Source organism: Sturnira hondurensis, unplaced genomic scaffold (assembly GCF_014824575.4).
Source record: "Sturnira hondurensis isolate 20B ecotype Veracruz unplaced genomic scaffold, ASM1482457v3 Scaffold0002597, whole genome shotgun sequence".
NCBI classification, from domain to species: Eukaryota; Metazoa; Chordata; class Mammalia; order Chiroptera; family Phyllostomidae; genus Sturnira; species Sturnira hondurensis.
In genome coordinates, this window is record NW_028075228.1 from 1,576,032 (window position 1) to 1,715,186 (window position 139,155).

The window sequence follows — 139,155 nt, forward strand, 5'->3', positions numbered from 1 at the left end:
CAGCCGTGGCAACAACAGGCTTCATCCTTCCCAAGATGCTGTTATCCCCAGAACCAAGTGGGGTGCGAAGACTACTGGGTAGGAGGATTAAGCCCTCTGTTTTATTACCTGGTGGCCAAACCAGAGCTTCTGGTTGGATTCTCGGGCAGCAACAGTGGGCCTAGGAGGGCAGCACCTGTTCCCTCTGTGCCTCAAGTGGGCACAGAGCAGCTGGCAGGGCAGCAGCTCTGTGTGCGTGGTGGCATCAGCCTAACCTGGGGCTCAGTCCAGGTCTTAGGACCACTACTTGTGAGACTCTTTCAGGGACCTGATCATTCCAGACTGCAGTGGCCTGTGTGTATGCTGGAGGTGGCAGTGGTGGCCTCTAAGTGCTTGATGCGCGGATTGCCCAAGATGCTGGCCAGCATGTGCCCCCACCGTGCAGGACCCTTTGCTCGGAGAACTAGGCTGCCCCACCACTCTACTCATCAAACAGAACTTCTTTATTAAGTGCCAAGGATCCAGGTGGGCGCTGCCATCAGCAGCCTCCTCTGCTGAGGCCTGTTTTTGGTGCATTTCCTAGGAGCCAGAGTCACCAACAGCCAGGTTCCCAGGGGTCATTGTGTCTTTATGAGCGTTAGGCTGGTAGGTCCTGGCTCCTGGAGAGCAGCGGGGCGTGTGAAGCGGTCTCAGGTCTGTAGTGTGGCCTCCGGTCACTTCACGTGCTCGGCGGCATGCGAGGAACAGTAATACTTCTTGTGGGCAATGAAAGTGGACAGGCTACTGAATTTGATGTTGCACAACCGGCAATACCTGTGGTTGCCGTTGGGCAGGGGGGCCGGCGTTCCCTTACTGGGGGTCTGGACGCCCTTGTCCGAGTGGGAAGGAGGGGTCGATGGGGCCGTGGGCGGGCCGGGCCGGGGAATACTGTCAGGAAGGCCAGTGGGTGGCTCCTGGCCATTAAGGCCATCATGGGGGGCGGCGGCGGGCGAGGGCGTCCGGGCCTCTGCGGTGGGGCCGGTCAGGGGTTTGCTCAACAGCAGGCCGTGCGCCAGGTGCAAGTGTTCGACGAGGTCCCCACGAACCAGGCCATTCGGGGGGCAGTAGGGGCACACGACGGCGGGATCCTCTGGGGCGCGGGGGCGGCGCGGTGCAGCGGGGCATGAAAACTTCTTGTGCGCTAGGTAGGCCTCGAGGCTGTGGAAGCTCACGCGGCAGGCCGTGCATTCGTGGTAATCCGCCAGGGCCGGCAGCACTGGCGTAGGGGCGGCAGAAGCCTGGCGCCGCGGCTTTTTGCTCAAATCGATGGGGCCATCGGACTGATCCGGCCCGTTTCCGCTTCCGGGACGCGGCGACGGAGAAGCTGGTGGCTCCGGGCCGGGAGCTTGAGCTGGTGGGGCGGGGCCCGGCGCTGCGGGGGCGGGACTGACCGCTTGCAGCTCATAGAGCTTGCGGCGCCTGCGCGTGCGCACGGGTGGCGGTGCGGGCACCGGGATGCCGGGCAGCCCTGGGGTTCCCGCGGGTACAGGGGGAGCCGGCCTGCGTGGCGGTGGGTCGTGGCGCGAAGCGCAGTAGTAGCGCTTGTGCACTGTGTAGGTCTCGTGGCGGCTGAAGCGGATGTTGCAGGCTTCGCACAGCGTCCGACGGGGGTCGTCTTCCTCGTCCGCCCCGCTGCCCGGGCTCAGGCTGCCCTCACTGCCCCGGCCGCCCGTCTCGGCCTCGGGCGTGGTTGTGTCCCCTGCCTGGTCCTCGCGCGCTCCGGGTCCCGGCGAAGAGCTTGGCGCGTCGGGTTCAGCAGGTGGCGGGGCAGGGGGCGCGCGAGCAGGGGTGGGGGGCCCCTTGGGCCTGCGAGCCGGGGGTGCGTCGTCGGGCGCGCGGCGGCCGGAGCAGTAGAGGCGCTTATGTACGTAAAAGTTGCTAACGTTGTTGAAGGTGATGTCGCACTCGAAGCATGTAGCGCCTTTGGGGGCCCCCGCGAGTAGGTTTGCCGGCGCCCCCGCACCCACCCCCACCTGCAACCGGCTATGCACCAGCTCGGACATCTTGGCCAGAATCTCCGAGGCGGGGGGTGCAGCGGGGAACTGTGGCAGGAACAGTGCACCAGGGCCTGGGCTGGAGCCGGGCGTGGGGCTGGGCAGCTCAGCCTTGACCGCTGCGGGCGTGGGGCTGGGCGGGGAGGGCGTCCGCGATGCAGGGGCTGGGGGCCCTGGCTCAGCCTCGGACTCCTCGGCCGCCTCCACCTTGATGCTCCTGGGTGCCTCTGGGGGCTCCCCGCTGCCCCCGTTCTGGGGGGCCGCTCTGGCCTCTCCATTGGTGGCCTCCGCCAGGGCTTTCTTGTCCAGTCCTGGTGATGGGGTGGACCCCAGGCTCAGGTCAGAGGAGGCCAGGGGGCCATGCAGGGTTGTGTGCTGCTGGAAGCCAGCCAGACTGTCTGCAGGAAGACCCCATGGGCCACACTTCAGGGCTGGAGCAGGACCTGCCTGGGCCAGACCTGAGGAGGGGGCAGGGTGGGAAGGGAGAACTGGGCTGGGTAGGGGTGGTGGAGGGCCAAGGCCAAATTGATCCCCAGCTGTCTCATGGACCAGACCCCTCCCTTGTCCTTAGAGGGGCCCCCTGAGACTCACCTGGGGGCAGCTTGGCTGAGGGGTGCCCAGCTCCTGGTGAGTAGATCTCAGCCTTGGAGCCTGGCTGGCAGACCATGTGGCTGGTCACCAGGTGGCTATAGAGGATGTCCCTTGTGGTGGAGATGAAGCCACAACTGTGGCAGACACCTGCAGATGGGCTGTGGTGTCAGGGCCCTGGAGCTGGTGGGCTCCACATACAGCCCCTGACCTGGCCCTACTCCCTTCCCAGCCCGCTTACCGCTCAGTGTGTCTGTGTGCACCTTGAGGTGCCGCTCGCAGTTGGCCTTGGTGGTGAAGGCCGACAGGCAGATGAGACACACGAAGGGGCGCTCGCCTGGAACACAGGGCCCAGTGAGGGGCCATGATACGGGTCATGTGTGGAGGGCTCTTCAAGCCTCCCAGGACCCCGGCCTGGGCCCAGCCCCGAGCTGACCATCCAGGCAGCCATAGATGGGCTTTGTGCCCTGGGAGCTTTGGGAGGCTATGTGGTATGGTGGGAAGACCACGCAGGCCTATCTGTTGCTTGGGCGTAGTGGGCACACATGCGCTATCATGAAGCAGGCTGGGGTCCTGGGGGGGCATGGAGCCTCACCACTGTGGCTGCGCATGTGGATCTCCAGGGAGCTGGCACTGGGGCAGCTCTTTCGGCACTGGGGGAAGGGGCAGATCCGCTCGTTGGGGTACGGCTCCTTGGTCTTCTCATCAGTGGTGGCTGAGGCAGGGGAGCTGGCATTCTGGCGGCTGGCGCAGTAATATAGGAGGTGAGCTTGCAGGTTCCGCTCACTGCGGTACCAGATGCCACAGTCCTTGCAGGGGAAGACATCTTCTGTGGGGCAAGAGATGGGCGACACCTGAGGGCGACATTCCAGAAGCAGAGAGGGGCTGCCTGCAACCCAGGGTGAGGCAGTGTACTCTCTGCAAAGTGAGGGCTATGCTCCTGCGTCCTGCTTTGAGCAGTGAAGTTTGTGATCTGGCCTTCCCTTCCCATCACTCCTGACCTTTCTTATTTGTTATTTTATAACCTGGGGTGCCCTCTCTGTGGATTTCCAGGATGCTGTGGGGCCATGTGGACAGGGGCTCTGAGTACCACCCAGGATGCTCTCCATGCTGCCTCCTGACAGTGAGCCCATAAGGAGATGCCATGGCCTCATGGGGTGCTCATGGGAGGAGTGTGGACATGTCAGTGGACACCTGCAGGAGTGGGACTCGGGTGGAGGGCATGGTTATGTCAGTTATTTGGTGGCAGCAGTCATGTACAGGGGAAGGAGGTGGCGAGTATGTGCAGGTGCATGTGTGCTGGCAGGGGGCGCTGTGGAGGGAGGAGCTGGGTGCTGGTGGAGGATGAAACAGGTGTGTGCATATCAACAGGGGTGCGAGTGGCCAGGTGCTTAGGGAACAGGTGCATCAAAATCCCCAGGCACTTGGGCACAAGGTCGAAAGTTGAACATCGCTCTGCGTGGCTTCTGGGGTGAGGGTGGGAAGGAGGTGAGGCCAGGAGATGCAAGGAAGAGGAGTCCTTCCTGTTCCCTTGTCATCCCCCATATATCTGGGTGGTTCCACATCATTTACTGACTGAACGACCACATTAATGAGTCCACCAAATTTACCCCAAGTAAGCTGCCTCTAGTTTTTCAGTTTTTGGAGTTTGGATCGCAGGGCTGATTTTGCCAGCAGGTGAGGATTTCTCTGATGGATGTTTCACCATTCTCTGTTTTTGTGTGTCTGTATAGCAAAAGTTAAAGGAATGCTCTTCATGTCTCTGCCCCTGCTCTGCGGCCAGCTGCCCCTTGGCTGAAGGTGGCCAGGGCAGGGCTTGTACCTTAGAGGTAGAATGAAGGGAGCTGGGGTTCCTCATCGTCTGGTTCCTATTTCTGCCGGTTAGGGTGTGTTTCTCAGCTTGGCTTCTCCGATGTTTGTCCCGGGTCCCTAGTGACTGTGCAGGTGCTCCTCCTCTACCCAGGAGGCCGCCAGGTTTCCTGCTTTTCCCACTTCTCTTAAGGAACTACGTTTATCTGTCTGGCTGAGGTGACCACCCCTTGCACCCTATACCTACAGTTTTTCTGACTCGGTTTCCTTCTTACCTCTGGTTTTCAAGTTCCCTTTCATTTGGGGTCTCAAGGCAGCTCTCTTCTCTGTAAGCCAAAACCTTGAGCTGGGTTGGGGACCTGAGGCCACCGGTAGATTTGTTTTTATATTTGCAAAGTCACTGCTGGGGCCTGTGCTGCTGCCCATGGTGTCAGGGGAGGGGCCAGAGCCTCAGAGGTCCGTTTAAGCCCTGGCCACTGTGACCCAGGGCTGATTGCAGGTGGGCTGACCACCGGTCAAGTCCTGGGTGGGTACAGCCCAGGAAGCCTGCACAAACACCTTAAGGTTGGTATTACCATTACCCCAACTTCACAGGTGAGAAAAACAGGCTGAGGGTGGTGGAGTGTCAAGAATTAAACACCAGAGTCTTTGGCAGACTTTCCCCCACCCCATGCTAGTGTCTGAAGGCTCTGTCTCTTCCTGGGGGTCTCACGCTGCCCCAGAGCTTGTGAGGCTCTGACAACCCTGAGCCCCAGCTCATGTTCCCCATCCGCCTTTGGGTCAGGATGCTCAGAAGGGCTCTCCTCTGACCCCCCACCAGCCACGGTGCTGACTAACATCTATCTGGATGGCCACACCGAAGTGCCTGGCCTCTTGCTCGCTGCCGCCTCCTCACCCAGCCGTAGCCGGCTGGTCCCTGTGGGCTGTGGTGTCACCTCTGGCTCTGTCTCAGCTGCACCCACTTGCATCAAGCCATCATCACCTTTGATTTACAGGTTTGCAACCCCACAGTTGCCACCCAGCAGCCAGGGTGATTTTAAAGCCAAACTGGATCACACCCTTTTCGGCTTAAAGCCTCTAGTGAGACCTCACTGCTCTGAGAAGAAATCGGTTCTTACCTGGAACCACCCTCAGAGACTGGCCACCTGCATGCCCGCTGCACCATCAGGTTCCAGCCACAGTGACCACCTCCTGGGCCACGGTGGGTGATTGACCACTCAGCTGCTCTTTCCTGGCACGCAGGTCCAAACCTGAGTGTTCTCCTCTGAGCCGCTTTCCTGAGCACATTAATTAAAGGAGCCCTGCCACTGCCTGACCATGTCATTGCTTTCCTTCCTGGGTGCTCCCTCCCCTGCAGCTGCTGCCACCACTCTCAGTGGTGGGCCAGCACCCTACCTTGGTGGCCTTGGTGCCCCCACTGCTTGGTTCAGTGTGGATGTTAAATGAGTATTTGTGGGAAGAGCGGATCCTATTTCACTGTCGTAACTCTGTGAGGCTTAGTATGTATGTGCTGGGGAGTTGGGGCAGTCCCAGCGTTTAGCGGGCAGGGTCGGTGGCAGTCCACATGTTGGCAGGGGCTGAGAGACAAAGAAACCTGCTCTGCCCCAAAAGGGGAGGCATGGGCTCAGGTGTGTGCTTGCTTGCTTGCTATGCCTTTCCTAGTGCAAGACCTGAGTCCTAGGGACCTTGCTACCTCTCTGCCCATGCTAGGCATGTGCTGCTGCCTCCCTGCAGCCTGCTCAGGGTTGCCCCCTCACCACCCCTGAGCCAGCCATGTTGTTCATGCTCTAGCAGTAGCCTGGAGCCCCACCCCAACCCTCTTCCTGGGGCCCTACTTTCCAGCCCAGTGTGCATGCCCACTGCGGCCCACTTCCTTCTCTGCTCAGACCCCAGTGGTCACAGATCTTTGTGCTCCTGAGCACTGAGCACTACTGGCAGCCCTGTGCCTTGGGACTGGGCAGGCCCTGCTAAAAGGCGGGGCGTGGGGATGGTACTCACTGTTGATGACTGCCGTGGCCAGGATGGACGCCATGCCGGCTTGCTGGGGCAGGAGCTGGATGTCAGTGTGTGAGGGAGCCAGGCACTCAGGCTCCACTGGCTCCTTCTTCACAGGGTGGCTGGGGGTGCTGTGGGGCTCTGCTACAAGGAGTGTGCTCAGCAGTCCCCCTGCTGGCACTGGCTTGCTGAGCCTGCACCAGAGGGCTTCATCTGTAAGGGTAAGGACACCCTTGATGGGAGGGCCAGCAGTCCCAGGCCCGCCACAACCAGCTCTGCAGACTCCCTGCATATCCTGCAGGCCTCCTCTTAGAGACCCAAAGTTGTGGAGCCAAGGCCAAGGTCAGGGAGTCATCATGCCTGGTTTACAGCTGTGGCTGGTTGGTTTCCATAAGTGGTCCTGCCTCTCTGGGGTAACTGGTGGTGGCCTGTCCAAGCCTTAGGCTTTCTTGCCCTGAGCCCGTCAAGTTGGAGGGCCCCAAATGTGGCCAGCAGAACTGCTCTGTTTTCCAGGAGAGGGATGGCATGTGGGACAGGTGGCAGAGTGCCTGGGCAGGACTTGGTAGCCACTGGGACCTGCCTGCCTGCTTCATTCAACTCTGCTGGTGCACTCTTCCCAGTATGGCCTGCAGGGGGCAGCCTTGGCTAACAGGACCCCAGTGAGCTACCCAAGAGTCCACTTCCAGTGTTCAGCACAAGGCCATTTCACTCGCCGCAAGGACCCTGGTCCTCTGTGGGCAGACACAGGTGGCTGGAACCCTGCTGACCAGACTAGAAGGGTGAGCCAGGCAGTGCTAACTGGCCTATACCCTGGCTTGGTGCATAACCTCATGGATGACTACTTGCTGCCAATACCCACCCCTCCAGCTGCTTTCTGGGCCCTTAGAGTACTCCCTGATGGGGAGGAGGGGCCAGGGTTCTCACCCCATGAGTGGGAAGACTGAGGTACACAGGATGAAGCATTGGGCCAGGTACATGGGGCTGGCAGGGCAGAATGGAAAGCCCAGGTCCTCATATGCTGAGTCCAGCACCTGTTCGTACCACAGCCAAGCCCTAGCAACCCCCAGGTGGGAAGAGGCTGGGCCAAGGAGCTGGTCGAAAGGCCACTGTCGCCAATGGCCTTTAGTGCTGTCTGGAAACCAGAGCCACCCTCAGGATGGAGCATTGCCTCCACTGGGGTGTTTAGCCAAATGTGCTGTGTGCTCAGGCGGTGGTGAGAGTGAGGCCTCCCAGGATGTTTTAGCAAAGCAGAGCTCCCTTGCAGGGGACTGTGGTGGGTTTCCGGTGGTCAGTAGGCCCACAGCCGTCCTGGGTGGCTACATGGGAAAGGGCCCTGTTTGTCTGTAGAAGTTGTCATGTGTCTGTCTCCACATCCTCCCCTTATTTGTATTGGGGGAGGGGGTTTTCACACCATCTTGACACTCATACACTGGAAAGGCCATGCTGTACTTTCCTTAGGAATTAAGACCACTCAAGGCAGGCAGGGCCGTGGTGATGGAGACGGAAGCACATGTATCTGAGTGGCTTAAACTCTGAATTGAGGTGAGGGGGCAAGGACCCCCATCTTGCTCTTCTTCTGACCCACCCAGGTCCTCCCTCTTGGACCCCTTTTCCAAAAGGGGCAGAGAGGCAGGAGTGGGCCAGAATGTATAGGCCCTGGCCCACTTGGCACCTGGTGCTGGGCCCAGGGCCCTGGCCTCCCTGGCCTGGGTTCCTCCACTGCACTGGTGGTAGGTATCCCAGGGCCCTTGAGAGTGGTCCTGGCTTCCTGAGACCCTGCTTCCCCATCCTAGGCCAGACAAGTGCCCAGCCTCAGATGGGCATTAATTGGGTGCTAGGAGTGTGGTGGCCAGTCCCTTGGCCTGGTTCAGAACAGGCTGGTTTCCCTTTAAGAGCCAGCCCAGGGAGAGCCGGAGGACCTCCACCTTCCGGAAGGCTGAGAGGGAAGTGCCAGATACCAACCCTTCCTGTGGATCTCCACATTGGCCTCGGCCTCCGTCTGGGCCCGGGGCAGTGTCCTCAGCCAGCAGGCCTCATCCTCCAGTAGCAGCATCAGGGTGGGGCTCTGCGGGGGGGAGGTCAGAAAGGACACATCAGGGGGAAAGCCCATCTGGGGGTCCCTACAGGGAGACCACCTGGTGGATGGCAGGCTGTGGGCCTGCTCCTTGTCAAATGCTGGGTTTTCACAGGAGCTGAGACCCAGAGAGATCATGCAACATAACTCAAGGTCATGCAGCCAGCCAGTGGCCGAGAGGGGACTCACATCCAGACCTGTGTTCTCTCCTTACTGCCCCCTGCCACCTTAGCAGGCCATTGGGTGCCACAGTGAGTTCCTAGGCTGCCCAGGGGGGCACAGGCTCCTCCTATGAGGACCCCCAGGGCCTCTGTGGGCCAAGGCTGAGATTGGTCCTGAGGAGATGGCATGTCCTGATAAGAGGGGCTTCCATGTCCCCCCAGACAGTGGGACTCCCCTCCCCCATTGCAGGGCAGGGCAGGCCAACTTTTGCTCAGACCAACCTGGGACCAGCAGCTCACTAAGGTCCCCAGGCAGTGTCCTCATGCTGAGGCTGGCTCAGCACCTGGTCCCTTCCTTGTGGCTCCCAGAGACTAGCTCCTTGCCCCCCTGCCTTTGGGCCAGCCTGGAGAGTAGGCAGTGTTCTCCCATCTCACAGGTGAGGTAACGAGGCACGGGGAGGGCAGGAGGCAGGGGAGGGACAGCTGGTACCCGCACCTTGCCCAGCAGTGCGTGTGCTCTCTCCCAGCTGGGTCTGGGAGCCAGCCTTCACAGTACCCAGAAGGAAAGAGTGCTCTGGTCAGGCCCTCAGAGTGGGGTGGCCTGATTTCCGGAGCCCCGTAGAGCGAGGAAACACTCGTCCTCTGTCCCAGCGCAGTCTGGTGCCTGGAGGTGGTTGGCTAGGGATGGGCTGCCCACAGCCCCACAGCCAACTGGTGGACAGGGCAGAACCAGGGCCCTTTTTGTCCAAGGCTGAGGTGACCACCGCTGCCCTTTGGGCTTCAGCCCCAGCACCAGACCCTGGTTGTGGGCTCCTCTGCCTGGAGGTCCCTAGGCTCAGTAGCTGAGTCCCATGTGGAAAGGTATGGTGCATATCTTATGCAAATAAATACTTTTTACTTAGAAACTTGGTATATCAGGACCTTTAACTGAAGAACCAGTATCACTTGCTCTCACCAGGAAATGCTACCACCTATATGGGGGTGGTTTTGTGCACCCATAGGGTACACATGGCCGTTGGTGGGGATGCTGCCATGTGGGACAGCTAGGGCCGGGGATGGTGTGTGGGGTGTCCTGACATCCCACTGGGTTGGAGCCCAAGGCACTCTCCTGGGCTTTGGCTGTGAGGACGACAGGGGCTCCAGAGCTGAGCATCGGGGTCACGTCCAAGCTTGACCTCCAACACTGTGACCTCCGGCAAGGGATCAACAGCCCCTTTGGCCATCTCTGCATCTTGTCCCCGTCCTGTGGCAGACTTGGGGATCAGGCCAGTGTGCTGGGCACTCCCGGTAACACTCCCAACCATGCTGGGGCACCTTGGCCATTGAAGCAGCTATGTGGCTCCGTCACGGAACAGGCGAGCAGAGTACAGCTGGCCAGTGGGTCCGGGAGAGCCCCACCCATCCCACTACCAGGCAGCCCTCCCTGGGCCTTGGCCTCTCTCTGCAAACAGGTGATGGATGCCCTCCCGGTCGGAGCTGTGGCCTGAGCCTACGTGTTCACTCTGGACCCATTCTCGTCCTGCCAGGTGCTTGCAAGGTCTATCTCATCTTTGGCTCTGTGACTCGGTTTCTCCTAGGACATAGGGGAGAAGCAGCCCAGGTGAAGCCCTGGGAGCAGGGCCTGTCTGGTGTGTGTGCAGTACTTGACAAGCCCCCGCCGCCAACACCCTTGCTGTGCATTCCCTTTGGTCAGCGGGACACACAGGCAGGGGCTGTGCCTTTGGACCCAGGAGGCTGGTGTCCCTGGGGCACCAGGCCAGGTGAATGCCAACTGTGGGCATCGCTACCAAGGAGCCTGCTTTGGGGCAGGCGGCTCTCTGCTTTTAGTAGACACCTGGCAGTTGTAACATTGCAGAGCAGGGGGTGGGGGCTGGGTGCCAGCTGGGGCTTCCCTGCTGGCTGGGAGGTCTACTGAGGCCACAGTGTGGGTCAGGCCTGGGGCAAAGTGGAACTGGTGGGGGGTGGCTGGTGCAGGGGTGGGCGAACCAACGTGGCTAGCAGCAAGGCAGAGGCTGGGCCTCCTGAGTCTCTAATGAATATTAATGAGCAGAGAAGGGTGAAAAAAATTAATCTGCCTGATCCTCTGATGGGTGCTGCAGTAACGATATGAAATCTAATTATTCGTCCCAATATTTCTAAACCCTCAAACTGAGACTGACAGCCTCCTGGTCGGTTCAATGCTTATCATTCTCAAGAGTGCGTGTTCGCAGCATGATAAAAACCCTGCTCTCAGCTTTGCTGACGCTGCAGATCCCCTACTTTTCCGTGTACATTCTAAGCCAACAGAAGGCAGTGGCGCCATGTCCCTGGCCAGCTCTGTGCCTTCTGCCTGGAGCGGCCCATCTCTGTGTCTTGATGGGTACTTGGTGGTCCCCTGGATGGGTGAGGTGACAGCCCCTGTCTGGGGGGGCCGGTAAGGAAGGAGGAGACACAGGGGCCTTAAGCCACACCCCACACCTGATTTTCAGGAGGAAATGGGTCAGGGGCTTTAGGACTGACTTTCAGCCCATATTCTCTCAGTGCTTAACACTGGGGTGGGCTGTCCTTCCCCTCCCCCTTAGACGGGGAATGCTGGAAAAGGGTGGGGCACAGCCGCCTAAGGCAGCACAGGCCTGCCCTTGGCCCCTAGGGGTGCAGGGGCCGCCATACCCTGGCTCCTGGGGAGTATAGTTCGGCCTGGCCAAGCCTGCCCCTACCCTGCCCCCCCAGCCAGCTTTAAGCCAGCACCCCCATGTCTGCTGGCTGCAGCCTGAAGGCCACCTCTTTGCCCCAGGGGCATGTCGATCCCCCGGGGCTAAGGACATCTCATGAGGAGCAGATTTTAATCTTTGCTGTGGAGGGGCTGGCACACCGTGGGGTTGCCCCGTGTTACTCTCTTTCTTTTTTCCCTACTACTTTCTCCCCAGTTCCGAGCATCCCAGGGAACAGAAGCCCTTTTCTCTTGCGGTAAAGGCGCTGGGCCAAGGCAAGCCCCCTTTGCCCTGCCTATGGGCAGTGGGGTGCAGACTTGGGAGGGGCTACTCATAGCCCCCCACCTTGCCCTGGCCCCTCTGCCAAAACCAGCAGTCATATGTGCCACCAGCTGCTCCCCCTCCTGGGGTGCCCCCCGGCTCGGTGCCCAGTCTGGGTCCAGCTCACTGGACAGGCCTGGTCAGGAGTAAGCGAGAAGCCCTGCCTGACCTGCCTACAGCCCCTCAGGGTTCTCCCAGTCCCTCCCTCCTGGCTCCAGGCTGGCCCCACCCAGCCCCAGGATAACGGGCGGCCACTTTAAATTCTCTGGGTGCGTTTGAGAATGCTCCTTGTTTCCCAACAAAGAGGTCAGTGTCTGGATTCTCTGCCCGCTGATAACCATCGGAAACCCTATCTCCACCGCATCCGCTGTGACAACTTTATCTGAGGCTGTTCCCAAACCTCACCATGCTTCTCATGAAGCCGCTTGGAAGGAGAGGTGGGGGCCCCGTTCTGGGGGAAGGTGGCCTGGCACAGGGAGCAGATGGCCCTACGGAAGGTCGCCAGGGCCACAGGGCCTCCCCCAGGTTACTACAGGCAGGTTTGGGGGAGGGCAGGTCTGGGGCAGGCCCAGATGGGCCCTCAACCTCTGTTCTTCTGCCCATCCTTCGAAGCCCCGCCCATTTCCACCTATCCTCACCCCTAAGCTCACTTGCCAGAGGCAATGGCCTTTCACTCCTCAGGCCCCTCATCTCTCCAGACCTTGTGAAGAACCCATTTCACAGGAGAGGAGACTGAGGCCCACAGAGGTGAATGGTGTCCAAGACCACAGGACGTGGCTTTGTGTACACAGGACTGGAACCCGGGTATTCATGATCTCCACTGAATCACTGCATCCTATTCATTCATTCACTCACTCCTTCAAAAAACAGTCCCAGAGGGCGTGCTTTGTGCCAGGAGCAGGGACGCCGCGAACAGAACATGTAGTCCCTGATGGCCCAGCCTGGGTGATGGCGTGGAGAGGCCAGCAAGAAAAAAGCTGTGGGGGCCGGGGGGAAAGTGCTGGAGAAACGGGAACGAGTCTGAGCTGGGCTGAGGCCTGGCAGGGGCAGGAGCTGGGGGTGGGCAGCCATAGCCGAGGCGGTGGGGCGAGGCCTGGAGGGGTGAATGGGGCACTGCGTGGGCATCAGTGGGAAGGAGACATGGTGGGGCTGGGGGAGACAGTAGGGGAGGGAGCAATAGGGAGGAAGAGGTGGCATGGAGAAGGACCCTGTGGCCCCCAGCTCTTTTCCTCAGGGTGGCCCTAGGGCTCAGGCAGGGAGCAGATCATTAGGGTGGGCCTGGTGCCCTGGCCCCAGGGGAGGGGTGGCCAGGGCTGAGGAGAAGGGGTCTCTCCCAGCGCTCAGCATGGGTCTTTCTGGTGTGGTGGGAGAGGTCCTGAGTGCCTGACACTAGTTGAGTCCTCCTCCTGGGTCTCCTCCCAGGAGGCTGGTCTGGGTTGACCCTGTGGCTACAGCCCCTTCATGCTGACAGCTCCTCCCTCACCCCATGGCACTTGCGCAGCTCCCACAACTGCAGGCAGGGAAACTGACGCATGGAGAGGAAAGGTTCCAGGGACCCAGGAAAGCCAGCAGCAGGTCTTTGGTCTGTGGCTTGTCCCAGACCTGAGCACCCTCAGGGGCTATCCCACAGAGGGCCGGGGGCCCATCTGGCCTTGCCCTGCCTCTGCCAATTGCTCTGTGGAGCGGGCTGAATGTTGCCTCCAAAGCTGTCCATCAAAACCTGAGTGTGACCTTGTTTGGGAAAAGGGTCTTTGCAGATATGACTAAATTAAGGGTAGCCCAGATGGAACCCTCCTGGATTAGTCAGGTGTGTCCTAAACCAACGGCAAGGAGAGGGGGCGGAGGTGGGACTAATACATCTCTGAGCCAGGGACGCCCCAAGATCGCCAGCAGCCACCAGCAACTGGGGAAAGGCCTGGAATGCACTCTCCTTCAGAGACCCCGGGAGAAACCAGCCCTGCCCACACCTGGCCTCCGAAGTGGGAGGGAAGGAATTCTGCTTAAGACACCACGTTGCAGCACTCTGTTACAGCAGCCAGAGGAAACCTACCTTCTGGGGCCCTCCCCAAGCCTCAGTTTCCCCATCTGTACAACAGGGTTAGTTGGAACAGCTGCCTCAAGACCAAGGTGAGTCGACAGCATCAGGGTGGAGCTCTAGCCTAGGGCCTGCTGGGGAATAAGCACCACGGTCCTAGTGACCTGTTGGCACCCCAGGGTCTGAGCCAGGCTGCATGGTCACTGATGTGGGAGGGGGAGGGGAGCACAGCCTCAGGGCGCTTCCTGTGAGGTCCCATGGGGCTGCTGGGTCCACTGCACAGAGGACGTCAGGCTAGGATGATTGGAAGAGGCCCTTGGGAGCACCAGGGGCAAGGACAGCACACGGGGCTGGTCAGCAAGGAGGCAGTGCTGGGGCAGGGGGGTGGGGAGGCACAGCTGGCAGACCAGCTCCAGTGCTGCCTGGCGGAGCCTGGACTGTAGCGGGTAGCAACCACGTGTTGTCGAGGTGAGTCCACAACATGTCCCGTGTCACTCTCACTTTCCAGGTACGAACATGGAGGCTGGACAGCTGCAGGCAGCAGCACCTGGTGCTGTGGGGAAGAGGCTGCCCTGAAATGCTCAGACACGTTTCAGCAGGTGAGCAAAGCAAGACGCAGGGCGGCTTGCAGTGCATCCCCACTTAAGTAAAACACTCACAGCACCCCACACCTGGGCTGGGTGTCCCAGAAGTCACGGGGAAAGCAGTGCAGTGATGGGTGGGGAGGGAGTATTCTTCTCTATTACAAACAAATGTAAATGAGAATCAAAGAAGGAGAGAGGGGCATCATCGGGAATGTATCTGGGGATCCTGCTTCAGCTCCCCTTGCCCCCCAAAAGGCTCCTGGCCAGTGCTGGCCCTACTGTGAGGTTTGCCTCTGCTGTGGCAGTGACCCCAGCCTTTGAGGCTTCCTGCACAGAGAGCTGCTCAGAGCAGAGGGCCTGGCCCTGTCTCCTTCTCCAGGTGAAGGACCAAGGAGGCCGACCCTCTACACTGATTGCTGGGCAAAGACCTGGGGCCACACGAGAGGTCAGGTCCCAGGGGTTTCGTTTCAACCTCTTAGGCAGGGCCTTTCCCCACTGAACCTGTTGCCCTGCTTGGCAGCCATGGGGTCCCTCCCAGTCTCAATGATGTCATGATAGCTCTAGGGCTAAAGTGGGTGAGCCCCGGGGGTACGAATGGACAGAAAGACGGGCCAAGCCAGTGTGGGCCAAGCTGGGGGTGAAAGGTTGTTCCTTCATTTGCTCATTTGCCTGTCCATCCATCCATTCGTCCATCTACTCTCCACCCATCCGTCTGTCCATCCATCCATCCATCCATCCATCCTCCATCCACCATCCATCCTGAACATTTTTTTTTGTGGCTGGGCCTCCAAGCCCTGTTTGCAACAGTGGAAGCTGCTACTGGATCAGGGAGGGACCCACCCAGGTTAATGCAGCAGGTTGGTGTCAGAACCATCTCTCAACCACCTCCAGGCTCTGTGCCCTCTGTGTCCTTCCTGAAGCTCCCACCCACAGCGTCCAGCTCCCCTGTCCTTTCTTCAACCTGCAAGAAGCTCCCCCCACGGCCAGCAGGAAAGGGTCACCACACCCCACCGGGTGCTGATACTCCTGCCCCCTCCTCCTTCTCAGAGAGTGAATACCGCCTGGCGGCTGATAGGACGACCTGGGGCAGGAGGTGCTTGGAGGAGAGAACTGGGACCCATCAGCTGAGCTCGATAAGAGGCCCGCTGAAATGTTAGCAAAAATATTTAGACAATAAATGAAGTATCAGAAAAGCGCATGTATCTTTAAGAAATCAATCATCTTGTACGTTGCGTCTGGACACTCGGCGCCAAGGCAGAGATAGGGCCTGCTGGGGAGATAAGGGTTAATCAAGGATTTAATTCTGTAGGAGATAAAGCTGCAGGGAAGAGCAGGCGAGGCTCCTTCCTCCCCGGGCTCCTCCGCAAGAGCCTCAAAGGTTGTTGGCTTCTCTGGTGCTCGCTCCCTCGCTCCCCTCAGCATTATCTCTCTGCCTGGAGAGCGTTTCCAGCCTTGTGCCAAGTCTCCCCAGGCTGACCTGTGGCCCAGGCTCGAGGAGGACAAAACCCACATGGGGAGGTGGGGGCCAGGGTGGCCAGGGAGGCCTGGGCTGGTGCCTGTGTCTGCGGCCCCTCGGCCCTGTCCTGTGGAGCCTGCAGGAGTCTTTGGGGCTGGGCAGGCAGCTCTCCCTCTGCTAATTGATCTGGAGGACTTTGCAAAGGGGCCGTGTGTGAGCACAAGCACACACACGTGTATCTTGGAAGGGGCCAATTATCCCCAGGAGGGAGCAGAGGAGGGACATGCAGACCCCACTTAGAACATTCTAAGACCCCACCCCTCAGCTACCCTGCCTTTGTCCTGTCACTGCTCACAGATTTTCTTGACACTTGGGAGAGTTCGGAAACCAGGGCCCCAGAGCTCCCAGCTCACCCATTCCTCCTTCCAACTGTTAACTGCCCCCCGACAGCCTACTCTCAGAAGAGTCAACTGCTACTTGAATGCCTCCAGTGACAGGAAGTTCACTGCCTCCTGAGACTGCTGTAAACAACACAGCCTCCATCCCACAGTGGAGACAGAATCCATCCTGGAGCTTCTACTATTTCCTCCCAGCTTGGGGCCATAGGACAACAAGATCATCCCAGCTGCAGGCCTGCTGTCTCCGGTGCTTGCCGAGCCCTGCCCTGTGGTAGGCACTACTCGTGGGTCATCTCTCTTTTGACCTGCCCAGCTGCCCTGGGAGGCAGGCATGCTGTTGGCTTCTCTACTTTGCAGGAAGCTGCAGCTCCTCTGAGCAGAGGATGGGGGTTCTGCAGGCTCAGTTCTCAAGGACCCTTCAGGGCTTCCTATGTCTCCCTGAGGTCCCAAACGGTGAGGAAAGAGAAGCTCAGAGAGGTCAGAGGCCTGTCTGGGAGCACACAGCAAAACAGCCATGAGGTAGGAGACTCTGGGATCTGGACCCTGTGCCACAAAGGTGGGTGTCCTTGCTCCTGCACCAGCTTCCCACTGACTCATTGGGTGGCCTGGGCAAGTGCCTGCCTCTCTGTGCCTGGCTGCTCAGCTGTGACCGCCATTGTGGACAGCCCACGGAGGGCCTCAGCACATTTGGACCCTGGGAGACTTCTCCAATCTCCTGAGGCCCAGACCCAAGCCCAGATTCTGACGCAGAGATTCTGGGCTGTGTGACCCAGAGCCCAGGTTTTATGGTCCACGGCAGTGGGTAGGGGTTATAAATGCTGGTCCAAGGGTCTGCGTTTGGGGATTCTGCCTGCAGTCCTGTTGGCCCTCGACGCTACCGCAGGCTGAGTTCCTGGGACCCTGGTTTCCGCAGCTGAGAAACAGGAGCTCTAACTGCCAGGTTGGAGCTGGTTAGAGCTTTCAGGGCAGCACTTAACCTCTAGGTGCTGGTGGGGGTGGGGGTGGGGGAGAAACCACCCAACAAACCCACCACTGCTTGATGACTGCATGCAGGCTGATTGGAGGCTGACACCTGGGGTCTTAGGACCAGGAGACCCAGCATTGCAGGGCACCCACCTGCTAGTATGTACCTTGGATCAAGCCATACCTGAATGTCACACCAGGAATCAAAAAGGACCATGGCCATAGCTATGGCTGCACAGTTGGAGCATCTGAGCCTGGGCTTGAGAGGACCAATCTGGCATACCACCTGGCCTCCCGGGCAAGGACCATGAGGACAAGGTGGTATTTCCTGAACACTCACCATTTCACAGGCCTCTCCCAGTTACCGTGATACTATATGCTGCCTATTTGCTGTCTCATACTTACTCATAATTGATGCCCCTTTTCAAACTGAAATGTATTTTATAAAGAGCCTTTGTATTGCCTGCAGGAGGATGCCAGACAGACCTGACATTAATAGGAGGGGGTAGTTTAAAAGTAACACCGAGACAATGAGGAGCTGGAGGTATTCTCTTGTAGGGAAAGGCTGCCGCCCAGGTGGGGCTTCTGAGTCCAAGAGGGAATTAGCAAGTGCCGAAGAGGCCCTGCTGACACAGTGCCCTCTCCTGTCCTCAGAAGGACCCACAGAGACAAAATCAGAACGGATCTCTTGCCTTCTGCTGCAGCTGTCCCCGAGTGCCCAGAAGACCACCATTTCCCACTGGGGGGCCCTGTCCATAAAGTGCTGGGGGCGGGTGGGGACATTCCTGACTTCCTCCTCAGACGCATGCAAGGTCCAGCCCCACACTTCAGCTCCCTGTTGCTTCCTCCCCTCGGAAGCTCTTCTTCTCTGCCTCACCAACATCTATTCATCTGTTAAGGGCCCACTTACAAACCCTCCCCCAGCCCTGAGTTGGGTGGGCATTGTCTCACAAAGCAAAAGGTCACTGGTTCGATTCCTGGCCAGGGCACATGCCTGGGCTGCAGGTTTGGTCCTCGATTGGGTATGTATGAGAGGCAACTGATTGATGCTTCTCTCTCAAATTGATGTTTCTCTCCCTCCCTTCCTCTCTCTTTAAAAATAAATCAATAAAATCTTTAAAAAAGCCCTCCCTGTGTCACCAAAGGTCCCATAGGCCCTACACCACTTCCTCCAGGAAGCCCTCCTTGTACTCCCAGGCAGTTAACCCTCCCTGCCCCAATACCCACCTGGTCCCAATACCCACATCTTCTGATGTGTTTCACATGTAATAGCGGGAGCTCCTGAGCTGGAGTCTACCCCTGATGTGGCTCAGGAGGGTCAAAGAGGCCTGTGCCCTGGGTGGGAGGCTGCCCTGGCCGCTACCCTGCAATTGGTGGGTGGTCTAGCCATGGTTGGGGCTCCTTACCGGTTCTGCCTGCCTGGGGGATGAGGCTGTGCTCTGGATGCTTCCTCGGAATGGGCCCCAGGACAGGCCCTCAGCAAGGCTGCGTCGAGCCCGCACGCACCTCTGCCCATCCTGCAGGACTTCCTCCAGCTCGTCTGCGGGGAGAGACATCAGGGGTGTGAGGAGCGCCCGCTATGGGGACCACCCAGCCCTGCTGCCTGAGCAGGTCTAGCAGCCCCAGTCCCCAGGAGCAGTCAGGTGGCTGCAGGGCAAAGGAGGCCGTGCCGCCCTGTGGGCCTGGGCTGAGGTACAGGAATGGTAGCTGGTGCCCAGCTCTGGGGGCCAGGCCAGCCCCTCTGGTGGGTCTTTCCTGAAGACCAAGGGCTGCAGAGATAGGACAATGAGGGGTGCCTGCAGCTGGATTTGAGCAGGCAGGCGCACAGCTTGGGGCCCATAGCTGCGCTATCAGGGACACGTGTGGCCTGGGAACCACAGCCACTATGCCAGTAACACACATGGCCCGGGGACCACAGCTGCCATGTCAGGGACATCTGTGACCCTCACACAGCCCAGAGTAGCACTGGCAAAGTTGCTTGTGCCCAGGATGCATGCATGGAGCCAGGTCATCCCTGCCGCCTATGCTGGGATGGGTGGAGCAGAGGACGATGATGTTGCCGAGACCCATCTCCATCCCCTCCACACTGTCCTCCCACCCCTTTCCATTGGTGAGTCCCTGAATCTGCACAGCAGGCCTGTGAAGGCAGCTGTGGAAATGCTGAGCCTTGCTTTCTGCACCTGTAAGATTGGATCCCCAATACTTCCTACTTTCCTGGGTGGTGCAAGGATTGAATGAATTCTTCACCTAGCCTGCTTAGTGCAGTGCTTGGTCGGGTGGCTGGGGTGCAGGGCCGAGCCCTCCTCACAAGGCCCTCAGCAAGGCCAGAATCTCCACCTGGGTTGTTGGAGCTTGGCTCCATTTACTCTCTGAAGATCAGCAGGGACCCCAGAATGCTGTTACCCCACGTGGCCTTCAGGACCTCTACTCCCTCTCTGGAAGGACTGGACCCTGACTCTTCCTCAGGTCTTGGGCCAACCATGGCCTCTCTAAGGGCCTGTCTCCTAGCTGAGGGTATAAGGCACCAGGGGGCTGAGGCTCCCTGTGCCATGGGCAGGGCCACACTCTCTGGGCTCTGCCTACTTATGTGGTCTTGGCCGTGACTCTGTGGCATGGCCAGAATAATAGCATCCGCTGGAGAGCCAGCATTCTGCTCTGTTTACACAGACAGACCGGCCTCAGTGGTGAGCCCCTGTGATGGTCACCGCCACCGGGCAGGGCCTCGGGCTTGGGCAGGGTCTACAGTTAGGCTCCCGGGTTCAGCCAAGGCATGCCACACTATCCACATGACCTTGTATCGTGGGCTGAATGGTGGCCCCCCAAAGATACGTCTACCTGGAACCTGGGATTATGCCCTTATTTAGAAAAAGGGTCCTTGCGGACGTTATCAAGTTAGGGTCTCCAGGTGAGACCATCATGGATCACCCAGGGGGCTCTAAATCCAATGACGAAGGTTCTTGTAAGGAGAGACACGGAGAGGAGAGACTCCAGGAAAAGGCTGTATGAAGACAGAGACAGAGATGAAGTGGTGTGGCCAGGAGGAAGCTATGCCTGGGGCCCTGGGAGGTGGGAGGGGCAGGGAGCGCAGCCCTGCTGACCCCCGGATTTGGGACTTCTGGCTCCAGGACGGTGAGAGAATACATTTCTGATGTTCTAAGGCACCAAGGTTGTACACATCTGTCAGGGCTGCCCTGGAAGCATCTTACCTCTCCTCCCCTGCCTCAGTGTCCTCTTCGGACAACGGGAGAGTGGTGGCCACATCCTCAGATGGCAGCCCCTCCCTAGGCCACACAACCTCTGCTCAGGAAGGCCAGGCCACCTTACGCCTCAGGTGCCACCCAGGCTGCCTGGGCCCACGGAGGCCTCATGTGGCCTGACCAGGTCCCTGAGCAAGCGCTTCTGTGGCGGCCCCACTTCCTGGAGCCCCGATTGGGCAGGCTGTGGCCTTAATGGGCCCGATTATCAGATAACTGCCGGCCTAATGGCAGAGATAAGGTGTGACTACGCCAGGAGGCCTGGCTAAAACGTTCTAACTGGGTCCTTGTCGTCCCCAGGGCAGATAAGATGGCAGGAGACCAGGGCGAGGCCGAGGAGGCCGGCGCCCCTTTATCAGCCCCACAGAGAGGGGGCAGTGGCCAGCTCTGATGCTTTGTGGCCCGCCCACAAGGGTCTGAGTCCTCTGCCAGCCCCCTAGGATGCCTGGGTCTCAGCTCATGGGCCACACCCTCCTCAGGCCCTCAGAAATTGGTGCTAAGGGACAGGAGTGTGGCCCAGCCACATGCAGTCACCCAATCCTGCCCAGGCAGCCCTGTGAAGTTGGCCTTCTCCTCAAGCCCCCCTGTGGAGATGAAGAAACCGAGGCCCCGAGAGGACACATAGCTGGCTGTGGGATGCCAGGATCTGAACCCAGGCCACCTGGCTCCAGACGCTGAGCGAGGGAGGGTCCTGGCCCCTTGTGTCCTGGGTGTATCTGCATCTCTGGTCTCCCACCTGGCCAGCCCTCAGGGGTAGGTGTGTGTGAGGGAGAGATGGGGGACGAAGAGGCTGTCTGGAGATGAGCTCGCGGGGCACTCATTTGTCAGTCCATGCGTCTGTCTGTCCAGCCACCTGATGGGTCCATGTGCTGCTTCGGAGGCTGGCAGGGAGCCAACCAAGGACTGAGCCTGTAGATTGGCCACTCGGGGCAGTAGGATCAAGGGGGAAGCCTCCAGAATCCCAACGCAATGGCTTACCCTCCCTGGACAACTAGAAATGCACTAAGCCACACAGGTTGGCCTGCACTTGGGCCTCTTAACTGGGTTGCCCATGTGCTCCCCTGGGTACTAGTTCTGCTGCTGGGGCCACAGACAGGACAGGCGCAGTGGTCACGATGCCCTCGGACTATCACATATTTTCTTTTTTGTGAGCAGAATGTTTGTGTAGGAGTCGTTCCTGGCCTTGTTGGTCATGGAGCCCCCACGAGGAGACAACACTTTCCATCTGAGGCTGGTGCCCACCTTCCTGTGGGAGGAGGAGCTCGGAATTCAACTCAGTCTTTCCATGTGTGGGCTGGGACTCGGGGGCATGAAGGTGGAGGAAGGCAGCTGGACCAGGTTGCCCCATGAGCAACAGAAAGAGTGGGGCAGCCCCAGGCATCCCAGTCTGCTCTGCTTGTCATACCTGTGGGGGCCCATGGTCCCCTTCCAGGAGCCCTGGCTTTGGCTTGCCCCCCACCCACCTGCACATGCACCCACAGGCAAACGGCCCTGCTTCCTAATCGGAGCCCCACGGCTGGCAGGCCGAGCCTCCCAGATAACGGCATGGCTGGTGTTCCCCGTGGCAGTCGCTCCATCTCCTGGGTATCACGCTTTGCCAGACGGGCCTGGCTCCTGATAAAGGCAGCTGTTCTGCATGGCTGGGGGCAGACCCCACCACTCTGGGCTTGCTGGGGGCTGGTGAAGACCCCGGAAAGGTGGGGTGGCTGGGAACTGAGGGACTTGGGCTGGGAAATGGCAATGGTTACTAAGACAGGCCATGTTTGGGGTCAGGGGAAAGCCGTTTGAGGTGTCCCCTGTGGGTGGAGGCGGGGCCACGGCAGGTTCCTGGCTCAGTGAGGGGAACACGGCTGGATCTAAGCTCCAGCTTGCTGAGGGCCCCTGTGCAGTGGTACAACCTGTGCAACTCCGTGGTAGCCCTGGTGATGTTCAGCACCTGTCTGCTCGGATGACCTATTTCCAGGTCCCTGTTCCCGCCCAAATCCTCCTGTGGCCAGAAGAGGGTCAAGCAGGCATTAAAGCACAATTAGTACCTCCCAGAGACCCCCTTCCAACCACAAGTAAAACTGCATTAGAAAAGTGGGGGTGGGTGGGACCACTTACTTCTGGCAGACTGGATAGCTCATGAGGGTTCAGTTCAAGGACAAGAATGAATGAAGGCAGAAATAAGCAAGGGTGAGGGGCTAAGAGGTGGGAGACACTGAACCAGGGTGACAGCTGACAGGGAGCGTGACAGGCCGGAAGATGCGGTTATTTTTAAATAGCCTCGGTAAGAGCTGGAAGACCCAGACAGTGGTAGCTGTGCAGATGGCCACTTCCCAACCACACTGACAGGAAACCTGAGGCCTAGAGAGGCCCAGGAGCACCCAAGCCACACCATGAGCTCAGGCTGAAGGTGGGACCAAAACCTGGGTCTCTGGACTCATGGCCCAGTGTTCGCCCACGTGGGCACCCAGGGAAAGGACAAAGGAGGCACAGCGTCTGCCCTCGAGGAAGCGCGGATGGTAACATCGCTAATGGTGGGCCGGTCAGGGTAGGCTTCCAGGTGGAGGTGTCCTCGTCCCCAGAAGCCTCCTGTGACCCGTATCTCTTGTTTCCTCTTCCCTAGCTCCAGCCAGGTACTGGCCAACTCTTCTCTATCTACCCTGGTCCCTAGCCTCTCAGCTGGAGAGTTAGGGCAATGCCACTTACCCCAAGAAGTAGCAATCTTCATGTGGTTTCTGGCCGTTTATTGAACCTTAGCCAAGGGCCTGGCACAATTTACAGAGATTCCTCCTAGCCACACTGAACTTATTCCCCAGTGTACAGAGTGGGAGACTGAGGCTCAGAGAGGTTCAGCGACCAGCCCAAGGTACACAGTAGTAAGTAGTGAGAAGTCATGGCCAGGGCCTCAACACCCTTTTTGGGGCCGGCACAGGAGGTGATGGAGAGGATGGAGGACAGAGAGGCTGCTGAAGAGGAGGTGGGGTGGGGGTGGGACAGGCCCTGATGCCTGGGTGGACCCCCACCCCCATGGGGATCAGCCCATCACTACAGGCACAGCATCGAGATAAAAACTAATTTATTCTGGCAAACAACCTCACATGCGTTATTTCCAGAGCAAACATGCAGCATGGGATTCAATTTCACCCCAAGCATCTGTGAGACACCAAATGAAAAAAATCAATTTTTGCGTATTTATATGATTTACATGTCTATTTAGGTCTCAAAACCCTCAATGGCATCCCACGGGGATGGTGAGGGAGGCAGGGCTGAGTGTTGCCACCCAGGCCAGCTAGACCCATTCCTGGGAGCTTGGCAGAGGGGTGGCTGGGTGAAAGAATCTGGGATCAATGGGCCGGGGCCTGCCTCTGCTCGCCTTTCACTGAGCCTCAGTTTACCTGCTGGGTTAGCAGTTGTTCAAGTAGAGGCCCAAGTGTGGGTAGATGTGGCCAGCATTGCTTTCCTCCCGGGGCCCAGCCCAGGGCTGCCCGTGAGCTGCTGCTCTCAGCTTTGGCTCCAGCTCTGCCCAGCCCTGGAGCATGTGGTACCCCCCCTCAGCAACCTGAACAGGCCAGTGAGGGGTTCCGCTTCTCCCACTTCATTCCACAGAGGGGGCCCAGAGAGCTGGAGCAACTCCTTAAGGGCGGCAAAGCGGGCACCCGCCCAGACTAGCCGGGCCTGGGCTCCTTTCTGACAGAAGACCCAGGGCTCCAACCTGGACCATCTGGCTTCAGAACCCACTGTGCCTGGCTTCCTGGGCCTCAGCGTTCCCCCTAAGCAATGGCCCCAACAGGCTGGCTTGCAACTCTGACTTGGGACAGCTCTGCAGGTTTGGAGTGTCTAAGAGCTTAGGGGCTGCCTTCTGCACACTGCGGGCTGGTCCTTTCTTTATGCTAGTGGCTGATGGCCTCCAGAGCAGAGTCCAGCCACTGGGCAGCCCCTGCCTGGAATGGTGGGCTATGGGATCAGCATGTGGGCGCTCACCCTGGGGTCACTGCCAGCACCCACTTATCTAATCAGCCTCATCACTCCCACCCAGCCCCGCCCTGTGGCTCCTGTGGGCCAGCTGGCCCTGGCTTTGTGGGGAGTGGCCCTATCTCAGGGATCACGCTGTTTGCCTTTGATAAAAGTCATAGAAAAGAGACGGGGAAAGAAGCAAGAGGGAGAAAGAGGGAGAGAGAGGAGGAAAATCCCAGCATGACCAGCATCCTCTTTCCCTCAGCAGGGTTTTAAAAGTTTTCCTGGCTTTGGGCCCACAGTGGAGCTGGCTTATAGACTGTGTGGGCCCTGAGAGTATATTTTTAACATGTCATTATCAGTATAGAAACTAGGCCCAGAGAGGGCAAACAGCTCTGTGAAGGTCACACAGCAGATCATGGCTGGCCCCTCTATTCACTGGCATGAGCTCTCCCGCAATGACGTTTTCCAGACCCGTTCGCTCACACACCTGCTTGGCCCCTCCCACTGCAGACGCACCTCACTGGACCCCACCATGATCTGGAGCACTGGGGACTGTGCCCCATTTACTGAGGACCTGCTCTAAATAAAGTCCAGCTCTTTTCCAGTCCTCATCTCAGCCCTCCTGACCGGGAAAGCCATGAGCTGGATGGCAGCTGAAGCCCTGGAAGAACAGAAACAAGGATAAAGGGAGGAGGAGGCTGAGTGTCTCCTCCTCCTGGCCCAGGTGGCCACCACCATCCAGGGTCTGTCTTCTCTGCAGCTTTAGCAATTGACCTTGGCTCTGGAACCTGTGTTTGTATCCTGCCGCTGACATCTCCCAGCTGGACAGGTCATTTCCCTCGCTTTTGCTTCTGCTTGTGTGAAAGGGGATATAAGAGCACCTGCCTCCCAGGTCCTTGCAAGGTGAAAAGACATAATAAATGTGGTACGTGAAGGACAGGGCCTGCACATAGTAAGTGCTCAATAAGCACTCACAGAAGCACGGCCTGCTAGCAGGCCTGGGGGTCCAGCTGGGCTAAGTGCAGTCTCTGCATGACCTCGACCAGGCCCTCAGCCCCTCTGAGCTGGGGCCCCATCTCTAAAAGAGACGACACCAGTGCCTGCTCTCAGTGGGGATGGGGCTGCCTGATGGCTTTGGTATGGCACCACATGACCACCAGCCCTCACCTCCAAGTCCTTGGTGGCTGCCATGGTGGTGGAACACCCTCCAGCTGCAGCCACCGTCACCTGCCTGCCTGGGCACCCTGGCCCCAGTGTATTGGGGGATTTGGGAATCACCCATGCAGGGGTGGGCAGAGCCCTGGTCCTGTGGACATATGAACAGGGGTCACAGGTAGGCACAGAAGGCCAGCTCCCGGATGGTTGTTGTGAGGTGCGAGTCGAGCCTTCTAGGAGGGGTGGCACCACCTGAGGCCATGAGAGAGTCTGCGGCCGGTGGCTGGTCGCCCCTCTTCTGTTCTGTGAGCACTTAGAAGGGAAGGTTTATTGCAGGTGGATGCTGTGGCCCAGCTCACATGGGACCCTTCTGTGATCTGGCCGGAGGGGCCAAATCCGGGCCTGGGGAGAAATGGCTGGGGGAAGACAAGTTCCCACCAGCTCCTCAGATCATCCCCACGTGCTTAGCCCCACTCTTTTAGCCCCTGCTCTCTCTCTCTCTCTCTTTTTGTAATTTAATGACATTTATTTGGGGTAGTTTGGGGGAGATGGCTTGAAGATTGTGGGGGACGTGATTAAGGCCACCAAAGTCCTTGGCATGGCCTTTGGGACTCAAAACACAGGACAGGGCTGGTGGCCCAGGGGACGGACTACTACACTGAAAGCCTGTTAAAGAGGTTGGTCTTGTTCTGTGGGCCCGTTCTGGCTTCCATTTAAAGATGGGGCACACAAGGCCCACAGGAGGGGGTGCCTGGCTCAGGGTTCCCGTGTGGAAATGGCAGACCCTTGTCCTGGGGCATGAGGATGGCTGGGGGGTTGTGTCTGTGTGAACTGGCAAGGTCACAGTGGACTGTTTGTTCCCAGGAGGCCCACCCATGCCGCCAGTGGTCCCCCAGGCCTGCCTGCCTGTGGGAGCTGTGCAGCTTTTCCCATCTGGGATTCTTTCCTGGGGGTGTGGCTGTAGCAAGACTCCCAGCTGCACTGCCCACAGGCTGGGTGCCGACCTTCTCGTACCCTCCAGGGCATGAAAAAGGCAGTCATGCCCACATAACCCTGGGCCTCAGGACCTGGAGATCCAGAGCTACAGGGCACTGGTCAGCTCGGGGTATGTCACCTGGATCAAGCCACACCTGAATGCCATGCCAGGAAACAAAGAGGACCAGAGCTTAAATTTAGCTGTGGCTCTGTCACCAGTGGCCGCCATACCTTTAGACAGATCCTGCCCCATCTCGAGCCCCATCTCTAGCTCTCATCTATGAATTATGGGGACTCAGTGTTGAGAGGACATGGCTTAAAAAGCTTTGGGGAAAAAACAGTATGATTCCTTTCCCAGGCTCTCTGCCAGTCCAAGGAAGCAAGGGTTGGAAAGGTTGAGGGGTTGTCCAAGGTCACATGGCCAGCAAGTGGCACAGAGAGTCAATCAAGCTCAGGTCCCTCTGACCCCAAATACATGACCCTAACCCAGGCCGTGTGCCCTCTCTCACAGTGAATCTGCCCTAGCGCATGGCTGGCACGCTCCAGGCCACAGCATAGTCCTGGTCCCATTTCACAGGTGGGAGCAACGGTCCTGACAGGGGAGTAAATGATTCCGATGCCCAGGCAGCGTGCACAGGCCGCACCCCAGTACTGAGGCTGTCTCCCAGGCCCCTGCCCTGTGGCAGTTGGCGCAGCCAAGGTGGAAGCAGAAGAATAACCTGGCATGTGCTACTCTGGAGGGAGGCAGTGGTGACAGGAGTGAGGGAGCCCTGGAAGCAAAGCCACCTGATTCTCAGCAGATCAGTGGCTCGTGGCCTGGGTGAGGCTTTCCATCCTGCCTCTGGCCTGGGCAACCCCACAGAGCCCCATCAGAAGGTCCAGACCCCCACAGCAACGCCAGAAGGTCTGGGAGCTATGAGCTGTGGATGTGAATAAAAACGGGGACCTGCTGTTGTTATTTAAATAACAACAATGTAAGGTTTCACACACAATCTGGGAGGGAGATAGTAGATGCTGTGACAGAGCCTGGGTCTGGTTCCTGAAGGCCAGGAACCATGCGAGCCTGTGCCAGCTGCTACCCCTCGGACAGCAACCACCTCCCTGGGTGGTGCCCCACCTGCTGCCCCTACTCTGGCCACACTTCCATCAGATCCCTTCTGTGTTATTTTATAACATTGAGTGCTCAGCACTGGAGGTGTGGGTGTGACTGTAACCAAGCCCAGCATCCATTTCACTGATGGGGAAAGTCAGAGAAAGTTCCTGGGAACCTCTCAACCCCTTGCGCAGGGCCTCCTGGGTGTCCTGGTCCCCCCACTGCCTAGGGACGTCTCTGGCCTTTCTGTCCTTACCCTGGTGCGCCCTGCCCAGTGTGGCTCCTGCTGGCCTTTGGGCATGGTTACAGGTGTCCAGTCTCTGCTAGTACCAGCCAGCCCAGAGCTCAGGCTAGAACAGTGCACAGAGCCTGAATCCTCCCTGGAGGGGGCGTTTCCCTCTCATTCCAGGTCAGAGCTTTGCAAAGGGCTTCAAGCCCAGAGCCTTCTTAAGAGGTATCCCACAGACCCTGTGCTCCCAGCGGCTGGCTGCAGGGGGCAAAATGAGTGTTGGCCTCCTCCCGTGGCGGGGGCATACCTGCCCGGAGAACCAGGGTGGCTGCACAAGCCTAAAGTTTTCTTTCCACTGGACATGGGCTGAATGCCCACCCACTGGGCAAAGTGGCCTCTCCTGAACCTCCCCCCTCTCCTGTCAAGCTCTGCACAGCGGCTGCACAACATGGGGTGGGCTGAGACCAGGCAGAGCTGTCAGGCATTACTGGGAGCCAACGGCAGGGGGGGCTGGCATGTTGCCGGCTCCAGTGTGGTCCTGTGAATACAGGCACAGTTGTGACCACCACAGGGGCAGGGCAGGGATGCACTCCATGGCCTCTGTGTGCCTGAGTGACCTCATGCATACAGCAGCATCGATGCCCTTGGCCACCAGCCGCTCTGCCCCCTGCCTGGTTGTACCCTGAGTGCCGCTGCCCCCAGCACTGTGGAGATGATGCTTGTATTTTATTAACTCTGTCTCTCCACTAGAATGTTAGCCCCTTGGGCTGGGGTTACCAAGGGCCGTGTTCTGATGGCCCTGATAAAGCTGGGGACCCAGCAAGTACCTGCGTCTGGAGGATGGTGGTACTAGAACAGGGCATTCCAGTCTGATCAGCAAGCACAGGTCTGGGAGATGGGGCAGCTGGTCCTACTGGTCGTGAGAGGGGCCCTGTGCCAGCCTCCCCTCTGTGTCTGTTCTCACCTCCCCTTCTGACCATGGGGAGGGGCCTAGCTACTGTGGGCTTCCTCACAGGGGTGGCTCTCAGGCCGCCCACCCACAAAGACGTGGTGGGCAAGGAGGGGGACTGCCAGGAATGGAGTTCACTGTGGATTGGTCTGCTCGCTAGCCAGGGGAGGGATGAAGGGGGTGGGGGGGGGCAGTCTCAGGCACTGGAGCCCCCGGCCCTGCCCCCACTCTGTCCGCCAGCTGGTGCCTGTGAACTTCTCTCTCTATCACTGGAACATCACTGGGGATTATTGATTTTTTGATACAGAACAACAGCCCATCTTTATCGGGCTGAACCCTGGCCCCAGCTAATGGTGGAGCTGGGACCGCTTGGGAATAGCCCAGGGAACAGGGTGGGGCCTGTCTCCTCGACCTGAGATCTGTGGGGCCCTCCACTGCTATTGGGCTCAGACACCTATCGTGGTGAGCGGTGGCCCTAGGGTAAGGGGGGGTCTGCAGGGCTCAGATGGGACAAGGCCTTAGGCAGCAGGGGTCGCAGGGGTGCCACACTCAGGCCCAGAAGTGCCCTTTCTGAGGCCTTGTGGGCAACTTAGAGTCCCTGGGAAGGTTGTGGTGGGGGACGGTCTAGAGCTCTGATCACCCCATCTGAACCCCCAAGGTGGGGCTCCTTAGGGTGGGACGTGTCCCAGATATGGGCCTCCCCTAGGCACAGCCAAGAGGGGACGACTTGCCTGGCAGGAGCAGCGTGGGGTGGGTGGTGGGCCTGAGAATCCTCAGGGTCGGTGTGTTGGGCCCAGGACACCACTCTGACCTTGCTGTTTTCCTGCTCTCCACCCTGGATGGAGCCTCCTCTCGGCCTTATGGAGCTGGAGAACCACAGCTTCCTGGGTGGCGTAAAGCTCGAGGACTCATGGGCTAGCCGCCTGCTTAAAAAGCTAGCCGTGCTGGTCTCTGGGCCTCAGTTTTCCCACCTGTGAAGTGGGGAGAGGGAGACCCTTTAGCTCCTGGGCCCTGGTACTTGGATCTTGGGAGACCCTGAGGCCTGAGCACTGGGGTCAGGGTCCCTGACTCTCCTGGCCCTGCCTCATCCTGTAGGCGGGCTGGAAGCAGGATGTGTGATAAGGCAATGAAAATACCTCCTGTGCAAATAGCTTATCTGGCCCCTATCAGCCTGGGCGTCCTGGCCCCTGTCCCCTGTTTTTCCAGGGGCCCATACCACGAGGTATTGGCCCTTCCTTCTCCTCTAGCTTCCAACTCACCACCTCTCAGTCCCCAGACTGGCCATTCTGCCCTGCTCCCTGAACTAGGCTGGGACATGGTCCACACAGGGCCCTCACTCTCCTCTGTAAATGGGCAAGTGGGGTGGGGTGGAGCAAGGGTCTAGGCAGAGGCTGGGTGACTGGAAGGGTGAAGGGAGGACCCACTGCCCCTGCTGAGGCACCAGGTACAGCCTTGAGCCTTGTCCTGCTGGGGTGGCAGCGGTGGGCACCAAGCCAATGCACTAGAAAACACTGTAATACCGCCACTACCTACGCAGGGCGAGCCCCTCAGGGATTACGAAGACCCTTCCAGAAAAGGCACCTGCTCACTAAGCACTTCCCATCTGCTCTGCCCACGAGGGAGGCGTTTACACAGGGGCAGGGAGGCTGGGGCCTGCAGGGAGGGCTCTGACTTGCCTACAGCCCCACGGCCCCAGGTTCAGCCCAGTAGGAGGCCGGTCCTGGGAATTGTTAAAACCCCCTCTTGTGAAAGCCAGGCGTGTTCACTGCACTATGCAAAACCAGCTGACGCCTGCTTCCATGGTACTGAGCAACTCAATCTTCCAACCTCCCCATGCCATAGGGACTGGTGTTCTCCTTTACAGATGAGGAGACTGGGGGTCAGAGAGGATTTGGCCACACAGCGAGGCAGGTGACTGAGTTGACGCCCAGGCCCCAGACCCTGCCCCAGGACTCTATCCTGCTTCATGCCCCTGAAGAGGCGGTGGGAAGAACAATGACTGGGGCAGGGCGGGGCTGGGGAAGAGAGATGAGGACTGGAGTACAGAGAGCCTTGCCCCGCACACAGCGGGCACAGGCTAGCCCCTACCCCAGACACAGCTGCGCCTTTGCTCAGGAACTCCTGGGGCTCCCTGCTGGGCCCTGAGTGGAGTGCCCTTCTGCCCATCTAGTTAAGTCCACGGCCAGGCTCCGCTGGGGGTCCCTGTCTGGGGGCACGGTGCTTGCTCCACCTCCACTCCATCTCTGGTCCGCCAAGATGATTGCATGTCCCCTCTGTGACCCAGCAAGGTCTCCAGCCCCTGCAGTGGGACGTGTAGAACTGGCAGGACCAGTAAAGCTCAGGGGCCCAGGAAGAGGGTGGGTGGTGGTGGGAACGCTCCACTTCAGCCACAGGTCTGCTGTTCCTTCCTGCCCATGGCCTTGGACCCTGGGCATGTCTGACCCACTGTGATGGCGGAGCAGCAGGGACATCTGTGCAGAATTTGCTACTTTTAGAATCATTTCTCTCTCTTCTTATAGAAATTCTGCAGGCCGGCAAAAATAAATAAATAAATGAACAAATATAAATGGTTTGCTATCTTCAACGCAGTGTGATGGCTATCCTCGCTACCCTGTGCCTGTCCACGCTGAGATTATTTTTCTGGGATAAGTTCTGAGAAGCTGAACTGCTGAGTCAAGGCAAGAGCATCACAGGGCTGTGTGGGATCCGGCCTAGGCACCTGGTGTGTGAGTGCTTCTTTTGGAAATGGGGGTAGGTCCCTGGAGCCCACTGCACCCAGCAGCTCTAGGTAGCAGGGGGAGTCTTGGTGACAGCCATGAGCACTGAGGCTCAGGGAAGCTAGAGAACAGCCCAGGAGGCCAAGAGGCACCAGGATGGCCCAGATGGGAGCCTAGGGCCAAAGCCCTCCCAAGAGCTCACTGCTGAGGGCGCTTGGGGATCCTGTGAGAGATGGGGCTGAGGATGCCTGGGACACAGGAGTCCGTCTGGAGAGGCAAAGGCAGGTTCTGGCTGGGAGAGGGCAGGGGCCGAGGTGGGCAGGGCCCGAGGCGGGCAGGGCCCCCCTCCTCACTACAACACATAATAAGCCCCCAAGATAGCATCGTGCCTCATTTCAGGCCCCGCTCGGCCCTTTCGGGCAGGATATGACCAGCCCTCCAGCCGATGGCGGCCCCTTTGTCCCATCTCCGGGGACCGATCTTATCGGCCACGTCCACCGCTGCCGTAATGGAAAAACGCAGTGAGGAAATCAAAAGTTACGCACAGAGATAGAGGAATAATAAATAAATAAATAAGGAGCCCAGCTTGCCTGGCAGGGGGAGGGGCCCTCTGAGCACAAAGTGTTAAATCACACGGTGGGGAGGGCAAGTGGCTGGCTGGGCCCGTGGGGTCAGTGGGGGCCTGGCTCCCATCCTGTGTCTGAGAGAGTCACTGTGGCTTGTCTAGCCTCAGTCGCGTCATCTGTCAAGTAGGTGTGATCAAAGAGCCCACCCCTGGGGCCAAGGGAGATCCCACGACAAACTGCCTGGCACGAGGGCAGCACTGCCTACAGCCGACAGCAGGCTGCCTCTGTCCCTCCTGGGCAATGAGAGCCAGCTGGGACAGGGGAGGGACCTGCCTGATCGTGACCCCGACACACCCCAGCTGAGGCTGCATGACCCCAGGGACAGCCCAACACCATGCTCTGGGGACCGTAGCCCTGGGCACGGCACAGCCCTGCGCACACTTAGAGCCACCACATCCCACGTGCTGCCTTCCCACTGGGCCCCGCACTGCCCAGCCTGTCCCAGCCCTGCAGCACCGCCAGACCCCCAAACATTCTGTCCCCTTCCCACAGAGGAGCAGCCTGAGCCCAGAGAGGGGGTCACTTGGGTGAGGGGGGTCCAAGGCCCCCAGTGAGAGAGGTGATAGCTGGATGCCAGGTCTGCCCTGGTGGCAGTGTGGGGGCTGAGCCAGCAAGGGGAAATGGGACAATGACAGTACTGGTGACAAGGACAGCGCTCGTGACAGTCAGAGTGCTAATAGGAGCACTGGGGTCGGTGCAGCAGCAGTGACAGTCCTAGCTAGTCTTAACAACAGCGACAGTGCTGGGACGAGGCAGCAGGAGCACTGGTGGGGGGGGGATGGGGGGGTGGGAGGGGCCGCACCAGCACTGGCACGGGCACTGACAGAGGATAGTCTTGGCCACAGTGGCTGCCCTGCCAACCCCGTGGGGTCCTCTGTGCATTGGGGGCTGTTTTCCTAGGAGGCTCAGAGGAGTTAGCTGACGCAACCCAGGCAACACAGCCAGGCTGTGGCTGGTCTGAGTTTGGGCCCAGGAGGAGGACAGGGAGGAAAACTTCTGGAAGGAGTAGCCAAGGCTCCAGGGAGGAGCCCCCCAGGTGGGGGCAGGTGGACCTGCACTGCACTGACGTTTGGGAGGGTCGGGCCAGGAAAAGGCTGATGCTTAGAAACGCAGACGACTGGCGCGGGGTGGGCTGGCTGAAGCAGGAAGCCGGCGGGAGGGCGGAGGAGGAAGCCAGGCTTGATTAGCACCCGCAGCCAAGATAGGCTGCCCTAGCCACAGATAGGCACTCCCGGAAGGCCAGTGAGGTCAGCGGGCAGGCAGCCAGGCCTGGACCCCCCAGACGCCGGGACAGCCGAGGAACTGGGCCCCAGCCATGCTCCTCCAAGGGCAACCTGCTGCCCACTCACCCTCTACCTGCATAGTGTCTGCACCCTCTGAGGAGAGGCCCTGGGAACCCCTGAGAATCCCTTGGGGCCAGACCAGGAGAGGGTGGGCTAGGGCCACTCCCTGGTAGGTGAATTTTGGGCTCAACTCTCAATCTTCCAGTGGTGTCAGTGGGGCAGCCACTCAGACTCTCTGAGCCTCAGTTTCCATATCTGTAAACAGGGAGTCCAGCATCTGATGCCAAGTTTCAGGCTCAGCTTTTTCATGGGTCTCCCATGCTTACCTTGAACCCCTAAAGTCCATTCCCCCCACAGCAACCAGTTCAGGCAACAGCCCTCACCTCCTGCTTGGTCCTTGTCTCCCGGCAGGTTGTCCTGCACGCAGGGTTTCTGCAGTGTGCTCTGTGCGGCCAATTACGTGGGATCCGCTGAGCTCTCTGTGAGAACCCAAGAGGATGAGGGTGGCTCTGCCTCAGTCCCTTGCCCACACCTCCGTTCCTGTCTGCATTCCCTGCTTGGCCTGTGCCCCGCGAGGACTGCTCTCTGTGCTATAGGCTGTGGCTCTGGGGAGCAGCAGCTGGTCTGTTTTGCTCACATTATACCCCCAGTGTCTAAAACAGGGGCCAACACACAGAAGACACTCAATAAATAAAAGTATGAGTGAGTGAGCCAATGGGCTAGGCCCCTGTGGAGGAGTTGGGTGGGATGTTGGTAGAGTCTTACAAAGAATCGCCTGCTGACAGCCTGCTTCTCCCACATATTCTGACCACCTCCCAACCGGTGAGCCCAAGGCCTAGGTATCTTTGGTGGGGGCAGAGGTTGAAGTCAGAACCAGGCCAAGGGGCAGCTGCCCCGACAGGGCTGATGTGGGTGCCGGGTGGGCAGCTCCTCCAGGTTGAGGAGGAGCTGCTGAACACAGTGAGGGGTTTCCCAGGGCTGAGGGGGCCAGCTCTGTGCCTCAGTTTCCATCCCAGTTAGAGAGGGCATGCGTGGTCTTATTGCAGATAAGGGGTGCTGAAAAGCCCCATGCATGGCTGGGCGCCGGGCCCCTGGGGCAGTGCGGGAGGCAGCATCCGTATGGGCCAGGGCAGCCACACAGGAGAGGCCAAGGGCTCAGAGCCCCACCTCAGCCCCAGCCTGGGGTCTGCCCACAGGGCCTTGCTCAGAGAGGTAGGCAGTCCTGAGCTCTGGTGGTGGACACAGGCTAAGGGTTCAAGGGTAGGAAGGGGACCAGTACTCTGGCAAGGGGTCATGGAAAGAGCTTGGGCCAGGGGCAGTGGGCAGCCAGCCGCCCTCAGCCTGNGGCAGCCACACAGGAGAGGCCAAGGGCTCAGAGCCCCACCTCAGCCCTATCCTGGGGTCTGCCCACAGGGCCTTGCTCAGAGAGGTAGGCAGTCCTGAGCTCTGGTGGTGGACACAGGCTAAGGGTTCAAGGGTAGGAAGGGGACCAGTACTCTGGCAAGGGGTCATGGAAAGAGCTTGGGCCAGGGGCAGTGGGCAGCCAGCCGCCCTCAGCCTGTGACCTCTGAACTCTGTTTCTAAGACAACCACTACAGATGGAGCCCCTAGGCTCTGCACTCACTCCAGACCCAACCCAAACACTCTGGTCGGGGCTCATGCCTGCCCTGTGCCCTCCGCCTGGTACACTGTTCCCAGACAGTAGCTGGTTCCCCTCACCCGTTGGGTCTTTGCTCAGACATGGGCTCAGGGAGGCCTACTCTGGCCACCCAGTTTAGAATTGCTCCTCCTTCTTTCTCTTACTCCAGAGCCTCACCCACTTGAACACATGTCATTTTCACTTCCTTGTTGTTTAGTCTTTGTGTCCCTGACTAGAACATCAGCTCCCTGGGTGCCGGGGCTCTGCTGGTCCTGAGCAGGAACTTAAGACACTTGTATCTGTTGAGTGAATAAACGACAGCCTTCCCTTCCCGTGCCCATGCCGGGGCTGCAGACCCACGCTCCTCTGGTTCTACGGACTGTGTCACCCCCACAACACATTTCCACGAGGACGGGACCGAGTCTATTTCTGTCGGCATCTGCACCGTGCCTGGCCCCCAGCGGGCGCTCAGGAAGACACCTGGGAAAAATGGATGGCCCACTGCGGGGGCACACAGAGCCCTTCTCAGGACTCTGCTCTGTCTCCCCGAGTCTCAGGTTGCTCAGCTATAACATGGGGAAGTCAGGATGGTATAGAGCCCACTGGGGCACCTAGGGTGTCCCTGGGAAACCCAGAAAGAGGTGGCTCCTGACCCGGCCACTGCGTCTGGTCTCTAGAGCTGACTCCAGGTTGACTTCAGGTTGACCCCTGACATCAGCCATCACCCTCCTTCTGCGGCCCTTCTCTATCTGTTAATCTAAGACAAATAGGCCTATTGGGCTACAATGCCAGGCCTGGTGATAAAGCAAAATAGCTGAAATGATTTTTTCCCACCCACACATGCCGAACTGGCAGGAGGGGACTTGTGGCCGGGTAGTATCGGCCCATCTCCCAGGCTGTCCATCAGGACAGGCCGTCCTGCCTCCACCGCCTGCCCGCCCACTGCCAGATAACAAACCTTGAGGTTTGCATAGAAACTCCAGGCAGCAAGATTAGTCAGCAGAGCCTGGCCCAGATAGTCAGCCCTACGCCCTCGCTCACACTCCAGGGCAAGGATTCCCAGCTTCCAGCAGGCCCTCCTGGGGACCCTGGGGATGGGGGAACCAGGCTTCAGTCCTTGAGCAGGAAATGGCTGACAGATGCCTCCTCCAGCCCCTTACAGCAGCTACTTCACTCCCAACCTATTTGCTATATGGCCAATAACCACATACTCTGATGAAAACCCTTCATTTTATAGCCAAGAAAATGGAGGTGTCCCCCCACAGTCCATGGCATTGAGCTCCAACCCTGACCCACACCCACCCCGTCCTACCTCTCTCCAAGCCTGCTCCAGCCTCCAGTGCCCAAGCCACACCCGAACTGCACATCTCGGGGCCTTTGTGCATCACTGGCTCTGTGCTCAGGCAGCCCGGCCCCAAACCAACCTGTCCTTTGGGGCTCAGCATGGGTGGGGGGAGGGGCTAGGGGTATGGTGCTGACCTGGCTCTGACCACCTGGCTGTTCCCTTTCTGACCTGCAGGGATGTAGGAACACAGCCAGTCTACCCATCACTCCCTCCAGGGCTGGGGACAGAGCTTGGGACAGAGAAGGTGACACTATTTGGGCAACTGGATTTATTTTGTAAGCAGAGGTCACTAGGAAAAAGCTCTAGGCCCTGAGACATTTATGGGTAAAGGGGGTGTCACTCCTGGGGCCCTGATCACACAGCCAGGCCAGGGGCAAGGTGTGGAGGCAGAGAGAGAAGGGAGGGCAAGAAAATGAAGCCTAGAGATACCCCCAATCCCAGGCCAAGCCCTCTCCAATCCCAGTTCTGTGTACAATGGGGGTGGGGTGACCTTGGCCATGTCACTTCATCTTGCCAGGTCTCAGTTTCCATCATTTTAAAGTGGGGATCAACTAATAGCTCCCTCACAGGACAGCTGGCAGGATTAGGAGAGATAACGGTCACCTCAAGAATAACAGAAAATCACGATATACGAAAGGCATGAACAAAAGTGGTTCTCACCAGGTCATGCCATGCTCCATAGTCCTTCTCTTGGTGGGCATTGGTCCCCGTCCCCACCCCATGCCCCTGTCTCCTGAAACTGGGCTGTCCCAGACAAGAGAGTCCACTTCAGTCTCAGCTCTTGGGAACTCCAGGCCACTCCTGCACTAAAAGCCCTGGCTTCTGGGGGAGCAGAACCCACGTATCTCTGGAGTTGGTGACGTGGAGGTGGTGGTGACAGGCTATGGCCCCTTGTGGGGACTGTTTGCCCCACAAGTGTCTCAGCACTACCTAGTCTGGGATGGGGCACAGGTTGCTGCTAAGTGTTGAGTGAAGGGTAGGTGGCAGGTGGTCCCCAGCTCTGCACCCCCCCTTCCTGCTCTAGTTCAGACTCTTCCTGTCCAGCGCCAGTCTGGGGAAGTCCAGGGCCTCCCATCCACCCTGTGCCCTCATGATGAAGCCAGGCTGCTGTCCAGCAATCAGTCCTACACAGGAGGCTGCCCCACTGCCCACGGGTCTCTCAGCTATGGCCCCCTCACCTTCTCACTTGGTCCCCACCCTCCCAAGGCTCTGCCCAGTTGGCTTTATTTTGTAATCAGTGCTCACCAGGAAGGTCTCCCACACCCTGAGATATATACAGGTGAAGGAGACCCTGTTTCCGAGGCCCTGATCATACAGCCTGATCATACATAGGTACCCACCACTCTGAGCACTAAATGTGCCCCTGGCCACCTCCTTCCTTCCCGGGCCTGTGAAGCTCAGGCTGCCCTCACAGCCACTCTATGTCCCCAGAGCAGGTGGGGAGCCCTGTAGGCCTCCTGGCTTCCCTCCCGCTCCCCAGTGAGTACGGCACCCATGGTGAACAGCCCTGCGCTCAGCATCCAGGGCATCCGGGCCACGCTGCCGCCCAGACAGGTGGACAGAGAGCTAGACAGAGACTCTCCTCATTAGGACTCTGTGCTGGGAACAGAGGGTGGGGGTGAGGTGGAAGGAATGAAGCAGGAGTCAACCCTGCCTCTACTGGCTGAGGAGGGGAGAGCCTGGGGGGCTCTCAGGGGGAGGGGATCCAGCACCTGAGGCCCCTGTGGGGACCCAAAGCTGGGTCCAGCCCCCCACACAGCAGCCACTCCCTTCACCCCCCTTGGACAGGGCCATGAGGTGGGTGGGAGGCCCAGGACCCTCACCCCGTCAGATGGGTCCCTCGGTGCTCTCAGTACTAAAGGGGCCTCTCGTCTGTCTGACCTGATGCTTCTGGATGTTCAGTGGAGATGGGGAAGGAGAGGAGGTGGAGGGAGGTGTGGGGACCGGAAGTGGGGGTGGGTCCTGAGGTGGGTGGAGCCAACCCCTGGGGATCAGTGAGTTTAGCAGAGTAAAGGCAGGGGCAGCCGCCCTCCCAGACAGGCTTGGGGGATTATAGATTATAGCTGGCATCCATTTGCATATCGGAATTTTAAACAGCCAGCCTCTCCAGCAGACAAGGTCATTTCAAAGATAAAACTACTGAGTTCTCCCTCTTCCTGCTGCCTGCCCCCCTTTCCCCTTGAACTGGGCTGAAGGCTCAGGCCAGGGCAGCTCCAGGTCAATGTCCTCTCGTCCAGTCCTGCGGGTGCCCTCCACACTTCGGGCTGTGACCCCCTCCCTATAGAGGCTGGGGTGGGTCCCCTGCTCTGCCCTTGTCTACTTGTCTATTTGTCCACTTTCCCGGAACCCCTCTCTGCTCAGATCCCCCCTTCACCCCTTCTCCCTTGGGACCAGGCCCCACTCACCTGACCCCTCCCTGAGGCTTCTTCCCCTCAGATCCTAGGGCCTCCTTGACAAGCCCTGATGGCACCTCTGAGCCTTTGCATGGGCTGTGCCCTCTGCCTGGCACCCTCCCTTCCCACATGCTCTCAGCCCTGCCTGCCCTGCTGGGACCCCGGGCCACTCCCTAGGACCCCGTATTCCCCACAGTGCATACTGGAGCTGCATGAGCTCCATGAGAGCGAACATCCGTGGCACAACCAGCCTTCCTCCGACACTCATTCGGGACACCTATGCTCTAGCTCCTCCCACCCCTGGTGGCTCAGAGGAGGAGGTGACAACACAGAGGCCACACTGTGGTGTCACGGTAGAGCTGGACCTCAAACCCAGCTGGGACCCCGTGCTCTGACCAACAGATCTGGCTCTGGGGCAGCCAGGGCACCTGGGTGAGAGGTAGGTGTGGAACTGTGGGGCCGAGATGACCGCCACCCACAGTGCTGCTCCCAGCTCCATGGCCACACAGCTCAGACGGCCCAAGAGCAGAGTTCTGGTTGCCTCAGACCATGGATCCTCCCATCGAGCCTGCGACATTGCCAGGCACTCATGGATGACAGGCCCGAGCCTAAGACAGAGGCGTGGTGCTGGCTTTGCAACCAGGCATGGCTCCCTCCTCCCAGCTCCTTTGAGCGGCCAGCACTCTCCTTAGTTCTCTGGGACACACGAAGAAACTGAGGCCCAGAGAAGACAAGTGGCCTGCTTATAGTTACTCTGCAAAGTTTAGACCCAGGTTGGGCAGGCTGACTCGGGGTCTGTGCTGCTGTTCTCAGACAGTGTGGGGGTCTCACTTGAAGCAAGCTGTCAGCTGCTGATATAGCTCGTAACTTTAGAAAATGAAAACAAACACCCTGAACTCCTCCTCAGCCTGATTCTGTTGCTCTGAAGTTACCAGGTGTCCGCCAGTGGAAGGAAGAAACTAGGGCAGGGCGTGACGGGGCTTGTGGATGACAGGATGGGAAAGGGGACTTCACCGGTATTTGCAGTGTGTGTGGAGGTCCTCCTGGGAGGAGAGGGGTGGGAGGCCTCCCTTCCACCCAGTGCCACGGGCTGCCTCCCAGGGGTTCTTTTGGTGGTCTGCTCAGGGCCCTGACCACTGGAAACACAGCAACCGCGGTGCCCCCACCATGCAGCTGCAGAGAGGGGCCTTGAGGCCGAGGCCTCTCCCCTGGGCTGCTATCGCTTGGGTCCCAACCCTCAGATGGCAGCCAGCATGGGTGTAGCACGTGTGCCGAGTCCTGGGCTCTGTGAGGCGAACAGCTCTCACCCTCATGCAGGCCAGATGGGAAACTAAGGCTTGGACCCATTCCCTTGCTGAAAGCCAGATGGTGTAGAGTGCACTGTGGTCCAAGCTACCACCCCCATCCCAAAGGGGACAGGTGGCTGATGTCCCCAGCTTGCTGTTGGTGAGGGTAGTGGCTGCATTTTCCCTCATATTTGAGGTCCTGGAACTAGCTTTAGGCTGGGGATCAAGAAACAGGGAGAGAGGGATGCTCTCACATACGACAGGGAGTGGGGTTCAGAGGAATAGAGAACGAGAGAGGGCCCTGGACTTGCAAGGAGCAACAGGACTTGCGGGTGCAGGCGGCCAGGCACTGGCTGCACCCCTAACCTCCAGGCAGTCACTGCCGGGCAGTGCCCTTGGAGACACCAACGCAGCTGGGCCCTGACGAAGCCTTGCTGCCCCATTGCTGGCACAGGCGGCCCCTGCAAGATAAGAGCCCACTGGGCCTCTCTGGCTTCCCTGGCTGGGTGATAAGTGTGGCCTGTTTGGGGCCTGATAGGGAGTGGCCACCACGGCGGTTGGCCAGTGGCCACTTATCAGCCCATCGCTGCCCACTTCATATCTGTGGGAACTGATAGGGAGCCCCTTGGCCCCCAAAGATGCAAATAGCACAGGAAGATCCTGGGTATACCCCAGCCCTCGCCTGGGGTCAGGTTCTGATCTCCAGGGGCCTCTGTTTCTCTGTGTGTGAACTGGGGATGATGGCACCAACACACTGGGGAGCGGACAGGCACCGCCTGGGGTGATAGCTTAAGCTGGCACTCACAAACCCATGGCCAACTCTGGAGCCAGGGAGTGGGTCCAAACCTGGCGCTGCCACTTCCCACCTGGTGACCTTGGACAGGCCCCTTGGTTGCTCTATGCCCCCTGCCTTGGCAGAGACTTCCCTGCACCCTAGCAAGGTGAAGCCCTCACCACGAACCTTCTTTCCACTGGTCAAATAAGCCTCATTTGTATTATTACACGTGAGCGTGTGGTCTGCATGCACGTTCCCTGGGGAGTGTGCTCATAGGTGTCTGGTACACAGCAGGGGCCCAATAAATGCTTGCTGCACCCACAAATGTGCCTGGCACGAGTACACTGTCTCCTTTCCATCCTCCTAGTCACCAAGGACCACCCTCCTTCACCCCGGTTCCGACGTAACAGCCCTCGATGGCAAGCTGTACCTGCGCCTGCAGGTGCAGTCCTGCCAAACCTTGCATGCCACCCGAGTCCCTGAACTGGTTGTTTGTGAAGAGACAACCAATATGCTTTCTTCTCATCACAAATGAGCGGAGTTGGGGGACCCAGAGAACACATATGGCGGGACCCCCAAGTTGCAAATTAGATGTGGGTATGATTATCGGCCCAAGACCACCCTCAAAGATACTTGCTGTGGTCAGGGCCAGGCAGTCTATAGTCACCTCCTGCCTCCCAGGAGCCTGCAGCCACCTTGGGGGCGGGGGTGAGGGTGAGGTCAGGGGCAGAGGCAGTGTGGCAGGGAAGGCTACTCTGTACAAACCTGAGTGCCTGTATAGCTCTAAATCCCTAGCCCAGCTGGGAAGGTCCTCCACACGCATCCACCTCCCTCTTTACCCTGGCTGTTTCCACCCCCTGGGATGCCTTTTCCTGCCTGTACCACCTGCTCCTGTTTCCCAGACGGACCAGACTCAGACCATTCCTGGGAATCTTCAAGACACTTCCGCCTGTCTGGGATTCAGCTCCGAGCATCAGCAAGTCTTTAGGCTTGCCTCCAGTGACACCACTGGCTGCACAGGCAGGCTGGACTTTGGAACAGGCACAGGCCTGGGCCTGATGGGTTGCCACCAACCTCTCCAACCAGCAGGCCAGGCCTGTCCCACTCAAGCCATCAGAGTGGTCAGATCCCAGGGCTCCCAGAAGACTGAGCCCTGGGGCCATCCCGACAGGCAATGCTGCTGGACAGGACTGCAGACATGGTTACCTGGCCCGCTCCAGGAGCTGCTGGCTTCCTCCTCCAGACTCGTCTCTGGCTCCTGTCCCTCTGTCTCCTTGGGCCCTCCAGGAGATGTGGGGTGCAGTGTTGGTGGTGGGGGCAGGGGATTAGCTTCTGCAGAGAGGAAAACACCATCAGGCCCTGCCAAGCTCTGGACACGAAGCTGCCTGGCCACTTGCCCCACACTGTGGCCAGGAAGGACGCTGAGGCCCAGGTGGGTGAGCATGTGCCTAAGGTCGGCCCCCTAGGCTTGTTCTAACTGGGGAGGATCAGACATCTCACTTTTCCCCTTGGCCTTTAAAACCTCTCATCCCCCTCATTAATTGTCGCAATAATAATTGCTCTTCCAGCTGCTGTTAATAATTAGAGTGCAGGATGCCCCACCAGGCACGCCCAGGCCAGGGGCCCGCCCAGGCCAGACAGAGTGTGGGCTCCACCTCCCGGGGCAGCTGGGGGCCTCTCCAGCAGGCCCTGCATCCAATTCCAGCCCAAAGGGCATATTTGCCTTCCCTGTCAGCCTGATAACCACCTCAGCCCCCAATCGATGAGCTCCCATCAAAGTACCCCCCTTGGTGACGTCACGTGCCGGCAGATTATTAATACCCAAGATAAGGGCCATGATTAACATCAAATAAATCAATCACGCAGTATAAAAGTCCTATTATTTTTGGCTATAAATCAACGTGGCTGGCATTTGAGCTCCAGCCACTGAGAGAGGGAGCTGTGCTGGGCCCGCCCGAGAGGCAGATATTGCTCCCGCAGTCTTATCTCGCCCATCGCCACGTTATCGCCACAGCCTGTGCCAGGTGCAACCCCGGCTGTTTTTTCCAGCTCCTTCCCCACCCCACCCCCACGCAGCCCCAGTTCCCAGATCAGATAAGGGGCTCTGGCACCTTAGGAAAGCCACCGGGTCAAAGTCCACCAGCAACGAGCTGCTCGCCCTTTGGCAGATCAAGGCCCCTGCAAGGCCTCCCCATTAGTGCACGGCATCTAATAGCAATGGTGACCAGGGGCCCCTCACACATGCCCTCAGACCCTCGGCTACCCTGAAGGCCTCACGTCCAGTTCCAGATTTGGAAACGGAGGCTCAGGAAGGGCAGGAGCATGGGCTGGGGACCAGCTTGTGGGGGGAGGCTGATGCTCCACTAAGCAATATGAGATGCTGATGGTGACAGCAGAGATAATAATGAACCAGAGCAGGCACCAGAGGCCAGGTGCATGATCCCTTCACCTGGTCTGGCGGTCCCTGGTGAGCTGAGGGTGACGGGAGCCCTGGCCCCTGGGTTCAACTCCTGTTGGCCCAGCCTCCTCTCACTGCATAGCCCTGGTGATACCAATGGGCCTGCTGCTGGGAAAGGGATTCCGAGGCCAGCAGGTCTCAGAGGAAAAGGCCTTTTGGGCTCCTGGGCCTATAGTGGTTCTGGGGGAGAGACGGGGAAATGCTGGGGGTGGGGCATCCACAGTGAGAAAGAACCTCCCTGCCAGGGACGAAGGTCTGTTTAGAGGACCTGCCTGTTCCCTTTCCCCTCCTCAGCTTCTAGGCCCCCTTCCCTTGCACAGATCTGCTCTCTACTCTCTATCCCACCTCAGGGCCTTTGCGCAGCCTAGTATACCCTTCCCTTTGCACCAGCAGCACGGGGGGGGCTCTACACACCCTTTGGGTCTCTGTTCAGTGTTGCCTCCCCACCCCACATCTCTCCTTCCCTCCATGCCCACCCACTTACCACCCTCCTAAATGGCCCAGTTTGTGGCTGTCTGCCCCATCTGACCACGGCCTGGGGTAATTTAGCCGGGGTGTGCATTGTTGTATAGAATGAAAACGGGAGTAAAGTTGCCAGCCATGGCTGTGGTGGGGAATCCGGGGAGGCAGGGGAGAGGGAACCAGGGCTCACCCCACTGTCCTCCTACCACAAGCTTTCCATCCTCAGTTTCTTCATCTAGAAAATGGGTGGGGGTGCTGACCTCACCCAGTGCCTCTGCCTCGGTGAGGTCCCTCCTATTAGGGATCTCTCCAGGTGTCTGGGGGTATAGCTAGTCCAACAGGCTGCCCCAGCCTTGAGGCCCCACTGGGGACCTGTTCTGAGCAGGCCTCCTGCTGTCAGGTCCGTCTACTCCTGAGTGGAGGGCAGCATCTCCTTCCCATACTTGTTCTCAGCTGGAGAAATTCGCCCTACCTCCACTGGGGAGACTGCCACCAGGAGGGCCCAAGAAGAGATTCCGGTGCCTGGGGTGCAGTGGGGAGCAGGTGGAGAGACGGGATCAGCGTGACTCTAGACCTGGGGGTTAGATCCCCGCTCAGGTGCTTGGGCTGTGTGAGCCTAAGCATCTCGCAGATAGGGTGACAGGACCTAATAGGAGAAACTGCTATGTGCCAAGCACCACATGTGCTGAAGTAGGGTCCATAGCTAGGTGAGGGCTTGCTGCCCAATTTCATAGTGGGTAAACTGAGGCTGGGAGGGGATATAGCTCTCCTAAGGTCACTCAGGGGCCCATATGACTCGCTATCCAACCCTGGACTAGACGTCCCCCATCTGTACAAGAGGCTGGACTTCTAAGACCCTCCTGCTGCAGGTGTGCATGCCTCCTCTCCCCAGCGGGCCCCAGCCCCACAGCCCTGTGATCAGACCTCCTGCTGGGAGTCCCTCAGGTTTCTCCTGGCCCCACTGGGCACAGTTCAGCCCCTGATACACCAAGCTCAATGCTACTTCACAAGTGTGGAACCCAGAGGGACTGGCTCCCATGGTCATAGGCGAGAATGTGAAAAGGTGTGGGGTGGCTCTGGGTGCCAGATCCTGGCCTGTTCTACCCACTGCCCAACTCACCTGGAATAGAAGGGCTGGGTGGATTGGGCTCTGCCTTGGCCTCAGGCTCGGGTGCTGCTGCATCCAGCTCTGGGAGGCTGATGCCTGTGGCTTGGGCCTCTTCTCCAGCCTCCATGTCTCCAAGGGAACCTGCAGACATAGCCAAAGGGGAATCATGAGGTGCTGCCTCCTCATGGTGTACCCTGGCCACCCATGGGGTCAGAGGCCACGAGGGACCAGCCATCAGTGTGCAGACTCCCTCTGGGTCCCCCAAGACTTGATGTGAAAACCGCAACCCATATCGACCTGGCTCTGCAACAATTCCAACACCTGGGGGTCACTGGCCTTCCTGCCCCACGTCACCTGCCCTACAGCCTGTGCCAGTCCAGTGAACCGCTCTTGCCAGGACAATGGACCCAGGAGGTTATGTGACCGCCGTGGCCTACCATGTCCCATAGGTACGCACTTCAGGGGTTTGCAGGGCCCCAGGGTACATCTGCAGCCCCTGTGGGCAAACATTTGCTGGGCCTTGCATAGCTGTTTCCTCTGCCTGGGACCCCTCCTCCAGGAAGCAGCAACCTTCACTCAGGTTCCAAAGGTTGAGAGCTTCATGAGTGTGGGCTGCCGCAGAGAGAGTGTGGGCCTTCATGAGTGTGGGCTGCAGAGAACCTGCTCGAAAGGGTAAATACCTGATGGGATTCAGGTGGGCACGCAGGTATCTGCAGTCCACCTCTGGGGGCTAGAGTGCTACAGGCCCGGGATCCCCTAATTCCAATCCCCCCAGAGGCTATTACAGGGGGAGCCCCAGGGAGCCCACTTTGTAAGTGAGAAGGCAGGTGAGAATCCAGGTGACGTGACCCAGACCAGCCCTGGGAGGGCATCCCAGCCGGACCCCCCAGGGCCCCTGAGGGCAGGCCCGGGGTGCAGTGTTTGCTTGTTCCGACAGGGTCAGACAGGGGGCGCCAGTGGGCAGAGAGGACACCAGTGAGCAGGTACCCCTCCTTATTCTGCTCCCCAAACCACCTGAGCCCCTTCTGTGTCTCAGCCTGGGCCCCAAGGAAGGTTCTGGCGCGCACTGCCTCCTGTCCCAATCATGGGTTCTTTTTATTTTTAAGTTTTTTTTAGAGAAGTTTTTTGTCTTCAACAAAATTGAGAGGAAAGTACAGAGATTCCCCCCATGCCCCCTTTCCCCACACGTGCACAGCCTCCTCTTTAACGGCACTTTTTTTTTCTAAATCAAGGACAAACAGCAGGTTCCTGAATAACATCATTTACTTATAACGTTGATGAGATGCTGTGACAACCTAATTCTGGTTTTGTGTCACTTGGCCGAGGGGAACTTGGTTCCATCACACTTAGAGTCACAGAACGTGTAAGTGACACTAAGGGAGGGTTTACTGTACCTCCCCGGGTTCTCTCTCTCCCTCGCACTCATCCTCAGGAAGATGACACTCATCACTCAGGTGTGGTGTGGGGGTGGGTCCTGACTCATGAACCCGAGCTATGGAGCTGGAGAGGGGGCTTCTGGGCCCAGAGAACTGAGCCCGAAGCATCCTGGCCCCCTTGCTGTGAGGACAATGAGCAAGAAGAAAAGTCTAGAAGACATGGCAACATCTGTGAATGTCAACATGTCAGAGGGGCCTCTCGGAACAGAGTGGGTCTTGCTTTGGCAGAAACAGAAGGCGCTGGCAGGCAGGTCCGAGCAGGGAAGAAGGGAAAGGCTACTTCCCAAGGGCCACTGAGTTCCCGGGCCCTAGAGGCAAGCAAGCAGCCGCAGTGGGAGCCTTGTTTGGAATTCTCACACCTCAGTGGCCGGTGACTCCTGACCTTCTGTATGCCATGATCCCTCCGGGAATCTGATGAATCCGGTACTTTCTCCCCAGAGAAACACAGAGAGGGACTAAAACGTGTCCAGTTTCAGGGGGCTTCTCACTGAATCACTAGTGTCCTCTGTCCTGATGCCCTCACCCTCCAGCGCTGCCAGGGTTTTCCAGGGGTGAAAGGGGTTGGGTGGCTAGCTGGTGGAGGCAGATGGGTCCTGCTGATGCTTCAGTGACTGCCCAGCAAGTAACAACTGAGCCACCTGCCAGCATCCAGCACGGGAGAGGGTCAGGGAGACCCACGAGGCTGCGACAGAACGTGGTGCCGAGTTCCCAGGCTTCCTTTCAAAATCTAGCAATTTCCATGGAGCAGAGAGGTGCAAAGCTGGCTCTCTCTTTGCATTTCAGTGCACTTCTCTGACCACAGGTGGGGGATGGCCCACTACCTAGTGAAAACCGAGTTGTCTTTGGCGGGGCAGACGCCTTTCCTGACTGCTGCAGACATCTGAGGGCAGACACCGTTCTAGAAAGTGGAGGTGCTGGGTCTGCTGGACTCCATGGGGACTTCCAGACCAGCAGGGAGATAGTCAGACAATAGACAGGCCTCAAACCGGAACAGGAGAAAATTATAAATGCGCAGTGAGCGAGGGAGGTGAGTGAGAACAATAGGCAGAGATGCTTCCAGCAGATCTCAGAGGGGACGACGTTGGCATGAGGCTGATGGCTGAGAAGAGGGCAGAGGAAGTGCTGATGGCTGAGAAGAGGGCAGAGGAAGTGGTTTGTGCAAAGGCCCGGAATCCAGACAGACCTCTATATGGTGGAGGAAGGAGGAGGGGGTAGTCAAAACTGAGGAGAGAGTAGGGCCGACCTAGAGAAAAGGGGTGGGCGGGGAGTTGGGAGGCAGGTGGATCCTAACCCTGGAGGCCAACCAAGGTCCATGCAGGACGGCAGGATCATTTCCCAGCATCAGCCCCCTGGAATTAGCTCCTGCCTCCCCAGTCTCCTCAGGACATCTCAGAGCTGTAATTACTCGGACCACACAGAACCAGCCCTAGGCTAAGCCTCCATGCTCTCGTCCAAGTGCCCACACAGGCAGGCTCTGTGTTGGGCTGGGCACATCCCAGACCGGTCGGACTCGTGCCCCTGGGACAGGTGGGAGGCCTGACCTGCCGTAACCTCCCTCAGCACTCACCTGGGCAGGAAAGCACTGGATGCAGGGGAGGCCAGTCTCTGATCCCTCTCCCATGGTGTGGGCCCTGAGTGGGCCCTGCCTACCACTGTGACCAGCACACAGTCCTGAAGTCAGGCCCCTTGCTGGTCCTTTTCTAGAAGCTGTGGTGCCTTCTGTGGCTCATTCGGAGCTAGAGGGATTACCCAGGAGCTGTGGCCCCTCCTGCGGAATGGGCCATTGGATTTCAAGGCCTCGGTTGCCTACTCTAGAGAATGGGTATGAAGCCATCGGCTTTCAGGGAATGCATTGGAGTGGGGCTGACACTCCCCTCCCCACACCTGCCAGGACCCCAGGGACAATAGCCCCCACTCTTGGTGCCTCATCCAGGTGGGCCTCAGCCACCCACGGAGGCCCTGAGCTCCTGCTGGGTCCATTTACAGGAGAACAAAGGCACCCGCTCTGCACAAAGGCGTGACAATGAGCGTGAAGAAAGAGGCTGCCGGCTGAGGCAATTTATTCTAATGCCACTAATTCAGTTCCAGCACAATTAAAACAGCTCTGATAATACAGGAGACAACTGCCAACCAGCAAATCGCTACAAGCCCACAACCAGGATGCAGCGTGGCAAATTCCACCCTGCACCAGCCGTCACGCAAAGAGAGGGTGCCACGTGGCCCCTGCTTAAGGCCCAGTGACTACCTTGGTTCTGCCTGGGGCTCAGGGAGGAAGGCTTCTCAGCTGGCCACGGTGATGGCTGTGATGCTGTGTTTCCTGGGTGCCCTGGGCTAGGAAAGAACCCAGCTGGCCCCTGTGGGACCCTCTCTGCCCAGAGACCCCCAACAACTGAGCCAGGCCAACCCACGGCCTGGCCAGAGGTGTCCTTGCTGTGTGACCTCAGACAAGTCACTCTATCTTTCTGTGCTCAGTAACCACATGGCTCCCACCTTATAGAATGAAATGAGGCAACACCTGTATGCAAGCTTAGCTTAGGGATGGCACACAGTATGTGTACCCCCGACATCGACTGTCCTCACTGTCAGCTACTACCACCCACCAGCGGCAGGGCCTGGGAAATGGTGGGGGAATGCGCTTATGGTTGAGTACCACCCTGTGCTCATTTTATAAATGTCCTTTGTGCCCCTCATCCCCCTGCAGCCAGGGCTGTAGGGGCGGTGGGGAAGGTGTGTGTGGGGAGGGGCTTACGATACCACCTCAAGGGGAGGAGTGGTGGCAGAGGACAGTGGGAGGGTGATGGAGATGAAATGGTCAGGGGACGCAGGGCCCTGATCATGGTCATGATGGGCCAATGCGCCTCCCAAGATGGAAGCGCGAGTCATGCCAACTTTGCCTATGAGTAAACTGAGGCCCAACTGTTCATGGGCCTCAGTGAGAAAGCAGTGGTGGGGGGTAGGTAGGGAAGGAGCCTCCTCCAATTAGCCACGCCTCCAGACAGTGGCTCAGGTCACGGCCCTTCTCTGTACCAGGTGTGGCCCCAGGCCTCTCCTCAACCTGCAAATGAGCTGGAGGGAGGGCGAGGCTGGCCCCGTACCTGATGGGGTCGAGAGGTGGATGCCCAAAGCTAAGCATCTGTCTGGGGGGAGCCCGTGGGGGATGACAGAGGTCACCACTGGCCAGGGCAGTACTGGGCACGGCCCCCCCTGCCCAGAGCCCCTCGGTTATCATAGTGAGCAGGCACCACGCATGACAATCTGTCTCCTGCTCATTAAGCTGGATGCCGAAATGGAAATGAAAACATAATAGCTATTTGATTGGGGGTGAGATATTTTGCATATTGGCTCGGTGCTGATAGCGGAATTTCATCAACTCCCTTTTTTCATGCTTTAAAACTGAATTATGGAGACAGGCTCTGTGCAGCGGGATGATCCCAACTCCTTCCGATTCCCGAAGCAGGAGCGATTAACGACCCCCTCCTGGCTTTGATGGCAAGGCAGCTGGGGGGGTCCTTTTGAACAACTGCCTTGAAGACAGCAAGAGCTGGTAGCTGAGGGGACAAAATTCCCCCGGACATCAGACCTCAGGTGGGCCTTTTAGGTGGGAGCAGATGGAGGCAGCCTGAAGCACTGGACAGAGCTCCCCCATCCCCGAAGCCTGTACCTGTGTCGAAGGTGGGCAACTCGGACCATCCTCTGCCAGGCCATTGGGAATGTGAAAGAACCAGAGTGAAGTCCTGGCGGGCCCCGACCTGGACTAGAGCATGACCACAGGTGCGGTCTTTCCCTTACACCTGCCCATTGCATAGTTCGTTCATGCCTCTCTGGGGAGATCCTCTACAGCCTCAGCTTACGAGAAAGGACATAGGTCCAGGCACCGGCCCAGGACGGTGTGTATCAGAGTGGGATTTTGAATACAGGCCCACTGGCCTGGGGGCCAGGTGGACACTGGTGGGTTACGTGCCCCGCTCTTCACCCATCCGTATCCTGGCCTGTCCAGGGAGGTGCAGAGTTGGGAGAGGGGCACCAGGGAGACCCCGGGGTACGTACAGGTGGAGCTGGGCTCTGATGGCTCATTCTCAACCCCTGTTCTTTCATTCACCCACTCACCCACGCACTAGCTCCGTTCTTCTCTCCCTTATTCATTCACTCATCAAAGCTTTCCTGAGCCCACCGAGTGCCAGACCCCCTGGCATAGGAGACCCTGCAGAAACTAAGATGCAACCCCATGAAAGGAACATGAAAAATGCAAGTGTGGCCACTGGCACAAAGAAGAGGGTGCCAGTCAGGGCAGCCTTCTTGGATGAGGCAACGAACGACTGGAGACCTGGAAGCGGACAAAAGGAGGTTGCCTGCAAACAGGGCCAGGAAAAAGCATTGCAGGTAGAAGGAACAGGAGGACGTGGAGGCAGGTGACCGTGTGCAGGCCCTGCCTCCCTGAGTCTGGTTTCCTCACTGAAAGCCTGGGAGAGGCAGCAAGGGGGTGCCCGAGGGTGCTGGGCACAGACTTATGGTTATTATTACAAGTGTTTTTATTTCAACTCTCCTCGGAAGTGCCCCCGGCCCTCTAGGGATGGCAGGGCTAGGGGTGCTGAGAAAGGGCTATGCTAGGGCCTGGAGAGAGGAGTGCAGGTGGGAGAGGAAGACCTCCCCCCAAGACTGGCAGAAGGCCTAGCCTCCTGTCTTACTGGCCCTGGACAGCTGGGGGAGGGAGGGGCTCAGTCCTGCCAGAAGTGAGACCCTGGCCTCTGGGTGGCACAGCGGCCAGATAAGGCCCTGATAACAGAAAGAAAATAGCAACAGATTCAGACTTTCCCACCGCTGGGCAGCTCAGGCCATGGCGGGGACACAGAGGCGGTGGTGACAGCCCTGTTCTCCCTGAGGGAGCTGTGCTGTGGGAGCTCAGGGTGACAGGGACCTGGTCATTTTGGGGCCTAGCAGACAGCTGGGTCTGAAGCTTGACCTCTAGGCAGGAGGCAGCATGACCTCTGGTGAAGCTCCCCCTCTCCTGGGTCTCGTCGAGCACGACTGGATGCTCTTAAACCCCTTGTCAGGTACGAGGTGTTGGATCCAGCTTGTGTGTGACCGAAACGGAACCCAAGATACAGAGTGCAGGGGCAGCTGGCTGGCCCAGCACCTGCCTGTTAGCTGCACCCTGCACCCTGCAGCCTTTACTCACTGCCCAAGCCCCTCATGACTAAGTACCTTGTACCCAATGCACAATTCTGACATATGGTGAGCCGCTTTCCAGGCCCAGTGGATGGAGAGGAACAGGTTAGAAGAGGGAAGTGCTGGATAGGGCCAGGGCAGGGTCAGGACCAAGCCCAGAGCAGGAGGGAGTCCAGCACATGGGGCTCTGGTGAAGGCAGGGTATCGCCAGGGCCCCCAGCGGAGAGGCCCAGGCAGTCAGGGGACTCGTGAGGTTGGCTTGTGCCACCCACAGGGCCAGGGGCATGCTCAGTAGGGCTTCTGATAGGAAAGGGGCCCTTGCAGGTAGGCGTAGAGGGTAGGTTCTAGGAAGTTAAGTGGATGGGAAAACCATCCACTTAACCAGAACTTCTTCAACAGCTTCTCTAACATGAACAAAGGCAGGTTTCCAGATTGCTGCCTCCTAGGAGCTCACAGCAGCAGAGCGGTGGGGGCTCCCCGGAGGGGTACAGGCACCCAGAGGAGGAAGGTGAGCTCCGGGGGACACCCAGGCAGGCCCTGGCACTGACTGCCCCTCCCGGCAGGTCTTCTCATGCCCGTGTCCCCCAGGATGCTGAGGGCCAGCAGATGTCACAAGGAGCCTGGCAATCTCAGTAAGCCCATCTCCTGTCCTCTACCCCCTAAAAGTAGCCAGAAGCTGACTGCTCTCTGCATCACTGCCAGCACAGGGGCTTGGCCACTGGCAGGAGCTCCTCTTGGGCCCCAGCTCTTCCCTGCCCCACCCTCACACCCAGGATCAACCAAACCTCTTCCACTGCCCTGGCCCTCCAGCCACAGGGCCTCCTCAGCCCATGCTGTCCTTCTGCCAAGGCACTCTCTCACCCCACCTCTGCCAGGTGAAGGCCTTCTCACCCCTCGGCAAACTTCCGCCCCCCGTCTGGGTGTCCATGGAGCTTCATATTTATTTGCAAGTCATTTGTGCAATTCTCCGGGGAGTGAAGAGTCGGGGCAGCTGGTCAGCTGATGCTCCTTCTGGTCTCCAGTGCCCAGAGGGAGGAAGAAGGGTGACCCACCTGTGGCCAGTTTCAAGGAAGGCACCGCCCCACTAGCCCTAATGGGTATGCCCAGGGTTCAAGGACTGCTTCGATGGCCGTGAGGAAGAGTGTCCCTATGGGGTACAGAGGGGTCTCTGGAGCCTAAAGAGGTGTGACCTAGGAGGGGCCCACAGGCACCTGGGTGACCTGCCAGTGGCTGTTATCAACCCAGGATCAGTCCTGATGACAGCTGGGGTGACCGCAAAGAGGATGTTGGCAAGATAATCTTGGCTTATTTGAGCGGGCAGCCTGCTCCTCCAAGGGCAGAGTGAGCGTCTGGACCTCTCGGTTCTGGGGACCTGGGACCAGACGCTCTCCTGCACTGATCTTGTGCCCGCCCTACCCCAACTGCACAAGGGGGCCTGGGGCAGAGGAGACGTGCAGACGGAGCCGCTTTGACTCTGCCTCTGCACCAAGGTCAGCCAGATGCACCCCGAATGCATCCTGCAAAGGGGAACTCGCTGCTCTTCCAGAGGTGCAGACATCTGAGTCCTAGACCTTTGTGCCTCTCAGGTCTTGGTGTCCCCATCCCAGCTGCTGCGTTTAAGTGCCAGGCTGTGAGCCGCCCAGCTCAGCAGGCCTCCAGGCCGAGCCCAGAGGTGCTGGTGAGTGTGACTGTCCCAACTTAGCCAGGCTGGAGGAGGGTGGCTGGCTGCCATCACAACACACCCGGGGTCATCCAAGGGCAAAGAGATGCCCTCTTTGCAAACTTGCAGCGCTCAGGGCACCGAGCAGGAGCCCCGAGTTCTCTGGGAACACAGAGCCCTGCTCCAACAGACAAGGGCCGCTGGGGCTGACTCCAGCTTCTAACAAATTAAAAAGATCCTAGGGAGATATAATTCGCATACAATAAAAATTCATCCTTTTAAGGCGTGTTTATTGAAAGATGGGAGGGACAGTGATACGTACCCAAATAAAACCCAGGGTCCCGTGACTCAGTCTCATGCAAAGGGACCAGCGTCTTTCCCTGTCAACTCTCCCACGCTCCCAGCCAGCCAGAGCCTCTCGCTTGGGCCCCACGCCCAGCCACGAGCCAGGTCCTTGTGCCTTCGCCCTCCATTCCCGCACTTGAATGTTCTTTGTCCCAACTTCCCTCTTCCTTCCCCCAGGTCCCTTCTCCTCACACCCGCTTTCTGACTCCCTACAGCTCTGGCAGCCAGGCTGGCGACTGTCAGGCCCACTGGAAGGGTCTGGAGGGAGGCCGGGCGGGATGCGGAGGATGAAACAAACCTCCCCCTCAGCAGATGGTGGGCGGGACACAGGTAAAGGCCAGTAACCATGCTCATGTGGGTATCTTGTCCCTGTGTCTCCATTATGCCGGGGGGGCCGCTGTGACCAAGAATAGCCCCAGCCCAGGAAATGAGACCCACTCTCTACCTTTGCAGCTGCTAGGGCAGGAGGACCCTGTCTGAGGCCTCGGCCCCCTCACCTTGTGGCCCTCACCCTGCGGCCACCCCCTCCTCCTAAGGTCTCCCCCTCCCTGATCACCCAATGGTCAGCTTCCCACCTCCCTCCTCTGGGGGCTGCCACACAGATTCTAAGGTCACGCTCTGTGTGGGTGGTTGCCTACACTCGACCTCCCATTGCACTCAGGCCTGTTGGGGGTGTGCACTGGAACCCCCCACGCCCGGGCCCGCCCTCCTCTGTTAAGCACCCCCATGGCCCCCTTACTGTGGCCCACAGCCTATGCCAGTGCCCCGCTCTGGAACAGCACCTGGCACATAGTAGGTGCTTAATGTATACTGGAGACTGTGTGATGGATGTTGGGGGGGAACAGGCTGCTAACAGATGACCTGGTTCAGAGATGGGCACGGCGGGCGGGCCTGCTGGGCCCCCGCAGGACAGAACTGGGGCAGAGGAGTGAAGGGCCTTGGGGAGTTTCATTCAGCCCCAGAGGGGAGCCTTGGGGCCTGAGCCCGTGTGTGTGGATGGGTGATCAGGGGCTGAGTCCCGAATGAGGGGTGTGCCACCTCCCCTACTTGTGGAAGCCAGGCCTTCCTGCCTGGGGTATCTGAGGCCTGGGCGGGTATGGGGGCTCCAGACTGGGAGGGAGATTTGGGGAGATAGGGCACTAACACCCAGTGGGGGGGTCCTGCATCCATATCCCATCCCTCAGCCACTACCACTTCCTCCTGCGGTCAGTCCCTTAACCGACAGGCGGAACTCAGGGGGCCTAACTGCCCCAGCGCCGAGGGCCATGCCCAGTGGGGGGGCCTAGGGTGAGCCTGGTCACCCCCTGCACTCATGTGCCTCTGGAGGCCTCACAGAGCAGGAAGGACCACGTGTAGCACCGGGGCATGTCCCAGTCGGCCCTGCTGGGCCGGAGTGAGCACTGGCAGCAATAATGGCGGCTGTGGCGGCAGCGGGTGTGGGAGTAGCCTCTGCAGCAGACCGAGCCCTGGGGATTCAATCACGCAGCACTTCTGGTCCTTAGCTCTACTTAGTGTTACCGCCACTTTACAGATAGGGAAACTGAGGCAAAAGGAGGTTGAAGAAACTGGCCTAAGGCCTCGCAGCCAGAAGAGTGGACCTGCGGGCGCATGCTCCCCTTTCCTGTGCCCGGTGTTTCCTGCGATCTCCCATCGTCTTTGTTTATAGGGTGATGGTGGGAGACCCAGGTCTGCGGACTCCCAGGCCTGTGGCTTTGTCACCTGATCTCCTCTCACCTAGCCTTGGTTCCCCTTCCTGGCCCTGTGCCACAGACGGACCAAGGCCTGGAGAAGCCCTCCCTATCTCTCAAGTTCATTCCCGAGTCCATTCCATGATCGCCTTGTCACCAGTGTCTCTCTGCTACTCCTCCCCACAGCTGCCAGAGGTCTGTTCCCTGAGGCCAGGTCCCAGGCTCCACCAGCCACTTGCCGTGTGGCCTGGGCCAGCATGCCCCTCTGTGCTCTGTGGGGATGTCCACTTGCCTCCCAGGGGTATGCAGTGACAGCGCCCCCCCCCCAGAGGAGCTGTGGCCCCTCTGGCCCAGATCCCTGTGATGCAAGTGCATAGCCCTCAACAGTTTATGAAGCTCTGTAAGGAAGCTGGTTCCTCTGTACAAATGGGAAACTGAGGCAGAGAGCACTATACTAGTCCTCATCTTGGGCCTTGGGCTATCTATCCCCCACAGCTATTTAGGGCAAGGCAGAACCGAAGCTGGGCCAGGGTCTGGGGCATATGGCTCTGAGCCTGGGGAGACCAGGCTCTGGTTTGCACATCTGGCAAATGGGCACTGCTACACTAACCTCACAGTGCCGCCATAAGGAGTGGACGGGAAGGGGTTTTGCAGGAGGTGAAGACTCCTCAGATGTGGGCTGTTCCTGAGAGTACTGTAACCCCTTCCACCAGGTTCCTGAGCGCCTGCCCCCTGCCAGTTCAACCTGAGCAAACAGGTCCAGACGGGGTGTGTGCGTGCATATGGTGATGTGTGAACATTAGGGTAGGGGCAGACACGCATCTCCGATACTAGGAAGAGCCAAGATGGTACAGGATGGAGAACAGCAGGTGAGGGTGGAGGTGGCCAGTGAGGGGTTCTCAGAGGAGGAGGCGATATCTCAGCTCTGACTGTGAATAGGGAAGCCCGCTCCAGGCGGAGGGAGTTGTTTGTGCAAACCCCTGGAGGCGCGACAGAGTTAGTGGGTTCTGGCTCTGCAGCTGAGGATGGTGGAGTGGAGAGGTAGCGGGGCTGGAGGTCCAGGCAGCTGGCCAGGGCTTATTCTCAGCACCTGGGAGGCTAAGCAAAGGCCATGGGCACTGGACTGAAGGGAGGCCAGCTCTTGTGGATGGCCACCACCTCCAGGCAGCCTCTTGCTGGGGGCCACGTGCTTGGCCTCAATAAGGATCCTCCCTTGCCCCCAGCCTGCCCCCTTTCTCTGGCCAGGGCCAGTGGGCAGGTCCCCCACCCCTGTCCCCAGGGGCAGGGTCCAGGCGGGGCAAGGCAGAGAAAAGGGAGGCAGAGGAGGTGGGAAGAGAATGCAGGGCCCGAGAAAGCCCAGCCCGGCTGATAGGGGAGAGATTGGTTCCAGCCAGAGCTGTGGGCCTGCCAAATCCACATCCTATCGTGCGGCCTGCACTTACTCAACATTCATCTCCGCTCAGCTCGGAAACTTTATCAACGCTGGAGGTTGGCGCCATCTCTGGGCCTGGCCACTCCCCACCCTCCGATGGGCCCGATAGCTGCTGATAGATTACACGAGATTGTTTCACTCCAAGGACCGATTACTAATACTCCCGGGGGAGGAGGTGCAGACCACGTGGCCTGGGCCAGGTGGAGAGGGGCCAGGCCACTCATGGGCTATGGAGAACACACTTGGGGCCGTGCGGCCAAGATCCTGGCGTGTGACTGATGGGGAGGTGGAGGGGAGAGGCTTGGGCACGGGGTGATAGTTGTGGTCAAGGCCAGGGTGCCCGGCAGAGGTGGCCAAGGCCACGCCATAGAGTGGAGAGCAGTAGGCAGCCTGGGGAGGAGACAGGGAAATAGTGCCCGAGAAAACAGAGTGCCATTGGCTCCAAAGAGATTCTCTCTCCAGATGAGCCGATAAGGCTGATAGATGGGAGTGGGGCTGCGGCTAATGGAGCCATCACTGGGTAACCCCCAAGTCGGATGGATGGAGGCAGACTGCTTCCTGGAAGAGGCCAGGAGACCACCCAGGGAACTGGCAGGAGGCGGTGAGCCCTCCTCAGCCCCAGATTTCTCCTCTCTTACTTCGGAAGCATCTGCCACTCAGGCACTGCCACACCGGGTCCGCACTACAGACATCCCGAGACAGGCCTGTCCTCAGCCACTTTACCAGGGAACTCTGGCCCCAGGGAGGCCCAGGTTCAGGATTCCATTTGCTTCCCCTTCTAGGTCATGGAGTCCTGCCCCATATCCTGCAGGCCGCCCCGATGCTCTGTGTGAGGAGCACACCCCGACCTGGAGGGCCCTAGTGTCCAGACTTGTGCCCTGGGGACAGTGTGCAGGGAGGAAGAGGCTGGTCTTCTGGGCTGGTCTCTTCCCTTGGGTCTGGCCTGGTCCCAAGCAGCAAATCTACTCTGCTCCCACTGTACAGATGAGGAAACTGAGGCACTTTCCCATTCCCATGAGGAATTGGTGGCTCCGCAGGGCCTGAAACTGTACCTCCTGACCCAGAGCACCCACCTCCCCATGGGGCCAAGGGCCAGTATCTAGGAAGCTGGGGTGGAGGATACCCGGGCTCAAATCCCACAGGGCAGGGCCCCTGTTCCCTGAGCCTATTACCGCAACTGAAAACTGGGAGTTAAAACATCAGCCTTAAGTTCATAGGCAGAGAGTAGAATAGCGGCTGTGGGGGCCGGGGGGAGGGGCAGACACTTAGTGTTCAATGGGGACAGAGTTTCTGTTGGGAAGACAGCAACTTTCTGGAAGTAGATAGTGGCATTGTACAACCTTGTGGCTGTATTTAATGCCACTAAATTACACATTTGAAATTGTTACAATGACAATACATTTTATGCGTATTTTACTATAATTAAAAAAATTGTCACCCAGTGCCAAGGAGCACAAAGCAGGTGCTCCATTAAGTGTTTGTTCCTTTCCTCAGGGATTTGGAGACACAGGTCCCTACCCCTGAGCACAGCCGTCTACAGGGACACACTGCCTTGGGCCATTTGCCAGATGTGGAGACTGAGGCCAGGGCTTGCTGGGTCTGGTTCTGCAACCATGGATGAGGTGAGGATGCTGGGCAGGGTCGGGGTGGGGTCGTGGCAAGTCCAGGAGGCAGGCCAGACCAGCTGACTGGTCCCATGAACGGCCCTGGGCGAAGTTCTGCTGCTGTTCCTCCCTGCTAGGCTCTCGACGGAGGGTCTGAGGTTTCCTACAGCCCAGCTGCAAGCCCTGCTGCCCAGGAACACCCAGTGAGACTGGATCGAGCCCTAGGCCTGTGAGAAGCATGTCCATATAGCCCGTACTGAGTTCCTCACAACCTTGGAGGGTCCCATCTGAGGCTCAGTGGTTTCAGTGACTGGCCCCAGGGGACCCAGCAAGTGGAGGTCTGGGATTCGGGTCCACTCCCAGCAGCCTTGACCCTTATAGGATGAATGAGAGCCATGGTGATGACAGTCACAGTGGGGAGTGGACATTACAGATTTGAACCAAACCCACTGGCTTGTCAAACCCTGGCTTATATCTGACTTCCCAGAGGTCATCGGGCCAGGACAGAGTAAGTGGAGAGGACAAGTCTGGGACGCGAGAAGGCAGAACTACATGCACAGGCCCTCTGGCCCCTGCTCACACCCTGGGCCCGAGAGCCGTGTGTTGTCCTGGAGGCGAGGCGGCATGCTAAGGCAGAGCTGGCACTTGGACTGGGCCTGGACTGCGCTGGTCAGCACGCAGCAGGGGCTGGCACTTCTCCCACCACGATCACCTCATTCCTTGCTCAGAGCTGCGCCTCTGAGCTTTCTTCTGCCTGGAATGTTCTTCCCCACACATGCCGCCATACCAGTGTCTGTGCTTCAGTGTGGCCACCTCACCTTCCCTAACCGACAGTCCTCCCAGCTACAGGGGACCCCTCCACTGCTGGGGATTATTTTCTTCTCTATCTCCCACGAGCTTGGTGCTCCATGAGAGCAGCGACTGAGGCCCTGCCTGAGAAGGTCACCAGGATCCCTGGTCCAGCCGCCCCTTCCCCACAGAAGGTGCTCAGGGCAAGTTAGAAGTCAGCCTGTATGTGCCAGTTTCCAGGCAGCCAGCCCCTGAAGGAGTGAGTCCCCATCATGCCTTGGGGATGGGGACCTCGCTGTCCACTGGGTAGGACCCCAGCTCCCACAACTTAGGGCTCTGTCTACAACATGTTCCCTTGCAGGCACTAACTTTTTCTTCCAGTTTCCTTTTCTCCTTGAGTTTGCTTTGCTCTCCTGGGAGGGGCCACGGTGGGATAAATGTAGACATCAATTGAAGTATAATTTATTGAGCACCTACTATATGCCCTGCACTGTCCTGGGGGAGACAGAGCTACTGGTAGAATGGGGTCTCCTCTCAAAAAGAGTTCCAAGCAGGTGTTAGGAGACCCCTCCAAAGTGAAGCTGCCCCCCCCAAAAAACCCTGTCCTTCCACTCTTGTGTACCAAGTCCTTCTGACCCTCACCCCCTGACCCTGAAAGGCACCATCACCCCATCTCATTGGATGGGGGACGAAGGCCCAGAGAGGTGAGGGGCTCAGCCGAGGACACGCAGAGGCAGTGTGATTCTGGGTCGACGGCCCCCTCCCCGTTTCCTTCCCTTAGATCTCAGCCCAAACTCATTTTCTCCTCACCCTGCTGCTATTTTCCACTTACGCATTTTTGAAAAACGCCCACGCCTGTGGCTGCTTTTTGGTCATGGAGCCCTGCTGGTGCCGTGGGAGCTGGGGGAGCCTGTGGCTGGGCCTACCTGGGTCCCATCTGGCTGACAAGGTGTCCTGTGAAGGTGCAAAGTGACTGTGGACACAATGAGAACCCCCAAAGTTGCTGATCGCTTCCTACAGACATGGTCTCCTCTCATGTACATTTCTGAAAATGGGAATCTAGAAATATGCCTCTAGTTTCCAGAACATGCCACAGTCACAGGAAGAGTAGGGAACCCCCAGAGAATCTCCTTCTCATTTTGTGGGTAGGGTAATGGAGGCCCAGGGAGCGATAGGGCTTGCTGCAGGGTACAGAAACTACCCGGGAGGCAGAGGCCAGACCTTCCTATTCACAGAGGGGGAAGCAGGTCTGGCAAGCAGGTTGGAACTGTCGTTCACAAAGTTGGTGCTACAGAGCCTGGCTGGGCAAAGTCCTTATAAACATCATAGCTAGGGAGGGCAGAGAGTCGGGGGACAGCATGCAGAGGGTCTGGAGGTACCCAGACACAGGGAGCAAGAGGGGAGGCTGGCCAGCCTTGAGCGGTCCCCACCCTGCTTTTGAACTTGGTGTTCCCATCTGCAGTGCTGCAGAGTTGTCAGCACTGACTCAGAAACACACAAATCCTGGCCCCCGAATTCAGGCTGTGGGGGCCTGGGCTCTGAGGGTCAGCAGGAGGTCATGTAAAGGCCAGCCTGCCCGTCCCCCTGCTTCCAGGCCTCCAGAGCTGAGGAAGGGGGATTTCCACCACGAGGTCTAGCTCTGGACTGGGACATGGGAGGAGGCCCAGCCCTGGTGTGATCGGCCAATTCCTGGGTCACAAAGGGCATGCTCATTTGCATGCCCTGTTTCCACTGACTGCCAGCACACAGGTTAGGACATTGGTTCCTGGGCTCAGGGGCATCTGAGGGGAAGTTGTGGGGTAGGTGGGATTGGGAGACTAGGTTGGGGTGCTGGGCTCTGGGTGGCCTGGGTTGGGGCACCAGGCAAGGGGCAATGGGCTCTAGCAGTGCCAGACTTTTGGGGACTGTGGGGTGCCAGGTTGAGGGGCCTGGACTCTGAGGGGCTGGGCTGGGCTTTGGGCGGAAGCTGATGGGGGACTGGGCTGGGATCTGCAGGGCTGGGATCTGCAGGGCTGGGTTCTGGAAGTGCCAGATTCTGGAGGGCTAGGCCAGGGGGATTGTTTTGGCTCTAGGGACAGCCAGGCTGGGGTGGGGCACTAGGCTCTGGGAGTGACAGACTCTGGGATTCCAGGCTGGGGGCCTGGTCCCTGAGGGGCTGGGCTCTGGGGGGAGACCAGGTTCTGAGGAGCAGGTTTGGGGGGTGCTGGGCCCTGGATGACTGGCCTGTCCCAGCCCCAAGTCTGGAGCTTGCTGCATGGGGAAGGCTGGTTACAGTGCAGGCTCCTTCTCCTCCAAGGTTTCCCTGACTCCTCAAACTCCACCAACCCTCCACCCCCGAGATAAGGCATTCAGAGGGGAAGACACTGACCCAGCTCACTCGGCCAAGAGGTAGCAGCATAACTAGAACCTTGCCCCAAGTCCCGGCCTGGCCCACCCCATCCCCAGGCTAGGTCCTTCCCTCCAGGGAGGCCCTGTAGAGGGCAACTGCTTAATTTTAGCTGCTTTGTCTCAGGGAGGTCTATTTTTGGCTTCCTTTGCACGATGATGATGACGACGATGGTTTTAAGAGGACCTGAACAACCCCAACCCCTACTTCCTTCCACCTTAGATCTAGGGGCACCGCTTTCTCGGGTTCCACGGGTGGCAGGGTGGTGGGCTCCCTGGTGTGTGCGTGAGTGCACTGGTGCTTGGCTCCCTGCACTTTGGTGGGCGAGACGAGGGGAACGACAGCCGCTTGGAGCGGCAGGCAGATAGATAGCAGCGATAGGGCTCCTCTACCACACCGGCCTATCGCTTCTTTATCACAGTTCCCTTTTCTTTCTGTCCTTTTCTTTCTTTCTTGTTGGGGAGGGGTAGGGTGGACTAAACTCCCACCCTGGCCCCCAAGTGGAGGAACCAAGGGGTGAGGTTTCTCTCTCTCTCTCAGGCTCCCTCCGGCTGTGTCCAGCACATCCGGCGCCCTGGCCCAGAGCTCCCAGCTGGAAAGGGCGGGGGTCCTTGGATGGCTGTCACCATGGGGGCAACAAGAGCAGGCACATCTGCCCTTAACAGAGTGAATACCCTGGGTCTCTCTCATTGGCTCACGAAAGGGCCCTGAGGGAGGATGACTCCTCATTTCATGGAGGAGAACAGAGAGGCTCAGAGAGGAGACAGGACATGGGTGGGACTGGGATCTGAACCCCAGCCTTGAAGTTGGGAGTCTGGAGCTGAGTGCTGAGCTCCTCTCTTGAGAAGCTGTATGAGGCCACAGGTACCCAGGCACAGAGAGCCCTCGGGGCAGAGTGCCAGAGCCAGCCTCTGACTCCCAGCCCAAGGCCTGCAGGGCAGGTCTTAGTATTTTCTGCCCCATTTTACAGATATTGAAACTGAGGCTCAGCACACGGCAGTGCCTGTGAGCCACAGAGAGGAGACACACTCCCTCTGTATTCCCTCTGGCTCTGGTGAAAATGGAGGGTTCTCCAAGAAATGGACTCCCAGAACTCTAAGACAAGTGTTCTGGAACCACCGGCATCCCTGCGGGATAGAACAGGGCCCTGGGCCTCTGCAAATGAGCTGTTTGCCAAAAACAGTCCAGGAAGAATGCTGGCAGGTCATGGAGCACGTGCAACTGACAGCCCCAGCAACCCTCGCTCCGTAAACTCCATGTTTCACGTTCCACACTGTCAACCTACTTTTGCCCCATCCTGCACATGGCCCCCGGAGAACCCGAATCCCTGATGCTTTCCCCATTTCTCTCCTATCTCATTCCTCAAAGGCCAAGTAATTGCGATTATGTCATTTTCAGGTGACTTAAGGTCAAGTGACATAAGTAAGTCACTTGCCCAGGCCACCAGCCCAGGGGGCAGGGATCAAACCCCAGTCATCCCACCCTACACTTGTCCCCTTCCCCTGCATATATACTTGTTTTATGGGAAATAGCTGACTTCCCTTAGAATACTGAAAGGAATCAAAATCCAGAGACAGAAAGAAGCCAACTTTTCCACCAAAGGAGCCAATGCAGAGGCAGCTACCGTCTACTGCTCTTGGACAGGGCTGTGTGACCCAGGGCCTCTGTTGCTCCCTCCTATGCTGTGCGACCTTGGGTGAGTTACTCAACCTCCCTGAGCATCAATCCTTTGAGGAGAAATGATGTCAGAGGTGTCCTTCCCGGGGCTGCCGGGAGTACTCTACAGGATAACGCAGGTCAGCCCTGTGCTAGACCTGGCTGGTGTAGCTCAGTAGATTGAGTGCCAGCCTGTGAACCCAAAGGTTGACGGTTCCATTCCCAGGCAGGGCACATGCCTGGGTGGGGGCATATGAGAGGCAACGGATATCTCTCGAATATCGATGTTTCTCTCCCTCTCTTTCTCCCCACTTCTCCTCTCTCTATAAATAAATAAATAAATAAATAAATAAATAAATAAAATCTTAAAAAAATAAAATCCCACATAGGTCAAGTCCAGGCCTGGCCTGGCCTACAGCAAGCACTGAGTATCTAACATTGGCCACCGTTAGGATTATTATAACTGGGAAGTCCCAGAGCCACCCAGAAATGTCGCTGACTGCCCACTCAGGCCTCTTGCCTCTGAGCTCACAGAGGATCTCATTTCTCAAGAGTCATTTAAGAAAGCAATGCAGAAAGGGGGGAAAGGGCCAGCTGCCCTGTGCCCCCCGGAAGCTTCCACAGACCCTCTGGAAGGCTCTTTGCACCAAGAGAGGCGGGCTTTCCCTGGCCACTGCCCCAGCTGTCATGTCGAGGCCAAAAGGGCCTCAGTTTCCCTCCCAGAGAGCTGGGGCTGCAGTCCCTCTGCAGCCACCAACCCCACCACAGCTGCCTCGCCTGTCCCTCACAGGGAGGATTAGCCACACGCCAGCCCTAATCGTTGCTAATCGCACCATCAGCTCCGGATCTCGGATCAGCTGAAGGAGGCGGCTTTATCCAGACAGACGTGGAGATGGCACCTCAGCCCCATTTGGGTGCTGCTGTCACTCGTAGCAGCCGAGCTAGCCTCGGCCTCAGAAGGCAGGATGGCTGGGGATGAAGCAGGGAGACAGCTGGGTGCCTTCCCCTTCCCCGACTGACAAATGGGGCCCTCGACATTTACGAAGCACCTGCTGTATAACCAGGCACTGTTCTAGGCGTCCAGGAGACAGCAGAGACCTGAAGAGGCAAAATTCCTGCCCTTGGGAGCACTGCGTCCCCGCCACAAGCCTGCGCCCATTTGACAGATGAGGAAACTGAGGCCCAACGCTGTTTCCCTGGGAGTTAGAGCCCAGGCAGCTGGGTTGGCTCCAGCGTGATTCCTCTTCTGAGGGAGGTCTGTTCTGCCGCCCCAGCCTAGGCCCTGGATGCTGTCTCTGTACCCAAACCTGCAAGGCCTGCCTGGGGGCCGGGAAAGGCCAGGGAGACAGCCAAGGGCTCCCCTCCAGGGCCCCCATCCTCCCCACCCTCCTCCCTACCTTCTTTTTCAAAAACATAATTTATCTGTGTATTATCAAGAAATCCAGACACTTTAATCAGTGAGCTATGAAGTCAGAATTTCCATTCTTATCTGCGGGAGGAGTGGAAATGGAGGAGATAGGCGCAGGAGCGGGTCGCTGGTGGGGAATGTTAATGGGTGGAGAGGCTGGGCTATTGGCCACGGAGAGGCCGAATCTCCCCCATTATCAAGGCAGTATCTCGCCAACCATCTCAGCGCAGTAATGGGGCCAGTTCAACTTTCCGAGTTATCACAGGAGCTGAAACCTGCGCCTGCCAGAGGCCCGGACTGGGAGACAGTTCGGGGCAGATTGGGCTTCGGCCGGCAAAGCCGGGAGGGAGAGAGAGACTGCTGGCCTGGCTGGGGCCCCCAAGAGCCTGGGTGCCTGCCGACCCTCAAGGCCACCACAGGAGCAGAACGGTTCTCCCTCTGTTCTTGGGTAAAATGCTTGGTTTTGGTGCGGCCAAGTGTGGGTATACTGAATAGGAGGTGAAACCAAGGCAGGAGGCCACCTCAGGATCCCAGTGGGGCTAGGTGGTCCTGGGCCTTCCTGAGCTGTGCCAGGCCCATGAAGAGGAAAGATGGCCAGTAGGGTGGGGGCACAGCAGGTGGGGCTGGGGTGTCAACAGCCTGCCCTCCTACCTTGAGATCTGCAAAGACCCATGTCCCTTGCCTGGGGCCTTTTCTAATGTTAAGTTACAGCAGCGAGAAATATCAGTAGGATGGGTTCTGCCTTGCAGATCCCGACCTAGGGTTCTGCTAAAACTTCACAGTCTCTGGGTGGCCTGGGGAGCCTGGGATATATATGCTCAGTGTGCCCCTCAAATACTGAGGGCCACCTACCTGCTGTCATAGGACACCCTGGTGGGTGGGCCCAGGGCCCATAAACAGAATACCTCTGCACATTCAGGGAAGGAGTCTTGAAATGCATACATCCCAAGCCCCTGGGGACTGCATGCTCCCACTCAGGGGGGCAGCTAAGGAATGGCGCAGGTGTCTGACCACTGGGTCCCTCCTGTCCGTAGCCCCTGTTCTGACAACTGCAGCTCTGGTTTCTCGCCTGTACCCAGAGGCTGGGAGGCGGCCACCTTGGCCCACAGAGGAGAAGACTCGCCCAAGGTCATGCAGCCAGTGAGAAATAGCACGGGGACCCAAGCTGGATGCTGCCTGGAACCACAGGAAGGCCTCAGTTTCCTGAACTTGAACCCAGACATGGCCAAACCCAGGAGGAACCACAGAGCTTTACCCTGGAAAACACCACCAAAGCCATCTTCTCTCTCCTTCCCCCAGGAGCTTATTGCAGCCCTAGGTCTGACTTTCAAACTCTCCGAGCCTCAGTTTCCCTTCTGTGCTAATCACCGAATCTCCCTTGAAGGTTGCTGGCAGGGAGGCTGTGAGCTCACGGCTGTAAGTCCTGGGCACAGAGCAGAATCTTAAGAAATGCTCAGTTAATGCTATAATGACCAATGACCAACCAGCCTGAGCTGACTGAGAATGAGCTTGGGGGCCCTAGATAAGCTGGGAGCAAATGGGGTAGGCCACGTGAGGCCCTATGGCTGCCTACAACTCTGCCTTGGCTTTCCTTTCTTGGGTGGCCAAGTGCCTATTGCCAGAGCAGCCCAAAGACCAGCTGAGCAGGCAGCCCCCGACCCGGATCCTTCCCTGGGAGCCGAGAATCCAGCAATACCCAGGATGGACCCACCGCTGCCTGCAACGTCCTGTCTCTACTGGTGGGCCCTCTGGCAGCTCTTCCCCTGAAACCCCACTGCAGGAAGAAGCCAAGACCACCTGGCCCCGGGGCCCTTCCCCTTCCTGTTCCCAGGGTCTAACTTGCAGGACAGGGGCTTGATGGAGAAAAAGGAAATTGAGGCAGAAGATTATGATAGGCAGATTGGGAAAGCTAGAGGGCTTGGAGACCTCAAGAAGAACTGAAAGGAAGCAGCCCACGGGAGATTGGATGGGGGAGTGGTGCCCCGATGTCCTCAGATGATGCAGATGACACACTAGCTCTGTCCCATGCCGCACCTCCTGTATCAGTCTCATCTGTTTCACTGTTATGGCCAGAGAGGTCTGTTCCATTTTCTAGGGGGAAACTGAGGCTCACAGAGGCTCAAGGACTTGCACAAGGCCCCGGCACCCTCAGAGCTCAGTCCAGTGTCCCCGTCTTGCAGAGGTGGAGATAGGCTCAGGAAGGCGAGGTAACTTCTGCACACCTGCAGAGTCCAAAAGCCTTGACCTCAGGATTCTACCTGTCCATGGCAGTGGCACACATGTCCAGAGATGCCCCCGTGGTCTCCCCTCCTTCCCAGGAAGCAACACACCTGCCAGTTCTGGGGGCAGGGTGCACCCCACCTGGAAGCTGGGGCAGGGCTCACACAGACCACCCCATCCATCTGTCTCCATATCACGAATGTGCTGTGTGACCCTGGTGCAGCCACCCACACTCTCTGATCCTCCATTTCTTTGTGTGCAAAATGGCTTGAGAACCCCAATCTGAGTGGGCTTTGGGAGATCCGCAAGAGGGGATGCCTGCAAAGTGCTTAGCAGGTAGGTGCTCTGAGATGCTGGCTGGCTGCCTGGGTCTTTGTCCCCATTCCAGCTCCTGGACTGGAGGAACCAGGAGCAGCTGAGCTGGGCTCTGAGCAGACCAGGCTCAGGGAAGCTGCACACCAGCACCCCATCACCTCTTTTATAGGTGGGGAAACCAAAGCTCTCAGTGTCCACAGCCTTTTGGCCCAGGGGAGGCAGAATGGAGAGACAGGAGGCCAAGGGGAGGGCCTGCTTATCTGCCTCACCAGGCTCCAGCCCAAGGTCAGCTAGCACATTCCTGCCCCAGCAGTGCCCCTGCCTTCTCCCAAACATGGGGCTGAGAGGAGAGGGACTAGAGAGGCCTCAGGAAGATACAGGACATTGGGGCAGGTGGCCTGGGCGGCTGAGCAGGCACTGCCCAGATAAACCTCTGCAAACCTCTGCTGTGTTGCGGACCCAGCTCCTGCGTCACATGTCACAGTCTCCTAGGGCCCCAGCTTTCTTGCCTGTAAAATGGCTCAATCGACAACGACGATAATCATCACAGCAGTAAAGATCCCTGTGCAGAAAAGGACTCAGAGGGCTTGGGTGTAGGGCTGGCCCAGCCCAGGGCGTGGTACGGCCAGGGCACCCCTGTCCATGAGTTCCTCCTTTTTCAAAAACAAACACCCGAAGAGGAGGAAGGCAAGAGGCAGGGCTCTGTGTTGAGTGATGGGCCCTTGAGTACCTGGCAAAATATCGGTAACACAGCCAGCAGCTCTCAGGGCCCCAGTGTCCACCGAGGACACAACCCCAGGGCAGCACTTGACAGTTTGCACCTGGGATTTCATGGGCCCCACACGAAAGCCCCAGGAGGAATCTGCTCTAATTAGGCTCTTCCTACAGAAGTGGAAACTGAGGCATGAGAGAAGCCACTTGCTCCCGGGGTCACAGCGAGGCCAAGACTCAAGGCTGAAAGGTGGCCCCACAGCAGTGGCCTCCCACTCTGGAGCCAAGGGCTGGCCTGACACCCAGAGCCCTCAGAGGGTGGCCCAGGGCTGGAACTCAGAGCCTGGCTTCCTGATGTGGAAGGTAGGGTAGGGATAGAACCCTGGGCTCCCCCAAGAGAAGGGTCTCTGTCCACAGTCCACCTGGTGGCCCTGTGGACTGCTGCGGTGGTGGGAGCAACGTACCACTCAGCGGCACAAAGCCCGGGTCCCACCGACAGGTATGCTCCAAGTGCTGCTATTCATTGACACCACTGCGGCCCGGCCGGGTCCAGCTCCCAGCACAGCTGTGGAGCAGCCGCCACGTTACACACATTCTGCACATGAGAGAGCCAGGGCTAGGCCTGAAGGAGACGGTCGCCAAGGTGCTCAGCTGGGAAGGCCCGTGGGCTGAGATGCAAGGCTGAGCATTTCAGGCCTCTTTCAGAGCTTGACTGTCTCCATTTTTCCCTCCTGCCCCAAGGCAGGATTCTAGTCCCGACCTGTTGTGGCTCTCATGTCCTCATCTGAAAAGTAGGGCATTAAACTTGGATGTGCCCATTGAACCAATGGGCAAGCGGAGGCAGAGAGAGAGCGACTGCGATGCTGCCTACTACCCTGCCAGCACCCTCCGAGTCTGCCTCCCTGCACAGACCCTCGCTCCTCCTGGACCCCTTGTCCCAGGCCCACTGCTCTTCTGACCATGCCAACTGCTGGCTGGGGACACTTGGCAAGCCTACCTCCCTCTCTAGGCCTCCAGCTCCCATTTCATCTGTGAAATGGGTGCAGGGACACAGAAGACTCTCACTTGGCTGCCTGGCTCTGTGGCTGCTCAGCTCTAGGATGGCTTGGTCCAGACCCGTTCAGAACTCAGGTAGGGAGGTAAGGAGGTGGTGGGGGAGGCAGGAACATCACTGACCCCTCCCCAGTACAGCCTCTCCTCTTCCCCTTTCCTCCAACAAAGAGGGACCCCAGCCCAGGGACGGCAAGCAATGTGCCAAGGTTGCGCAGCTCGGGTACTCACTCGGCAAGTCATGGTAGGAATGAGCAGGAGAGAAGGCTAGCCAGGAAGTGGGGTGGCACGGTGAGCTCTGTGGGCCACAGGGTCACAGTGGGGGTGGGGGTACTTCCCAGGTAGGGTCATGCATATATTTACTCTCTGGGAGAGAGTTTGGGAAAAAGGATTTCTCCATCTCACATGAGCTGGAAATTACAGATCTGACCTGACTGACCACAGATACTACAGAGGAGGAGGGGGCAGGCAGGGAGGAAGATGGATGGTTCTGGCAGCTGTTTCGGATGGATGACGAGCATTTCTCTTTGATCCTCACAGCTGCACTCAGAGGCCAGCAATGACCTCACTCCCATCTTATAGATGGGGGAAACAAGGTTCACCTGGGGTGGACATTGCCCCTAGTCCCATGGACAGTAAGCAACTCAGCTAGGATCCTAGTCCATGTCTATTTTACACCATGTGTCCATTAGATAATTTACCTGACAGTTCTGGAAGGTCCTCTGTGTGCAGACAGGACCGACCCCCACCCCTGCTCATAGGGAGTGGTCGATCACACAGATTAATGAGGTCACTGCGGGAAGGGTAGATGTGGAGGTGAGGGATGCCCTGCCTGTAAGGGGCTGAGCAGACAGACCTGAGCAACCGTGCAAAGGCACTGAGGCTGGAAGGGGTGGAGGGACGCCAGAGAAAGAGCGCCTCTGAGCCTGGGGTTGCACAAAGCCCCGGTGAGCGGCTCAGCCCTGATGGGAGCTCCCCCACGAGTGCAGGCTCGCCCCTTCTCACAGGGCCACACACATAGAGACTGAAGGAAGCTGAGCTCTTCCTAGTGGGGCCATATGCCCCCATCTGACACAGCCAAGGATACTGAGGCCCACAGAGGGCTAGGGGACGTGGAGGCTGGCTCCTTCTTCAGGTAGAATGCCCTTTGCCCCTGGCCACTCCTGTCTGAGTGGGGAGCAGCGGACTAGGTCCAGAGAGCACACATACGGCTGTGGTCTCAGCTTCCCCCTCTGTGAAATGGGGACAGTAGCCAAGAGCAGCTCCAGGAAGACGGAGCCAGGGACCTGGTGGCTGGGTGGGCAGGAGCCCAGCCAGGTGCCTGAGTGTGGCCTAGCCAGCCTCCGTGAGGGCCCAGGCCTGGGTCTATGGGGTAGGTGATACCAATCGGCGAGGCAACAGCTGCCTCCAGGAGGAGGCCTGTCGATGGCAGATAGGCTGGCCGGGAGTATTATTCACGAGCCCGTCAAGCCCCAGGAACGTCTGGTTGGCATAGAAACAGGAGATAAGGGGTACAATTAATGGCATCGCATTCCCTCCTCCTTTCTTCCCCAACTGACCCATTTAAATCGCTGGCGGTGCTGGTGCCATGCTGGGCTCCCGGTGACCTCCGGGGAGGGGCTGGCTGGGCGGCCAGGACTAGGCCAGGCTCAGGCCCCCGGGTAGGGCTGGGTGAAGTCTCCCTGGGGACCACTACTGTGCGGGAATGTCTCAGGAAGGAGGCCATGGGAGACTCAGCAAGGGCAGGACTGGGAAAGACCCCAGAGCGCCTCTACTCCCAGACGCCCATTCCACAGGTGTGGAGACTGAGGCCTGGAGAAGCCCAGAGGCAAGCAGAGGGGAGAGGGCTTCAGAAAAGCAGCATGGTGTTCATGAACAGAGTGAGGGGTCAGGTTCAAAGTGAGGGGCCAGGCTGCCTGCATTCCGACTCTGGCTCTGCCACTTTCTTGGGTGAGAAACTCAACCTCTTTGCGCTTTAGCTTCTTTAGATATAAATTGCAATAAGAATGAAGACATGCTTAAGCTAAGTATTAGTTAGTACTAATATTATTATTACTATCAAACGAGCTGACTGTCTTCCCTGAGGCTTAGGAATGCAGGAAAACCAAGAACAGTCTGGACCGGGGCGAAGCCCCACCATGGTGGGTGAGAGACTGGATTGCTCTAGGCTCAGGGGCAGGGCTGTGAGCAAATCCCTCCAGATCTCTAAGTCCTCTGTTCCTTTTGCTCACTATGCTCAATCCCCATGCCCCCAGGGTTCTGAGAAGGGGTCCAGAGCTGGCTGAAGGCTGAACAAAGGTGCCCGCCGTCACACCTATTTTTCAAGAGGCTGTACAGGTAATGTAACCTGTCCATGACGGCTCAAGTCAGGCAGCCAGGATGCTATAGCCCCTTCCTCCCCAGCTTCTCTGCCATCACAGCGCATTGAGGTGCATTTCGAGGTGGCCCCTGGGAGCAAGGCAGATCCCACGTGCCTCCAACACAGGGAAAAAAGTGTGCCTTGCTCTGTACCGACAGCTGCGCTTATACCCATAAACACGGGCCCAGACCGCTTCACCTCTTTTCAGGGCCTGACCCAGGCTCTCCCGGAACTGGCTCTTGCCAGAAGGCACAGGCAGTCCCACGGGTGGGTGTCGGGCTGCTGGGGTGAGCAGGCAGGTGACTTTGAAGTTCGGAGTAAATTAGTCATCCTGTGGCCACCAATAATTTGTTTAATCAAACTCTGAGAATGTGTGAAAAACACCATTATCTGAGATGGAGCTGGAGCAGCCGTCAGAGCTTGGACTGGTGGGGATTGTCGGGCCAGGCGAGGCTCGGCTTCTCCTGGAAGCTCCTTCCTTGGCTGGCCTCGGTTTCCACTTGGTATCTGGGATCCATGATCCCCAAGGGCCCTCTCACTGTAAAGGGACTCTGTGGCCCCTGGACAGCCTCAGTCTGACTTGAGGGTTCACTCCTGTCCCCGTTTTGCAGAAATGGAAACTGAGGCCCAGCCCACCCTCCCTTCTGACCTCATTCTTGCCTCCTCACACAGGCTGTCTCTTCCCTAGCGTCATGTGACTCTCTGCCCTTCAGCCACCCCACAACAGCCAGGAACCATCATCCCATTTTTCAGAGTTGGAAACTGAGGCCTGTCATTGTCCCTGGGGCACCCCGATAGTGAGCCTCTTCCTGACCTCTCTGGAAGTCCTTCCTGTTCCCCCAAATGCCCTTGACTACCGGATGTGCCCCATCTGCTCTCTACCCCCCCACCCAGTCTGTCTTGACTTGCCAGAGTTCCAGGTCTCACCCCTTTCATCTCTTGGTGAAGTGTGACCCAGTGCTTGCATACAGCAAGTGCTCCATAAAGACATTCTAGTGAACCGAGGCAAACCTACACAGACCTTCTCTCCTGGTTTGGAGGACCTGCTCAAAACGAAACCAGCATCTTGGGTCCCTCTAAAACCCAGCCTGGGCAATGGAAACCACTCCATTTTTTTCCCAAGCAAACTCCAAGCAGGTTCCACCTCATACTTGCCAGAAAACGACACCAACCCCAACATGATTCAAGAAGAAAAACACCATCTCTCCTGTTGTAGGTGCCAACCCCACCTCTGCTTGTCTCACACCATCTAATAGAAATTAGGGGCGGGGTGTCCTCTCCTGCCCTCCCCCATCCTGGCCAGCGCAGAGTCACTTTTCTTTCATTTTGATGGACTGTACCACCCGCAGGGGGAGGATCAACTTCTTGGCAATTAAGTGTGTTTGGGATGAAAACTCGCCCAGACAGACCAACCCTGGCGCGGAAGCCCACTCCCCCTGCCCCGCCCACGTCCGAGGCCCCCACTGGCCCCAGCCAGACGCCCCCGCGCTGTTGTTGCCTTGAACCAGCGGGGCCTGGTGGCCATAGATAAGGACTCTTATCGTTCTTGGCGATCGTCATCCGGCCGACTGGCCCGGGAGTTTATCAGAGCTCCCATCGACCCGGGCGGGAGGAAAGCTCAGCGGGCCCGGGGAACCAGGGGTCCCGGGCCGCGCTTTGCCCAGCGCTCCCCGCCAGCGCAGCCGGGTCTATCATCTCAACCATCTGGCCGGCCAAGGCCGCGCTCCCGCCTCGCCCTCCCCCGCTCCCACGTTTGAAGTTAATAAATGGAAGCGCCTATCGCCGCCGCCATCGGTTGCTCGCCTTATCAGCGCGGCACATCTATCTCTGCGCGGAACAAAAGGCGCACAGAGGCGCGGGCAGCTGCGCCCCGGCTTTGGGGGGGGCGGGGGAGGGTGGTGGCGGCCCCAAGAGCTCTACCTACTGCGGTCCGCACCCGCGGCCTGGTTGCAGGTGAGGCTAGCGCGGCGGGAGCACAGCTGCGACGGCCGCACGCACAGCCGTGAGCAGAGGGCGGGCGGGCGCCGCCGCTCGGCGACAATCAGCGCTCGCATCTTAACGCGCCAAGATCTGCCATTGGGAGGAGGCGCCCGAGGCGGCAGGCAGCAGGGAGAGTGCCCGGACCCGCCTCCTAGGCCCTGCCCCCCTCTCTGCCCTGGTGTTGGAAATGCAGAGGGTGGGCAGCAGAGTCTCCTCTTGGGCTTGCTGCAGTCTCTGTCCCCAACTCGCACCGCTCTGCTGACCCAACTGGGCCCGGGCGCTCGCCCCGCTCTAGGCCTTATCTACGCTGGCGATCGGTTCCCAACCTGCGATCTCCCTGCCCGCGCTATCTGCATTTCTCATCACTCTGAAACACACACACACATACATAAACACACACGAGAACAGACCGAACAGTGGCGCACAGGGGAGGAGGGGAAAAAGAAACCAGAGAACGCGCGCAGATCGGGACCTGTGGGTGGTTTTACCTAATACTTGAGTTGACTTGATAGAAGGCGACTTTCTGAAAATAAGTCCGGTTTGCACATTGAGGGCGTCGGATTACGGATTACGGGAACCAGGATTCATGCCTGTGTTCCCTCGTCCCCAGAACCTCAGGAGTAGCCTCTCCCCCAGGAGTTCGCACAAAAGGTCCTGGTGGCAGTGGTCATGTGGACATAAGTGGCAATGCCTCAGTGCCTGGGGCTGGGCAGTGTGCTGGCCCCGACTACCTGCCTGTCTAGCCTGGGTGATGCGACCCCCGGAGCAAGTCCCTGCCTCTGCCTTGGACGCCGAAGTAGTAAGTTTTTGGTCTGGGGCAGGGAGCCGCACTTCCTGTGCGCTGGACCCGTTGCTCCTCCTGAAGCGGCGCGGCCCCCGAGAGTGCGGGGCGCTCTTATCCCAGGGGCTTCGGCAGTGTGGACTCAGTGGCCGCCCAGACCCCCAGAGATGTGGCCCCTAGGCTGGATGGACGAGAAACTTGGGACGCCCACAGAGGCGACCCTAGCCTGGGGCGAGTCCCCAGGAACCCCCGTTCTGATTTGGGGTGGGCGTTTGTGCCCGCCGGCATCTCAGCGCACCTTCTGCTGCTGGTGCGGCCTCGGCCGAGTCGGACCTTCAGGAGACTGTCTTCCAGCAGGGAAGTCTCGAATTTGAGACCCCGGCGACAGGGGTCTGAGTAGCTGGAGCCAAGTGCTCGGGCTGCGGTAGCTGCACGCCACCGCCACCCCCTGCAAGCCACGTGGCTCCTTGGCTAGCAGGGGTCTTCGGGCAAGAGCCGCTCCTTGCTACTCGGCCGTGCATTTCCACGAGGCCGCGGGTGTCCCCTCTTCCTCCCAGGTTTCTTTCTCCCTCTACATACAAAGCCTGGGAGAGTCAACCGTTCGAGATAAGATCACAATTTCAGCCCGTCCCGACAGAGCGATCTTATCAGGATGGGACTTGCAGAATGGAATATTTTAAACTTTATCTGAGCCCAGATCGGGGCCGCCTTATCGCCGCACCATCTCGGGGATGCAGGGGAGGGGTAGGTCGCGAGGTGGGCGCGCCCAAGACGCCCCGCTCCCGGCCCCCTGGGCGGACACCTCTCGGGGTCAGACCCCCGGTGCGGAGCCTAGACGCAGGGGCCCAGTCCGCCGTGGAGATTAGATTACGGCGCGCTTGGCACAGAGCGCGGGGGACGCGGCGCGGGGTGAAGGTCGGCGGCGCCGCGGGCAGAGCGGGGCGGGCGGGGGGCGGGTGGGGGGCCGGCGAGGGACGGCGGGGGTCGGGAACGGCGGACAGGCGGGCAAAGTTTGACTCACGCTTGATCTGCCGGGGATTGCTCTGTTTCCTTCTGGACATGTCTCCAGCGCCGCGTGCCCTCCCGGCGGCCGCCTCTAGCCCCTGGCGGGCGGCGGCGGGCGGCGGGGGCGCGGCGGAACCGCGGGACGGCTCATGCCCCCGGCCCTTGGGCTCCACGGCGCCCCAGCCCGCGCCCCCAAGCTGCCGCGGACAGTCCGGAGCCGCTACGGAGGCCGGAGAGTCGGCCCTGCGCCGCAAGCTCGCGGACCGCCGGGGGCGGCGGGCGGCGGGCTGCTGCCAGTCCTCGGCTCCCGCGCAGACGCCGCCGCCGCCGCCGCTCAGCTTTTCTCAATGAAACCTGCGGGCAGCGCGCGGCGAACCGGACGGCTTGGACCCTGAAGCTCCGGGAGGGCGGGCCGGCATGGGCGGGACCTGCTCGTCAAGGGCGCCGCGCCTCCAAACCCGCCCTGCCGCCCTGGCCCCGCCCATGGAACAGAGTGCCCGCCCCGGCTGGCACAGAGCTGGCCCCGCCCCAACCTCAGCGCCACGGCCCGCCCTCGGTGTCGTGGCCCCGCCTTCACTGCGCGGTGCCCGCCCCAAGGCCCCGCCCACGGCCCTGGGTAGACCTCTGCCCTCGACTCCTCCTTTGGTCCTGTAGCTTTGTCTCCAGGCCTCTCTGGGACTCTGCTACCTATTCTGTCTCGCCGTGACCGCGGCACTGCATCCGGTCCCGCTCCAGGCCTCTCTGGACCGGCCCCTCGGCGATAGCCCTGCCTCCAGGCTCTAGACGTGCCCCAAGCCTGAATCAGATTAGACCCCTGGACGCTGAGGCCCCGCCCCACCTCCGCCCCAGCGACCTGGCTCCTCCCTCGCTCCGCCCCAGCTCCCTATAGCTCCGCCACCTACTCTTACTCCTCCCCCAGATTCTCCGTCCTGCTCGGATGACCTGTGCTCACCCGCCCTCCTTTGCAAACCCACGGGAAGCGGCCAGTGAGGGGTCAGGAACTCAAAGCCCTGACATCTCACGTTTCTCTTGGGCCCGATTTGGGAGCCAGCTCTGGCCGGTGAGGGCTTCCATCGAAATCTTTGGTGGAAGCAGCATCCCCGGGATCCACCACAGAGTTGGACGAGACCCCCGAATGGAGAGAGGGGACCTTGGGTCCTCCTCCCTTGTGCTGAGATCTGGCAGGAAATCTGGGAAGGCGCGGAAACTCGGGGCCTGTCCTGCACCCTCTCCCAAGCAGGCAACGGGCGTCACCCCTCGGAGCCCCTCCTCCGTTGGACGCTCCTGCTGGAGCCCAGGAAGAAGGCCCTTAAGCGGGCTGAGCGAACCCCCGCACCCCCCTCGCCGCCTGGGCAGTCTGAAGGGAGTGAGGGTCTCAGGGTCAGTACTGTTTGTTCCAGTCCTGGAAATGGAGGTGACCCTCCTTGTCCTTTGGGATATGTTCATGGGACCCCAGAGGCCCTGCATTTCTAGTGAGTCTTGCTCAAAGTCACACAGCATTAGGGAAGAGGGGAAAGGAGGGAGAAAGAGAGGGAGAGAAACATCAATGTGCGGTTGCCTCTCCCTCGCCCCTCACTGGGGACCTGGTCTGCAACCCAGGCATGTGCCCAGACTGGGAATTGAACCAGCGACCCTTTGTTTCACAGCGTGGTGCTCAATCCACTGAGCCATACCAGCTAGGGCACGATTGTATTCTTTTATTTTAATATTCTTGGCCTGAATTTGGTGCCTGCCCCCTCTCCCCTATATTCATAAAAAAATAGGGAGTTATTAGGGCCCCAGGGCCACCAGGAAAGGTTTTTGCTGAGTCCCGCCCATCTGATGGCAGATAATCATCATCACTGTCACATGCAAAGGCTGGCTGAGTGCAGAGCTGTCTGCCTGTGAGACCGTCCCCCCGCCCCGGTCCAATTCTGACTCCTGTTACCTTTGTCCCCACTCCATGGATAAGGAGAAGTGTTATCCCCAGAGCCTGGGCACTCCCTCCTACCCTGCCACTGCTCTCAGGAGGTCTCTGGGCAGTAGAGCGTCAGGCAGGGCAGGAGGCAGAGGTCCACCCTGGGACCATCCACTGCCACCAGACAGTGGGAACACTAGTGCTAGGAGGCCAAGCGACCTGCCCAGGGCCACCCAGCTCCCTACCCAGGTAGGCCTTCTAACACTGCCTCACACTGTATCCCCTCACCGAGGAGCACGGGGCCTCACTCACTGTGGGGACACACTAGCTGGTGTGTCACTCAGCACAAGGCTCCCACAGTGTTTGTTGACAGAATGGGGCACTCCACCTGCCTGTGCTTTCCACTGGGCTTACTGCCCTCCCGAAGTTGGGGACTTGGGAGTCAGAGGGATTACTGGAGTAGGTGGCCATGGGCTGTGTCTGAGGCTCCATGAACCTGAAAGTTGGTGCTGCTGAAATGACTGGGTATCTGTGTTAAGGAGGATGCTGAGAGTCCGCAGGAGAGAGATCCATGACCTATTAGTGATATCTGTCTAGGGTGCAGGATGAGAAAATAAGCATCACTTTGGCCAATTCTTTGCCCATAAACAGGCCCCAAGAGGAGAAACATCCAAATCACCCATGGACTTAGGAGCAGAGGCAGGTCAGAAACAGATCCTGCTGACCGGGACTAGCTACATCATTTTGGGGCCCAGTATAAAATGAAAATGTGGGGGCCCCTTGTTCAAAAACTGAGAATCGCAGGGGAGCAACAGCAGCAGGGTATTAAACCAAGTGCAGGCCCCATGCACCCGCACAGGCTACGGGCCTATGAAATGCTGTAACAACCCTGGACCCAGGTGAGAGCTGCTTCTGGAGCACTTTCCTTCTATGCTTTGCCCCTCAATCTGCCCTGTAGGGGTTACTTTTATTCCCATCATACCGAAGAGGAAACTGTATTGCTGGCGATCGGTGGTGATGCCACAGAACCTGAATATACTACAGGCCCTCAGAGAAGGTCTGTTGATAATAAAAGTAAATTGAGGAAAGAGGAGCAAAAAATGTTGAAAGGAAGGCCTGGGTGAGTCCAGAGTGGGAGTGCCTGCCTCTGCCTGGGGAAGTCAAGGCAGACTCTCTGGAAGAGGTGACATCCGAGTGGGGCTTTGCAGGAGTCCGTAATCGGGTGGGAAACTAGGAACAGGGTGGGGGGTTGCTGAGTTTGTCTTACCTGGCCATCTCCATCCCACATGGGCTGCCCGTTGTGAACTCTAGTTTCCACCTGTCCCTGCGTGTCTGTGAGGAGTGCCAGGATTCACACCCCAAAGTCACTAGTGGAATAAACAGAACGACAGTCAGTCTGAAAGGGGGCTGTCAGTGCTTGCCGTGGAGCTGGGAGGGGCTTTGCCTGAAGCTGGGCTGCCTTGACCATGGTCTGGATGTTCCCTGCTCAATGGGTTCCAAGGCTAATAGCAGGCTTTCTGGAGGCCTCCCAGGAGGCTCCATGGGTGTTTGGGCCCAGGAAAGGCTCCTGAGCATGGGTCTGTCCTGGATGCCCAGTCTAGGGGCGATGTCTTGGTTGTATCACCAGCATTTCCAAGCCCTTCCTTTGGGCTGGTTCATATTCTCTCATGAGGTCCTTGTGCAACCTTCTGTCGGTTACACCCTCAGGGTCACCCCGGCGAAGAGTGGCAGAGCTGGGCCTGGGACACAGTGTTCAAGGCTGCTGTGGTAGTGATGAAGACACCATGGCTCAGGGTGGTCCTCCAGCTCAGACGCGGCAGAGCTTCCTGCAACCCCAGGCAGGCTAACTCCAGAGCCCATGCTCTTAACCCTGGCCTGGGAGTCTGGATAACTGGCTCAGAATCCTGTCTCTGTCACTTTAGAGGGTGGGATCTGAGCAGTCTGGTCCTTGGTTTCCTCACCAGTAAGTGTGGGTGTCCCCTGTCCCCTCAGGGCTCCTCTAGCCTTGATGCCATTGTGGTTCTGGGCTCATGTCTGGTCTACCTCTGCCCTCTGACCTGTGGGCTGGCAGTCTGTTGGGCACACCCTGCCCCTGGAGGGTGGCCCAGGTCTGGGAAGTTGCTGTGGCTGGGGGAGGGAGCTAATCGTGGCACCTCCCCCATGTCAGGCCCTGCACTGATTGTTGGGCTATGACAAAGTGAGCCACAGAATATTCTAGAAACGTAAGCTGGCCATTGAAGAATAAAGAGGGTATTCAAGAAAGAGTGATGGGAGAAGAGCATTCTCAGGTGAGGGAAGAGTAGGTACAAAGGTGGGGAGGGCTGAGTGTGGGCTCTGAAAGGCCTAGGGCTGCAGCAGCCTGACTACGGGTGGAGCAGGTCCTGAGGCCTTTCTGGCATTCATACCCACCAAGCCCTCTTTCTGTTTCGCTACTGGAAAGGCCTTAGGACCCCATACCCACCAAGCCCTCTTTCTGTTTCGCTGTCTCTCCCGTGTTTGTGACTTCACCTCCTTATAGCTCCCAAATGCCTCCTGAGATGCTGCCACCACCTGGTTTTGTTCCAAGCCTCCCTTACCCACTGCCCTAACCATTGCTGCCCCGACCCCACTGGTCCTCCCAAACCACTCCTGCCCCTGCTGCCTGTGATAACCTCTACCCTGCTCTTGGGCTCTTTTCTGAACCTCCGTGTATTTGGGTCCAGGTGCCCTGCAGGCTGGGCCTGTGCTCCAGCTTGTGGCGACTGGAGAGTCTTCTTCCACAGCGCTCGGTGCTCTGTCATCTCACACCGGCAGCCGAGAGAGTGATGTCATGAAGGATGCCTCAGTGCCTGGCCCTGTGCCGAGCACTGACATAGGCTGATGCTCTGTCTGCTCATAATGGCTGTCTGAAGGACTGTGAAAGCTTCCATTTGCCAGATGAGTAAATTGAGGCTCAGAGAAGTGAAGTGACTTGCCCAAGGCCACACAGCAGGTAAGTGGCAGAGCTGGATTCTCCCCAGGAAATCCACACCCTCTGCTCCAGAATGACCACGTTGCTGTGTTGGATGGGATGGGGCCCAGTCTGTCCCATGGCCCCTGCCTGGGCCAGGCCTCACCAGCCTCCCCCCGCCCCACTTCCCCCTGCCGGTCAGCTCAAGGCCCTGAAGTCGCTGTGCAGCTGTATCAGGGGCCCATCCTGACATTCATCAGCACTGGCTCTGTGAAGGGTTTAATTAACTTCCTGTTTCAATGGGGGGATAATGAGTTTTAAGCACCACATGACTCTGTAAGAAGGTCAAAAGGCAGCGAAGATGTCAAAATAAATTAAGTGAGGAATCAGGAGGCTGCCTGTGAAACGGGCAGAGCAGGAGCTGGCCCAGACACAACTAACTGCTGCCTCAGCCGCCCCAGGCAGGTGGGAGCAGGTGCGTGGGCTGCTGCCTCGGCTGCCCCCCATCACGGATGGGTGGCTCTCGCCTTGGAGACTGGGCTCAGGCAGTCCTGAATTCCATCTGGGGGACAGAGAGAGAGAGAGAGTGAGCCTGAGACCACGCCAGATAAACTCCTTCTCCTGGGCCTGGTGGTTGTCTATAAAGCCAGTGTCTCTAACAAGCCACATTCTCTGATATCCTGGGCTACGAAGGATGTCGCCTGGAGACTGCCCTAGGTCCTTGGGTGTTGGCCAGAGCCACGTTTTCCTGCAGCCGCCCAAGTGTGGCCCATTGACCCCGCGTGGCAAGGTGGTGCAGGGAACAAGCATTATCTGGAAGGAAGTATTATCTGGACATTTCCCAACTCTGAGAGCTGGGGTCATGCTGTTGTATCACCAGATAGGAAATGCACACTTACCCCCAGGAAGACTTCCTTTCTTTCTTTCTCCTCTTTTCCCCCTTCTCAATTCCTCCCCCCTTTGCCCCCACCCTGTTCCCTCCCCTCCTCCTCTGTTCCCACCCCTTGGCCCCTGCTCCCTTCCCTCCTTCCTTGTCCCTTCCTTTCTTCTTCCCACCTACAAACTTGTTTTGAGTTCCTATTCTAGGCACTAAGGGTAAAACCGTGGACACACACTACCTGTCACTGAGAGCCCAGTAGCAGGAGGACAACAGCCACAACTAAGGAGTGGGCCCTGGGGCACGCCAGGAGGTCAAATGTGCCGTAAAACAGGGTGGGGGTCTGTGGGGGCACTGGGGGTACAGTTGCCACCTTAGGCGGGTGGTTAGGGAGGCTAAAGAGAGAAAGTGTCATTTGAGTACAGACCTGAAGGAGGAGCCAAGCGCATGCCAGGGTGCAGAGCAGTGAGACACACCCGTCAGCCACACCACCGAGGCCTAAGGGCATCTTTGAGTGCCATGGCTGGAAAGGTCTTTGGCGATCATTGCGCCATTTAAGCAGTGGGAAAATTGAGGTGTTGAGGTTGGTGATGAGCTTGAGGTCTGCCCCCCAGTGCAGAGCCTGACCATCTTTGGTGCCTATGGCTTCTGCTTCCTCCCAGGCCTCAGACATGGATCTGGGGTCTCTTGGCAAGGCATACGTAGGTGCAGTCTGTTCATGCCCAGCTAATCCCCAGCCCAGCCATCAGGAGGCCCAGCCTTATCTCCTTTTCTTCTGGGGGCTCTGGGGAGGAGGCCTATGGCCTTGAGCTCCAGCCCACAAGGCCACGCCAGCCAGTCAGTGAGGTAGACACTGCCCTGTGGGAAAGGGGCCATGGCCTTGGGCATCCAGGCCCAGAATGGGTAGGAAAGAGAGATGGCCTCGAGGGGCTCAGCATGGCTGCTTGGGGCCACCCTCCCCACAGGGGCAGGACCTCGGGCCCTGAGGGGCTTCTGTAAGCAATGTGCTGCCCCCGCTCCCCACTGGACAGGCAGAGAAATGGGAGTCATGAGGCCTCAGGGCTGAGTTTTCAGGGCCCACATGCCGTGTATTCACAGGTGACATGGGTAGGACACGCGGATCTCCTCATGGAGGGTCCCTCAAAAAATTCTGACCTTGGCCAACCCAGAGCACCAAGGATTTTCCCTTCCCCGGTGGCTGGCTGCTTCTCTGAGTCCAGCTCTGTCAGATCCTTTCCATTGGATTCTTCCCACTGTGTGGACCTGGCCATCTGTGCACTTTCCGGGGAGACTGGACTCTCTAAGGCGTTTGTGGCCCCAGATGTTGAGGGAAGCCCACTCTAAGTAACATTCTCCAGCCGGTTCCCAGGCGGGTGTGCCCAGCAAAGCTCCCCCTGGGTGAGGTCTGCGGGGAGGGACGCTGGCCTGCCCCTCCACCACTAGCTGCCCTCCCTTTGCTGACAGGACCACTCAAGTCCAGGCATGCTTCTGCTCTCCCACTCTCCCAGCCTGTCCCCCCCACCAGCACCGCCTCCCTTGGTCTCAGGCACCTTGATCTTCTGCTTGTTCCTGGGCTGGTGGGGCCAAGAAGTCACTGGGGTCAGGCTTTGGGACCTGTTGGAGGATGCAGTTGTATAGTGCAGCCATTTATGTGATCTTCTGCTGGCCGCTGGAGGGGCCCTGAGGGTTTCCTAGGTGGCGAGCCATGGAAGAAGCAACTGACTCAGGGCACACAGAGGTGAGTGAGGGGCTGTGGCCCATTTTCTCAGCTGCAGGATGGCCAGCTACTTCCTTGGGTTCTCAGGGAGTGCAGGCCCTGATCTTGCCCAGACCTTCTTCCATTTTATCCAGCCCACTCCATGGCTCAGACAGGCCCTTTGGGATGCTTGCCTGGGGACCTCTCACAGACTAGGTCCCCCTAGATGTACCCACAGTCACTCAAGTCTCTGTGTCTGGGCAAGTCCCGTGTTTGCCTGCGTATGGGGCTGTGTACCATGTTGGCATGTGTAAGGCTGTGGAGGGCTGCACGTGAATGTATGGTAAGCAGGGTTTCTGAGCCTGTTGGTGAGGCAGAAGGGGCAGGGAGTGGGGAAGGGTGGTGTGGCACGTATCTGTCATGTTTGCATGTGAAAGCTGTGGGTGACACAGGCCTGGAGTTGAGCCACAGGGCCCAGGTGCCCAGACTAGCTGGGTGAATGCTGCCACCTGCTGGCTAGCCAGGCATGTCCATGTTGGGGGGGCTCAGGCAGCAGGAGGGGGCTACTGCCATAGGAGTGGGATGACTTGGTCAGGCCAGTCCCAGGGCTGACTGGAGCCATGGTGGGTCCCCAGATTTTGTGAGCATCAGCACCCCAGGGGCATGTGACATCACAGAGTGGTGGTCCACCCCAGGGCATCTCCTCACAGTCTGGGCCACAGCCTGGAACATCTACCTTGTTCCTAGGTGATGTGGATGCTGCTGGCCCCAGGCCTTGTGAGGTACGGAAGGCTAAACGGAGCCACCCAGGAATGGGAGCACCCTGTCCTGTGGACCTGCTGGGCTCCATGGGTCTCCATGCCAAGCTCCCAGACAGCCTTTCTCAAACGTGACTCAGACTCATCCACCCCCTCTCTCTTTTGCATGGCACTCAGGGCCCTTCCCATCCCTGATCTCCAATCCTGTCTGAGGCCCTGCTATGGAGACCTTCCACCCCAGAGGGAGCAAAGGCCCCACCTCTGACAGAATCTGTTAGAAGGCCTCTAAGGGGGAGAGCTGCATCTGGTTCACTCCCAGTGCAGAAGAGGTGTGTAAATGGGAGGTGGATGGCCAACCCTCCTACTGAGTCCCTCATGGCCGCCGGCCTGGGTGTGGGAGCATGTCAACAGGAAGGACTAAGACTGAGGGAGAGAATCTGGGAAGGGCGGTGGAGGGAACTGTATGGGCAAGGAAGGGCCTGGCAGGATGAAGGTGAGCTGGGCAGGCAGGAGAGTGTAGGTGGGGCAGGGGCCCTGTGGGCTTGACCGGAAGTGATGAGACCCCAGACACAGTTTGACATGTAGGATCCCTTTTCCTGTGGAAAGGGCTTGATGAGGCTCTCCTTCTCTCCCTCGCACGTGGTGTTAGGGGCCTGCTCTGAGCAATTGCCTTCGGGTTTGGGCCCAAATAACTGCCAGGGGTAGGATCAGATGGGTGCCTGACTCTGGACAGCCTCGCCTGCCCTCCAGGAGCTTGTCCCAGGCACTGGAGTCTTTGAAGGGAGCTTCAGGACATGGCGAACTCTGGGGTTCAGAGCCTGCCGTGGGGGAGGGTCTCCTGGTTTCACCCCTTATATTGCCTCTGCTGCCTTCCTGTGTCCCCTAAACTGAGCTGCACTAATGATTTCCCATCTCCCCTGCTCTGCTCCCCAAGGGCCCCAGACCATGCTGCGAAGATCTCGAAACAAAGTGTGGCTTCCCTGTGGCATTGTCTGCACCCTGTTAATCCTAGAGGGGCTGGGGGGACCACTCGGCTGCTTGGGGGAGCTCCACAGGGCCAGGTAGCTCTGGCGACATGACGAAAGTGGCAGCTGAAGCAGCACTGTATGAGGCAGGTTCTGGGCCCTGGGTGGGCAGGCAGGGCAGGGCTGGTTGCAGGACAGAGGCCACACAGCAGAGGTGTTCTGTGAAAATAGCGGGACTGTATTTGACAGGATGAGTTTGCTGTGATCTGTACAGCACAGCCTCAGAGTTCCCCTATGCGTTGTTTATCGGCACCGAAGAGGCATTCTGAGCGGCACACAACACCTTCTAGAAAGGAGATCTGGGCCTGATTTGGTCTCTTTCAAAATACCAAAATAAAAGCTTTTGACATGCACGTGGCACCCGAAGTAAAAATGAGAAAAAAAAGAAAAAAAGACCATGAACCTCAGACACCTAAGACCAGAAGGCAGCCTCTCCCATACGCCTACCCTCTTTAAAGACACAATTCTGTAAAAAAGGACGTGCGTACCAACTCCTGGGTCACGTCAGTGCATGAGACGCCAGCAGTGCCGCACCCGGCCCTGAGTGTCCCAGCCAGTTGCTCTGACTGCAACCCTGGGGCTGGAACCTGCTGGCAGGGGAGCCAGTGAAAGACTTCTTGGGGTGGCTGGGACCTGTGGGCCTTCCGTGCAGCCCCCAGCGTGTCTCCCCACCCTGCTCCTCTCCCAGTCTCCCAGGTAAAATGAATCAAGGAAGCCTGTATTCACATTACAACATGAAAATAGCACCAGAAACTTCAGAGCTAAATTGCTGATACTTGCAGCCAAGAGCTCCGTGGAGGAGGAAGGCTCTAGAGAGGCAACCACAGAGGCCGGGGAGGGAGTGTGTGTGTGTTAGGAGAGATTACGAGATGGGGAGGGGGGACCGGTGGGAGCTGGCTGGCCAGCTTTTTCCCTGTCCAAATGGGAACCTCGTTCTCGGGGGGTCAAGGTGCACTGGAGACCAGCGCTTCCGTCAGAGGCATGGATAGTGGCTGTCATGACCATATGGTCAGAGATGGCCGGTTGTGCTTTGGGGGCAAGGCAGCTCACAGACCACTCTTTTAGGTGGAGAGCCTTGCACTTCCCATTTGATTCGGAAGGCCACTTTGGAATTGCAGCAACAGCAGCAACAAGACTAAGAGGGGATTGCTGCGGTCCGACCGTGGCTGCCTCGACTCAGTTCCCTGCTAGATGACGTGGGATTGAGCCCTGTTCAAACCTTCAAAGGAGGGGGCATATAGGGTGAAAGGTGTGAGCTGCCCTTACTTCAAGTTCTTGGTGCTGGAAAAACAGCTGTGTGGTCTCAGAGAGCCTGCAGCTGGCCTGCCCCTTACCCTCACTTTCTAGGCGGAAAGGGATTGCTGTCCATCAGCCCCAGGCCTGCTCAAAGCATTAGAGTCTCAGCTCTAATACCAAAGTCTGAGCATTTGCATAGTAAATCAGGTGGATTACGATGTGGCCATTAGCCCAGCTATCTCAGAGGACTAAAGCTTGCCAGTGTAGATAGGAGTCCCTCATTCACTGGGTTTGTCTCCCGGCCCTTCTCCCTGCACACTCTCATGCCTATAAATTACTCAGGAGGGTCCTTTTTTAAAGGGATCTTGAAGCTGGTGAGTCTCTGTCCGAAGAGCTGGCTGAGGAGGTCGTTCTGGGATTCAGCGGTCCAGCACGCTCGGGAGTTGGCATGTTCAGCACCGTGGACAGGTCTTCCCCTCTTGGGGGTCCGGTGCAGGGGTCTCACCTGGGAGAAGGCCTTGCCCGGCCCATCCTTGCTGCGTCTGGAGTCCTGGTGTGTGTGGCTGGGCTCGGCTTTCTGCTGCTCTGCGGGCTGGGACACTGTGGAGCTGCTCTGGCTACTGGGCCTGGGCTTGGCAGGGAGCACACGGCTGGGGGTAGCCTGTTTTCGGGGAGCCCGGCGGGGTTTGTCAGGGACTGAAGGGGCTCTCCCCAAGTTCCCCATGCTGTCACTCCTGCTTGGCCCCAGAGCCCGGCCCTTTCTCTTCTTCTCTTTGCCCTCCGCGTCCTCCCTGGAAACCAGGATCCCTTGGGGCCCCTGGTCACCAGCTTCCCTCGGTGCCTTGGGGTAGCCCTTGGCCAGGGCTCGAGTTGGGGGCTTGTCTGTGGCAGAGCTCTGGCTTGGGCATCTGGGCTTGGCTGGGGTGGTGGCTGTCTCGCTCTGGAGCTGCCCACTGGCTGGCTGAGGCTGGCTGCCCCCCGAGGTCTTGGTGCTGTGCTGTGGGCCTCCGTTGCCCTGGGAGCTGGGGCCTGGCTTGACTTTGAGGGCAGTGGACTTCTGCCTGTCCTCAGTGCCACGGGCTGGCTCTCCAGGTGTTGGGCTGGCCATGACCTTCTTCATTTTCACTGGGAACTTGGGTGCTTTGCTGGGGACAGGCAGAACTGGCCTGTCCTTTGACGAACTCCGACAGCTCCCGTGCTTGGCGGCAGCACCCTTGTGGGAGCGGACTCCTTTGACCCTCTCAACCCCCTCAGGCATCGTGTGGCATGTAGACACCTGCCTCTCCTTCCAGAGCAGGGAGATGGCTTCTGGGCGACGGTCAGGGCCACATTTGCCGGGGGTACTCAGGGTCCTACCTTTCCCCGAGGACGGGCTAACAGTCCTCTCTTCCTCTATGGCTTGGCCCCTGGCCCCTGGCTGGGGCAGAGACCCCTCCAAAGGGAGGGCCTGCTGGAGAAGAGGACCAGGACTGCCTGGGGAAGCCTCATCTGGGGGGCTGCCCAGGGCCTGGTCTGGCTTGTGGCCATGTCTGCCATCAGCGGATGCTGCTGGGAAAGGAGACGAAGATGGGAGAAGGAGCTCCTGAGGGTCAGAGGGCAGATTGTCGCTCCTGGCCAGGTGGTCCACAGGACCTGTGGACCTCTCTGGGGTCCCGGGCTGTTCCTTGGAGCTGCTGGGAGCCACCTCTGAGCAGGGCTGGAGCAGGGCTGGGAGGGATGCCTTGTTCAGGGTGGGGCTGCTGCCCAGAGACAGAGACCTGTCCCAGACGGGCCCAGGGGTGCTACTGGGTGTGGCCACTCTGCGCTGTTTGCTAGGCAGTGAGCCCTCCCGGGCCTTCTGCCCGGGGGCACCTGGCCTCCGCACCCTGCGGAAAGTGAAGGGCTGCTGGCCCCTCCTCAGGTGTTTGTCCATGTGTCGGTCGAACTGCTCCTTTTTGGCAAATGTATAGTTGCAGGAGCTGCAGACGAAGGACCTCTTGCTGATGTGAGTGACGTTGGCACAGAGCTCACAGGTGTACAGGGGGGTGTGCTGCAGCTCCAGCTCCTGCCTCACCCCATGCTCCCTGGCCAGATGCACACGCAGCTCACAGGGCTCAGGATAGACCCTTGGGCACTGGGGGCACAGGAAGACGCGCTGTGGGCTATGCACCGCCAGGTGGCGTTGCAGCTTGAAAGGCTTGGGAAACCTCTTGCCGCAATGGTGGCAGTCTCTGGAGGGGTCCTTGCAGTCCTGGTGCATTGGGATGGTGTGGAGTAGGGACTCTCGGTTGGAGCAGGGTTCAGGGGATGGGCTGGGGCACGTCTTGGTAGAGCCAGGGGGAGTGGCAGAATTGCTGGGCAGAGTGGGATTTGTGCAGGCTGACGGGCTGTTGTTGGCTAAGTTGCTTTCTGGCATTACAGTGCCATCCTGGTCTGAGCTGCTGGTATGAAACTTGGGTTTTGCCCTCCCCTTCTCCGTGGGGCCCCCATTTGCCTGGCCAACTGAGCACTTGCCCCGGTGGGGCTTGGATGCCTGCCCCATTATGCTGCTCAGGAAGTGTGTGACAGTGCTGTCCCCCTCCCAACATCCAGGTGGGTCTCCCAGGGACCTCCGCGCCGGCTCCTTTCGGGCGAACTGTAGGGCATGTTCCCGCAGATGCTCATTGTACATCCAGACATCGGCCACCTCCCTCAGGCACATGCCGCAGGCCCACAGCCCTGCCCGGCCCTGCATGTGCTTCTCCTGCAGGTGCTCCCGCAGCAGCTCCCGAGAGCCGAACCTGCGCTCCACACACATGTAGCAGGTGGGGGGTGGTGAGGGGCTGTGGGCCAGCTTGTGCAGGTCCAGCTCACCCAGGCCGTGAAAACGCTGGAAGCACACCCTGCACTTGTAGGGCGCCCTCCTGGCCTTGGCGTTCTGGTCTCTGCCCGGGGCCCTTCTGGCCCCTGCCGCTTCCTCTGTTCTTTTGCTCTGTGGCTCCTGGGAATTCTCTGTGGCCTTGAAGTCTAAGAAGCTCACACTGGGGGTAGCCGCAGGGTCTTTGCAGGTTCCCAGGAAGCACAGATCTTGCATCTCAAGTTTGGTGCCGAGTCTCTCAACCTCCACGGCGTTGCCCGGGAGCCCGTGGTCGTAGTGTTCTCGCTCTAGGTTGGGGGGCTCAGGGCTCACGTCTCCGAGGGAAGAGGCAGTCTCCTCGGTGGAGGCCCGCAGCTCCAGGCCTCGCCAAGCGGCGGGGACCATGTGCAGCTCGGGGATATTCTCCGATGGGCGGTCCTCGACACTGCAGGAGGGTTCCTGATCAGTACAGTCTGCTTCTGGGTCAGGCTCAAGGGCCCACAGGCTGGGTCCAGGGGCCCAGGGGTCAATGCCAGGCACCTTGCTGCTGAGGAAGCCCTCCAGGAGGAAGGACTCGGGCAGGCTCGTGGCCTCGTCACTCCACGGGTCCTCGAGGGACAGGCAGAGGGAGCCTGAGTCACTGAGATCTGTAGGCATGTGGGCAGCACTGCTTTGGAATTCTCCACTGGGCTCCGGCAGTGGCAGGGGCTTTGGCTTTTTACAGCGCTTCCCATAGACTCGGGGGTTCTTCTTCCGAGTTAAACGGTTGCCAAGAGGGAAGAGCTGGGAAAAGGAGGCTTCGTCATCAAACAAGCTTAGAGGGTCCCCAAGACCTGGGCTGGGAGCTTCAGAAGCGATGTCTTCAGGCTCCTGGACCCTGTTTTCTGGGTTGTGCTGGGGGCCCTGGAGGCAACTGTTGATGGTGCCACCTGCTTCAGAACCACAAGTGTCTGGAGGGCTTGGCAGTCCCCAGGGGGGCTGGTGCCCTTCCCAGTTGCCCTGCTCTGACCTGCAGTCAGCCACTCTGCTGTCCCCTGCAGTGGTACTCCCAGTTGCCCTTGACAGATCTCGGCAGACACCCCAAATCCTGGTATCTCTGGGTCCCCAGCATCCCCTTGTCAAGGCTGCCTTCTGACCTTCTGCCCCTTTCCCAGGAGGCACCCCCTCCATCTTTCCTGGAGGGATCACCCAATTCCCAGGTGACTTCTGGGCGGGCGTTTCCTGCAGGTCTGTGGCTATGGGGAGAGGCGACTGCGCAGCCTCCATCTCCTGCTCTGCCCCCTGTGAGACGCTGCAGCTCAAAGGGGGTGGGTAATTGACAATCGTGGTTGATGGATTCCAGAGGCTTCTATCTGAAATGACATCAAGAGAGACTTGAGGACCGCTCTCCTCCTCGAACCTTCTTGCTCTTGGCTTTCTCGTCTTATTTGATTTCCTCTCTGACTCACTGGGGACGTTCATGGACTGTCTACCCCGCCTCCGGCCTCCTCCTCTCTCTGCCTGTTTGGGGCAGGGCACATGGCTTGGCAGCAAGTCCCACTTCCTGGGCTCTGTAGGCCTTGAGCCCACTCCTTGCTTGACTGGTTCCTGGCTGGGGGCACAGCCTGTTGTTCTCGGAATGCTGAGCCCCTGCCTGAGCCCCTTGAACATCTTGGGGCCTGGGACACCCTCAGGGGCCCTGGAGCCCTGAATGGGGGGTGACCCAGCAGTGTGGCAGGGGCTGCTCAGCCTGTGCCTTGGTTTCTCCTTCGCAAGAGCCCCACGGCTCTTCTTCCCAGGTGGGTGGCTCCTCTGGGCTGAAGGCTCCCCAGGTTGGGGAGCAGGTGGGGCTGGGCTTGGCTGGGAGGGGTCCCCCCTGTGAAGCTTGTGCTTCCTGGCTTTATGGCGACTCAGGCCTGGCCTGGATCGGAAGGTGGCTGAGCAGACCTCACAGGTCACAGGCTGCCTGCTGGGCTCTTGGTCCTTCCAGGGTTTGTTCTCAGTAGACATGGGCCTCTTTTTGAAGCCACAGGGCTTCTGTTTGGGGTCCTGGGAACATAGAGGGTCCCCCTGGGGCACCCGGTGGAAGGCATTTCTGAGGCTCTGGGGGGAGCTGGGTCTGGAGTTGCTGGCTGTATTGCTCAGAGAGGTGGCTCTGTCCTGGAGGAGCTCTTCATCAGGGCAGGTGACCCTTGGACCTCTGGTGCCAGCTCCTGAGGCCTTTGTACTGCTAGGGTACTCAGCCCCAGGTGTCTTAGGGTCCTCTTGGCCCTGGGGGCTGGCCCCCACCCCACCTTCCAGGCAGGCATGGGGCTCTGGCCTGGCTGTCCTCTGCGTGGAAGGGTCAGTGAACACAATAGCAGTGCTCTGGCCATCTCTGGTTCCTGGGTGTTCTGAGGAGGGACCCTTGGGTGTCCTGTCTGGGCTGGTGTTGGGCATGACTTCCCTACAGTGGGGGTCTGGCCACTCAGTCCTGGGGCCTCTGACTGCCTCTGTGCCATCTATGGCAGGGATGCCAGGCAGGGCAGCAGCCTGGATGGTCACTCTTGGGGATATGGCCCTCACTGGAGAAGGAGTGGCATCACAGGCAGATCCCCTCGGCCTCTGTTTTCTGGAACTCTCCAGTGGTCTTGACATGCGGCCTTCAGGATAGTCCCCAACATGGGTGGGAGTGAAAACATTGAAGCCTGGCTGGCCCGTGGGAGGGTCTTCCAGGGAGCTTTGTTCCTCTAGGGGAGAGAAACAAGCCTGGCTTTCCTTGAGGTCACAGGGGCTTGTCCTCAAAGGTGAGGGGGTTGCCCTCAAAGGTGAGGGGGTTGCCAGAGACCCCTCAGCCCCAGAATCTGTGGGATCTGGGGTATCCTCAGCCCTTTTCAGAGCTATGCAGACAGAGGAATAGGCTGGCAGGTGCTTTGTGCTGGTAGGGTCCCCACAGGATGGAGACACTGGGAGCGGTCCCCTTAGCTTGCCTGAGAGCACTGTGGGAGGGTCCTCCTGGAGCACGTGCTCAAGGCTGTAAGGAACAGGGATGGCTGCAGCGGTGGGCAAGGGGGCACAGCCAGCCAGGTCCCTTGTGGGGAGCTCTGGGCTCTCCTCAGGGAGTAGCAGGTGCTTCTTAGGGCTTGGACCAGCCGCCTCTTGAATCCAGTCCTCAGGCCCATTTTGGGCGTGTGTTGCTGCCAAGGATCGGACCAAAGATTCTGATTCCAAGGAGGTGGGACTGGGTGTGGACTGGGCTTCACTCTGAAGGTGTAAGTTTGTCTTGCTTTCCTGAACTGGCTCCCCCTGCTGGCCTGCAGCCCCAGCCAGGCCGTCCTGTGTGGCTTCAGGATCTGTACGAACCGAGGCTAGGTCATCTGCTCCCCCTGGGCTCCCCCAGTTGTCTGGTTGAAGTTGGCTGGCTTTGTCTTGGCTTTTGAGCTTCTCAGCCTGGCTGAGTGAGCTCAGATGGTCATCTGCCTCTGGACCCAGCTGACATCCTGTCATTGCAGGGATGGCTGTTATCTGCACAGCCCGCTCCAAGCCCTTGGCAGGGCTCTGGGCCATGTTCCCAAATTCCACACTATCCCCTTCCACATCTAAGGGGTTGCTCTGCTGAGGGCTCTGGGTGTCGGCAAGCAGGGTCCCCTGTAAGCCCTGGGTGGTATCTTCACTCTCAGCTGCTCTGGCTACCAGGAGCTGGAGTTGAAGTATTGGGCTTCCAGAGGGATCCTGGGGCCTCCTGCCGGGATTGGTGTTGGGTAAGCAAGCAGGACTTGCAGAGTCTGCTGGTACAAATTCCTCACTGCCCTCAGAGCCAGGGCCCCCTGCTATAGGGTGGAGGGGACCTGCTCCTTTTGGCCCACCTGTGCTGCTTATAGAATGTTCTTTGAGGACCTCACTGTGACTGGAACCAGCAGGTGGAGGGGCAGCCAGAACTCCAGCAGCCCGAAATGCCAAGTCCGGTGGCAGATGGCCAGCAGGGCTATTGAGTGCTTCCAGCCCAGGAGCACTCTGGCAGGGCCCCTGTATCTGGCTGGGTCCTGGGAACGGCTCTCTCCGAGTGCAGGAAGGAAGCAGCAGGACATCTTCATTATGATGGAGGCTGGTGGCCCTGTTATTTTTAGGAAGTAAAGGCTCACGGTTTGGGCTGCACTTTGCTAAAGGTCCCCTGTCTGACAGGGGCTTCAGTGGTTCTCCAGGGTCTGGTAGACAGGTTTCTGGGTAGACTCCGTGGCCCTGTTCGGCCTTGGGGAGCCCTGTCCTGGAGACCCTGGTGTCCTGCACTGGCTGGAAACTGAGGCTAGCCCCGTGGGGGCTGAAAGAAACCCCAGAAACCTGGTCTTTGTGGGTACCAGGGGGAGTGGCTGCTTTTCTGGGGTGAAATGAGGGCCACCCCTCCTGCGGGCTCTCCAGAGTCCCCTCCACGGTGGCCACAGCTGATTCTGCTCCTTTCTGGTGTGGGCTCAGTTCCCCAAGACCAGTGGGGTCAGCTGCGGAGAACGAGTCCTTTTCAAGCGAAGCAGCTCGGGGTGTGGGCACGGGGGCGCCTGTGCCCAAGCAAGTTCCATCCGTGTTCTGAGCTCTGCGCAGCTCCCCGGGGACCCCGTGTGCACCTTTACTTTCCAGCTGATTTTCTAATTCAGTGACCAATCGTTTGATCTCCAATTCATCCTCAGACAAGTTGCCCATAAAAGCCATGTTACATTCATTAACCTTGCAAGGCAAAGGGAGAGGGTTGGCGGCCACTGTCTGGTCATGAGGACACTTCTTACTGAATGCCTTTTCCCCTGAGAGGTCAGGAAAATGGCCTAGATGGCTGGATAGCATCGGAGAAACTTCCTCCGAGAGGGACCAGCCCTTCTCAGGCAGAAATGAGGGGTACGGCGGGTCCAGCTGGGGTTTCTTCGGGGGAGAATCAATGCATGTGGGTGGCGAGTGTGCATCCCCATTTCCAGACAGGCTGCTGTAGTTGGGGGAATCCAAGTCCCCCGTGGGCAGCCCTGAGAGAAGGGGCGGGGACTCCAAAGTTGGTGGTGACTCGGCTTTGCCTGGGTCTGTGTTGACTGTGTACAGTGGATTCCTGGGAGGTTTTGACTTGAGGGAATTGGCACCTACACCATCCTGGCACAGGTGCGCGTTGCTGGCTGGAGGAGCGTCCAGAGCCAAGGGCTTGGAGTACAAGTTTTCACTGAAACAGCCAGCCAGGTCTTTGGGTCCAAGGAGCAACTTGCCGTGGGGGCTGCTGTAGGGCTGCGGCCCCTTTTTGGCAGCTGGAACCATGGAGTCTCTGTTAAAAAGAGCTGAGTCACACCCAAGATCAGGGGTCTTTAAAAACAGGATGCTGGCTTCGGGGTGAGCGGCACTGGTGTTAGTGATGGGCACCAGCAATTCTCCCGGCAGGTACGCAGAGGGGTCCTCTTCATCATGAGAGATGCGGGATTCTGTGCATTCACGGTCGTTCAGCAGACTGCCTGCACCTGGTGCTGATGAACTCCTGAGGGGCACCACGGTGTCCTCTCTGCCTGGCTGTGTCCGCTCTGGGGTTGGGGAACAGGAACTTCCTTCCACACAGGTGGGCAGAGGAGAGCTGGACACATCTCCGAGAAGCTTCGGGGTGACAGGTGGAAAATCTTGATGGAAGTCCAGCAGTGAATGGCTTTCCTCTGGGGTCTTGGCACTGGTGGAAATCTGCAGGAGACACTCAGGGTTTCTCTCTTTAGGACCCTGTCTCGTCTTAGGGCTTTGCAGTGGGCCCTGGGCCTTGGGGCTCTCACTGGGGCTGGGGCAAGGCACATCTGGCTTTGTGGTTTCCTGCCTCATGACCTTCCTGGGTTTCTGCTGCTCTCGATCTTCTCTAGGACTTGGGGCCAAGTGTGCCTCCTTTCTCTTCTCACCTCGGCGCCACGGCTGGCCGCCGTGGCGGGGCTGGCCTCTGAAGCGGGAGCCCCGTGGCTGCAAGTGGTCCTCCTCCTCGGACTCTGAGGCATAGTTATATTCCCGGAGCCTGCCACCCGGGGTGCTTGGTGCGGGACTCTCAGGCTCCGGGGAGAAGCACCTGCCCTGGCCACGCTGCGCCTGCAGCTTGTGCAGCTGGTTCTTTTGTTGCACGATCTTGTGGATAAGCTCCTTGCTCCAGGTGCCACCCCTTGCCTTCTTCCTCCTGGAATCTTTCCCCAGGGACAGTCTGAGGCGCTTGGAGCTCCTGGTCTCTGCTGGGAGGGCCCTACCACAGGGATCTGTGTGGCTCTTCGGGGCTTGTGTCCTGAGGTCCCGGGGGCAAGGTGGGGCTGGCTCAGCCCTGTCACCCTTCCTCCTGGGCCTCAGGCAGGTGGCTCTGGTGCCCCTGCCTGACCTCTTGGCAGTGTTGGGTGTGTCCAGCTCTCCCTGAAGAAACTTAAACTGCTTCCCTCTCTTCTGCTGGCTGCCCAGGCTGGCCCCATCTGCCTCTGTAGTCACCAGGCCTAGGGATCGGGTTTTAGGCCTGGTGCAGTCCGAGTGGCCTCCATCCCCAGGGCGGGGAGCCTGGGGCTCCAAGGCAGGGAGCGGGGGCTGAGCTTTGTTCTCTGGCATGGCCCCCACCCTTGTCTTGGGGGGCAGTCCAGCACTGAGACCTCTGGGGCCAGAAGGTTCTTCGTCAGCAAAGACGTCGATGAAGCTGCTGTCGATCTCCGGATTGTCTGACTGGTATTCCAGGCCATTGAGCGTCTCAGTGATGAGGCTGTCCAGCTTGGCATCATCCTCCAGGTCCAGGTCCACAGCAGAGAGTGGGAAGGGGGCAGTGGTCAGGCTGGACAAGAAACTTGTCCTCAGAGGGTCATCTTTGCCATCTACCCGGACATCGGCCCCGAGCAGGAAGGGGACTGTCTTGGTGTGGCTGAGCAGGCTTGGGTTCCCGGCGGCCGCTGCTTTGGGAGCAGCCAGTGCAGAGGGGGTGGCATGGGGAGTGGGGCGCTCTGAGGGTTGCTGGTGGCTGTCCTTGGTCCTGGCCAGGAGCACACTGCAAAACTGCCGGTGCTCCAGAAAGGTGGCCAGGCTGCTGTAGTTGCGGTCGCACTGCTTGCAAGTGAGCAGCACGTCCAGCTGGTCCAGGCTGGCACTGCTGAGGGGGAAGTGGTGGGCGGAGTAGGGGGGTGGCTCCGGGGGGAAGCCCTCCAGGCCCCTGCTCCCCACCTCGGGGCCCACACTAGGGAATGGGGCTTCCTCCAGGCATTTGAAGGTGCCCTCGGCCCCCAGCCCCTCTGTGGGGAAAGGGAAGGTCTTGACTGGCTCTGACTGGTAGTGGATGGGGAGGGTGTGTGGGGGCTCCGGGGATGGGAAGGGGCTGCTCTTCTCCTGGGAATGATTGGGGGTGTGGAAGAAGGCAGAAGGCCCTAGTGGGCCAGGGAGCTGGCTCTCCTCTGAGCTGGGGTTGGCCGGGCTGCTGGATAGCGGTGACAGCGATGAGCAGGTGCTGCTGCCGGCTGTGTTGGTGGCAGGTGAGGGCAGTGGGGACTCACTGGGAGAAGCTGCCACCAGCCTGGGTTGGGGCAGGCCAGAGGTCCCTCGGGGGGAGACCTGGGGCTGCACTACCCCAAAGAATAGGGGCTGGGCCCCAGGGTCCTGCAGCCCATTGTAGGTGAACAGCCTTGGGGAGCCGCCGCTGTGCTGGCCCAGGCTGTTTCTCAGCACTGCCAGCTTCTCCCCCAGCCCAGGTGTCTTGCTGGCAGCGACCAGAGCTGCATGGCTGCCCCTCTGCCACTCAGGGGTGCTTGGGGGAAAAGGCAGCTGGCTCAGCATCTCCACTTCACAGGGTCTGGGCCCGGTGGCTGGGAGCACCTGGGGCCAGGGCAGCGGGGAGTTTTGGAGGAGGCCAAGCTGCTGGCCTGGGCTTTGCTGGCCTTCAAAGAATACACTCCTTCTAGCGGCCAGGGTGCCCAGGGAAGGTGTGGCGTAAGGGGCTGTGGTGGGGTCCCACAGCTGGGGCAATCTGGTGGGTGGGGGCCCAGGGGTGGCCAACTCTGTGTCCAGAGACCCAGGACTGGTGCCCATCCCACTGGCTCCTGGGCTTCCATATGCCTGCCCGGGAAAGTGCCTCTGGGGCAGAGAGTTTGGGGGTCCCCTGGGGCTCCCCAGCCCATTGTGGGCTGAAGGTGGTCTCTCAGAGAGGGCTTTGGTCAGGCTCTTGTGCAAACTGTCTGGGAAAGTGGCCGTGCTCTCTGAGAAGGGGGTAGGGAGAGCAGCACCAGATGTGGGGAGAGCACGGCCAAGGTCACTGGGGGGGTCAAGGCGTCTGGGCTGGCTGGGATAGCAGGGCGGGGGTGGAGGAGCAGGCTGGGCAGGCAGGGGGTAGGTCGAGCCTGTGCCCACAGCCTCCTCCTGCCACTCTCCCCGAGGCTGGTGGAAGGCAAACACCAGTGCCCTGTCTGAGTAATCAGGCCTTGCTGCGTCCTTGGGGAAGGACTTGGGGCTGGCCCCGTGCAGTGCTGGGAAGGGGAACTGGAAGGAGGCCACCCTGGGGCTGCCCCCTTCAGGAAAGGGCTCCGGCTCTGTGGGGAGGACCCTAACACTAGCACCTGGTAAGTTGTTCTCAGCAGTGGGAGGCCAGGCATCGGCACCACTGGCCTGGAGTTCTGAGTAGGAGGCTGGCCTGCAGGGGCTGGCATCACTGCTCCGGGGGTCCCTAAGGGGTGGGGGCCCCTGGGTGGCACTTGGTGAGGTATAACTGGTGGAGGTAAAGCTGGAGGGGGTCTCCTGGAAGCACCTTTGGAAGCTGAGCTCTTCTGGGGCAGGAGGGGCCTCTGCCTCTGGGGGCCCGGGGGCTTCATGCTGTGGGCCCTCAGGGGTCTGGTCTGGAGTGGGTCTGACCCTTGAGCCTGAAATGCTCAGAGTGTAGAGCTGCTGGGGGCTGCCGTCTGCCCTGCCTGCATGCCGCGTGGGAGCCTGTGTGTGGCTCCTCTCTAGTGGGGTCCGGGGGCTGCCACCCTTTCTGGGGGGGCTGCCTAGGGGCTGGGTTCTCAGGAAGGGGGCCTTGGGCTCCACCTCCCTGGCCTGCCCAGGCTGGGTATCCGGGGGTTCCATGGCCTGTGCCCCGCTGCCCGCCTCCCTCGTGGCCTTGGCGGTCCTGCTGGCCAGGGTACCGTCCTCACTGGGAGGCTGTGTGGCTGTGCCACTGGCCATGCGGCTGGTTGTTTGGCAGGACTGTAGGCCTCCGGTCATGGTTGGGGCTGGTGCTCCACGGGGCTGCTCCCCAGGCATGGCCCCTCTGTCCGGGCGCTAGGAGGATGTGGTGGTCCGCGGAGGTCCGTGGGGAGTGGGCTGGGGGGCTGTCCTCGCCCCTTGGGGGGCCCTGGAGAAGCCTGCTCTCATGGTCCTGGGTGGAGCCTAAAGGGAAAAGATGGCAGTGAGTAGGGAGCGATGGAGGCTCCCTGGCCCCTGTGAAAGCTGTGATCGGCTGGGAGTGGAAGCAGCTGGCACAAAAGCCCTGACCTTTAGAGAGAGGAACTCAGCTCCAATGGCACTTTGAGAGACAAGAGGAGAAAAGTGTTCCCACCAGACTGAGCATGGGCTTGCGAAGAGAGGGAGAGAAGGAGAAAGAAAGAGAGCGCCGTTTGGGGCCTGAGGGTCTCAGAAGACCCCTGGCCACTTCAAAGCAGCCCTGTTTGGCTTTGGCCAGGCTGTGAGCAAAAGGCCCCAGACCTATAGAGGCCCCGCGGTGGGGATAATGGGCACCTGCTGGCTATCTGTGTGGCCTGAGCTGCAGCCCAGGTGGGGTCAGGGGGCAGCCCAGGCAGGACAGAGGAGGGGCCTCGTAGAAGCTGAGTTGGAAAATAAGGGGTGAGACTATGCATGCCTGAGTCTGGCCTGAGTTCACACCAGGTCCTGTGACCAACCGTCTTGCAGCTGGTGGGCACAGGATAGCCTCAAGCCCCTTGCTCTGGGGACTCATGGCCACTCCCCAGGGTAGGGTCTGTGCCTGTACTTCTAGGCAGTGCCAGGTGCTCTAGGCTGGTGCTTCCTGGTGCTGTGTTTGGAGACCTGCCCAGGGATCACACGCACTGAGGAAGGCTGCTCTTCTTGATTTGGTGCACAAACATCTCTGTCTCTCCTGGGTGGGGATGGTTCCAGCACTGGCCAGCAGAGGTTGCCACACTATCCCCCTTCCCCCGCCCGTCAGCCCTGTGGACCCTCCCCCATCCCAGCAGCCTGGGTGCCTCTCTCCTCCTAAGCAGAGGTCTCACTCCTTTGTCTGGGCCCCACTGCCTGGGACCAGCCCTCCCCTCCTCTTCCCATCTCAGGACTAGGAGACCTTGGGGAACGGTCTTGTGCGTGAAGGTTGTTGAGTGAATGGATGATAGCAGTAATAGCAGCGTGAACTCCTCCTGAGCATTTGGCTGGGGGTCAGGAGCTGAGCACTTTCCGTCAATCACTTCTGTTCTCGCAGCGGCTCTGGAGGCCAGAACCACTGGAGCTTTTGGGAGGGGAGCAACGTGCTCACGGCCTTGCAGCCAGTGGAGGGCACTGGGGTCCCCAGGACAGACCTCCTCAGCCAAACGACACGTGGTCTGGACACCTGGCCCCTCATGAAGCCCCTGCAAGAGAGAGGGCAGGGCCTGTGAGGTGCCAGCCCCCTGTTGCACTGGCCTGCTGTGGGGCCTGATACTGGTCCTTCAGTCTCCCTGAGCCTGGAAAGTGGAGATCCCAGGAGGCCCCCAATGGGGCTGTTGTGAGATGACAAGAGTCGCTGTGTCCAAACTGCGATATGATAGGTTCCTTGTGGATCATCTGCTGTTCCTGAGGTTTTCTGACTATTCCTGTTTCTGCCCGAGCCTGGGGCCCCCAAGCCAGGGGGCCTGCCTCATCCCCACGGCCTGGAGCGTGGCGTGCAGTGGGCACGCCAGATTGAGGAAAGGTCAGTTTCCATGCCCTTGAAAGAGGGGAGGTGACAGTGCCACCCTCACCAGGTCGTCCTAAGGTTCAGCATTCTTGTGACCTGGCATGGTGCCTGACAGGCAGGGGTACTACCTCTCTGTGCCTTCCTGGGCTCAGTGCCCCCTGTGCATGGAGTCATGGCATTGTTTCTGCAGGGGCACTGCTGGAGGCCTCCAGGCTGCAGCGGTACCTCAAGTGGGCCACCTGGGCCCCCCTTAGCAGGCTTAGGGGCAGAAGCCTCTGACCCCATGGCCTCACCTGCTCTCAGAGCCACCCGCAGCTTCTCAGTAGCCCAATGCTCTGCCCAGAAAGTTCCCCACTGGAACTCAGGTTGGTAGATCACATCACTAGGATTCTGTTGTCCCTGAGGAAGGGCTGTTCCAGTTTGCCCCACTGTTGGCAGCCTGGGCCACGTGGCTCCATTCAGCCCCTAGCTGGGAGCTGCAGTGGCTCATGCTACCTCTGAGCAGAGACTGTTAGAGCAGAGACCCAGGAACCTGCCTCGCTGCCTTTTTGAGGGCTGAGATCACAAGCTGTGGCCAAGTGGTGGGCTGACTGCCTGCTTGCTGGTGGGGCACTCACTGTCCATCTCTGGGCTCCCTCCCCCATTAGCCAAGGGGGGAGGGGGTCAGCCCAGGTTATCTCCAAGGGCCCATTTGTTCCCAGCAGCCAGAACCAGCTTCTCTCGGTGGGAAGGCCAGTCACTGGGACTGGCCCCTTGCTCACAAATTCACACTCACAAGAGCACTTCCAGACATCTGCCCAGCAGTGCCCAGTGTTCTCCGGAGGAGATAGACTGCAGCTTTGGAGCTTTGACCCTGGCTCAAACCTCCTGTAGGGCCACAGAGGCATGGGGGATGACAGAGAGTGGCAATTATTGAGTACCTACTGCATGCTAGCTGGAACTGACCTGAGGGCCTGGGGGGCTAAGGAGGGGGCTTCTGCATGGCTGGCACCAGAGGAGGCTTCCTAGAGGAGGTGGCATCCGTTCTGGCCACCTGGACGGAGAGGGCATGCAGGGCTGAGAACTATGAGCACAGGCAGGTACAGGGTTGCTTGCAAAAACTAGGAGAAAGAGTTCTGTGCCCTGGGAAGGAATTATGGGAAGCTGGGCCAGTTCCTGAAGGACAGTGAGGCCCTTACAAGGTGGGAAAGTGGGGCCCCAAGTAAGCCAGCATCCAGGTGGCAGCCAGCAGCTTGGGCAAGGTGGTTTGCCTTTCCATGCACACTGACCTAGGTAAGGGAGTCTCCTGGGGGGGCCCCCTTTGTCTCTGGCTCCAGGGACACCCCACAGGGAATGCTCTTCACCCAGCTGCAGGTTGGTGACCCAGCAAAAGTTGGGCCAAGAGCCGGCCCAGCTGGCGGTAGGTGTTGGGCCCTCCCTGGGAGTAGGAGGGGGTCTGGCCTGAGGCCCTCCCCTTCTGAACTTCTCAGGCAGCTTAAGGCAGCAGGGCCCTGGCTGACTTGCAGACCAGGCCCAGGGCTCCACCTGCAACAGGCAGTGGAGTCTGTGGGGTCAGGCATGCAGAGGTGCTGAGGACCTCTGACCTTGCAAGACCTCCTTCAACTGCCCCTGAACAGGCTGCTACTGGGAAATGACAGAAGATGGGGAGCCCTGGGGCCTGGGCCACCCCACTGCTTCCAGAGCTTGTCAGGGGGCGGTAGGTGAGGCCAGGGTAGTTGTTAGATAGTGAGCCCTGCAGGTCTACGCTGTAAGCCGCCTCAGAGTGGGGTTCTGGTTCTGGTTCCCCCACCATTGTGGGCTGCACATTCCCAGGCACTTCTCTGAGCCCCAGTCAGCCTCGGTGTCTCCTCCGTGACCCGGAATAACACTGGAACCTCAAAGGGTGTGGCAAAGGAGGACCAGTGAATAACCTCTTCGTACAGCATCTAGCAGAGAGTGTGGTGGGGCCAGTACTTCCCTGTTATACCGTGACTGTTGAGTCCTGTCCTCCTCTTGCCCCGATTTGCTCATCGGCACAAAGGAGATGGAGAGAGGAGACTGTGGGAAGGGGGCTGTGGGGGAAGGTTGGGTGGGGTGAGAAAATGGGAAGAAGTTGCTAATTTGTTGTTGGTTTGAAAACAGTTTCATCCCAGGCTTCCCTCAGATCTGAGGAGGCCTGACTTCTTGGTCCATGGAGAACTCAAAGCAACAAGCTGCCTCTGCGGCCCTGAACAGTCCTCTCACCCAGCTCAGGGCCCAGTTAGGAGCCAGGTGTTGGTCCCAGACAGCTGGCGTTGGGGGGCTAGTCTCTGAGGGAGGCAGCTGGCATCCCCAATTATCGCCTGAGTGGGGGGGCAGGAAGAGCAGGGCCTCCGCGGGATGGGTGGGGAGTCTGGGTTGAGGGCATCTCCAGCAGGGTGGCGACCGGCTGTCCTCTCCTACATACCTGGGGAGTTGGGCCCTCAGCTGAGTCGCTGCACAGCTTCCTGAGGAACAAGGACTTCTTGGCTGCAAGGAAAATGGAAATCATGTCAGAATCCATGTGGTGCCAGGCAGAGGGAGCGACTCCCAGGCAAGCCCCCTCCCTCCCAACAACAACGCCATGCAGAGCCAGGGGTCCCAGTGGGCCAGGAAACTGGCCAGGAGAAATGGTGAGCTCAGGAGGTCGGCAGGCAGGTTGACCTGGCCCAGGAGCCCAGCAGCACTGGGGCTCAGCTGGCTGCCTTTGCCCCAGGTTTGTTGATTATTTTACATTTCTTTTTGTTATGTTCTTCTGCATAGACTACACATTTGTGTGGCTCCCAAACTTGAAACAGTGTTCAAAGGTCTGCACTGAGAAGTCTCACCCTGTACCCTGGCCAGCTGGCCCTCTTGCCCCTTCCTGCTCTGCAAGTGCTCGGGAACTTCTTGTGTTTCCTTCCAGAGTTTCTCAATGCAAACACCAGTGAATCCCATTCCCCCTGCTTCTTCCACAAGAGAGAGTCTACGGCGCTCCTGCTTCCAAGCCTTTTTTGCATCTAACAGCGCATCTTGCAGGTAATTCTGCAGCACTCCATAGATTCCTGTCTCTCCGTCCATCTCTCTACCACAGACAGCTACAGAAGACTCTGCAGGGTGGATGGGTAGCTACTGGGGTATCCAGAGCCCTCTGGACAAACACTGGGTTGTCCTACATTGGGCCTCATGAGCAACAGAGCAATGACTCTGCGTGCCAGTGAGACCTTGGCGTAAACTCTAAAAATAGCAATGGTGGGGGTCAAAGGGCAAATGCATTTGTGATTTGAAGAGACATTGCCAAGTTAATTCCTGGGGTGGTTTTAAAATATGGCCCCCAAATTTTTAATTCTCCTTCCTTGAAAAGGTGAGGCCTAGTTCCCGTTTATCAAATGTGGGCTGGACCTGGTGACTTGCTGCTTATGAACAAAATGTGGTGGAAGTGAAAGTGTTGGACTTTGGAAATTAGGTAATAAAGGGCACAGTGGCTTCCGCCTTGCTTTCTGTCTGATGGCTCACTTGGACAGGCTGTGCTATGTGGACACACAAGCAGCCCTGTGGAGGGTCCACGTGGGGAGGAACTGAGACCTCCCGCCCACAGCTGTGCGAAGAGCCACCTCAGAAGTGGCCCCTCCAGCCCCAGTTGAGCCTTCAGATGAGACCGCAGCCCCTGCTGACATTCCAGCTGCAACTTCTTGGGAGGCCCTGAGCCAGACCACCAGCTGAGACTGCACCCAAATTCCTGACCCACAGAGGCCGTGGATAATACTGGTATTGTTTTAAGCTGTTATTGGTTACACAGCAACAGACAACTGATCTCTTAGCACAACCCTGTGGGGTTACACTGACTCGCAGTCCTCCTGACAAGGTAGAGAACCCCAGGCCTGCATGTACATCCTGGCATCACAGTGAGTCCTTTCCCGGGGGACATGGCAGCTGAGGCCTGTGGAGGGGGCGGGACCCAGGAGGCCACTGGTGACCCAGCAGAAGAGCTTTTGCTATATCTTCCCATTCGTGCGTGCACTCATTCACTCATGCCCAGATCTGCATGTTGTGGCAGACGCGGCACTAGGTGCTGGGGTACAGCAGGGAGCGACTGATCCTGGCCTCTGCCATGTGGATCTTACAGAAAAAGTCAACAAGACAACTACGTATGGGTGAGGAAACCGAGGCCCAGAGAAATGGCGCACTTGTCCAAGTCACACAGTCCACAGTGACGCACAGAGGGAGGTGAATCGGGCCTGCCCCATGCTAGTCAGGATGGGTCTCCACCTTGGTCCTGCCTCAGTGGCCCCGTCCCACCCCTGGGGTGCCCTGCCTCCACACCCCAAGCCTGTGGACAAAGCTCGCTCCGGCACTGTCCTCTTTCCTCAGCCTCAGGACAGTGCGTCCGACGTCTGCCGGCTGCACCCAGGTCTCCTGATGCTAGCGGCCTCTCCAAGGGTTTGAGGACCAGGCTCTAGTCCTCAGACCACAGGGCAGGCACGGGGCCGTGTGTGCCCTAGGTCTCGGGTTCCCACCCTCGCCCAGGCTCTTGGCAAAGCCCCTTGGTGAGCACTGGTGTGGGTTTCAGTAGCCTGGGGCCCCTTTGAAGTTGGGAGATCCAATCCCCCAGATCCGGGGCTGCCCCAGGGAACCCCAGGAGTGTAGGCATCTCCTTTCCCTCAGAAACACTACCTGGCTCCTACCCTAACAGGCCTGGTCCCAGAGCTCCAGGTAACTCAAGACCACAGTGGTGCTGGTTGGCTCCGGCCTGGGGTGTTGGCGGCAGCTCCTGGTGAGGGTAGTCCTGCTGCAGGCCTGGGCCCCTGCCGCCTCTGTGTCCCTCTCCATGGCCCCCAGCCCCTTGCACAGTATCTGGCTTCTGCTCCTGACTCTCTTCCCTCACCTCCTCTTTCAGCCTTCCTTGTTTCAGCTGCAGTTTCTGTGCTAGAACTCGGCTCCCCATTCCCTTCCTCCCTGCCTCCATCCGTCCGTTCCAGCCCTTCCTTCTCAGTCCACCTTGGGACCTTTGCCTCAGCAGCTTCCCGTGCCTAGGGCGCCTTCTCCCTTCTTTCCAGTCTTCTGATTCTTACCCGCTTGCAGGGAGCCATGCAGGCTCAGCTGGGCTGGGCTCGCATCCTGGCTTCAGCTCTTCTAGGCTGAGGGATCAGGGCCAGTCCGAGTCTCTCTGAGCAGTTTTCTTACCGGGAAAATGGGGGTGAACAAAGTTCTGACCTCCAAGGGTGGTTGGGGAAGATTAAAAGGGACAGCACACCTAAAGCATTCACACAGACCAGCTACAACAAGCCCTCAGCCACGTTTTGCTCTGAATGTGGTCACTGCTCTTCTGCAGTCTCTCCAGTCCACCTCTTCCGAGAAGTCTTCCCTGCTGTGTATTGTCCACCTGAGAGGTATTTGTTCAGGAGGCTGTGATCCACCTGGCAGTTACCACTGACCTCATACGCTCTCAGGGCAGGACTGTCTTCCCACATCCCGGTGGCCTGGGGCAGCTCCTCGCCCAGCAGGGCATTGTCCAGTCTGAGCTCCACGTGTGACCCTGGGCCCCCTGGTCTCAGTTTCCCTATCTATAAACAAGGGGTTAAACCTGAGGACTCCTTGGGTTGGACACTCCATCCGTGTCCATTTTTCAAGACCAGTGACATGGCTGCTTGTGGCCTCCAGCCGGCACCCAAGCTCCGCTCCTTGCCCTGTGGCCTCCTCGGCCCCCACGCTGCCCACTTGCCCAATGTGGAGTGAGTTTAAATCTCCCGCTTCTCTCGTCAAGGCTGGTCTGTACCTTCTTAAAGGGCAGGGACTGGGCCTCCCCGCGTCCTGCCCTGCTGGGGAGCTAGGTGTTGGCCCCTCGGTCACGGCCGAGGAAGCCGTGTCTGCTCTTTCACCCCCTATCCTGGCTGTCATGGCCGAACACCTGTGTCCCCAAATCTGTGCGTGGAAGCCCAAATCCCAGTATATTTGGAGGTGTGGCTTTTTGAGGTGCTTAGGGTTAGAGGAGGCTGTGAGGTGGGCTACTTCTCTGGAGTAGCCCCTTAGAGGAGGGGCCTGGGCAAGGACCACACTGCCCCTCAGCACCCACACTGGCCTTCGCTGTCCAGCTGCGGGCTCAGCGCTGGGCACAGGACAAGCACAGAGAGGAAAGTTGGTGGGGTCAGGTGGGCACAGGGAGGTGGCAACAGGTGGCAGGTTCAGGCTCCGTTTGCTCTTCTGTCTTCATTTCCCACCCTCCCCACAGAGCTGTCAATGCCAGGAGCCAGTGCTTTGCAAGGGCAACGACGGCGACAACATCCACATACTTGTCACACTCTCTGTGTTCATTTCTTACTTGGTCTCCATGGCTACCTCACAAGGTTGGCACTGCTCTCCAAATTTACAGATGGGAGACTGAGGCATGAAGAGGGGGGCATCTCTTGCCAGGTCACACAGCCCAAGGGAGGTGCAGCTGTGCCAGCCACAGGTATGGCTTGAGTTTGAGCAGAAAAAGCAGCTGTGGATTGTAAATGGGGCAAAGACAGGGAGTGGGGCTCTGGAGGAGGGTGGCGAGTGCAGGGCCTCTGTGAGCACAGGACCCTCAGCATTCGTGGCTGGGCCTCGGTTAACACGCTGTCAAGCACAGAGTGAGCAGGGGTGGGGGCACGTGGTGCTGGAGAGGGGGCAGGCCAGTTTGGGCTGTATCTGCAGGAGAAGGGAGGCCACAGAGGGAGGCTGTAGACAGGCGTGGGGCTCACATGCACACCCAACCCCAAGGCCCTGCTCCCCTTTCTAGATACCAAACAGGAGGCAAGGCATGTGTGTCACTGGGCAGAATTGGCTGGAAAGGGCAGAGGGGCTCCAGTCTGACCTGGGTGCAGCTGGGAACACTGAGGTAGCCTCACAGCAGACACAGGCCTGTCCAAGGGCATGTGGTGAGTAGACCCTGCTGCCCCCAGCAGGTCACCCCCAGGCCTCGAGGAGGCCCCTGCTCAGCCTGGGTCTAGCCCAGCCTCTCTTATTATTGATCCCTGCTGTACTTCCCACCTGGCCTCCCCGAGCCTGTGCAAGGCTGGCCTGAGGCTTGCCCTGACCCCTTTGGCAGCCAGCTTGCTCCCAAGTGGTGTGGTGGGTGAAACCACGTCCCTTGAGTGCCAGCTGTGCTGGGTAGGGGCCTCTGTTTCCAGATCATCTGTGACAAGCGTGACTGGGAGAAGTCGGAGGAGCACAGCTGTGATGTGCCCACTCCCCTGTGATGTCTTGACCAGCCTCTTTCTCAGCCGGCTAAGCAGCCAGACATGCTCTGAGACCTGGGGTAGACAAGCATAGTGGAGTGACCCAGAACAGCCCCTGGGGCTCCCAGTCAGCTGTCCTTGCTCTGAGGGGCTGTCGTGTGGCTCATTCTGACATTTATTTCACAAATACCCTCCTTTCCTTTTCCTTCAAACGCTGCCGCTTTGCTTAAAAACTATCTGTTACCCAAGCACGCAGATAAACCTCTGCAGGTAAAATTATATCTGAGATATGGCCTGAGGGTATGTTTAAGAATACGGTGCAAATTATCAGCTGCATTTATCTTAATTACTTTGGGGGAGAGTGGAGGCTCCGCTGGAAGGAGCCGGGAAGCGGGCGTTTGTCCCGCCTTATCGGGTGCATATTTGAGATCCTTTAACAGAAGGGAGATAAGAGGAGCACGTGGGGAGAAAATGATGTCTTCGAAAATGACAGGGAGGCCCTGGGAGGGGGTGATGGTGGCGGGATGTGTGCTGAAAGACAGGGCCCGGTGCCCCCTCAGGCTGGCGCGACACCGGCCACTCTCTCTGTCCTTTTGTTCCCCAACGACAGACTTCAGGGTGCACGACGATGCTGCTGACGGCAGCTCTTCATTACCCAGACTGGAAGTGCCAGCTCTTCAGGAGGTGACCAGTGCCTCCTCTGGTGCCTGATGGCCAGCCTGAGCCCTGCCCAAGCGCCTTCTAGGAGCCTGAAGCCCTGCTGGGGCACCACATGCCTTCATTCCAGCTACAGCTGAAGAGCAGGACCTTGTTCTGAGTGTGGTGGTGGGAGCCCTGGCCCTTCAAGGAGGGCCCGGCAGGGTCTGACTGATGTTTTACAGGATTGTGCTGGCTGGGAGTGCAGAACGGTTCTGGGGCGGTGTGGACGCGGGAGGAGATGGAGCTGGCTGCCCGCACCCTGCTCTGCCCCAGAAGCCTCTCCCCTGAGCCTCCATTCCTGGATGGCAGGGACCTCACCTGGGGCATCTCGATGGCCCGTGTGGATCTGGAAAGTGCTGGCTGGCTCAGCTGGCCGCACCGCATAAGGGCTGCTAGAAATGCAAGGCAGGATTCCCGGTCTGGTCACCAACCCAGCCAGGGGCTGTCCTGACACCTGCAGTGACTGGCACTGTCTGGAACCCTGGCCACCAGCTGTCTAGGGCGGGAGGGACCTGGCTCTCTAGAGGTCCTTGGTGCCCTCACCTGCAAGACGGGAATGACCTTACATACCCACGCAGGCTGAGCAGAGAAGGGCCAAGCAGTGAGATCGGAGACTTGAAAGAAGAGGCTTGGATACTACGAGAAGTCAAGGTTCTGGGGACCCCAACAACAGCCCTCAGTGCTATGTGTGTGCGTTCCAGGGAGGTGCTGTGAGGAACCCTGTGCCTTTGCCCCCAAGCTCCTGGTTCAGACACTCATATACCCAAGGGGCCTACATGCTGCGCTGCCTGGATCCTCCTGCCCTGTGGCCCTCTGCCCTCCCCACTACCCTCCCTGACGCCTACTCAACCTCTGTCACCCTCCATGTTGCCGCACTCCAGGAATTCTCCTGCCTTGGGTCCTTGCACTCATTGTTCTCTTCCCAGGATATGCCTCCTTCCCTCCTCCTCTGGTCTAGTGTCAATGCCACCTCCTCCAAGAAGTCCTCCCTGACCACGGAGCTAGCCTAGTGACTGCCCAAGATCACTTTCTGCCCCTCCAAGGCTTGCTTGTCAGTCTCCCATGGAATGTCCTGTCCCTGCACTGGTACTATTGGCTTACTGCTGCACTCTGCCCTCCCCACCCAGGCAGCACCTGCGCCCCACTGGCTCAGGCCCCACTCTCCGCCCATTCCTGTCCGTGGGCGACACAGGCTGGCGGGGCCCCAGGTCAGGCTGATCTTGCTGCTGGTTGTCCTGGGGGCCTCAGGAAGACCCTGTAGTCCTCAGTGCCCGTCTTTGAAGGGGCAGCATCCCCACCTACCCCCGCACAACATCACAGAGCAGGACGAGACACATATTGGGGAACCTGGGGCTCAGCCTCACGGAGGCAGGCTGCCTGGAACAGTCGTTCCTGGGGCCCCTGGGGTCTTCTCCTTGGACCTGGGGCTCCCAGTCTAAGGGACCAACAGGGGAGATCTTGGGAGCCAACAGGGCTGGTGTGCAGGGCAGGGCCAGGTCCCCCTCTCAGCACACATGTGTGCACACATGCACACACAGCACATACACACACACACATGCATGCGCTCACCGAGGCTGTGGAGGAGCCACACATTCTGCCTCTGGACTTTGTTTCCAGAAGAAGCTCTCTTGATGCTCCGTGTGCACAGGCCAGCAGGCAGGAGGGGCTGCCTGGAGGAGGTGGGCATGGGGGTCTGGGGGCAGTATGCTCAGCCTCTCCATCTCTCCGCTGTTGCACCTGAGTCCAGAAATATCTGATGGCAAGGCTGACACTCAGTGTCGGGAAAATGTCTCACACACAGAATGTTAACCCTCTGCCAAGCTCAGCCCAGTGTACTCTGGCTGCTCCCTGACCTGTTCCTGGGAGAGACCTTTTCCCCTGCTGAGAGGGAGAAGGGATCATTTGGGGCCCTCCTGCCAGGTCTGGCTTACAGGGGTCCTATTGGGACTCAGTGGCCCTAGGAAACTCCTGACCAAGCCTGGGGGTGAGCAAGGGCCGATTGTTCGGGACGGACTGGTCAGGGTGTGGAAGACAGAGGAGGTGTTATGACACACAGCGGTGACCACGCTAGCAGAACTCTGGGGCGCCATGGAACCTACTTTGGAAATCAGAGCGAGCAGGGCCTTTTCTTCAGATTCATCTGGCGAGCAACTCTGCCTTGGGATTCGAACGGTTCTGGAGGCACCGAGTTCGGTGTGCTCACTGCACAGAGGGGAAGCGGTGGCCCCGCAAGGGTGCTGGCTTGCCTAAAGTCCAGCTGGGGCTCTCGGTGCCTCTGGCTCCAAGCTCCTGGCAAGGACAGCACCGCAGTGGTGTCTGTAGCAGCCTCGAGCAGTGGGGGGCTGGGTGGGGGCCCAGCTCCAGGCCTCCCAGCGAAGGAAACGGAGACACCACCCTCGATGGCGAGCAGCGGTTCTGGAGGAGGACTGACGACACCCAGGCCTGCCCTTGCTGGGAAGCTGCCAGCTGGATGAGCCCCCATGCTTGTCACCAAGGACACAGCAGGTGAGAGGGAGAGACTCAGACCAGGAAGAGAGAGCCAGGGGGTTCCGGGGTGGCATTGGTCTGGTGCCCTCAGGCCCCAGGATAGCCCCTGTCTCAATAAGGCTGTAGACTAGAGGCCACTTCGGGCTCTGCCAGAGCAGGTCCATCTGGAAGCCTTGGCCCTCAGTTCTCTGTAATGACTGCCCACCCTGCCCAGCAAGCCTGGTCTCCCTGGGCTCTGGGTCACACTGGGAGAGCCCCTGGAGGGTGAGCGGTGTTCAAAGCTTCACGTGATTCTGATTTTGTGGGGAAGACTGTCACCGTCCCTTCCCCCAAACAACCATTGACACACAATGGCTCATAAAATCCAAGTTCTTTTCCATTACTCTAACTGTTCAACATGAAGTCCCAAGTGCTTTGTTACAACCTTGGGGCCCTGCCTGCTCCCAACACCATCAGACCAGTCAGTGGTCTCAGGGCAGGCCACGGACCAGCCCCTGGAGGCAGAGTCTGGGGTCCACTCAGACACCCTAGGTCTGAAACCCTGGGCTGGGCCCCGAGCATGCCTCAGGAACCCTGCTCACTGTCACCCCACCACCCATGCCCCCAGTGAATGACAGGGTGAGAAGCACTGGTCTGTACAGAGGTTGGGTCCGGGTGAGAGGAGGGAGAGGCAGGGAGACTGCAGAATGGAGCTGTGGGACACTGGGACAGATGGGCCTGTGGGCCTCTCTGGGGCCGAGTGGCTGGGCCACGTGTGGTTCTGGCTACCCCAGGCCTCAGGACAAGTCGCCTTAGGCCAGTCTTTTCCCCTTCCAGCCACAGGGGATGGTGGTGGTGGCAGCATCAGACCCATTTTACAGGTGAGGAAACTGAGGCTACGAGCAGGTAGATGAACTGGGTGGCGTTCATCTGCCGGACAAACTCTAGACGCCTGAGACTTCCAGAGAAGGAGCCTGCCTGCTCTGGCTTTTAGAGACAGAGCCCGTCTCACCCCAGCAAGACCTCTGCAGGGGAGATGGGGCAGATTAGAGGTTACCTGAGGCTTCCTTCCAGGGCTTAGTGGGGAAGGTGGGGCTTGAGGAACTCTCCTGAGTGGCAAGATTAATGAGCTTCCTTGGAGGCCCGAGTTAATTATTCTCTCATCAGGTTCAGAATCCTATCAGCCTCATTTTTCAATTAAAAGTGATGATAATTTCACTTCCTAAGGATGAGAGGATTAGTGATGTGCTGGTCGGTGGTAGCCGGGAGACAGAGGGGTCCTCCGCACTCAGGGCTCTTCCATGCGTGGGGAAGAGATGAGCGCTGTCTCCTGATGGGCTGTCCTCTGGGCTAGGCCATGTCCTCCCTTGCCCACATTCATCCCTAGTTCCTGGTACACACACAGTAGGTGCTCCTGTGTGTGTGCATGGAGGGAGGGGGGACAGTCCCCGTTGCTTGGGTAAAGCCTGTGGGTAGTGGGAGCTGTGGAGGCATCAGACTTTAGAGGCCCCATGGACTGAGGGGAGAAGGCCAGGTAGAGCAGCCCAGACACATGTGGGGGTTTCTGGTCCTGGGGACAAGACCCTTCAGTATTCCAGGGGACTTGAAGGACGTGGGCCTTAAGGGGCAGGGGTGTTACCAACTGCAGGGGGCCAGACAAGGGGGCTGCAGCTCTGCCCTTCCCTTAGGGAACCCCCATCTCTGGCACTGAGAGGTCCTGGGACAGCTCCACCTACAGCCTCCAGGTAGGTTTTACCAACCACTCCTTTTACAGATGGGGACACTGAGGCCAAGGCTACAGCACCAAGAGGCAGAACCAGAACCAGAGGCAGCCCAGCACCAAGCCCTCACCTGCATAAAGATGTCCCCCCTCTACAGGACCCGCTCCTTGACCTGGCCTCTGGGCCTGGGCAGTGAGCCCCGCCGCCCCGGCCCCTGTCATCACCGCACATATCAGCTCTGTGCAGAAGAGGAAACTGAGGCTGGGTGGGGTAGGCACGCAGTCGCTGTGTGGTGGAGTGGGGCCGCAGGCAGACAGAACGGGTACTGACTTCTCTTGGAACAGAGTGGAGGCCCTGCACCTCTGGGTGAGCTCTCCTTTCGTAAAGAGTCAGGACACACGCCCGTGCTGGAAAACAAAAGGGCTGCCAGGACTCACAGCTGGCGACAGCCCTTCCTGAAAGCTGCTCCTGTCTGGGCCTTCAGTTCACCTGCTATGTCCTCGCTCAGCTCTGCTGGCCGGGCTGCCAGNAGCCCCTGTCATCACCGCACGTATCAGCTCTGTGCAGAAGAGGAAACTGAGGCTGGGTGGGGTAGGCACGCAGTCACTGTGTGGTGGAGTGGGGCCGCAGGCAGACAGAACAGGCACTGACTTCTCTTGGAATAGAGTGGAGGCCCTGCACCTCTGGGTGAGCTCTCCTTTCGTAAAGAGTCAGGACACACGCCCGTGCTGGAAAACAAAAGGGCTGCCAGGACTCACAGCTGGCGACAGCCCTTCCTGAAAGCTGCTCCTGTCTGGGCCTTCAGTTCACCTGCTATGTCCTCGCTCAGCTCTGCTGGCCGGGCTGCCAGGGGTGTCGTGTGAGGAGCAGCCCTCCTGCTGGCCTCTGGTGCGTGGGGCCGGGGGCTCCAGTGCCAAATCCACAGACGGTTTTGGGGGGCAGGTGGTAGAGGAAAGGAAGGAAGCAGTTGGGGGAAACTGGGTGGGTCTGTGGCATTGAGACACAGGACCCTGTCTCCTGCCTCACCCTCCTCTGTCTTCATGAGTGCCACCTGTCACCTGTCCTTCCAGGCCTCTAGTACCTCATGCTTTTCCTGGCTGGATTCAATCCCTGGAACTCACCCTCTGAAACATATCATATTTGACTATTTATTGCCAGGACTAAGCTTCCAACTAGTTTCCCTCCCCACCCCTCACCCTATTAATTTTAGGGAGAGAGAAAGGGGGAGAGAGAGAGAGAGAGAGAAAACATTGATGTGAGAAACATCCATCCGTCATCAGTTGTCTCCCATATGTGCCCTAACTGGGGAGCGAACCCCAAACCTAGGCCTGTGCCCTGACCAGGAATCGAACTGCAACCTTTTGGTGTAGAGGGCGACACTCCAACCAACTGACCCCCCTGGCCAGGGCGCAGTTCGTTTTACGTGTCTTCATGTCCCCAGTGCCAGGGACTGAGCCTCGATGACGCTGGATCACTGTGTGTTTCTTTCAGCCTGGGAGTGGGGGGCCGCACTGCTGGTGTCCACCTGGTGACCCGTCTGTCCCTCTGACAGGGTTCACCGTGCCCAGGCCCACCGCCTGGTGGGCAGCTGCTGTGAGCCCTGCTGACTGTGGCCACCAGGAAATCCAACACAGGGACAGGCTCTCTGATTTTTCAGGCAAAGCCAGAAATCCAGGTGTTAAAGTGAAATCTCCTTATTTTTAAGAATTGGGCCAAAAATTCACACAAAACAAAATAACTATGGCGAGAACCAAAGACGTCAGGGCCGGACTGAGCCTGTTCTCGGGTGACCTTTCTATGGGCTGTGCACACTCCAGGTGTCTTCCCCCCTGCGGACCTCCTGTCACTCATCCATTCATTCAGCGAAATTCAACAAAGTGCCTCTGGTGTGCCAAGCTCCCCGCCAGATGCTGGGACAGACCTATGGATGGGACGAACCCAGACGGCACTTCACGGGGCTGACGTCCCAGTGGCCCAGTTCAGGGCAGTGAGGATGTGAACACACATCTGTTGACCCTGTGTCTTGGAAAGTCCTCAGGATTTCCAGAAGCCTGGTGAGTGGGAAAATCCCTCATTGGCAAAGGACCTTCTGGGCTCCCTCTGCAGCAGGGCTCAGAGGGACGAGGTGGTGTGCTTAGGTCACACAGTGGGCTGCAGAGGGACAACGACGGGGCAAGCTTGGGGGGTGGCTACAGCCAAGTCTGGGGCCTCGTGGGGGCTGTGCAGGCAGGAGGGCGAGGTGAGTGGTACGGGCCTGATGCAGAGAGCCGGGCCAGCTTGGTGGAGGGTGGGGTGTGCTGGGTCCCCCACCTGGACATTTCCCTGGCCTGAGGCTGAACTGGGTTCCAGCAGGAGGCAGGGGCAGAGCTGTAAGGGAGGTAGGAGCCAAAGGTGTGCCTCACACAGGGGTGACGTCTCCCCATGCCTTCCCAAAGTGCTTGGGCTTTCTTCCCAGGTGGCCAAGGCTGGTGGTTGTTCTGTCACCCTGACTTCCCACTACAAGCACGCAGACCTTGCTCTTTCCTGACCCACTGCCAAGTGCCCCCCTGGTAAGGGTGGAGCCCCTCCTGGGAGAGGGGTGGGTGGTGGCAGGATCTTGATATGTCCCCAGAACGCTAGAAAGCAGAGGAGGTCCAAGACCCTGAATGACATTACGGCCCTGCCCAGCTGTGTGAGAAAAAGGGGGACTTCAGGTTGCGGGATGGGCTCATCCACACTCTGCTGATGAGGGAAAGGAGCGCTGAGAGGTTGAGCCGCTTGCCTGTGAACACACAGAGCCAATAGGCCACAGGCTCTGAAAGCCCCGGGTTAGCCTACGTCCTGCTGTACCTCAGGTCCCCCTATCTGGCCAGGCTAAGCCACCAACATCTCCTGACCAGACTATTGCAGTGCCCTGTCTTGGCTTTCCTGGTGGCTCCCTGTACCTTGACCTCCCTGTAATAGCAGCTTTCTGGTCTCCAAGCACAAACAAGACCGTGTTTCCTATGTAAAGGCCTCGGTGGCATTGGGATCAAGTCCTACGCTGGCCTACAAGCCACTGCACCACTGGGTCCTGCCTCCTGGTGCTTTCTAGGGTGAGGCTCACGCAGGCCTCAGGGCCTTTTCACTTGCTTTCCCCTCCGCCTGAAATGTTCTTCCCAGACCTTCCCACGTTGGGCTATTTCTGGTCTGGACGCCTTAGCTCAGACGTTGCCTCCTTGGAGTATTAACAGCAGTGATTCACCCTCAAGTCTCTGTTTCGTTGTCTGTGGCTCCTCCTCCCTCCAAATGTGTCTTTGCTGAGGCAGTACGCAGGGTAGGTGATGGGGGTACTGTGGGTTAAATTGTGTCCCCCCAAAAGACATGTTCAAGTCCTAACCCCTAGAACCTGTGGATGTGACCTTGTTTGGAAATAGGGTCTTTGCCGGTCCAGTCGAGATGAGGTCACGCTAGGTTAGTGTGGCCTTAATCCAATTAGAGTGTCCTTATAAGATACAGACTCCGGGAGAGGCTACATGACGGCAGAGGCAGAGATGGGACTGAGGCAGCTACAAGCCCAGGGGTGTCTGGAGCCCCTGGGAGCCAGAAAGGGCAGAAAGGCTCCTACTCTGGAGCCTCCAGAGGGAGCATGGCTTTGACCTTCTGTCTACTTCTCCTTGAACGGTCCACTCTTCTCCAACTCACTCAGACCACAATGCTAGAGTCACGCCTGCTGCTCTCCTCTCTGCCGCCACGTCCAGTCCCACCCATCAGCATCCCCTTGGCTCCACTTTCAGCCACATCCAGAATCGACTTCCTCCAGCACCTGCACTCCCTGGACCGCTCCCTGCATTCTCCTCACTGCCCTCGTTTGCCAGCATCATGGAAGGAGGCGCAGAGCTACATCCTGCCATTTCATGGCTGGCTCCATGGTGTCCCCTGAGGCCCTGACATTGTCCCTGCTTTACAGGTGAGGAAACCGAGTCATAGCAAGTTCCGGGATTTCCTTGCCCGGAGTGGTGATCTGAGTCTAGGGCACCCTGGAGGGGAACCGGCATGGGCGGGAGCCCTCAACTCCTCCTACCCTCTGGGGTTCTCTGGCCACATGAGCCACACTGGGGTCCTTGAAGGCCCAGCTCAGTCTCCTGTCTGCCTGCAGAGGGGCCCGCTGCAGAGGGGCTGCCTGGGAGCAGGGGCTGCCTGGTCCCTAGGGGGTAGAACCTGAATAATGCCAATATTCATCCCAGACAAGCCCTGGCTCTGTTGGCTTCAGAGAGTAGCTTTGGCCGAGACCCTGTAGAAAGTCACTCCCTCCCTGGCCCTCCGGGTGTTTTTCTTTCATCAGTTGGAGAAAAAGTAGGAAGAAAAGAAAAGAGAGGGATAGTTTGCCAGAGACTGAAAAAGGCATTGTGATCGTGTTTATCTTTGATGGCATGTGGGGTGCTGGGTACAGGGAGTCCCCTCTCTCTGGCCTTGGAGGTAGAGGTGAAGAGAGAAGAGCCGGCCTCGTGTCGGCAACGGTCTGCAGGGAGCAGGGGTGGGGATGGCGGTGAGGGTGCGAAGCCTATGTGAGCCACCCACTTAGAACCAGAAGTGAGCCTGAAAGAGAGAGAGAGAGGAGAGAGAAGATTCCAGAAGGCCAAAGAGATAACAATTCAGTGCTGTGCCTGCAACTGGTGCTCCATAAGTGCTTGTTGGCTGGATTTGTAAGGGGGCTGGAAAAGCCATTCTGAATCCCGTGGAGTCTGTTGACCCTGACTTCTTATGAGAGCTGTCTCCTTGCCCTGGCCTCACGGTGACAGCCCCTCCCTCTCATTCCTCCATCTTTAATTCCCCTCCTCCTAATTTTGTTCCTTTAAAATGTATCTGCCTTCTGCTCTAAAAAAAAGGGCTAAACGTGGCTTAGAGAAAATGATGCCTATACCACAAGATGGTTAAGACAGGTACCGAAAGCCAAAAGCCTCACAAGAGGTCCAAGTTGAGCATTGAGCTTCCTGGCTCCCAAAGCAAAAAGGGAACAATGCCTAGCAAATTCATCTCTCCCATTATCTGACCAAAGTGGTGCACACATGGGTCACATAGTTTTCCTGGAATTCTTCTAACCAGTCCCTACCTCAGAGCATTGTGGTGAAATTAAAAAAGATGCAAGTGTCACGTGCCTGGTACCTGGTAAATGCACAATGACTGCGAACCCCTGTTGTTTGTGCTTGAGGTGAGGAATCAGAGACTCAGTAAGGGACATGACTTGAAGGTCATCAGGCAGTGAGTGAGTGCAGGAGGGTGGGTGCTGAGAGGAGGCCAGAGCTCATCTTCCATTTGCCCATCTTAGGGCAGGGAGCCCTGGCCCACACTACTGCCTGTGTCTGACCTCATGCCCAACCAAGCTCTCTGAGCTGCCAGGAGCCTGGGAGGGGTGATGTGGCTTCGACTCACTTGGCCCAGACCCTTCCCCAAACCAAGTGGGGTGGTCCTGGGGGCCATGGGCACGGACACTGACAATATGTGGTCCTGCCATCTCAGACTTCTGGTGGCTTCTCAACCTGCTAGGGGGAATCACTAGAAATCTACTTGTGGGAAGCCCTTGAGTCAGCTAGGGAGGAATGCGGTGGCACACACTTTTGTGCAGACAGGTGACTTCAGGGTAACGCTGACCTAGGTTGATTCTGACGTGGGATGACCTTAACATGCGGGTGACCCTGATCTGGGATGACTATAACCTGAGTGACCCTGACCTGGGGGACCATGACCTTGTGCTGACCTCTACCCCAGAGCTGAGTCTATGGGATGCCACAGCTTGCACCTCCTCAAGAGGTGGCTCCTGCATATTGATAGATGAGGTGGGAGTGGAGACAGAGCTGTGACAAGGCCCACAGAGCTATGACAGCTCTGTGCCAGGTGCTTCCACCTGGCCCACCCAAGCCCCTTCGAGCTCCAAGTTGCTCGCCCTGCTCAGGGAAGGCCACCTGAGCTTGGGCTCCCTGGCTTGGCTGTGGTCCCAGTGGAGGCTGGAGAGCAAACACAACGTGTTGCCCCCCTAGGCTAGTCTGGGTGCGGAGGGGCCAACCAATGGACGCCACTCGCCAACGCTGCAGGCGCATCCTGCTGGTCTCTCTGTTTCTACAATAATGTGTTTACAGGGAGGCTGCCAAAACAGAAAGGCAAAGAAACATGGCCCAGATGAAATAACAGACCAAAACTCCAGAAAATGAGCTAAATGCAATGGAGAAAAGCAATCTATCAGACGCTGAGTTCAAAACCCTGGTTATAAGGATGCTCAAGGAACTTAGTGAGGACCTCGCAGCATAAAAAAGACCCAGTCAGAAATGAAGGATACACTAATTGAAATAAAGAACAATTCACAGGGAAATAGCAGTAGAGTAGGTGAAGCTGAGAATCATATCAATGATTTGGAAAAAAAGGAAGCACACAACACAAAACAAAACACCAATTAGAACAACAAGAAGAGAAAAGAATCCAAAAAAGTGAGGAAAGTGTAAGCAGACTCTGGGACAACTCCAACATGCACATCATAAGGGTGCCAGAAGAGAAAGAGCAAGAAATTGAAAGTCTATTTTAAAAATAATGAAAGAAAACTTCCCTAATTTGGTGAAGGAAATAGACATACAAGTCCAAGAAGCGCAGAAAGTCCCAAACTAGATGAACCCAAAGAGGCCCACACAATGACACATCAGAATTAAAACGCCAAAGGCTTAAGATAAAGAGAGAATCTTAACAGCAGCAGGAGAAAAGCTGCTGTTTTTCACACAGGGGAGTTCCCATGAGACTATCAGCTGATTTCTCAAAAGAAACTTTGCAGGCTAGAAGGGATTGGCAAGAAATATTCAAAGTCATGAAATGCAGGGATCTATAGTCGAAATTGCTCTAGCCAGCAAAGCTATCATTTAGACTGGAAGGGCAGATAAAGAGCTGCCCAGACAAGAAAAAAACTAAAGGAGTTCATCATCACCAAACCATTATTATATGAAATGTTAAACGGACTTTATGAAAAAGAAGATCGAAACTATGAACAATAAAATAGCAAAAATACATATCTATCAACAATCAAATCTAAAAAACAAGCCAAGCAAACAAGAAGAACAAGGTAGAACCATGGATACAGAGAACATTTTGACGGTTGCCAGATGGGAGGGGGCTGTGGGGAGATGGGCGAAGAGGTGGGGGATTAAGAAGTACACATAGGTACAGAATAGCCATGGGGACGTAAAGTACAGCATAGGAAGTGGAGAAGCCAAAGAACTTACATGCATGACCCGTGGACGTGAACAATGGTGGGGGCATTGCCTGAGGGAGTGGGGGGGGTGTTGGGTGGAGGGGGGCAAAGGGAGAAAATCAGTATAACTGTAATAGCATAGTCCATAAAATATAGTTAAAAAAAGTAAAAAAATCAAATAATGTGATTATACTAAATTTTAATTAGGTAAAAGATTGTAGGAAATAAAAGCAAAGTAACTTGGCAACCTAAAATCCCACCGAAAGCACTTGTTTGCTCAGCACGGGTCAGCCCCCGAACTGAGGCACCCTGTACCACCTTAAAACAGAGCGTGTGTGGTGGGTGCTAGGATTGGCTCTGCAGAAAGTGAGCAGAGCCATCTATGCACAGATGGAGAGGACCCTGGAGATTCTGAAGGGGGCCTGGAAGAGGGGAAGCTGGCCTTCTTACTTTTCAACGTCCCTGTCTGAGTTCCCGACATGGGGCAGCAGTTGCTTTTGTAACGACAATGGTCAACGAACAGGATCTTCTGCAGAACCTCATTCTCCCCTGCTGAGTGCCAGGTGCTGCTGCCCCCACCTGCAGGATCCCTTTCGGGGAGGGCAGGCAGGGGCAGCACACTGGGAGGCCCTGCAGGGCACCCTCTCATTGCTAGGTAAACTGACATCAGGAAGGGAAAGGACCCCTCTGATGGTGACCCATCAAGGCCCCAGGTGATGGGCCCTGCCTCTACAGCCCCTGCATCACACCCACACTCTGCCCTCCTGTCCTATTACCAGAGTCAGCTCGGGGCCCTATGGACACGTGGTTTTGGAGCTGGTCCCACCTTGTGGGCTCTGGTTGCTCCCGAGTTCTTAGGCAAGTTGTCCCTGACTCCTGCCAACTTCCAGCTTCTAACATCTCCACTGGTCTTAACTAATTTCTCTTGAAGTCCCCCCTAAAACAGGTCAGCTGAACTTCAATGTGTGTGGGGTTTTTGGGGGGTGGGCAGGTGAGAAAATGCAAAAACCATCTTGAGTTACTAAACTGCAGGGACTTTTCTGCTTCATGGGCCAAGGGCTGAGGGCTGGGAGCATTTTTGGCCTGCGCTGCCAGGCAGGCTGAGTAGGGCTTGGCTGGGTGGACAGTGACCATGAGGGACATTGTGGCCTCACCGTGGCAGCTGGGAAGGGCGGCCTTGACTCCTTGGAGTGTCCAAACCTTGTCTGCATTTCCTGAGGCCTCTGAACACCCATGGGGGATGCAGGGCCCACTGTACCATCTGCTCTGCTGCAGCTACGTTTAGTGAAGCCTTGTTTGCGTCACCTCACTGGGGACCGGTGGCCCCCCTTTTTCAGCCTCTCCCGGCCACAGCCCCTCCCGGGCCCCAAGGTGCAGAGGCAAATGCCCAAGGGGCTGGTTAACACAGTGAGGCAGGGGAGCTGGGGATGGGCAATAGAGAGTGGTGGGGACTGAGTCCAATGGGAGATTCACGCCCCATCCAAGGGGGTAGCAACTGCTCGGCCCCGCCCATTTCCTGGTGGCATCTTGGCCCACTGTGGATGTTTCTCTTGGATTTCCAACAGTAGCTCGTACACTCTCGTGGACTTCTACGATTTTAAAAATAGCCATGGCCAACCAATCACATTTCCTGGGTGGATATGACCCCAGGGGGCTACCAATTTGCAGTCCCCATCCTGCGTGTGGCTGTTCCCCAGGGTTCAGGGCTTGAATCTTCTTGTTCTACTCCATTCCAACTCCCTCACAGCTGCAAATGTTCCCTCTGTGTGAAAATCTGTTCCTTGCCTGCCCAGCACCCATCCTCCTATTCCTGGCAATAGGATCTTGAGTTTCCTCTGGGGAACAACCCTTCCCTCCCCTCTGTCTATGTGGTCTGGCAGGATGGACCCTCCCTGTTCTATTAGACTAGGTTCAGATGCCACTGTTTGAGTATCTGGATCCAGCTGTGCCTGAAGCCTTCCCTGCATATCCCAGGTATAGGAGCCAATAGAGTCTTATTTTTGCTTATCCTATTTTGAGTTGAGTTCCGTTCCGATGTGGCTAGAAAGCATCCTGATCAAATACAACCTCACATGGGGCTCACAGAGGACCCCTTGGTTGTTGGCTTCTCCTTGTCTTGGCCTCTGGCTGTCCTGAGGGGCACGATGTGCTCTGTGACCTGTTCATTACCCTTCTCCTTGCATAGCCATCTGTGCTTGCCTTTTCCAGTGGTCTGTGCATTCTTCCTGAAGCCCCCCCTCCCTGCCCGGCCAGCGCAGAAGGGATGAGGCCCCCAAGGGCGTATCCGTTTGGGCACTAGCATGTGCTGTGTGCCTGTCCTGGGCCTCGAAACACCTATCCTAAAGCAGAGATTTCCAAACAACCCTAAGGCCTCCTGCTCTTCCCATGAGACTTGGCATGGACCATGTCCACACTCCAGGAGTGACTCCTGGGCCTTGCCCTGCCAAGAGGGCCTGAATTCATTCTAATTTCTATGAAAAAGGCAAACAATTCATTCACATTGGCCACGCATTAATACACTACTCAAAACACCCTGCTGATTGATTGCCAGTGCACCGTGCCTCTGAAGGGCCGGCTGCTTTCCTTTAAGTCTTTATAAGCTAAATAATGTGGCATCTGGGGTTTGCTTTAAAAGTGACAGTAAGAATAAGCATGGGGGCAGGGACAGATGGAGGCCGATGACCTGGTGTTCATAACCCTTGCAGCTGGGTGACAGGCATGAGTTTGGGTGCCCTTCTCCCTACTTTTGTGCCTGTGTAAAAAACTCCCCTATAAAAACACCAGGACAGTTACCCTCTGAAACAACTACCGCCACACAAACTTCAGCTGTTCCTCAGGATCCCAGAATTGCAAAGGGGCTTTGGGGCGCTGGGCAGCACACGGGCTCCATCTGCACGGTCAGTTCTGGGAGGAAGGATTTCTGGGAGTCCCTCACCGTGGCCCCAAGAAGTGTGGCCAGTGGGGGGCCTGTTCTTGGCCTCTAGGCAGAGCACAGAATGTGCAGTCCAAACTGGACCCGTAGGAGAGTAAGATAATTTAAGTTATAAGTTTACAAAAATTGCAGAATAGAAAGGAATCCTGACCAAGGAGACAGAAAAAGCAGGTAGGGGTTCACACCAAAAGGAAATGGGAGGAAAGTGCGGCTCTGGGAGTGGGGGTGGGGGCTGGTCACACCCAGCCTCGGCCCACCCTCCCTGGGACTCTGCCTCTGAGGGCAGCTCACAGGCTCCTCATTCCATTCATTCTCCCTCCCTGCATAGGGGTCTGGACCTTGTAAAAGTCGAAGACATACTGATCTATATGTATTTCCCACGTATTTGAACTCTGGTATGTGCAGCTGGGGTTGCATTTATGGTTTTCTCTTCCTAGGGAGAGCTGACCTTTGTATGTGGCCTTTCCGTTCCCTTGGGGTGGGTCACATTAGAGAACCGGCAGAACCTGGGCCGGCTTCACTGGCCATGTGCCCTGGGCCGGCCCCCTGCAGTCCCGTCCAGCTTGTTTCCCACCAGGAAAATGCAGGGGGAGATGAACGGGAGGGGATCCTCTGCCCTTGGACAAAGGCCCAGGGACAGGAGAATGATGCCTGGAGGCAGCAGGAGGGACCTGCCCTGTCTCTGTGCCCCCAGCACCAGGTGGAGAAAGCCCATGCTGTGAAGGCCCAGAGAAAGCAATAATGGTGGGGGTCTGGGGCCCAGGTGTGAGCCCAGGCCGACTGTGGGGGCATCAGAGCTGAGAGGAGGGGCCAGGGCACATCCCGGTTCAGAGAGGGGGAACCAGGCTCCACTGGGATGCAACAAGCCACAGAGCATCCTCTCCTCACTCCAGCATCCCAGACTGCCTTCTTGACATCCCACCCCACCCCCAGTCATGCTCCTGCAAGATGATCACCCCGCTGTAGTGCAGTGTCCTCTCATGGCACTGGGGGTCCTTGAGCCACCCGTTCACCTGGGTTAATTGCCATCTGTGTTGGTTGGGAAGCTCCTGGAGGACAGACCACTGTTGGACAGATTCACCCTGTGTTTACTGCTTCGCACAATGCCTGGCAAACATGGTCATTCATCCACTCATCATTTACCATCTGTCCATCTACTCCATCCACCATCTGTCCATCCATCTATCCATCCATCCATTTGTCCCCTGGACTAGAATCGGGTCCTGGGGCCCTGAGTGCTATATTCTAGGCCCCAGCTCACCACTGCTCGATACCTTGAAGTAAGCAACTGCCTCACCATCTGACCATTTCCTACCCCCTCGGCCCCTGCCCTGAGATTGGATCTGACATGATTGCAGCTGGGTGTCCTGAGTGCCACGGCTCTGTCACTGACAGCTCTGTCCCAAGGCTAAGAGAGGGGATACGCCCTTAAGCTCCCCTGGGCTCACTCTTGGTTAGCTCTGGGGTCACGTGTGTCCAGGGACCTTATGCAGCCATCTGAGGTCTGGGCCTGCATTTCTGTCTTGAGCCTATGGAGGGTCCCAAGGCCTCCTGGGTTAAAGAGCTGGTTAGGGCCTGGGGTGGGAGAGCCAGCAGTGACGTGGGTTGTGACCCAGTCTGTGACCGTCCTTCCCCCTGGGTAGATGTGCCTCCACACCCAGGGGCAGACACTGGCCTGCTGTCTTGGGTCCCTTCTCTGGGTCAGCCCAGCTCTGGCCTAAGCAATCACCATGCTGGGGTTCTTCAAGAAACCCACATTGCCCGAAGAGCAGAGTCAACTCTGTGTGGCCACCAAGGTGCCAAGAAACACAGGTGAAGCTGGGGCGTGCCCCGGCTCACTCAGTCTCTGACCAGGGCCCTCACGCTGCAGCCACCGGCTGACCCACAATCAAGCCAGCCCCGAGCTCTCCCTTTGCTCTCCCTTTGGTGCTGCTGTTTTCACAGCTGAGAGGAGAACTCATCTGGAGAGGCTGGTCCTGGACCCCAGGAGGCCACCAGGCTGGGAGGTTCTGGAAAGCAGGCATAAACAAAGCACTTCCAGGAGCCCCAGCCGTGGTACAACTGAGTTCCTTCTTGCCTCACCAGGCCGGGTGGAAATGCTCCTGGGAGCTGCAGAAGCCATCTCGAAAGGCCTGAGACAGGGCCGGTCTGCCAGCAGGTGGGCCTCAGTTTCCCCACCTGGAATATAGTGCTGTCATCCTTGCTGGCTGATTTTGTAGCCGAGTCTATGAGCTGCCAGACCCGGGAGGAAACTGGGGTGCCGGCCTCAGTTTCTGAGGCAGATCTGCTCAGCTCCCTTGCTGGGTGGGGTCATGAGTATGCTGAAGTTCAAAGGTCATACGTGGGCTGAGCAGAAATGGGACTTGGGTGCACTGACCCTAGATGTCGGGCTCTTCCACTGGCACCCCAGTCCCCTGTCACCATGAGGGCAACCAGCTCCGTGCTCCCTAGCAGTGGCCATGCAGGCAGGGGCAGGGACGAGCAGGTCACCTTCTGCTTCCCTTCACCTCAATGCATTCCTCCACTCCCCAGGCTGATTCTCACCCTAATTTGTGAAGCTGGCACAGTAATGAAATCCCCCTCTCCTCACCGAAGAACTGGGGTCCAGAAAGGTGTGGAAACTGGCCCAGGGGCCCAGGGTGCTTGTATTACCCTGAGGCCAATGGGAAGCCTGCAGTGTGGCCCTCGCCTCCTGGGTGCCCCGCTGGGAGAGCGGAAGCAGTGCTGCCCACCTGTAGAATCGTGAAAACACTGTTGACTGAATCCCCTGGTCAGGGCTGTTTGGCATGCAGCCGTGGAGGGCTGTAGTAGTCAGCGTCTCTTGGCTTTAGTTTCCTTATCCATCAAATGGGGATAAAATAGAACCCCACCCACCCAGGGGCGTGGGCAGGTTAAACAAGATGGTGCAGGTCCAGCTCTCAGCTCAGTAGGGCTGACAAATGACTGCTATCGTAATTTCATCTTCATCTGTTCCTGGACCTGTGAGAGGGACTGTTTTCTGTGGGGAGGAACCTTGGATCTGGTCGGACCATCTGGTCACAAATCCCATCCCAGATGCTTGGGCTGCTGCGCATGATCCAAGTCCACATTCATCCTTAAGGCTCATGCCCCTCTCTGTGCCGGCCACCTGACTTCTTCCAGGAACGGCTGGTGCACGCTCGCACCCTGAGCAGACAGACCAGAGATGAGAAGGGGTGGTGTGGTGGTGGGCACCCAGCCCCCACACTGGTCACTGTGAGGAGCTGGACTTTAGGGGCCCCCTTCCGACTGCACAGCCGGAAGGCAGGGGTCAAAGGCCCCGTCCAGGAAGGAGCGCTATTACTTCCTCCAGCATTTTCCTCATTTGCCGACGGTAAGTGCTTTCTGAGGCTTTTGTTTCATTTTCTCTTACCCAGTGTTGTCCAGCGGGCTGACTGAGGCCTTGCCTTGCCAGCCTGATGGGAGCGATGCCATATCCCTTGAGACTGGGTAGGGAAAGAGGTGCCTCTGAGCTGTGCCCAAGGGTCTGGATGCCCTAACACCAGGGGACTGGGCCCTCATGGGAGGCTGAGGAGCTAGGACCAAGCTCCTTTGACGGTCCCTCTCGGACGCCAGTATGCCTGCGATGGAAGGGGTCTGTGGTCATTTTAGGCTACGGTGTTCCAACGTGTAAGCTACCGAAACCCTGATTCAACTGTCCAGAAGAAATCCTACAGGGGGGGCCCTATCTATCTATCATCTATCTATCATCTATCTATCTATCATCCTACCTACTTACCTACCTACCTACCATCTCTTTCTATCTTCTGTCTCTTGCACAGACACACACACACATACATAATGCCTATGTATGAAATGCCAAATATAAATACTAGGATTCATACTTATATGTTGGGGCAAACATTGCTAACACAGAAAGATGCACAACCTTGTCCTCCTGACCCTCTGGGAATCCGGAAATTTGCCAGTCCAATCTTCCTCTTCCTTCTTCCTACCTTCCTCAGCGGCTGGGAAGGGCCACCAGAGAATGGGAGTGAGGGACAGAGGGCATGCTGGGAGACCTTGGTGGGACTCGTCTCCCCCCCAGGTGACCTAGACCTGCCCCAGCCATGTGTGCCGGCCATGGAGATGGGGTGGATTGGCAAGACGGGGGGTCTATCAAGAGGCTCCCCTGGGAACTTTCGCAGGGCTCTTGTGGGGGACAAAGGCCCGAGCCAGGGGGCCCTCTTTGCTCCGCTTCAGGAGGGTCTCCTGAGAGAGAGGCCAAAACTGCAGAAGGCAAAGTCAAGAGAGGGAAAGAGGCCAACTTCTGGGGATCCACCTCTACCTAAAGCCGGCTAGTCCATGGGCTTTTGAGTCCCACAGGCCAGTAAATACCCTTTTGGGTTGTAGGAGTTCGGTTATCGCCACCTGCCTTCAAGAGATCCAAAGCCCAAGAAAATAGAAAATACAGCTTAGTGGTCCAGCTAGAAGTGGGATTGCAAGGAAGAAGAACCCAGAGTTGAGGTGTAAGAACTGGAAAATGCGTGAATGGATGGGGGGTAACCCTGTGGATAGCTCTGTCTTGTTGGGGCCCCGACCCAGCAATACGCCTCCGGTAGGAGTGAGCGCACGGGGGGGAGGGGTCTTGGCCTGCACGGAGACAACTAGATTGGGTGGAGCCTCCGGAGTTTACCTGGGGTGGCTCAAGGTGGTGAACTCCTGCACAGGTGTCTAGAGGGACACAGTCTGAATGCAGTGACTGCTTTTCACTCACTGGGGCCGCAGAGTGGGACCGACACACGACAATCTCCTGGCACTGGGGGCGCTGTGTGTGGACTACAGCTGCCACTGGGCTGTGGGGCTACCAAAAGTGAAGGAAACAGACTTCAGATTCGCAGGCCTAGGTCCAGGCCCTCCTTCCTGTTGGGTATACAGCCCCACACAGCCTCAGTGTGATATAATAGCGGGGTGCTGTGGGGTCGGAACCAAATAAACTGGACTAAGGCCCAGCACAGTGCCTGGTCCATGGCACCCAGGAGTGGCACCCAATAAGCCAAATATGTACTTCGTATTTAAAGTCTGCATACTTTAATGTGACAAGTATGCATTACATAACACACTACATACGTATATAGTAACACATATGTAGGTATTTCACCCATGTATAGCCTCCTATCTCCACAGTTTCCTAACTGGCTGTCCATGGTCCTAAGAGAAAGCTCCTCCTTACCACAACTTCCTGAGGCCCTGCTTACAGAGTTTGTCCCCAGGTGGGGGGGTGGGCAACCGAGCAAGCCTGAGGCTGCTGGCACTCAGGTGTTGACCAGGGAGCAGGGAGGACATGGGTGAGATGGGGTGTGGGGTGGGCCTAAAGGTGCAGGTGCCCTGGGGTGGNCTAACTGGCTGTCCATGGTCCTAAGAGAAAGCTCCTCCTTACCACAACTTCCTGAGGCCCTGCTTACAGAGTTTGTCCCCAGGTGGGGGGGTCTAGGGGCTGATTCCCTTGTGGGGGGTGGGCAACCGAGCAAGCCTGAGGCTGCTGGCACTCAGGTGTTGACCAGGGAGCAGGGAGGACATGGGTGAGATGGGGTGTGGGGTGGGCCTAAAGGTGCAGGTGCCCTGGGGTGGGCCGGGTACCTGTGGGGCCTGCAGGACAGAGCGCACATGAAGACAGTGCTCGGAGTCCGCGAACTCCTGTCCCTGCAGGAGCTGCCTCTCCCCGTCCCTCACTCACCGAGCACCTGCATCTCTCCTGGCCTTGGGGGTTTGGGGAGCTCATGGGCCAGCAGAGGAGTCAGAGATGGCAGTGTGAGCTGGGAGAGCAATGCCCAAGGGTGGGACTGCAGTGTGGCCCCATCCCACACCCCGAGTGCCTGAGGAATGTGGAATGGCTCACTAATAATTTCTGCAGAGCCCGTGCTGAGCTGAAAGTGTTTTAGCTGCATTGGGTTAATAAAACACGTCATGAAAGTTTGTGTAACCTGCTTCCTTTCCTCATGCAGCCATTGGAGAATCTGAACCGACCCCTCTGGCCTGCACCCCACTTCTCTGGACTGCACTGGTGTGGACAGTGAGCCTTTTCTTCGTGAGGGCCCACGGCTGGCCTATACTTTGCAGCCCTGACAACCTTTCCTGAAGGCCCAGGCCTGAGAGGTCCGGTTGCCGGAAGGCTGGTGAAGGGGTGTCCACTTCTGTCGGAATGCCAGTTGCCAGACTCCAGGCCTGGCCCACGGCCGACAGAGCTCTTTCAGACCGATCGCCGAGCCCACGGGGCTGCACGTCCATTCGAGGAGGAAGGACTTATGCTGCCTGTGCACAGGTGGGGAGTGCCACATCCAGCTCCACCAACCACGCTGTCTGACAAAGTCCCAGCATGGGGCAGACGACTTCGAAGAAGCGCGTTCCGGCCTGGCGGGCGTGGCACGAATGGATATGTGGTGCTGATTTTAATCTTGCTGTCTCTTGGTGTTCTAACCTTTACCTTTCTGATCATTTGGAATCTCCTAGAAATGCTGACCATTCTCAGAGCTGAACAGCAACTAGGTCAGGCTGAGAACAATATCATCTTGGCCTTTCCCCAAAATAACACCTCCTCCCCTGACCTGATTAAGCAATTATAGGATATGATGATATCAGCTAGTAGGGGGCCTGGAATACCCAAGGCAGCCCCCTTAAGTAAGTCCCGAGGCAAATCCCCTCTAATGAAATAGCCCCTGAATGTCTAAAGTTGTTGGAATAACAGCCCCTCCTTTACCTTGAATAGGGATATATATCTATTGGAATTAGACAGGCAAAGAAATAGGAGAAGCTAGTTAGCTATTAAACATGTAGAAAATAGTTACTAGAGAGACAGAGTTTATAGTACACAGAGAAATGTTTTAGACAGAAAAATAGATAGCTAAGTTAGACATTACAAAGGCTTATAATAAATTTCCTAACCTCTGCTCGGTCTAGTGTACCTGTTGCCCGTGACAAACTCTGAGAACTTTAATAAACAATAAGACATTCAAACTGTGTACATAGAGCTATTTCAAATTGTCTGATTAATAGTTCTCCTGGTCAAAATAACTTTTGTTTAACATAACTGACACTATGGGAACTTTCGTACTTTTCCTGGTTACCTTTGTATTGATATTTTCTGCTTAACTGATCATGCTATGTACCTGTAAATGTTAATCACTACCAGAAATGAAAATATAAAAACCTGCTTGTACTTGCAATAAACGGAACAGTGCTTCACCTGCCTTTGAGCTGTGTAGTTGCCTGTTACCCATCGCTGACGCCTATCCTCACCTCGAGGGACCCCTGGACCCTGCTGCAGCTGGACTGCGGCAGGGGAGACTGAGGCTGGAAGAGGTGAGATACCATAACAAAGCCCCACGGCTGCCTGGCTGACCCTCACCTGAGTCCTCCTCATGCCCGACATGACAGAGTCTCCCGGCCTGGCCGGGCTCAGCTCACACACACCTTGGTCAAAGTCCAGCTTTGATCTTTAACTCAATAGGCTCTAGGCAATATGGTACCAGAGGGCCTCGGGCCTGAGCTCTCAGACCCAGGCACCTATGGCCCAGCAGTAGGCAGGCTCCTCCGGGGGCCTCTAGGACTTTAATTATTCCCTAGGCACCAGCCCGGTATAAATACAGCCTAGACATCCAAGAAAAGCAAGCTGCCGGTACGGGGAGCCTTCCCAGAGCTAAATGCAGCCTGGGCGCTAGGCATGCCGGCAAGCACACTCAGATAACAATCGGATTCGGCAGGCCCTGAGCTGACCCTGGAGTGGGCACGCTCCCACTCACCCGGAGGGACGGCCATGGCCCGGCTTGAGGGCCGCCGGCTGCCTTCCTTCCGCTGGGAGGGCACTTGGGCAGGCGGGGAGCAGGAATGCTTGTGGGCTGGTCAGCGTTTAGAATGTATTTATAGACAGGGCACAGCTGCCAGGCGAGTGGTACCCTCGAGGTCAGCTTCCTGCCAGGCCCTGTGGCCAGATGTTTACTGAGATTGCAGAGAGACCGACCCACCCACGCAGGCCCAGATTCATTCCACAACCACGCTTGGAGGACGCTCAGAGCCAAGGCCTCACCGGGCTCTGGGAGTTCAGAGAGGAGATGGCAGTCTCGGCCTTCACCAGGTGCCACACTCTAGGGACCTCTGTGCCCAGGGTCAGATATAAGGAGGAGCAATGCAGGTAGCGTGACTCACGCTACCTTGGGAAGGAAGCCTTCTCAGAGGAAAGACAGGGCAAAGCTGGAGGAGGGTTTTGAAGCATGGGTAGGAGTTTTCCAAATATCCCCCCCAAAAGAAAAATAACATGTACAATGGTATGGTGGTGATCAAGGAAGTAGCGTTCCTGGGACCGCTCCTGTCCAGTGTGCCTAGACCATGGCAGCAAGGGATACAAAGGTGAGAGCTTAACAGGGTCTGTAACTTCAATGGGGGCAAAACCAGCAGGGGAGCTGGTTAAGATGCAGATCCCAGGCCCTTCCCCAGAAGTTCTGATTCAGCCCAGTTTGGGAAACCAAGGCTTAGAGGAGGAAGGAAGAGCAGTCTGGAGAGGCTTCCTGGAGGAAGCAGTGAAAGGGTGAGGAGAGCTTGGACAGGAGGGGGACTATGCCAGGGGTGGGTGTCAAGGTTTCCACAGCTGAAGGTGCACATGGCTGGTCAGAACTGAGACTGGTGCCAAGTGTCAAACATCCATGGGACCTCAGGAGCCTAAACTATCTCAATGATTTTATACTGATTGCACAATGGAATGATGATATTTTGGATATATTGTGTTACATAAAGTTAATTTCATTGTTTTTAAAAAGTATTCTTAAATGTAGTTACTGGAACATTTAAAATTACCTCTGTACCTTGCAATTGTGGCTTGCATTTTATATTATGCTATATTATATTATATTCATGTACATACTCATAGACACAATGACACACATACCCCACATATGCCCACACACATGTGCATGCACATGCATGGCACACATGTGGGCACTATCATGTGCATACACATAGGAACACACAGGCACAGAGGCACACTCATGCGGGTGTACCCCACTCCCCACTATGCACACACAAGCATACTCAAGATCACACATTTATAGACGTGTACACACATGTGTGCACACACATTCACACAGGCACATTCTCACATACTCACACACATCCCTGCTCTGAAGGCTGCACTCTGCCAAGTGCTGGGATAAGAGAAGGCTTTGGTTTCTGGCCTTCTGGATCCGGAAGGCAGCCCCTCAGCACAGGCACCAGCAGCCCTCAGCTCTTTCCAGGGATTTTGGGGCTGAGAGGTGGGTCTGGTGAGCATCCACTCATTGCCTGACCTGCCCCTTGGCCATGCCCAGGGCCTAGGACTCTTGAAAACAGTTCCTTCCCACTTCGAGGTCTCGGTCTCCTCATCTGTACAATGATGACAACAGCCCCACTTCCTGGGTGAGGGAGGCACAGCACTCGCAGTCGCTCCACCGCCTGCCAAGTGTGCACCTGCCCTGCAGACCAGCCCTGGGTGGTTGAGTGGGGGGTGGTGACCCTATTGCCCATGGCAGACCCTGGCTAAGAATCCCACAAGGACATCGTCTTCCCCTCACGGCTCTCCTTTGGGGCCCTGGGACAAAAGGGTCTGCAGTAAGAGCCAGGGTGAGTTCAAGTCCTGACTCCAACGCTCGCAGCTGTGTGACGGAGGCGGCTCTTCCACCTCGACCTTTCTCCCAAAAGAAGGGGCGGGCTGGGCCTGGGCTCCCTCTCAGCCTCCTGCTCTCTCTTTCTAGGATCAGCTCTGGGGATAGGCCATCCCCACCAGGGACACCTTCTGTGTCCCCTGTGGCCTCATCTGGCTGGCCTCACCTGATCCAAGGTTTAGGAGGTCAACCTGGCCAGGGGGAAACTGAACCCCCCATATGGTTGTGTCCAAGTGAGGTACTGCTAAGCAGGAGCCAGTGTGGGAGAGCCCAGGGAACACATACCTGCCTGTTGGAGTTGGAGGCGATGTGTGGTGCTCGTGGGCCCCACGTTGGGTCAGGCAACCTGACCCATCTGACTTCTCCCAGCTGTGTAGACTCTGGACAAGTGGTCTTAACCTCTCTGAGTAAGAACTGTGGTTTCTGTTATTCCTTAGTCCTGGAGTGCACTCCAACAGGGCATTCTGGGGCTGAGGAAGTAACCACAGGACAGCTTTGAGGATAGGCCGGGAGAAAGGGGAGCAGTGTAAATTTTTGTCTGTGTAGCAGGGTCCTGCCCGTTCACTCAAGGGAAGACAGCAGGTAGGGGACATGGAGAGGGCCCAGGTCAGGCACCAAGTTTTCAGGAGCCCCTGCAAGATGGGACTGTCCTGTAATGACACAGTCTCAGAGCCAGGGCTGCCAGCCTTTTTGCCTCAGTTTCCCCATCTGCATGCTTAGAGCTCGGGGCACCTGGGCAGAGGTTGAATCCTGGGGCCCGCTTCTGCTGTGCAGCCCCAAGCTAGAGCCTCTGCCTCCCTGTGCTGGCTTCCTGTCTGTGGAAAGCGGGTGAAGAGGCCCCCACCCCTCACGTGCTGGTGGGAATGAGAAGAAGCGGTGCAGCCACTGTGGGAAACAGTCTGGCACCTCCTCCGGCATGACCAAAGGTTAGCATGACCACGTGACCCGCAACTCCATTTCCAGGTGTCGACCCAAGAGACATGAAAACACACGTCCACACGAAAACCTGCACAGGAGTGTTCACAGCAGCGTCACTCAAATGTCCATTGGCGCATGAACGCATAAGCAAAAGGTGGTCCATTCACCCACTGGAATATTACTCAGCCTCAAGAAGGAATGAAGCCCCAGGCCAGGCTAACACATGGATGAAACTTGAAATCATTATGACAAATTAAGAAAGGCAGTCACAGAAAGAAAAATACTGTGATTTCATTCATATGAAATGCCCTAAAAAGACAAATCCACAGAGACAGAAAGTAGCTGAGTGGTTGCCAGGGGCTGGGGGAGGGGGGACTGAGATTGTGACTGCTGATAGGCATGAGCTTTCTTTTTCGGGCAATGAGAATGTTCTAGAACTAGATGATGGTGATGGTTGCACTACCATGTGAATATACTAAACCACTGAACTATGCACTTTCAAGGGTGAATTGTGTGCTATGTGAACTCTATTAAAAGTAAATCAAAAGCTTCCTGTCATGTAGGGCCAATACAGGACGCAGATGCCCACCAGCACCCGGCACTGCAGCTTCCTCCTCCAGTACCAGGGCCTGGTCCTAGCTCCTCTACCCCATCTGGCCGTGGCCTTGGTGAATCCTCACTGACCACTCGCTGGCCCTGTGGCATCAGCCACCTCCCATGCCCCTTGCAAGGAGCCCAGAGAAGCCCCATTCCGCAGCATCCCTAGAGGGCAGTGCCCTGCTGGCCGTGAGAGGGTTCAGAGGAGCAGACCCTGTTTACACACAGCCACCTTGGCCCAGCAGCCTGCAGGAATTCAGAAAATGCAATGGTCACATTCTGCAGGCAGAGGCCGTGCCCAGGCTGTTGGAAAGGCTCAATGGCTGCTCATGAATGTGGATTCTGTTTGGCCGCTGGCTGGGGCGCTGGCCCTGTGAGCAGCCCAGAGTCAGGACAGAGGCTGTTAGCAGGCAGTCAGGGGACAGAATGTCCCCTGTCCTGCCAGTGGCTCCTGCCTGCCTGCCCACAAGCAAGGCCTGAGGATGGAAGCACAGGCTGCTCTCGGCCTGGTCCCATGCACAGGCTCCCCATTTCATTCCTGCGTGTGGGTGTACTCATCCATCGCTCTCACCTGTTCACTCCCTCCCTCGATCACTTGTTCATGGGCACACAGCCTCCCTCCTTCCTTCCTCTGGGATCCAGGTGAGGCGACCCAGGACAGGTAGCTACCTACTGCATCTTGAAAGCAGGCCTAGCTGGCCCCCTCTATAAAGAAACCAGGCCTCCAGAGGGCGGGGATGCTGGTCACTGCCTGGTTCTGGCCTCATGGCCTCTACCCAGAGGTCCTCTTAGGACCTCCAGAGGCCCTAAGCCCAGGTGTTTTTCACTCAAGGGGCTTGCCCAGCCTAACCTGGGAGGGCGGAGGCCTGTGGGTGTGTGGATCCTCCCTGGGGGAGGAGAGGAAAGCTGCTCTGTCAGCTCTTCAGCGGATGGTGGTGGGCCCCCTCTTGCTTTAAGTGCTGGGTGAGAGAGAAGACAGGGTGAGAAGAGGCCTGGGGCACCACGGGCAGGATGTACATGGTAAGCCCCAAAGTCCCCCAGACAAGCCCCATCTTCTAACCTTCATCTGCAGGCTCTTCCCCGCTATGGTCATAAAGGGAGCTTATATTTGGAACTGTCTGACCCAAAGCCAGCTCTATTTAAACAAGGATGTAATTCTCAGAGACCACTTCAATCCCGACAAGAGCGGGGATGAGTAATGAGCAGGGAACCTATAGTTTGATGCCGGGGTCATAGCCCCCAAACTCCTGCCAACGAAGTGGTGATCTCACGTTCTGGTCGCTGGGAGTCAGGACCAGCAACCGCAGGCGGCTGTTTGAGGGGGCGGAGCCCGAAGGCTTTGAAGAACATCTGGAGGCAGGAACTGGCAGTGCTAACCGCAGCCAGGCCCCAAGTCCCCTAGCACCGCTGGGGTGGGTCCCTGCCTGCCTGCTGCCCTGCTTCCCACCCCTCTCCCCAGTCGTCTTGGCACACCCGGGGCCAAGGAGGGATCTGCAAGAATGACGTGGACCCAGGAAAATGCTGAGGGGCCTGGATGCTTGACAGCACCTGATGAGGGAGGAGGGAATCCCAAGTCAGAAATGACGGATACTTTGGCATTCAGGGCCTCTGGAGGGGCAGCTTCCAGTGTGCACATGTGACAGGGTTGCGTGTGAAGTCCTCAGGAGCAAGCGCAGCGGCCCGTGCACGGCACACGTGTCTAAAGTGGTGCCATCGCTCGTGCTTCGGCGCCTTCGGGTGTGGAGCACCGGGTGTTTGCAGCCCCAGCAGGCCAGGGCCTGGGGAGCGGAGTGGGGGCTGGGGAGCCCAGTGCAGTGAGTGACCTGCGCAGCTACACAGGCCCGTCTTTCCTTCCACTCAGGGAATGGTCAGTCCTTAGCTCAGTTCATGGAGGGACTGAATTACAGGATTGTAGTCAGATCCCGAGGGCAGCCTTAGCCACCCCCGGCCACCCCAGCCATGGCCACCAAGTGAATGAATGGCTAGAATACACTAGCAAGGAGAGGCTAAAGAAACAGGCCCCAGGCACCTGCATGGCTATCTCATGAAGCTGGCTCCTACCTTCCACCTTCTGTCAAGCTCAGTCGAGCCCCCACTAGGTTATCCGCCAATTCCACCAGAGAATAAGGCTGGCGACAGAATACTGAATGTCCTCCAGCCAGTGTGTGCTGACCGCTTGTTGTGCCTGGCTGAGCAGGATGAGGCTCTGGACAGGGTGTCTTCAAGGGGGACAGTCTATCAGGAACACACACAGACCATTAAGGTGGGGTCCGGAAGGTCTGAAGGCAAAGCAGAGGAAGGGGTGTTCTGATGGGAAGGGTGGGACCACGTGGGATGGCAAGGAGGAGGCTGGCTGGTAGAGACGGAAGACACGACACTGGTTGTCCAGGGCTGGAGGTGGGGGTGGGGGAGCCATTGTCCTGAGAATGGACCACAAGGACTGTCTTGGAAAAAGAGAATGGGGTTGGACCGTGGCCAGCCTCGAATGCAGGGCTCCAGTTCTAGCTCTGTTTTCAGTGGGCAGGAGAGCAGGCTGGTCACACTCTTTCCCAGGTCTCTTCCCCATCACGCACTTTTAGAATGGACCAAAGGAAAGGGGGGCTGCCAGCTTGAGCAAGCTGCTCTCTGGGGAGAGCCAGAAAGGGTGTGGCCAGCAGGACCTGGGCTGCAACCTGCCTTGTCTGCATGACTGTTTCCTATAGCCCCTCAATCCTGGACTTTTAGCTGGTAGCTTGTAGCCTCCCAAGTTTATTGCATCTTTAAAACACTTTCTGCAGACTCTGGGAATCTCCCCAGGCCCGTGGGTAGAAACCACAGTAGCTAGCATTTGCTGCATGCTCACAGTGTGCCAGGCCTGTGCTGGGGGCACTCTGTCCCTCAGTCTGTCCCATGATCCTGTGAGTTCTCCTCATTTTCCTCATTGGAGAATTGAGGTCAGAGATGCTGGTGACTTGCACATAGCCCCTGCCAGATGACTCTGAAGTCTGTACTCCTAATCAGTACCTCACCTTCTCCTCACTCTCAGTCCTTCATTTTGAATGAGGAAGCAGACCAGTAACTGAATTCTCAGAGTCAAAACCAGAAGGGGGTGGGGGTGGGGCTTGGCTTAGAAGTCTCAGGGCTCCAGAGGAATCCACAGTGTGAACTGATGTCAAGAAGCACAAGCGTCTTTGGCACCATCAGTGGTGGCAAAGTTCCAGAAGGAAGGAGGTGAGAGCAGGTCTCTGCTTCCAGGCCACCCTGGTGTTCAGCAAATGTGGAGACAGCCAGATACCCACCGGCTTTCTCCAAGGGAGGAAGGCAGGATGGTGCCTGAATTGGAAGGTCTAGTCAGAAATGGTGCAAGACCTGAAAAGATTAGGCCGAAAGGGACCTAATCTCTCTATTACCCTTCTCCAAAGGCAACCATTCGTGACTTAACCTGACATCTTGTGTGCTGCCCATGAGGACAGGACCAAGGACGAACAGAAATATAGGTAGAAGGCTCTTTGCTCAACCAGAAGACAGCTTTCTCATAACCTTTTGGCATGCCCCAGGGGTGGGATCATGGAATGGTCTGCTGTGAGGGGGAGTGAATTCCCCATCGCTGGGGGTATGCAAACAGAGTCAGTAACCTGGGGGCAGGGTATGGTGGAGACTGAAGCAATAATGAAGGGTTGAAGTTCATGACCTCTAAGTTCTCTTTCACCCTGAAAATTTGGAACTTGTTTCCGCACTGCTGGGGCTAAAGTGGCCTGAAGTCCAGGCACAGCACAGAGGCTGTGTACTCTTCACTCATGCTTTCCAGGCTGAGATTCTGTAGGAGCCATGGTTCCCCCTCAAGACACCCAGCCTTCCCATTCCTCCCTCTTCCCACTCACAGGTGAGCTCTTGGCAAACTCTTCCCTGTGGTTCTAGGACGGGTCAGACTTGGCAACGGGGCACAGGAGGGCAAGCCTCCTGTGGGGCTGGTGGGGCTGTGCTTCCCAAAGTGGTAACTGCTCAGCTTCCCACCAGCTCCCAGTCTGATACTATCCTGGCATTTTACCTGTCTATCTTATTTGTTATCAGGAAGGCAGGGGTGTTTTCCGGGTCTGTGTGGGGCACAGAGAAGGCTCAAGACACAATTTTCAACCAACAGGCAGATGTGGACTGGAGTCTGTCCCACCGAGAGAGAAAACAGCCAGTGCTGCTCACCAGCTGTGCAGCCCTGGCCCACTTCCCTAACCTCTACGACGCTCAGTGTCTTCGTCTAGAATGTGGGTACCACCTATCTCACGATATGAAGATCAAACGCCATACCACGTGGCACAGTCCCTACATTACACCGAGTGTAAGGACTGAACCGTGCAGCCACCACCAGAGCGCAGAACGCTCGCCTCAAAGCGCCCCCACTGCCTCTCTACTCCCTAGTGCCCACTAGCCTGCCCCCCTCCCCCCGCCCCGCCCCCGACACTTTGCTGCCCAGGCCAAAGGTGCAGCATCAGGATCTGGGTGGCCGCGGGAAGTCCCTGCGAGCCCCGCCGGCCTTCCCTTCCGGCCGCCGCCGTGCGGCGCCGCGTCCCCACGGGTCCTTCCAGCCGACTCCCTGGACGCGGGAGCTGGCCAGGGGCACGGGCCGGGTGGGGGCGCCGCGTGGCCTTCCTTGCAGGAGCTCAGCGGCTTGGAGCCTCCAGGCGGGCCCGAAAGACCCCACCCCGCCCCATGAGCTGCCTCTGCCACCGCCACCGCCCGAGTGCTGAGGGCCAGCCAGCCTGCCCGGGGGCGGCCAGGAGGAGGCATCGGTCTGGTTTGAGAGACCACTGCTCTACTTCTCAATGAATGGGCCAGGCCGCGGCCGAGCACCCCCCTGGAATCCCCAACCCTGCGTTCCCGATCCCCGCAGTCCGGCCGGGTGGACCCTGCTCCCCGGCGTTCCCGCTCGGTGGCCCCGGCGGGCACGCAGCATCGGGCATCCGGGCTGCACTTTGCAAAGTGCCCCGCGGACCTGGCCGAGCTCTGCAAACGGCGCTGGGCAGGGTTGAGACCGGCCAGCCCGCGCGACCCTGCGGATCCCCTGGCGTCTTGGCATTAGCGGCACTGCACGTCCCGGGGCCGGACGAGAGACGTCCGGGAGTCGGGCCGGGGCCGCGGCGCAGCGAGGCCGTGAAGGTCCGTTCGGCCCCGCCAGAACACCCTACCGACCCTACCGAGGGCACGGGTAGGAGTCAGGCGGGGGACGCGGGGGCGCGGGTAGCCAGGTGACACGGAGGTCCGAACCCATGTCCCTTTGAACCGGAGGCGGTGGCCCTGCCGGGAAGCGCAGGCGGCGCGGGGCGCGGCGCGTCCACACTCACCTCCCGCTCCGAGGGCCCCGCTCAGCTCGCCGCGCTGGCGGACACAGATGAGCGCGCTGCGGCGCGGAGCGCAGTCCCCATCCCCGACCGCAAGCCCGCCCGGGCCGCGCAGACGGGCCGCGCGCCCGCCGGGCACCGAGCCGCCCCGCCGCCGCCGCCGCGCTGCGCTCTACCCCTGCGGGGCGGGGTGGGGAGAGGAGGAGAGCAGCCTCCACCCGCTTCCCAGGCCGGCGCGCGAGCGGGCCAAGTCCTCTCCAAACAAGTTCTCGGCAGTGGCTGGGTGCTTGGAGGGCCCTCCGCCCAGCGTTGGGCAGCCCGCTGGTCAGCCCCCAGGCACAGAGCCGGCTTCGGTTACAAACTTCACCCCCACTCCTGCAACCTCCCCCCCAACTAGCTATTTTTAGCACGGCTCTTCCAAGGTCTTCGTTTCATGGGATGCACTTTAGTGATGGGTGTCCCTAATGGGAAAGGTATGGGAGCCACCAACCCCCTTGCCCACGCCCCCTTGCCAGCCCACCCCCAAACAGGCAGGGCTGTGTTGCTCAGAGGGAAACCTGGATTTAGCAGGGCTCTCAGAAGTGCTGGCATAAGTGTACCCATGTGGTTTCCAATGCTCCTTTATTCCCACCCCCTGCCGGCCTTGTCTCCAGCCCTGGACTAGGTACCAACACATTAAACATTCTCCTCTTGTGCCTCTGGGGAGGAGAATTGAGGGGGCCACACCGCAATGGTCACTGGGCACCTGCGTGGGGAACTTCACTTTGAGGTCCCCCAGGTTGGCACCTTGATGGCACCCTGGGAAGAGGTGCTCTTCTCTAAGGTGGGAGTTGATGTTCCCTAGAATTTTGGTACCTTTGCTCTGGGTCCCCTTGTCCATCCTCAGGCCTGTCATAGACTGGCCTGGCAGATTCCGGAACCCCAGTGGTGGGGAGCGGGAATCATGAAGGCTTCTAGCATGCGGGGGGACGGGGGGGGGGCAATTATGGGTCATCTGTTCAATGGCTTCAATCACAGATGAGGACATTGAGGCTTAGAGAAGGCCAGGGACATGCTTAAGGCCACATAGCCCAGCATGTGTGACACTGGCTGTCCTGGGACTGGCAGGAGTGAGAGGCTGTGGGGTCTCCTTCAAGGTCAGGATAGCCCTCATTGGAGGCGTCCACGGACAGACATGCCCCTCCCCCACTTTAGACAAACTCCAGGTGTGGACTTAGGGCACCTCCAAGCAGTGAAAACGTGGGAGTGATACTTCACTTTACAGAAAGGCATCCTTTCAGAATTAGCCCTTTGAGCGACATTCCCCCTGAGAATGCTGCAAGCATGCTTTAACTTACGCAAGTTCAAATTTCACACCCTCTTAGGAGCACCTTTATTATGTAAAGCAAGGTATAGGGAGCGCACAGGATCCTGCACACTGGCTTGGAAATGAGTGAATGGGCCTTTCCCTGGGCCCCGCCTGCGGCATTCTGGGTCGGCACGAGGCTGTGAAGCTCGGAGCTCCCCGTGCACAATTTACAATGAGCTAAAATACAATGCAAGCCCAAGCTGATTTTCTTGTGCCTGTTCATTATAGCCTCTGAAGGAGGTGCTCCTGAAACTCCTGCCATTGACTTGAAAACTTGAATTGAACAAGGGACAAGGGACTCAGGGGCCCCCGCCCCCA

General features: G+C 58.2%; 2 protein-coding genes and 1 long non-coding RNA gene across 9 annotated transcripts; 1 reads left to right on the plus strand and 2 right to left on the minus strand.

Annotated features, from left to right (window-relative positions):
- Positions 1–459: 459 nt before the first annotated feature.
- ZFPM1 (zinc finger protein, FOG family member 1) lies at positions 460–75,188 on the minus strand. 7 transcript variants are annotated; one of them, XM_037040197.1, is made up of 10 exons: positions 74,783–75,188; positions 44,788–44,916; positions 41,954–42,079; positions 18,493–18,626; positions 8,367–8,469; positions 6,408–6,617; positions 3,196–3,426; positions 2,842–2,937; positions 2,604–2,750; positions 460–2,470 (listed from the first exon to the last, which is right to left on the minus strand). In XM_037040197.1, exons 1-10 carry the CDS (start codon positions 74,820–74,822, stop codon positions 693–695), a joined length of 2,994 nt encoding a protein of 997 aa, XP_036896092.1. In that variant the 5' UTR covers positions 74,823–75,188; the 3' UTR covers positions 460–692. The 7 variants fall into 7 exon arrangements, with proteins under 7 accessions (XP_036896092.1, XP_036896094.1, XP_036896091.1 ...); XM_037040199.1 differs by having other exon boundaries at positions 460–2,410; positions 3,196–3,429; positions 74,783–75,187; XM_037040196.1 differs by having other exon boundaries at positions 3,196–3,429; positions 74,783–75,187.
- LOC118982979 (uncharacterized) lies at positions 16,285–17,277 on the plus strand. Its single transcript, XR_005065624.1, has 2 exons — positions 16,285–16,642; positions 17,177–17,277. It is a non-coding gene; the product is annotated as an uncharacterized LOC118982979 (long non-coding RNA).
- An 8,986-nt stretch (positions 75,189–84,174) lies between the features above and the next one.
- Positions 84,175–97,311, minus strand: ZNF469 (zinc finger protein 469). Its single transcript, XM_037040195.1, has one exon. The coding sequence runs from the start codon at positions 97,192–97,194 to the stop codon at positions 85,519–85,521; it is 11,676 nt and encodes a 3,891-aa protein (XP_036896090.1). The 5' UTR covers positions 97,195–97,311; the 3' UTR covers positions 84,175–85,518.
- Between the last annotated feature and the right edge of the window lie 41,844 nt (positions 97,312–139,155).

Coding starts and splice junctions, on each gene's coding strand:
- ZFPM1 (XM_037040196.1), bottom strand. CDS start 74,822: ATGTCCAGAAGGAAACAGAGCAATCCCCGGCAGATCAAGC. Junction 3,430..6,407: donor GGCCACGGCAGTCATCAACA/GTGAGTACCATC, acceptor CTTGCCCCACAG/AAGATGTCTTCCCCTGCAAG. Junction 2,471..2,603: donor CTCAGCCAAGCTGCCCCCAG/GTGAGTCTCAGG, acceptor CCCCCTCCTCAG/GTCTGGCCCAGGCAGGTCCT.
- ZNF469 (XM_037040195.1), bottom strand. CDS start 97,194: ATGCCTGGGGAGCAGCCCCGTGGAGCACCAGCCCCAACCATGACCGGA.